This window comes from Narcine bancroftii, chromosome 9 (genome assembly GCF_036971445.1).
Source record: "Narcine bancroftii isolate sNarBan1 chromosome 9, sNarBan1.hap1, whole genome shotgun sequence".
In the NCBI taxonomy this organism is placed as follows: domain Eukaryota; kingdom Metazoa; phylum Chordata; class Chondrichthyes; order Torpediniformes; family Narcinidae; genus Narcine; species Narcine bancroftii.
The window spans coordinates 98,928,977-99,033,993 of NC_091477.1; the positions used below are offsets into that span (position 1 = coordinate 98,928,977).

Genomic DNA, 105,017 nt, shown 5'->3' on the forward strand with positions numbered 1-105,017 from the left:
GGCATGGGAATGGGGTGGGGAATTGAAATGGTTTGCCACTATGAGATCCCCACTATTGCAGTGATATATCTTTTTGCTCTGATGTGTAGGATGTTCGCTGAAGTGACAAATCTGAAAGGAGCAAAGTTTATTTTATTCTCTTTGAAAGCGACTGCATTGTTTTTGCAGGTATCCCCTTCCTGTCAAGTGCCATTGACTTTCATATTAGTGCAGGCACTTCATGTTAATTCTGTCCCATTATTGGGACTAAATAGAATTCCCCTCCCACAATGTCAAACCACTGTGATCATAGACAAGGAATTGTATAAGTTATTCTGAATAATTTGAATATTTCATGAATCCCATTGGAGCCATGATGCTTAACGGCAGAGGGTAACTGGCTGAATGACTGTCAAATTTCACAGTCACAAAATAGCTACACGATCATGGAAACATAAAAGGAGAACTGTAGTCTCCATATGGTGAGAAGCTGCAGGCTATAGGGAAAATAGAAACAACATCACAAATTACCCAGCCATTTTTGTCTGTTTCTCTATGAATAACTCATCAAGGTGTGATTGTCTCTGGCTAACCACATTTACCCATAAATATTTGTTACCCACTGACTAGCAGGGAGCCTAATTGGTTATGATGCAAAAATAAAAACTGCCATAAAATGAGTATTCCATATCAAACTTTATAAATAACATCAGGCCATATTGCTTGCTGAAGTTAGCTAATTATTCTATCAATTTCAAGCCTTTGTATCCCAATTCTCCAAATTCAATGAGACCTTGCTGATTAATCATAGTTGATAGAAAACTGTTGACATTAGTGTTTCAGGTTACAGGTGGCCTTGGAGAGCATCCCAAACTGGGCTGGACCCAAGCCACCATCCTTCAATCTGGACCATTTTCCTTCATTATGTGCTTTGGCTGGGAGGCAGAAACAGCAACTCCATTGTGGAAGTGTTTGGTGACAGGTTAATTGTCTTGCCATTGAATGAGTGCAGCAGTTCATGTCCCATTGTAATACAATTCAACCCCCCCCCCCCCCCCCCCCATCAGGTGCATAAATAATCCATGTAATCTTTTGGAAGAATGATTGCTGGACTGCTGTGGAATCTTACAAGCCCCTTTGCTCAGGGTATTAAGGGAAGGTTGCTAGAAGACTGGTTATCACAAAGAAGTCAGCTTTTGATGCTGGAGCAATGTAATCAGTGGAGTGCCCCAAGGATCAGTTCTTTGTCCTCAATCAATTATTGATGATATAGAACAGGGTGCGGAGTGCAAAGTGTTCGCATTCGCCAATGACACCAAAATGGCTGTTTGGAAATGGTGTTGTTGACAAAATTTGAACTCTGCTATAGGAAACTATGTTGAATGGCATTTAACGTGGCAAAAGTGTGATGTCATGTACTTTGGCGAGATGAATCAAAAGATAGATTATCTAAATGAAGAGAAACTGCAGAAGAATGAAATACAGGGGGATCGAGGTGGTCCTGTCCATGATTTACAAAGCATTAACAGATCGCACCAGCATGTAGATAAGAAAGAAAATAGCATGTTGGGTTTAGTGGAGGGTATAAAATTTAGAAATTGGGAGTATTGTTAAACGTATGTAAAATGTTAACAAGACCACACCTGTAGTATTGTGCACAGTTTGATTCCCCTTATTTTATAAAGGATATATTAGGATTGGAGGCATTTAAAAAAAAGGGTTGTCTTATCATGAAGAGCCAAATATTGGGTCTATGTTCTTTGGAGATTCCAGGAGTGAGGGGTGATCTTATCAAAATGAATTCTCTGAGGGATATGATGGTTGGATATTGAGCTGTTTCCACTAAAAGCAGAATCTTGAATTTGAGAACATAATTGCAAGATTCAAGAGGCATTTGAAATGGAAGTGCATTGGAAATTTCTTCTCCTAGGAAGTTGTGAATTTATTAAATTCTCCAGCCCATAGGGTTGTGGAGGCTGGATCATTGGAGAATTTTAAAGAAGAAGAGGAGCAATGCTTGAAAGAGGAAAAGTTCAGGGCTCTGAGAAACTGGCACAGATCAGCCACCATCATATTGAATGGTGGGAGACGTTTGAGTGACCAAGTGGCCTACTCCTGCTTATAATTTATTGTTGAATTTGTACAGTTACAAGTATATGAGGTGATATAAGCTAAGTATGTATCTTGATAGAAATTGTTGTTGGATGGGTGCTGGAGGTGTGCTAAATAAATCATGTACTATCTGAGGGTGGTGGGTGCAATATGAGATTTGAAAACCAATGAGGTTATTACATGTTATATGGCACTTTAATACAGTTTTCTGGCATTAATCACCCAGGATGACTGCACTCCTTGTTTCCTAAAAAAAAAGTCTGGACAGTCGTTACGTGTGAACAAATCAGGTTCGGTGGGTTCACAGAGAAACGAGTCCAGGCACAGGCTAAACAAGCAAAGGATTATATTTTGTTGCACACACAGGGAGGGCATAAAATAACATTCAGCATTTTAAAAATGGAAGCAGTCATATCGGATCTCCGATACCAGTGGCTGTTTAAACTTTCGCACACACATTTATAATATTTAGTAACAAGCACACCTCAACACATACTCCAAGTTCCCTGTTCCAATGAGTTACGGATCAGTGCTAAGTATTCCCACATAATACTATGGTCCCACTAATGTACACCTTACCAACGACACCTCCAGTGATGTCCACAGTTCACGACCTGGCATATAGCAGCATTTGTGGTTAGGACCAAGTAGCAAAGAGAATGGGCTGCTGCTCGTGGTGGGCTTTTAAAGTACAGTAAGCTGGGGTTTCTGGCCAAAGTAATCACTAAGTGATTTAAAGGGGCCCATGGTCAGGTGTGTACTAATGGGTGGGCAGAGTCCAACCTTGTTTGGCAGTGAATGACACCCCCCCCCAAAAAAAAACCCACACAAACTACATTCCCACCAAGTTCCAAACAGAGAAGCCACATGGCCCTCCACAATTCATACAACAGTCTTCCAGGCCTCAATGGACAGAGTATATTTTTCCTGTTTTACACCTTCTCTTAAAATACCTCCAGAACTTGGAATAAAACTTTGGAACCTTCTCTTCCCCTTATTGTACAATTCTTCCCTGGTTTTCAAGGTCAGATTCATTAGAATGATATAGGCTCAACTCCTTGCCCTTCACCTTTAAGAGGACCAGGTGAAGTTGAATTGGTATTCACCACTCGTGGTGCTGACTCCCCATCAAGCATTCAGCTGATGAATATTGCAGGTAGTCCTGGCTCAGTGGTAAAGATCAAGCAGCAGGAAGGCTGCACGCCACCTGGGTTGCGACCAATGTTCACAATGCAATCACACACCACAAGGTCTACTTTTTAGGCTTATTCCAAATTAAAATCTCTCAACAACAATTTGCTGTTGTTGCCTCTTCCATTTCCAGATTGCAGTTCAATAGATCATATTTTCCTGAAACTAATCAATCTTGACCTTAAAATGTGGTACTATTCTATGTATTTATATTGGAGATTTATAGGTACATAACTCATCTTAAGGTCAGTATTTGTACAGAATGAACAGATAAATGGAGTTTAGCCCACTGTGGGTTATTCTTTTAGGGAAGCATGCATTTGTTTTTTTTTATCATGTGACCAACTACTGGTATCATTTCATCAAATTGTGGCACTGAATCAATCATTCAGTTCGTTATTATCCTTGGTGTTTTCTGCTCAATCAACTCAGCTCCCAGCCTGTGAATGAAAATAATATAAAACTTCTGTCAATATCTCCTCTGTGTAAAGAATTCTTAGATATTAGCCTTAGGTGCAGTCTTCACATGAAGTGGGATTTTTAAAAAAATGACCATTAATTGTGCTGTGGTTCACAGAACTTATCCAGACCCACTTTAAAATCTTGTATTTTCTCTATGTTTATTCAGTATTCATTTTGCAAATTTCTATTACATAAAATTATTATAAAAACAAGCATTTTCATTTACTTCCTAATAAATGCTTTAATTATACATTCTAGAGTGGCAATGTTTACAATGTCTGATTATTTTGAAATTATATTCTGTAGCCTCGATTGAAGTTTGTGCTCAGGCTGATGTAATTTGTACTGATTTATTAAAATGTATGGTTTTATTACAGTGAATGGTGGATGAAATATACATTGGATTATCTAATTTGGTGATGATTTTAATTATGGATGTGATGCTGGCTGAAATGTAATTGACTATTGATGAACCTCTGACACCTCTGGATCTGTGCTTTCCCTGCACTCTGTATCATTCACTGAGAGAAATTGAAGTGAATTTCTCACAAGGAAAAATGAGCTAATAATGTGTTCAAGAATATGCCGCACATGCTACAATTAATCCGAATTTGAGATAATACTGAAACTGAAATCATTAACTTCATTATTCACCTCTTTCATATTTTTGAAGTAAAATATAATTGGAAATCATTCCTATCAGAAATGTGAAGACATGATCTTTCAGTCAGATGCAACTGATCAATAATTTTAACCCACAATATGTTGTTGTAGGAGAGAAAACAATTTTACAAAGCGTAATTTTTAAAAGCTATTTCTATACAAGAAATTGCTTCAGAAATGTAAAATACATATAACCAAACTAGTTTAGCAAAATAATCTGCTTCAAAACATATTAGGGATCATTTGGAAGGTCAACACAGTGAAATGAAAGGTTTGTAAATGGGGGAAGAAATATCCTCTTCATTAAATGGCATCAAAATGTCATTTATGTGGTGCCTTCAAAGTGACAGTATTTCAACGGTGTGAATGGAGAGCATGGCTTTCCCTAAGGATGTTTTCTACACTGCTGCTACTGGTCTGAGGCCAATAGCTGCAGTTCTGATTTCTGGCAGGAAATACTGTTTATGTTGTTTGGCTCCTGTCTGGCTGGACGTCTAATCATACTGCTCAGGAGAGAGCCGTACAGATCCACACATGACAGAACTTTTTCCCAGCTATTGATAAATATTTAGTGGCCAGTGAAATGACAATACCCACTCCTTAAACATTTATTTTGAGGTCAGGGAGATTTAAAAGGTGCCCAGAGGTACAACCATTTAGCATTTTTAAACCAGTTCAGACAATCTATTCAGGGTCAAATGCAAGTGGTCAGAGTCTCTAAGAAATGACTCTCTGGATTCAAATTGGAACCTGACTTTGGAGACATATTGCAAGCCATAATTTTGAAAGGAATTATGTGGCACCAGTGGTGAACTTTCAATACAACTGCACCCAAAAGAGAAAAACAAATTGGATGAATTATTAAATATACTGTCAATCTGCATTGCCACTGGGTCCACTCTCCAAGGTTCAGCTTCTAGAAGCCACTGTCCTAATTCTTCAGCCTTGTATTAATTAGCACAATTTGATGCACATAATTATCTCAATGATAAAAATCACAGTCAATTCACAGTCAAGTTCATGTCTGTCAATATTTAACATCTATTTAAATGTTGATAAGATGCTCCAATTTGTGTGCTGCCTTCAATGTGGCAGCCTTAACTCCATCAGCATACAATACTCTTAATGTACATACCAAATATGATGTTCTATGTCACAGCTAAATTAATGTAAAATTAAACTATTAAAGAGCTTCTTTTATTGTTACAAGTGTGCCAAGCACTTATTAGGTCCATATATTAATGGTATGCCAAGAGCTGATCCTAATTTAACCAAGGTGAGTTAAGAGATTTGAATTAACAATAAACTGAAGAATGGTCAAGGGCAAATATGGAATTAATTAACTTGAACATGAAATGACCAGAAATGTTAAGCCTTCTCCATAACTCCTGATAGACCAGGGCAATTTGTGAAATCCAAATAGGCTGGGTATCCCCCCACCAGACACGTATCCAGTGATAACAAAATAAATCTGTGAAATTGTGAAGTTGATCTATTTAACCCATGAAATTTTATGAATAATTCACTGAATATCCCAGCATCATAATTTTTCCAAAAGAAATTCAAAGACACCACCAACTAATAGCAGATTCAATGCTTTAAGCTTGTCAAGGCCTTGAATACAGAAACATGTTTATGCACATTGGCTTGATAAGGGGAAAAACTAAATTCCTTAAAATTCTGATTGACATGTTATGTCCTTTTTAATAACAGAGCTGAAACGGCCTTGATTTTGATATTCACCTTGAGAAACCTCACCACAGCACACACTTTCCCATCCCCCCCCACCCAATCACCTGCTTATTTTGGGCATTCCTATGCCAGCTCCTCCAGCTGCCTGCTGTATAAACTCCAACATGTAGAGCAAGTCTTCCTCTTTTCCCTGAGGATTAAACCCTAGCTCCAGTCCAGTTGGTGAGTCGTGAGCGATGTTGGAGAGACCATTACCATTGTAAGGTGTCCGCTGTTAAAATGTGGGGAGCTATGGTTGGTACATGCCCTGTAGTGCCATTGCAGCCAGTTTTCTATTGGTGTTTTATACTGTTTTTCTATACTATCATGGATTGTGGTATCTCTTGGTTGTTTAGAGGCTTCTGCTGCAGGTTAACTTTGTGCAATCTGTGTGAGTGAGTGTGATGCCTGTTATAACTTACCCATACATTAATGAAAATTCTTTCTTTGTACTTAATCTGCATTCAGATTTGTTAATTCTTGGACCCGCCAAACGTGTTCCACACATAGGCTTGGTGTCATGGGGGGCATTTGTGGGCCATTCCCCTTCAAATGAATTATTGTCCCCCCCCCCACCCCATCGCAGCACTAACGTCACATGGTTTCATTTCCATTTGCTATAAGCATGGGCGTTTGTCTGTAACGTTGGAGGGAGGGGGAAGTATGACAGTGGCACATGGAGGAGGTTCATGGCAGGTGTGGCACCTGCACTCCTCCAGCTGAATGAAGCTTTGAATATCAGTTTTCCCCCCCCCTCTCCACAGTGACCCTAATGCAACCGGATTAGACGTTCTGATGCCAACCCTGTTTTCACATCATAATGGGGGAAATGAGGGAAACCTGATGGAGAGAATTCCAGATCATCATTTTTATATTTGAACACAGAACATCCAATGGTGGAGTAAAGGCAACTGGACTTTTTCAAGAGATTTGAGCTGAAGGATCACAGGCATCTTGGAAGATTGTAATGAATGCAAAATATCATTGGGGCATAGTGATTGTGGGACAGGGAGAGGCACGGAGGAGTTTGGAGAAAATCCTAAAGGGTTAAAGGTGAATGTGCTGGATGAAAACAAAGTGGTACAGGTAAGATTTGTTTATCCTCAGGTTTATAAAGGTGAATGCATTTGAATTATCATTGAGTGGTTAAAAAAAAGCCTGGATGAAGGTTTTGGTCTAAGAGAAGGCAGATTCAAAATCTAGAATGATGAGGAGAGAGGTATTGGTAGTTTTTGTGATGTGTTAATGTGCTCATTTTGGAGTCCAATGTTACAATTAGATTGCCACAGTCTAATTTGACCTCAGAGAATTGCCCGGAAGGGAATGATTATGTGGCTAGGAAACAATGCTTGTGGTGAGGACTAAAGACATCATCTTCTTCAAAGTTTATGCACAATACATTACAGATTCTGATGAAAAAGTGGTAAAGGATCTCATGGAAATACTGCACGAATTGTTAAGTTAGAGATTTCCTCACCAGATCTCTATGTATTTTGTTCCAAAGCACCTCGAAATCCAACATTCAATGTCACGAGTGGATGGCATTTCCAAAATTCCCCTTTATAGATGGTGTGGGCTATTTAAACTGAACCTGGGAATTGTTTGTCCTAATGCAACGTGCTTAAACACATCAAGCTTATATCATCCTTATAGATTGTCTAAGAAAACTGACCTCATGCCAGGTAGAATTTTACTCAATGGAAAAAAAAGTTGTTGATTGGAAAAAAAAGTTCTCCTTTAACACACGCCTTTCTCACCACTGAGTAATTTCTAGGCAATTAGCTTTATACAATCAGCCGCATTAAGTATGCCAGTTAACTTGAGAACAACAAAGAGGGTTGCAGTCATATGGAGTAAAATGCAAAAGTCTGCAGATGCTGTGACCACTGTGATTATACAAAAGTGCTAGAGAAATTCAAGAGGCTTGTAGCCTCCATAGGAGGCAAGGACATTTAACCAATATTTCAGGCTGGAACCCTTTATCAAGGTATGAGCAAAAAGTAGGAAGGTGCCTGCATAAAAAGGCTGATGGAGGAGTGAAGAAGGGATGGGGTAAGAGCATAGATTCCATACAGTCATATAAAAGGTATTTGTGTCTTTGATGAGAATTGTTTGGAACTAAAATATTTATGGTTCAACCAGTTCATTTTTTTTACATTAACGTAATGTGGAAGTCATTGGTGATATCATTATCCATTGCCCATCAATTATTTGCTTTTTAAGACATCAACCCGTTACAGACATGAACTGCTTTATGACTTCCATTCTATGTGGAAGGAAATGTTTAGTAATTCTTGTATATAAGCTTTTAAATTACACCATTTCCAAATGCCTGGATACGTGTAGTCTGCTTATTCTTGACATAAAATAAACTGTTCTCTAACCGATGGACTTTAGTGGGCAGGAATGTACAGTATTAGTAAATTTTCTATAGTGCAGCTTATGGTAAGTTAGTGATTGCATTCTTGTGAAAAAAATAGCACATTAGAGGAAGTGATAATAGACATTCATAGTTTAACTAATGACAGAGCTGACCAGTGTTGCACATAAATCAACAGAAAACACCAAGTTTCATGACGATAAATTCTGATTCTGCTGCTTTACTTTGCAAATGCAGCCCAAAAAAAAAATCAGACACTATGACCTTTCATAACCTGCTACCTTCACTACATAATTTCATCCATATCTATTCAAACAGTATTTTTTTTTCCCACTGTGTTTCCAGCAGTACTGGGCTTTTCATTGTGGTACTGATGTAAGGGCCACAAATACAATCAAGCCTTTCGGTTTGACAGCAGCCTTGTGCAAAGGAAATTAGTTCTCAATTCTGTCAATTTCTTTCAGATGTAGTTTTTTTTTAAATAAAAGTTTTAAGTTGAGTGAAACTTCATACAAATTTTGCTTAATTAGAGTAATAACAATGTGGTTGGCAGTGCTACATTGGTACGGTGATGAATCAAAATGATCCCATTCACTTTGAGAGCTTTGCTGAAAGCAGCTTGAGAGATGCGCAGCTTCAGTCACCACCATAAAAAGGTAGGCAAGACTCTACCCTGCACATATTCCATTTTTCTTTAGTTCCTTGATTACATTGGTGGTAGCCTTGGTGCTAAGTTTTGAAATAAAAGCAGAAGACTAAAATTGGGCCCAAGAGTTGGTGATCAGGTAAGACATGGCCAAAGAGTCCCTAGGCACACACTTGCATGAATGTGCTCTATCTCTTTTCTGTATTTATCCTTTTGCAGTCTTTTTAATTGCTTGTATGGACTCAAGTGATTCAACAAGACTGTCAATCCTAGAATTTTTACAAATAAAATGTTTTGAAGTGTTTTTGATCACCCGAAGCCACAAGATCACAGTAGCTGAGCAAAAGAAAAGATTACTGCACAATTTGATTGTTTTATTGCTCTGGGTTTAATGATTTGCGATGTGCAACACTGGTCAGCTCTGTAGGAAGCAACTGAAACCTATCAGAAATTTGTGTCCCGAACTCTTTGGACTGAGCTTGTGATGGATGGAATAAAAACATAAAATGCTGGAGATGATCAGCAGGTTCGGCAGGGAAACAAAATCAATGTTTCAGGTCTGAGACCCTTTTCCAGAATGTGGTGGATGGAGTTTTCTGTGTCTGGGGCCACAACTTGCCCTACTGTATGGCAGATGCTTATCAGGATCACATCGGCTCAAAGGGCCAAGCTGTCTCCTGTAACTCTGGACATTATGTGGACTCCTGGTAAATTAGTGCAAAAGAAAACAATGGATGGTCTGGTTGGCATAGCAGTTAGCGCAATGCCTTTGCAGCGCCAACGATCAGGACCCAAGTTCGAATCCTGCGCTGTCTATAAGGAGTTTGTACGTACTCCCTCTGTCTGCATGGGTTTTCCCCAGGAGTTCCGGGTTCCTCCTATCATTCAAAATGTACAAAGGATATAGGTTAATTGGGTGTAAATTGGGCAGTATGGGCTTGTGGTGTATGTCTAAATTTATAAAAATTAAAGAAATTATATTGCAAGATCTGCCTCAAATCTGAGCATTAAATTTAAAAACAATTTAAATAAATACAAAAGTTTGGACCTTTTTTTCCCCCTCACTGTCGCCTTGGATCTTTCTGCTGTCCCCGGGGTGAGTGCACCTGCCATTTTGGGAATGATTGGGGCGGCACTAGGGATCTGGCCTAGGAGCCAAGGGGTTGGCAGCCCAAAAAAAGTTTGAGAATCACTGATCTAATTGTACCTCCAACACTTCTTAATTCCTGGTGTTCAGGCCTGGCTTGAATGTGCAGCATGGATATATGCCAAGAATCCAGCTCAACCAGCAGAGAAGTCAAGTTCTGAGCTAAGTCCTCATTCAGCTGTAGCTTCCATTGAGCTCTTCCCATCCATCAAGGGTAGCTGTGTGATGATCTCACTCTATTGGTCCTTTTGAGAAGTTGTGGATGTCCAGGACATGCCAGTTCTGCATCCATAACCACTGATGGATTATATGAGGAAGGACAGAAGACTTTTCTTTCAGACATGGGGAACTCCACAGTACATTGTACATGTCTTTCAGATATGGGGAACTCCACAGTACATTGTACATGTCTTTCAGACATGGGGAACTCCACAGTACATTGTACATGTCTTTCAGACATGGGGAACTCCACAGTACATTGTACATGTCTTTCAGACATGGGGAACTCCACAGTACATTGTACATGTCTTTCAGACATGGGGAACTCCACAGTACATTGTACATGTCTTTCAGACATGGGGAACTCCACAGTACATTGTACATGTCTTTCAGACATGGGGAACTCCACAGTACATTGTACATGTCTTTCAGACATGGGGAACTCCACAGTACATTGTACATGTCTTTCAGACATGGGGAACTCCACAGTACATTGTACATGTCTTTCAGACATGGGGAACTCCACAGTACATTGTACATGTCTTTCAGACATGGGGAACTCCACAGTACATTGTACATGTCTTTCAGACATGGGGAACTCCACAGTACATTGTACATGTCTTTCAGACATGGGGAACTCCACAGTACATTGTACATGTCTTTCAGACATGGGGAACTCCACAGTACATTGTACATGTCTTTCAGACATGGGGAACTCCACAGTACATTGTACATGTCTTTCAGACATGGGGAACTCCACAGTACATTGTACATGTCTTTCAGACATGGGGAACTCCACAGTACATTGTACATGTCTTTCAGACATGGGGAACTCCACAGTACATTGTACATGTCTTTCAGACATGGGGAACTCCACAGTACATTGTACATGTCTTTCAGACATGGGGAACTCCACAGTACATTGTACATGTCTTTCAGACATGGGGAACTCCACAGTACATTGTACATGTCTTTCAGACATGGGGAACTCCACAGTACATTGTACATGTCTTTCAGACATGGGGAACTCCACAGTACATTGTACATGTCTTTCAGACATGGGGAACTCCACAGTACATTGTACATGTCTTTCAGACATGGGGAACTCCACAGTACATTGTACATGTCTTTCAGACATGGGGAACTCCACAGTACATTGTACATGTCTTTCAGACATGGGGAACTCCACAGTACATTGTACATGTCTTTCAGACATGGGGAATTCCACAGTACATTGTACATGTCTTTCAGACATGGGGAACTCCACAGTACATTGTACATGTCTTTCAGACATGGGGAACTCCACAGTACATTGTACATGTCTTTCAGACATGGGGAACTCCACAGTACATTGTACATGTCTTTCAGACATGGGGAACTCCACAGTACATTGTACATGTCTTTCAGACATGGGGAACTCCACAGTACATTGTACATGTCTTTCAGACATGGGGAACTCCACAGTACATTGTACATGTCTTTCAGACATGGGGAACTCCACAGTACATTGTACATGTCTTTCAGACATGGGGAACTCCACAGTACATTGTACATGTCTTTCAGACATGGGGAATTCCACAGTACATTGTACATGTCTTTCAGACATGGGGAACTCCACAGTACATTGTACATGTCTTTCAGACATGGGGAACTCCACAGTACATTGTACATGTCTTTCAGACATGGGGAACTCCACAGTACATTGTACATGTCTTTCAGACATGGGGAACTCCACAGTACATTGTACATGTCTTTCAGACATGGGGAACTCCACAGTACATTGTACATGTCTTTCAGACATGGGGAACTCCACAGTACATTGTACATGTCTTTCAGACATGGGGAACTCCACAGTACATTGTACATGTCTTTCAGACATGGGGAATTCCACAGTACATTGTACATGTCTTTCAGACATGGGGAACTCCACAGTACATTGTACATGTCTTTCAGACATGGGGAACTCCACAGTACATTGTACTGTTGATTATCACATAAAATGGTGTCAAAATCTTATTTAACTTGTGTTAAATATTTATGGTTTACAGACCAATTGCAAAAAAGCTATCAGTTGGTTCATTAACAAGGACTGAGCATCAGGGTCAATGCAAAAATGTCAAAAAGTGTCACAAATAAGATGGCACAAACCCAAATGTATATGAAAAATATTACTTGGAGGTAAAATAAAAATCCTGCCTTCGTATAATCCAGTAAATTTCATTGCAAATGTGAAGGAAAGATGAACATCACTATAGAACTCCTTATAAATTGATAGGCAGTTTTATTTTGAAATGTCTGGGCACTTATTGTAAATTCACTCAAAAATGTAGCAGTGAGAACTAGTTATTTTCTAGCTTTAAATGCTACACAGTTTTATCGTCAGTGATGTTTAGCAAATTAAAATTGAGATTTATACATTTTATTTCGGATTACATACCCTGTAATTATCTATTCCAATCTATGTTTGAGGTTTCAGTATATTATATAATGAAATGCTGCTGCTGTTAAAGGAAAATTCAGTCCTCTGTCACATTTTATTTTTATTTCTTGAGGGTTAAAGGCCACACTAAGCCTGTGAAAATCCTTGTAATGAAATGTTAGAAAATCTAAGCATGCCATGTAAACCTCTTTTATATATATATATATATATAAACATTGTTGCCACAGCAACACAAAACATGAAAGGTTGAAATCTTGATATAAGTATAAGACATCATCAATAACTGATTTTTTTTATTAATTGCAGTTTAAAATAATGCTTGTGGGAGGGAAGATTTTGCCCTTAATAACTGAAAATATTATTTGAAGATTTTGTTTTCAGATGGGGTGTAAATCTACTGTACATAGAAATGCTACATTCATTTTTTTTTACAGGGCAATTGATGTTGGTGAGGCTTTGAGATAAATTTTAATACAGGTGAATGTGTACAATCTGATGTAGGTGGGAAATATAGAAACTTTTCAGTGTGTTGAGAAAATGGCTACAAGCTATTATTATCTTTGTTTTACAGAGCATAGACCAGTCACAGTTTGGGAAGTTGAAAATAAATTAGGCTAACATTTTAATTTCATCTGCTTTTCAGAGTTTATGGTAGAAAACCATTTTTTTTTCCATATCTGGGAAAATTTACTGACAGCATTGAGAAGGTAAACTAATTGAAAACCTATGGGGACCAGAATTTGTATGAGCATGTCCACCAACTAACTCCACACAGGGGGTGAGGTGGGGGGGGGGGCAGAATCAGAGCATCTTTCTCATATAAGAGCTCCCAAATAAGGGATTTCAATCTCCCCCCAGACCAAATATTTGAAGTTCAGGACTCGACTTGCTCCCCTGGGCCACTCACAGGATCAGGTGGCTATGGTCTGTTCTCAGTGCTACCCATTGACTGAAAGCAAAACTAAATTCTTGGTGGGAAACAGCTCAATGGTTAAAGATTCTGTTGTGGATATAAAGCAGCTAAGTTTCCCATTTGAAATCAGGCCCATTCCAGTAAAGGTCCAGGATATATATCTTGAACTATGATTTTGTTGGACATTTCTGAGGCTTTACTTTTTTTTTTTTTGACTTTGCACAATGGTTTGTAAATTAATAAAATCATTTTACTGAGATTTATGCTTTTCAGAATGTAAAAATAAATAAAAGGTCTGATGTTGATCTACAGTAATTCATCACTTCCATTGTAAGGAATTTAGATCAACACAGGGAGGAATGAATTTATCGGTATTCTTTAAGCAGGCAAGCAGATGGCAGAATGTTGAATGTGTGAAGCAACCCATTTGCACAGTTTAGACTAAACTACAATTTCTGCACACTTTAAAATGGAAGCATAGTGGGAGATTCATAAAGAATTCAACTCCTTTAGTCAAGTTGATGAATGCCAGGGATGTTTCCATTCACATTTGAAGTTTGGGTAGATGTTATTGTGATCGAGAATTTATGCTTTGCTGAACAGTTCGAGAAAAACCACTTATTATTTTACTGATAATATTGATTTATTTATTGATTTATATTTTCAATATAATGACAGAGGAAAATGTATTCAATAGAAAACTCAACAAACACTAAAGCTGCTACATTTGTATTTGACAAACTAATTTATCAAGTTGAAACAAAACGAGTGGCTATATATCTGAAGCCATCTCAAAATGGGTTACATCAATCCTTAGAGAATATGATTTGTATTGCATTTGTAATTTCAAACAACAACTCTTGTTATAAACATTATCTTCAGTTAAGTCCTTCAGATCCACAGGAACTGTGCAAGGATAATTAATCTTTTACTGGGATGTTACACAAGTCCAGAAGCAACCCAAAAGCAGTCAGGTAATATATACCTTGGCTCATCATTGTGTGGGCAATCACAGGCTATTAAGACTGAATATCAGGGACAATGGCAGGAGACATGAAGTAATAGGCAGATCTCAGAGATCAGAATCAAGAAGCAGGAACATGAAGTGGATAATTTTGGTTTAGATATAAAACAGCACTGACCAATTTATCTGTAATATATAACCTTGATGTTTTGATGACTGATTCTTGAAGATTATAAGATGATTAAAAATACTAAATTCTGTTTATGCTTTATTGTGACCTTGCAATTTATAGTTATACTTGAGATTAAGCAAGGATTGGAGATAAAGAAGAGCTTCAGGCTTGATAAAAAAAAGCTATTAAAACAACTATGTCCAGATCTTCCACTGTATTAGCTTACAACAAAGATCCAATTTCTTCCCAACCCCCAATTCCTTCCTTTCCATTTTGGAAAGTGGTTTATGGTACAATACTCAACCTATCACATGTCTGCAATATCTCCAAGGTATCATATATCCATCCTTTAATCCGAGGCACCTTTGCCTTTTCCATTCTTTTGAAAGATCTTTTAAAAAGCATCAAAAATTGTCTGTAACATAAAAGAAATGTCTGATTGTACGTTCACAGTGCTGCTCTGTTTTCATGCTTCCTTTTTATTCTTACCTTTATTTATTCCTCCCAGTTAGCCTGTTGCTGCAATCACCCTTGCTCTCCCACATGTCCGTTAAAATTAATGACCACGGGGACTTGGGTTTCACTGTTACAACTCCAGCCATACATTGGTATATTAAATTAAAAAAAAACAAATTTATGGAACGACTCAGTGGGCTAAGCAGCATCTGTGGAGGCAAAAGTGATTGTCAAGACACTGCATTAGTATTTTAATTTAATTTGGAGATACAGCATGGAGGCAGGCCCTTCGGATCCATGAGCCTGTGCTGCTCAAGTACGTTCATGTAACTAATTAAATTACTAACCCTGTACATCTTTGGAATGTGGGAGGAAACCAGAGCATCTAGAAAAAACCCACACAGTCATGGGGAGACTGTACAAAATCCTTACAGAGAGCAGCATTTTCTATCCCAGGTTGTGCTGTAGTAGGGTAATTTAGTCCCTGAAGATCTGTTGGTCTGCCAGGCTGTTGTGTTAGACCACAGCTATTGTTCTTTTCCTTATTCAAAGAATTTAGCAATTTCCTAAGATTCCACTTGATTAGTTGGACCAGGTTTTCTTTTACTGTGATATTAGCCAAGTCATAATTGGTTTCTGCTCAAAGATCAAAGTACTTTTTAAAGTTTTATATGAGACTACTCAACCAGTAAAACGTAAAAGTATGACACAAACATTTATTCTTGAGCAATATTACATTTTAAACTGATGTTTAAAGGTATGGCATTGTGGTTTTGCTTGCTGTTCCATTTTAAAGATATCTGTGAGGTGACTGATGGCCTGCAGACATTTTGTAATCAAACTATTCACATCATTACCTTGTAATGTAGAGTTATTTTCTTAAACGTATCTTTTTTGGTGCAAAATGTACCTTCATCTTTTACTTAATAGATCCTATTATCTTCTTAAAACAGTAAATATACACGAAAAGCAACGTGCTGTGGGCATCTCCAAAACAAAAGACTGTTTCCAAGAAATAATTCCATTTGCAAGTTCTTCAATTTCTACCTTTGATGAAAGATGAATTAAAAAATGACCTATTATCACTGAACTTTATCAGCCTTTTCATTTACTCCATTATCGAACCTTTACATTTATTTATATATGATGCTGAGGAACTTACATTTTTAGCATGTTTTCATGATAGCATTAGAAAGACTAAAATGACCAAATTTATCCCCTGGCAATTATGTTTATCGAATCCATCAGAAATGTATCCATTATAAAATGCTGGAACTGTTAATTTAAGAGAGTTGGTTAAACATATTTTTCTGTCTTTCTTAAGGGCTTGTATCTCTTGCAGTCATGTTTAAAATTGAGGAAAACAGATGGTGCTAATCACTCAATGTGATAGCATCTCTGATGTGCTTATTAATATATAAAGCGCCAGAAGATGACCCAAGGGCAATGATACAGATTATAATCTAGAAAAAGAATGTAGAAAGAACTATGCCATGGCCTGTAGAGAATAGACCTCTTTGTCACAGCCATAAGAGTTCAGACAGTTTGCCTAACAGTTCATGCCCCACAGATCATCACTAATAATTGCCAGAAATTAGTGAAATCAGAAAGAACTCTTTCCATTCTGTCTACTGGTGGCAAGGCAGTGAAGAAAGGCCATCTGTGACTGCCTTGTCTGTCATGAATGGGCCTTAATAGGAATATTATGAAATTGTTAAGAAGTACAAGACAACCTGAATGAACACTCTTAGCTACTTCACTGCCATATTTTATTAGAGCTCATAGCTTTCTAATGAAATAATTTCCTGATCAAAAATAATCTGCCATCAGCTTTGATGAGAGTGCTTGCTAGTACTGGCAAGATCTTGGCAGTAAATGTGAAGATTAATTAATCTGGAATTCCTGATGGTTAAAAAGAACTCTCTCACATTAAAGATCATTATTACTGAGGAAGGACTGATAGTTTAGGTAAGAGAATTGTTCCAATATTTTCTGAAGCAAAAAAAAAATCAACACATCTGCAAACTCTTAAAAATAGGGAAAAATCAGAACATTCTTGAATGTAGTTTTTCAATTTCAACCTGCCAACAGCTGTTTTTTAAAGTGAGATATTTAAAAAAAAAATCTGATGAAGACAAAATGAATACAGATATAAAGCACCATGTTCACAAAAATAAACTTGAATGGGAATTTCTTGGATTCTTAAACTATAAATTCTTAAACAAAACCAAGAGAACAATCTTGTTGCCATTCTGTGTAATAAAATGCTTGGACTATGGTATGAGTGTGATACAAAAGTCCTTTTTTTTTGGATCTAAACAGGAACATTAATTGTGCTAATTTATCCCAATGCAAGTCAAATTGGTTATTGGATAGTGATTGTTGCCAAAATGCCCATGCCCATTTTCAAGATCAAGTTTGTTTATTATCTGGTAGTACACATATAACCTGATACAATGTGATACAACCTGATGCATTCTCTGGTCCTCGGTGAAAAACACTGTAGGCATTCTTTGGCTTGGCTTCGCGGATGAAGATTTATGGAGGGTTATGTCCACATCTGCTGCATACACAGAATCATAACACACATACAGGCAATGAGCATTGCCTGTGGGTTTGAAACTTGTAGTCCTGGTCATCAGTCAATCAATACCTTGCACCTGCTAGCCTACATGTGCCAGTTGGCCAAGAGTGCAGCTTTTGAAGGTTAGTATCTTCAATGCCTCTACACTGTTGGACCACTTTAATGGTGATGGTACAGGAAAGTGTCACATCCTCCCACCTATTATCACGCCCCCTCTACCAACTTCTTGTATTCAGGCCTCAATATGTTCATCAAATTGAATTAAATTATTTTTGTCACTAAGATCGAGTGAAAAGCTTTCTTTTGCATGCTATCTAGGCATGTCAATCCATTAAGTACAGCAGAGAGTGCAATATTAAAACAAAAGTACAGGGCATAGTGTACATTAAGGAGACTGGGAGATCACTTTGTTGAGCACTTTGGCTCTAATTGCTGCAATATCACGAATTTCCCAGTGGCCACCTATTTCAATTCTCCATCCCATTTCCTGCTGACTTGTCTCATTCATGGCCAGATGGAGACCACCCTCCAATTGGAGAAACAATCCCTCATCCTCCATCTGGGCACCCTCCCACTGGATGGCATTAACATCTACTTCTCTGGTTTCCATTAAATCCTTCCCCCTCCTTCTACCACCTTTCACTATTCCCCAACTTTGTCTCTCTTTTCCCTCTATCTCCTTTCATACAGCCAAAATCAATTCCCTCCTTTCCTCTTATCATATCCAATTAACACATTTGGCTGTTGGTCTGGACTCCTCCCCCTCACATTCTTCAGTCTTTATTCAGATGCCTTCCTGTTTTTTTGCTTATACCTTGAAGAAGGGCTCAGGCCTGATACGTCAGTAATATTATCTTTACCTCCTATGGATGCTGTAAGACCAACTGTGCTCCTCCAGCATTTCTCATTGTTTTTATTACAGTAAATGAAAGGGTGCATGGTGTGATGTTACAAAGGCGAAGTGCAGGTATGGAGTAAAGTATAGTTAAAACAGTATAAGTACAAAATTTTTGCCAATCAGAGGCCCTTTTCAGACTCTGATGACAGCAGGAAAGAAACTGTCTTCGAACTTGATCATTCATGTTTTTAAGCTCATCAATCTTCTGCCTGGAGGAAGGGAGAGAAGGGAATGTAACCAGTGTTGGGAGTTTTTCTGAGGCAGCAGGTGGTATAGACAAAATCAATGAGAGGTGGAGGGAGAGTGGTTGGAGGAGAATGGTTTGCTTCTGTCCTGGTCTGAGCTGCTTTCACAACTCTCTGCAGTTTCTTGCTGCCGTGAACAGAGCTGTTCTTGTGTCAAGTGTGGAGAATAGGAGCCATACCTTTTGTGCTGGTGTGCTGGTCCCAGAGGGAAGTAACATACCCGGTAAAAAATGGTCGTGTGGTCATTTCTGGGAGGGATTAGACCCAGCCTTGAGATCACAATCAAAATCACTTCCATGACTATTTTATAGCTTTAAACACAAGGGGTTAAAATGACTACTCATGATATTTTTTGTAATTTTCTTATTGTCACCTGCACAGGTTAATGACTCTTTTTCATTTCTATTCGTTATGCTGATGAATGCCAAAGTATTGTCCTCTTGGCTTTCTGCCCTGAGAGAAGACTTTCTTTTCACTTTTATTTTGCAAATCAAGAGCTGACCAATATAATGGCAATTCTACTCCTGAGGTTACTGTGTTTAGCTGAGTTACAGGCTAAGGGACTGACTAAAGTAGAAAGAGGCAATAAGGCTTATGTCATTCCCACGTTGGATATGTAAAGTTTAGTCACAGCAAGTCTCCATTAGACTTTATGAAAACATTTGACTAGACTGAATGATTCATTTTGGAGTGTGGTGAAATCTGGGGTGTCCTACAATAATTCAGAATGACAATATTTTGACAACAATTTTTTTTGTGGTTAAGAAGATGCAATTTCTTCCCCTTAATTTTATCATTGCTGTATAACTAATTAAAGTTGAGAAGATGTTGGTCAGCTGTCATGGTCAACTTTGTATGGTACTGAAGTTAGTGTATGGGCTTCCCGGAGTGATTTCTAGTGCAGATAAAATGTGGAATAGAATTCATATAAGTATACAGAGAACAATCCAGAAACATTCTCTCGGCAACTAAATACACAAGATGGGAAGAGTATATTAGCTCGGGGCCTATTCCATACCTGAACCCAAGTAATGAGGTTCTCAAAAAAATCTCTGCCCAATGAGAGAGCAGGTCTGAAGAGGACATCCCGCAACCAGTGTCTGTTGAGATCTCATCCTGCTGAGCCATCTTGAGAGCAAGGTTGCTCTAAAGGCAACAGGCAAAAATCTGCCACCAACCCTCTCTGATAGCTACTGCAGGCTCAGAAGTCACATCTCCAGGACCCCAATAACTTTCTCCTCCAAACATTTTTTTCATTGTAATTCTGTCCAGCTACATTCTTTGGTGCACAGGCAGGTGACAGGTCGAGGATAAAAGTCTTGTCTATGAAATCTCACTTTTTGTGTAGAGTGGTATGCATTACTTGAGAATAAAAATTAAGCAAACTCCTCAGCTTGACCCTGTGTTACATTTTCAGGTTAAATAGCCTTTACAATTTATGCAGGTCAGTGGAACCTGAAGGAAAGCATAAAACACCACAAGAGCTCAAAGTGTTCCTACTTTAACTTGCTGGAAGCAAAACATTCTCACATGTACAGCCCCTCTTCCTTGAGTACAGCAGTGAAATCCCTATTGCCTGAAATGCACAGGAAATGGATATGTGGCATCGATCACCAGCATATCACCATTTCAATGTTTTGCGTCACTAAAATCTTTGATGAATGTGTCAACTTTCGCCAGTGGACTTGAGGAGAGCACCATCCTGTTGAGCAGGAAAAGCAAGGGAGGTGACCACGGCAGCAGACCAGCGAGGGGTTCAGATGCTGAAGAACCCACACAGGCTATGGACTCGTTGGCAACTTGCGGTTGAAGGACCCACTCAGGCTGCAGGCTGCTGGAAACTGGCTCATGGTAGCCAAGTTTGAATCCTGGATTCAAGAGGGAGCTAAGATAGAAATGGCTCCTGAAGGCTTTCTGATCATATCAGTGGTTTGGACCTGGAGGTCAGGTTGCTGATAGTTTGAACATGAATCTGTGCACCTGCAGAGGCTGTGGGAGAAATGAAGGAGATGCCACTTTCACCCAATGTCTCTGAAGGGACTCACTTTGCTTCTCTTTTTTATTCTTAGGGGCACTGGGGAAATGCTCAAGGTGATTCTCTGTTTGCCATACAGCAGGCAAAAGTTGAAGTATATCATGTATATTACATTTTTTGTTTTGTTACGTGACAATAAAAGGAACCTTGAACCTGAACATTGTAAGCTCCAGATTTGAGATTACTATTCAGTACTTCCCCTGTCTATTGACTGATGCCATGAACATAACTGTGAGTTAGTGCAAGGTTTATATTCAAATATGTTAATTCCCTCTTTGGCTGCTCATATTAACTACCTGAACACTGAAATTGTTTTTGGAAAATTTTTATAACTCATGACTGGAAGTTGACATCCAATAGGATTGATGCAGAGACATCAATATAATGCTGCAGTGCAAAATTCCCCTCTGCGTTTTAGATTCAAACATGTTCATTCCCTCTTTGACTGTTCATATTAACCACCTGAATATTGCAATTGTTTTTGAAAAATCTTCTTAACTCAGGACTGGAAATTGACATCCAATGAGATTGATGCAGAGGTATCAATGAGATGCTGAAGTTGGAAAAAACAATATCCAGCTTTGAGAGAGAACTAGAAGATGAAAGCTGCAAGTCAGATTAATCGCCCTACCAGGACAGGCTTTACTCTGTAGCTATGCCAACTGCATATTTAAACAAATGCAATGATTTCACTTTAGAAAAAGCCACTTCAACAGAATGAAGAACAAAATCCAAGAACTCCCGTTGAATATTAAATGTCTAGATTATGGTACTAGTCAGAATCACTGGGCAACAGCAGGCAGCAAGTCAGCATGACAGTGACTTGTGCACCTGTCCATTGCAGCAAGGAAGCCAGCAATAAACCAGAGGCCAGGTGCCAGCACATCTGACCTCTTGATCCACTATGGGATTCAGGCCTTGATTGCTTGTGCTCCATGGCTCATTTGTGGTTTGCTGACCTTCATTAAAAAGAAAACCATTGGGCGAAGATGTGCAAGTCTGGTGTGAAGAAAAAAGACAAGAAGAAGATCCACGACATAAAAGGAAACAACAATGTGGATCCCGGCACCCAGATACTGGACTTAGAAACCATACACCTTCACAAGATGCCGGGTGAGATGAAAGAAGGAAGCGAGTTGTACAAAAGGATCCAAATACAGAGAACAATCCAGAAACAAGCCTACGATATTTAACCTCAAGGTGAAGCTGGATACTGGATCACAAAGAAATGTCCTTCCACTCAGACTCTATCACCAGATGTACCCAGAGAACATAATAAAAGGGTATCTAAAATATGATGCATTGGAAACAGCAAATGTCACATAAATGGCCTATGGCGGACCCATGATCAAGCAGCTATGGATAATAAGCAGCTCGGGAGAACTAAGGTCAATGGTTGCCATAAGGAAAAGAACATCCTCTATACTTCCACGTGGTGGATGAAGATGGACCAGTAATTCTATGTCTGGATAGCTGCTTGGAGTTGGAATTGATCTCTGTCAATTGTGAGATCCAGATAAAGAAGATATTCAAAGGGATGAACAGCACACAGTGAGAGCAGACTTGTTCACTGAGAATCAAGAGTAGTATTTAATAGTAGCCTTTAACTACTCTAAGTTTCCTTTTGTCAAACGGGTGAAAGACCTGAGAGTGTCCACTATCACCTCAGAAATGGGGGAACTCCTTGCTGAACAACGAATACCAGAGCAATAATATGTGACAATGGAACACAGTTCACGTCACAAGAATTCAGGAAGCTGGCTGAAGAGTATGGGTTTGTTATCACTGCATCATCCCCATACTATCCCAAAGGTCATGGGTTCATTGAAAGGTAAGTGCAAACTGTGAAACGGACACTAATTAAGTGTTGCAAAACTTTTCTATCATTACAAGCAACACCTTTAAGGGCTGACATGAAGTCCCCGGCAGAGCCTCTAAATGGCAAGAGATATAAATCAACTCTGGCAAGCAAAATACACCCTTCAGAAGACCAGGAGGAAACCAGAAGAAGACTGGCTGACACACAAGAAGGAGGATGCCAGCACAAACATTGCCAGAACTCTTCAGAGGGCAGCATGTGCATATTCAAGAGCCAATGTGGAAAACATGGTCCCCAGCAAAGGTCATCAGAGAAGCTGATCATATATTGTCAAGACAGATTCTGGCAATCAGCTGAGGATAAACAGAATTCACATCCAGCCAACACAAGATGTGGTGAAGCAAAAAGCTTTAACATCAGCAAAGCCCACAACACCAGTATGAAATGAGGTATCAAGTGAAGAGACTTCAACCACTAATATTGAAACATGAACACAGCAGTTGTCAGGTGAAGCACCACAAGCTACATCAGCTACACGTGTACCAGCAATACAGAACCCAACAATCGCAGCCAAATCCATAAGATGGTGAAGGAACACACTGCCATCAGTGTGATATCAATAAGAACTATTTAAAAATACTTGAATAAATAAATTAGTGTACAAGGTCACTAATTTAAGTTACTTAAGTTGCACTGGAAAGAACGTGATAAAGAACTCTAAATTTGTCTTTATCTTGAGAAGGAGGGATGTTATATAGTTTATTTGTAACCACGTAAGAATACATCCTTCTCACTGTAGTATGTATATATATACGTGTGTGTATGAACAGCTTCCTGAGAAGGTGGAAGACATCAGTAAGTAAAAGTCTCTTCTGTTACTTGAATCTGGCATCTCTAAGTTATTTAAGAGACAACACTGCATAACCAATGTTTCAGGCTTTAGCCCTTTGTCAAGGTAGCTGCTGTCTGAGGCTCAGTTGCCATTCACTGATCTTCTTTATGAGACGGTTGTGGGAACCAGCTTTGAAATATGTTTGGACACTTGGGATCATGTCGGGAATGGACCAAATCAAGTAAAAACTTGACCATTGTAAAGCTTTCAACAAATGAGCCAGTTAAATCTTTGGCTTGGCTTCACGGACGAAGATTTATGGAGGGGGTAAATGTCCACGTCAGCTGCAGGCTCGTTTGTGGCTGACAAGTCCAATGCGGGACAGGCAGACACGGTTGCAGCGGTTGCAGGGGAAAATTGGTTGGTTGGGGTTGGGTGTTGGGTTTTCCTCCTTTGTCTTTCGTCAATGAGGTGGGCTCTGCGGTCTCCTTCAAAGGAGGTTGCTGCCCGCCGAACTGTGAGGCGCCAAGATGTACGGTTTGAGGCGATATCAGCCCACTGGCGGTGGTCAATGTGGCAGGCACCAAGAGATTTCTTTAGGCAGTCCTTGTACCTCTTCTTTGGTGCACCTCTGTCACGGTGGCCAGTGGCGAGCTCGCCATATAACACGATCTTGGGAAGGCGATGGTCCTCCATTCTGGAGACGTGACCCACCCAGCGCAGCTGGATCTTCAGTAGCGTGGACTCGATGCTGTCAGCCTCTGCCATCTCGAGTACTTCAATGTTAGGGATGAAGGCGCTCCAATGAATGTTGAGGATGGAGCGGAGACAACGCTGGTGGAAGCGTTCTAGGAGCCGTAGGTGATGCCGGTAGAGGACCCATGATTCGGAGCCGAACAGGAGTGTGGGTATGACAACAGCTCTGTATACGCTTATCTTTGTGAGGTTTTTCAGTTGGTTGTTTTTCCAGACTATTTGTGTAGTCTTCCAAAGGCGCTATTTGCCTTGGCGAGTCTGTTGTCTATCTCGTTGTCGATCCTTGCATCTGATGAAATGGTGCAGCCGAGATAGGTAAACTGGTTGACCGTTTTGAGTTTTGTGTGCCCGATGGAGATGTGGGGGGGCTGGTAGTCATGGTGGGGAGCTGGCTGATGGAGGACCTCCGTTTTCTTCAGGCTGACTTCCAGGCCAAACATTTTGGCAGTTTCCGCAAAACAGGACGTCAAGCTCTGAAGAGCTGGCTCTGAATGGGCAACTAAAGCGGCATCGTCTGCAAAGAGTAGTTCACGGACAGCTAGAAATACTCAGTTTTAAATATTCCATTTATTACTGCACTTATTACTGTTCAATTAATATCTGGCTCATCTTTAGACCAACATGGAATTTTTTGGGGCATTTTAATGGAGTCACACAGGCTATGGGCTGCTGGAGACTGATGGCTGACAGATTCACACCACATTGTGGGCTGCTGGTGACTGAGGTATGACTGGCTGCTGGAGGCTGGTGACTGAGGGACTCGCACAGGCTGTGAGCTGCTGGAGACTGGTTACTGAGGGACTCACATCAGGCTGTGAGCTGCTGGAGACTGGTGGCTGAGGCTCATTATAAGTTATAATTACTTTAAAATTATTTCTATGAGGATCGTTCTACTTAATTATGGATAATTTTTGTGTAATGAAATCCAAGAATATAAGCACTCAAACTCAGCTTAGTTTTTTGCCACTTCCACCTTCCTCATGCAACGTTAAAATATTCTTGTCCAAACACTGAACTATGATGACATGTCCCAAGATAATGAAATTAGTAATTGCTTCCATCCAGTAACAAAGACTTAGCTTCAACTTTTTGCCTCCCACATTCAAATATTGTTTATTTTTACCTTGTCAGACAAGCTGAAAGTCACAACTACATGTAACATCTTTGTTAATGGTAATACACACCTGTGGCCTCTCTCTGGGAGTTCATTTAGAGTCAATGTAATAACATGGAAATGAATTTCATACTAAACAAATAGCAACAAAGGAACATCTCATGAGTATACTTGTTGAGAAAATCGGAGGTTCTGCTAATTACAGATATCATCTATGACTAATTAGCTACTTTGGTGAATTAACAGATTATCTCAACATTATCTCTGCCTTTTTCTACCAGAAATGTTTCCATTAGTCTGCCTTGTTTATTTAAAGCAGTGCAAAAGATGACCAAATACTAAGCTCAAAGTGCATCTATCACAAGTTACTGTAATCCTATGCACTAAAAGGAATTTGGACAGGTATATGGATAGAGTGAGCTACGGACTTATTGCAGACAAATGACGTAAGTGTGGATAGGAATCAGAGTCGGCATGGATGAAGTGGATCTCAAGGGCTTGTTTCTGTGCTGTACATTTCTAATATTCTTTGAAAATCAGACTGATACCTATCATGGAACAGGTCTCCAGACTATATATTTGTTTCCACTAATTGTGTTTTTTTTTATTGGCTCTTCAAGAACTTTTGAAAGATTTGCTGATTTAGTATGGCATAATCCTGTCACTTGTTATTTTTGATCACTGATGTCTTTTGCACATGGTTCTTTTGTATGTGTTCTCAAGTCATTTTTTAGTTTAAGAATATCAGGTCACTTACCTGATTAAAAATGGTTTGCTTTTTTTGCAAAAAAAAAATATTATATAGTTGGATAAAACTTAGAATGTCTGTATTATTATATCTTGTTGATTCAGGTCAAGAAAACATTTGCCAACAGACCCTCCTTTGCAGATGCTGGCAGTGGAGACAAGGTTGAACTGGTCTGACTCTAATTGTGCAAATTGTGGTCATTCAGCCAAAGGAAAGATAACTTTAAGCTGGAAGGGCAAGAAAAGATTTACAAGGATGTTACTGGGACTGGTAGGCTGGATAGGCTGGGACTTTTCTCACTGGAATATAGAAGGCTAAGGGGGACCTTACAGAGATTTATAAGACCATGAGAGGCATAGATAAATCGTCATTGTCTTTTTCACAAGGTAGGGGAAATTTCAAACTAGAGGGTACAGATTTAAAGTGAGATGGAAAAGATTTTAAAAAGGAATTAAGAGACACATTCTTCCCACAGAGGGCACTGGATATATTCGAATGACCTGCTGGAGGAGGTAGTAGAAACAACACAATTGAAACATTCAAAAGACATTTAGACAGCAACATGGATAGAAATGGATGAGAGGGATATGGCTGCAGGCAGATGAGGGTGGATTAGTTGAAGTGGAAACGTTTGGTTAAAGAACCTGGTTCTGTGCTATAGAACTCTACAACTCTAATGTTGGCATGCAAATAAAATTATCTTAGTGTCTCAATTTATTAATGAAAAAGGAACAGATGAGAAAAAGGACATTGAAGGACCATTTAAAGATATTCTTTGCTTTGGAGTGTTTGGAGTATTCCTCTGACCTTTCACATAGAATCACATATGTTGAAGTTCTCCATGTATACGAATGAAAGTGCATGGAACTGTAAACCTCAGTAATAGGAAAAGTGGAGGTGAATGACATAATTTAAATTGGAGAAAAGTAATCATAACAGTGGCAATCTGTAGGTGTAATCCTATTATTAAAATAACACATCATGGCACAGAAAAGTGCCACAAGAGGTTTTTAAAAATTATGATGTGAGCACTGTAGGTCAGCCCAACACATCCATCTCAAATATGCCAATAATGTCTCCACACCACTCTTTGTCCCATCCTGGGGATCAGCAGGGATGTTGGACCTGCATGTTAAAACAAAATTGCTAAAATTGCCTAACAATGTACTCATTGTTAAAGACAGTGAATTTCCATAACTCCAAGACTCTATTAAATACACATACCCTGCAATAAATCCTGGCCAATTCATCCCATCCATATCTCTATTAGTCATCAAATAAAGAGTTACTGAACAAGATATTAATTCAAAAGGTTATGATCCTGGACTGGAGAGGGTCTAACATCCTTGCAGGTAGGCTTGCTAGTGCTGCTCTGGGGGCTTTAAACTACATTTGCTGGGGATGGGAACCAAAGTGTTAGACTAGAAAAAGGTCATGTGAAGACTGCATGTATAGGCAGAAATCATAGGTTTGTACATGATAGAAATGTTCTTGGGTGTATTTATTTCAATGCAAGGAGTATTGTCGGAAAGGCAGACAAGCTTAGGTCATGGATTGCCAGGTGGGATTATGTCATTATTGCTATTAGTGAGACTTAGTAACAGGAGGGGCAGGACTGGCAGCTCAATGTTCCAGAGTTCTGTTGTTTGAGGCATGATAGAAAGGGAGGGTTGAAAAGGGAAGGAGTGGCATTGCTAGTCAGAGAAAATATCACAGCTGTGCTTAGTCAGGACTGCCCAGAGGGCTTGTGTATAGAGGCCATCTGGATGGAGCTGAGGAACGGTGAAAGTGTGATTGCACTGATATGATTGTATTATAGACTGCCCAACAGTCAGCAAAGATTGGAGGAGCAAATCTGTAGCGAGTTAGCAGACTGATATAAGAAACAGAAAGTTGTGATAGTAGGAGATTTTAACTTTCCACATAGTTAATTGGGGCTCCCATACTGTAAAAGAGCTAGATAACTTGGAGTTTGTCAAATGCATTCAGGAAAGTTTTTTAAATCAATATATAGAGGTACCAATGAGAGAAGATGCAATACTTGATATCAATTACAGGTCAGGTGACCGAAGTATGTGTAGGCGAATATTTTCATCCAGTGACCATAATGCAATTATTTCATTAATTATGGAGAAGGATAGATCTGATCCTTGAGTTGAGATTCTAAATTGGAGAAAGGCCAATTTTGTGGAAATGAGAAAGGATCTAGGAAGAGTTGATCGGGTTAAGTTGTTTTCTGGCAAGGATGAGTTCAGTTAGTTGAAGTCCTTCAAAGGTGAAATTTTGAGAGTGCAGAGTTTGAATTTTCCTGCCAGGATTGAAGGCAAAGTTGACAATCATTAGGAACCTTAGTTTTGAAGGGATATTAGCAATTTGGTAAAGAGGAAGAGAGGAATGTATAGCAGGTATAGGCAACAAGTAGCTAATAAGGTACTAGAAGAGTATAGAAAATGTAAGAAAATACTTAAGGAAATCAGTGAGGCAAAAATAATTCACGAGGTTGGTTTAACAGATCTTCTTTGGCTTGGCTTCACGGACGAAGATTTATGGAGGGGGTAAAAAGTCCACGTCAGCTGCAGGCTCATTTGTGGCTGACAAGTCCAATGCGGGACAGGCAGACACGGTTGCAGCAGTTGCAGGGGAAAATTGGTTGGTTGGGGTTGGGTGTTGGGTTTTTCCTCCTTTGCCTTTTGTCAGTGAGGTGGGCTCTGCAGTCTTCTTCAAAGGAGGTTGCTGCCCGCCAAACTGTGAGGCGCCAAGATGCACGGTTTGAGGCGTTATCAGCCCACTGGCGGTGGTCAATGTGGCAGGCACCAATAGATTTCTTTAGGCAGTCCTTGTACCTTTTCTTTGGTGCACCTCTGTCACGGTGGCCAGTGGAGAGCTCGCCATATAACACGATCTTGGGAAGGCGATGGTCCTCCATTCTGGAGACGTGACCCATCCAGCGCAGCTGGATCTTCAGCAGCGTGGATGTGGAGATAAACCCAAAGGTTTTTCTACAAGTACGTTTAGAGTGAAAGGATAATAAAGGATAAGATTGGTCTCCTAGAAGAGAGTGGTTGTCTATATGTGAAGCCTAATGAGATGGGGGAGATTTTTTGCATCAGCATTTACTCAGGAAACTGCCATAGTGTGTAAGGAAGGAAGGGAAACAAGCAGTAGTGGCATAGAACATATGGAGATTAAAGAAGAGGAGTGCTTTCTGCCTTAGAGTGAATAAAGGTAGATAAATCCCCTGGGTCATAGATGATATTCCCTTGGACCTTAAGGGAGACTAACGTAGAAATTGCAGGGGCCCTGACAGAAATATTTAAAATGCCCTCAGCCATGGATGAGTGGAAGATTGGAGGGTAGCTCATATTGTTCTTTTGTTTTAAAAAGGCTCCAAAAGTAAACTTGGAAAGTACATCAGTAGGAGTAAAGTATTAGAGGGTGTTCTGAGAGATCAGATATTCAAGTATTTGGACGGCCAAGAGCTGATTAAGGATAGTCAACATGGCTTTGTACATGGTAGTTTGTGTTTAACAAATCTTATAGAGTTTTTAGAGGAGGTTACCAAGAAAGTAGACGAATGAAAGACTGTAGATGTAGTCTATATGGACTTTAGTAAGGCCTTTGACAAGGTCCCACATGGGAGGTTAGATCAGAAAGTTCAGGCACTAGGTATCCATGGGGAGATTGTAAACAGGATTCAAAGTTGGCTGAATGGGAGAAGACAGAGAGTGATAGTGGATGATTGCTTCTCAGACTGGAGGCCTATGATTAGTGCTGTGCCTCAGGGATCGGTGCTGGGACCATTATTGTTTGTTGTCTATATCAATGATCTGGATGATAATGTAGTAAATTGGATCAGCAAGTTTACTGATGACACTGAGAATCTTGCTGCAAGATTAATTGCGTTCAGAATTATTGACAAGAAAGTGAATAGAGGTTGCTACGAGAAACAAAGCTGGAGCTGTGAAGATGTGTCACACCAATGAATTAGCTCTGCAGCACATGAAAAAAGTTTGGTAAGAGTGCAAGACCCAGTGAAAATCCAGAAGGCATAGCATAAGCCACAGTGTCTGGATGCACATAGAGTGTAGCGACTTTGATCCAATATAAATAGTTGCTTGGAGGAGAAGATGGGTGTTTGTATCTGTGACACGTACTCATCTATTTCCAATAAAAGTTCAGTTGTATTTAAATCCTTTATTTATAACCCAGAAAACTTGTAACCTTTTTTATTGTTCTATGAATAGTCTTTAAGTAACATTCTAAGTGATTGATTCTTAATAATAAATATTGGTATAAAAGTTAACGTGGCTTAACGATATTTAAAGTTATTCAATGATAGTCAATGTCTTAACAATGCTTAACGATGCTCAACAATCTAATGTTCTTTTAGGATGCTTAACTTTCTTTAACAATGCGTCGAATGTTGCTTAAACATTGTTCATTGTTATTAAGCAGTCAACAGAAATTGTCGACACTTAACTGATCAATCTTTCTCTATATAGAAAATCAAAGATATTGTTTCTTCTGTAAATTTATTTAATAAAGGTTGTTTAAAGTCTTTTGAACAGCTTGCAAATAAATATGAATTGCCAAATTTTAATTTTTTTGATGTTTAGAGATTGAAATTTCTTAAATACCATATTACTGGATTTTCTATTTGTATATCCACCAAATTTAGTTGATAATATTTTTCAATTGAATCCCTCTCAGAAAGGGTTAACTGGAATTTTGTATGAGAGATTATTGAAATTACATCAAGTACTTCATGATAATATTAAAAATGCTTGGGAACTATATTTAGAACCTGATGAACTATGGGACAAGATATTTAAACTGGTAAATACCTATTCTATATGTGCCCGATATTCATTAATCCAATTCAAAAGTGGTGCATTGTATGTACATGTCCAACGATAAAATGGCTCGTATTTTTTTCTAATATTAACCCTATTTGTGACAGATGTAAATCTGAAATTGCTACATTGACACATATGTTTTAGACTTGTTCATCCTTAGAAAATTGTTGGAAAAAATTTTTTAATATATTTTCAACAAAACTCCTGGTGGAGCTACAATCCAATCCAATAGCTGCTCTTTTTGGGGTTATTGACCCAGACATAGGGACTTTTTATGTACCTGTTCAACGGGTTGTGGCCTACATTTTTGGCTAGAACCATCTTATTCAAATGGAAAGACTCTAGACCTCCAACAGCGATTCAATTGTTTTCTCATATTATGTCTTGTTTAAGTTTAGAAAAAAATTAGATTCATCAGTGAAATTTCAAGCTACATGACAATCTTTCATGTCTTATTTTCATATGATGTAAATGTTTCTAATGTGATTAGATGTACTCACTCTTTCAGATGAGATATGATTTACAGAAGGAACCCAAAAACTACAAAATCTATGTAACCCTCAGGATAAGCTGCTCAACTTTTCTTCAGTAGTTGTTTTTTTTTAATAAGAGTAGGCTTGGTGGGCTTTTGTTTTAACAATACTTTTGAATTTTTTTTGTCATTTTTACCCATTACAGTGGAGAGGGATCAAGATTACACTGTTTGAAGTTTTATATTTATATTTGATAGTGTATTTTCAGTATTGTTCCCTGTTCTTCATTGTATTGCATAAAAACCAAGTTTAAAAAATTGAAAAAAAGCAATTATTGACGTCTAACTTACCCTCCTCAGATCTCCAACTGATCACTCATGCAGGGGAACCTATATTTAAACTCCCACTTGCGTGTGCTCCTTTGTGTGTGCACTGGCCCTGTTCCAACTGTTCACTGCTGGGGCTGAGCCAACCATGCATGCTCAACACTGCTCCTCCGGCACCATAAACAGTGCCAGTCTTGGCGCATATGCCTGCCGTGCAGAAAAAACATGACCGCGCAGGACCTACTAACCTCCGGGACACTGCCAATGCCTGTGGGGTCCAACGGGATGCCACCCAACAAGATGTAAGGAGTGAGCCTTTGACTCTTACACAGAGAGCGAGACATAGGAAATAACAAAAAGACAGGGAAATGGAGACACCAAAATAATACCCAGCCTACGCAGAAATCTGTAACAAATGCAAATGGCAGAATCACTATGCAAAGCAATGTTTTTACAAGGGGACACAAAACAGAAGTGAAAGCATGCACACTACAAAATAAACTGCCCTTAGTGATACATTCTTCTTGGGCATGGTACTGCAGGAAGGTTTCAAACCAACAGGCACTGAACAGCCAAGCATCAACAGAGTTGAGCAGGACAAGTGGACAGTACCTTTGCAAGCAAATGAAGCAGATGTTCCTTTCAAGCTGGACACAGGGGAAAAGACCAGTTTGATCTGTGAGTATGACATCAGGGCAATGAAGATAAAGCCATACATCCATCCAAATTTTGTTCAGCTCAAGTCCTTCATTGGATCATGCATAGACACAAAATTAAAGATGAAGAGCACCACCTCATGACTGCAGTCATCCTGAATGGGCATGACTCATTTCTTGGTGACAAAGCATGTGAAAACAAGAGTGTATACTGCATTAACAGCTCCAATGCACAGTACAGCAGAAAGGATATACTGGATCAATTTTCAGACATCTTAAAGGGGTTTGGTGTTCTCCCATCACCTTTAGGATACAATTAAAGGAGGATGCACAGTCAGTAGTTCATGCCCCAAGGCAGATTCCAGTGCCACTAAAAAATATAGCTCAAGCAGGAACTCAGCGGAATGATGTCACTAGGGGTCTTACAGAAAGACGAGAAGCCAACAGTATAGGTGAATTCAATGTTGTGTGTGTCAAATAGAATGGTGACCTAAGCAGATGCATGGATCTAAAAGACTTGAATTTTAATATAGAGGGAACATTATCAAATTCCAACCAGGGATTAAAATACAAGTGAGATGGTGGTTCACCAAATTGGATTTTTCCTAGGGCTTCTGGCAAATAAAACTGCATGAAGATAACACAAAATACTGTACCTTTAATAGATTGTTTGGCTGATGCTGCTGTCTGAAGATGCCTTTTGGAATTTCCTCAGCTCCTGAAGTATTTCACAGGACAATGGAGCACATCATAGAAGGCATAAATGTGGTTTGTGTCTATATGGATGAGATGATCCTATGGGGACCCACACAGGAACAACACAACGAGAGACTCATCAAAGTGCTACAATGTGTAGTCTCCCAACATTCATGGCAGAGTCAGACCACAAGCCATTATTAGCCATAATCAAGAAAACTCTCAGTGGGATGTTGCCACAAATCCAAAGACTGATGATGAAGCTGCAATGTTATGACTTTGAATTGATATTCTTCTTTGGCTTGGCTTCGCGGACGAAGATTTATGGAGGGGGTAAAAAGTCCACGTCAGCTGCAGGCTCGTTTGTGGCTGACCAGTCCGATGCGGGACAGGCAGACACGATTGCAGCGGTTGCAAGGGAAAATTGGTTGGTTGGGGTTGGGTGTTGGGTTTTTCCTCCTTTGCCTTTTGTCAGTGAGGTGGGCTCTGCGGTCTTCTTCAAAGGAGGCTGCTGCCCGCCAAACTGTGAGGCGCCAAGATGCACGGTTTGAGGCGTTATCAGCCCACTGGCGGAATTGATATAAACACCAGAGAAATTTATTGTGCTGGTTGATCCATTGCCCAGGGCAATGAGAGTTCCACAGAGACAGATGTGAATCTTTACGTGAACCTGATCATAGAATCTCTTCCAGTATCTGACATGAAACCCAAGAAGATTTCAGCTGAAACAGAAAAGCACATAGTTCTACAGAAGATCATCAAGAATCTGAATGAAGGCTGGCCTAAAGGTGAATGTCAGCAATACTACAACATCAGAGCTGAGCTGACTGTTGTCAATGGGCTTCTACTCAGACAGATCAAAATTGTCTTTCCTCAATCACTGTGATAAGATATGTTGAAAAGGTTGCATAAGGGACATCTTGGAATGAAAAAAATATAAGAGGGTCATAACTTCAGTTTATTGACCAGGGACCAGGGATAAATACTGAGCTTTCTGAAATATCTCGCAAACCAACCAAAGGAACCCATGATCATAAATGGCTTACCAGAAGAGGCATGGCAGAATGTTGGAACTGATCTTTTCCACCTAAATGGAAAGAATTACCCGCTAGTTATTGACTCTATCGAACTCTTCTGAGATGGAGTTGCTTCCTAACATGCCTGCTGCCTGTGTGATAAAATATATGAAATCGATCTTTGCAAGACGTTTGGAATTCCTCAAATTGTCTACAATGACAAGAGACCATGTAGGGAAATCCAGAACTTTGCAGAAGATGTTTAATTGGAGTAAGGGGAATTATATGGCTATCAGGCAGGAAATTGCAAGCTTAATTAAGAACAGATGTTCTCAGGAAAAAAGTACGGAAGAAATGTAGCTAATATTCAGGGGGTATTTGTGTGAAGTTGTTCATAGGTAAGTTTGTAGGAGACAGAGAAGTTATAGTAGGGTACAGGAACTGTGGTGTATAAAAGCAGTGAAAAAATCTAGTCAAGAAGGAAAGAAAAGCTTACAAAAGGTTCATAAATCTAGGTAATGTTAGAGATCTAGAAGATTTTAAGGCTAACAGAAAGGAGCTTAAAAAGGAAATTAGGAGAGACAGAAGGGGCCATGAAAAGGTCTTGGTGGGCAGGATTAAGGAAAACCTCAAGGCATTCTACAAGTATGTGAAGAACAAAAGGATAAGACGTGTAAGAATAGGACCTAACAAGTGTGGCATTGGGAAAGTGTGTATGGAACTGGAGGAAATATCAGAGATCCTTCATGAATACTTTACTTCTGTGTTCAGTATGGAAAGGAATCTTGGTGATTGAAGTGATGACTTGAGGTAGACTGACAACCTTGAACATGTAGACATTAAGAAAAAGGATATGCTGGAGTTTTTGGAAAACATCAAGTTGGATAATTCGCCAGGACCCCAGCAGGCGTGGGAAGAGATTGCTGAACCTCTGGCAATGATCTTTGAATCATCAGTGGGGATGGGAGAGGTACCGGAGGATTGAAGGGTTGCAGATGTTGTTCCTTTATTCAAGAAAGGGATTACAGATAGAAATAGCCCGTGAAATTAGAGACCAGTGAGTCTTACTTCAGTGGTTGGTAAGTTGATGGAGAAGATCCTGAGAGGCAGGATTTATGAACATTTGGAAAAGTATGATTAGGAATAGTCAACATGGCTTTGTCAAGGGCCGGTTCTGGCTTACAAACCAGATTGAATTTTTTGAGGATGTGACGAAACACATTGATGAAGGAAGAGCAGTGGATGTAGTGTATATGGATTTCAGCAAGGCATTTGTTTGTGGATCCAGAAATGGTTTACCCTCAGATGGCAAAGACTAGTCATATTCTGCATGGAGGTTGGTGACCAGTGGTGTGCCTCTGGGAACTGTTTCGGGACCCTTATTAATTTTTATAAATGACCTGGATGAGGAAGTGAAGGGATAGGTTAACAAGTTTGCTGACGACACAAAGGTTTGGGGTGTTGAGGATTGTCAAGGTGAAGCGGTTTATTTTGGTTGGTCAAATATAATGGCAGAATGGTAGTATTAATGGTAAGACTATTGGCATTGTGGAGGATCAGAGGGGATCTTAGGGTCAAAGTCCAAAGGATGTTCAAAGCAACTGCACAGGTTGATTCTGTGGTTGGAGGCATATGGTGTATTGGCCTTCATTAATCATGGAATTGAATTTCGGAGCCAAGAGGGAATGTTGCAGCAAAATAGGACCCTGGCCAGACTGTGCGCAGTTCTGGTCACCTCACTACCAGAAGGATATGGAAGCCATAGAAAGGCTGCAGAGGAGATTTACAAGGATGTTACCTAGTTGAGGGAGTGTGCCTTATGAAAACAGGTTGAATGAACTCGGACTTTTCTCCTTGGAGTGGCAGAGGATGGGAGGTGTTTGACTTGATGAGGGACATTTATTGTATAAATAGAGGCCTTTTCCCTGGGCTGAAATGGTTGCCACAAGAGGACATGGGTTTAAGGCGCTGGGGAGTAGGTACAGAGAAGATGTCAGGGGTACGATTTTTACGCAGAGAGTGGTAGGCATGTGGAATGGGATGCCTGCAACAGTAGTGGAAGTGGATACATTAGGGCCCTTTAAGAAACTTTTGCATAGGTACATGGAGCTTAGAAAAATAGGGCTATGGGAACGCCTAGTAATTTCTAAGGTATGTTCAGCTCAACTTTGAGGGCTGAAGGGCCTGCATTGTGCTGTTTATTTCTATGTTTCTAAGAGTATGATTTTCAACATATGGCACTGCAGCCACAGTCAAACAGTAAAGCAGACAAAGGAGTTCACATAGTTCAACAGTTGCTTAAGAAAACACAAGACAGTGACTCAGATCATTATCTTGCTCTGTTGAGTTACCAAGCTTCACCACTTGAACATGGCATGTCACCAGCTGAGCTCCTGATGGGATGTAGACTATGCACCACACTTCCCTACTCTGCAGAACCAAACAAGAACAGAGATGTCAAACAGAAACAAAAGCATCTGCAAAGGAGACAAAAAGCAAACTTTGACAAGTCAGCAAGAACCTTAGGGCCACTGGCACAACATGACACAGAGAGGGAAAGGGGAAGAGAGAGAGAGAGAGATGGTGCAAACTTTGTCACTCCCCAGCCTCACCCTAATTTCTCATTTCATTTTTTTTGTTAGATGTTCTATGTGCAGCTTTTTTATATATACTTAAATTTTGACCCAGTATTATATGTTATACAGTAGTGTTATATATTTTATGTTTAATGGATATATTGATAGTTGTAAATGTTAACATAATTAGGTCATAATTTAGTTATAAAGTAATATCCAGTATTGTTTTTAAAATTAATCTTTTCCTTTTTTCTTTCTTTTTCTTTTCTTTCCTTTTTCTTCTTTCTTCCTTTTTGCTTTCTTTGGAGTTTTTCTGTGTGGGAGGGAGTGAGTGGGGGGCGAAAAAATGATAAAAATAGCACGTATTTATTTTGATATATAGTAAGTTTAGCTATGTATGCAATTTTTACATGTGCCAATAAAATAAAATTTGAAAAAGAGAGAGAGAGAGAGAACTAGAGGAAATGAGACGTGGGGCTGAATATGGGGTGGGGTGGGGGGGAGGGGTTACAGAAATTGGAGAAGTTGATGTTAATGCCATCTTGCTGGAGGGTGCCCAGTCAGAAGATGAGGTGTTGTTCCTCCAATTTGCCCAGGCAGTGGATGAGACCCTGACAGACCTGTCAGCAAGGGAATGGGACAGGCAATTAAAATGAGTGGCCACTGAGAGACCCATGCTATTGTCGTGGACAGAGCCAAGGTGTTCAACAATGTGATCTCATAGTCAGTGCTCAGTCTCTCTGATGTAGAGAAGACAACAACAGGAGCATCAGATGCAATAGATGACCTCTGCAGATTTCCAAGAGTTGCTTCACTTGACTAGATCCAAGAATGGTGGCGATGTGGGCGCAGGTGAAGCATCTCCTGTGGTCATGGAGGGACCGGTACCTGAGGAAGATGGTGAGGGAAATAGGTATCTGGTAGTGGGATCATGTAGGAAATGGCAGAAATGACGAAGAAGAATATGTTGGACAGAGAGGCTGGTGGGGTGGTAGGTGAAGACAGGGGGAATCCTGTCCTTGTTTCGCGTTTCACTAAATTTTCAATAAGATCTTGTAGTTTTTGAGCTTTAGTATATTTAAGTTTTAAACTCTTTCCACTTTTCCTAATTGTGTTGGAAATTATTTTTTGTCAACATATGATACTGGGCATATGTGAATTGTCTTTTTGATGCTCAGAAAATCCTCAGCAAGTTTTGTCTGTTGTTAAATCATTGTCCATCAGAGTTTGTTTTGCCTTGGGAGCTAAAAAATTGTGTTCTGACACTTGATTTTCACCCTCTTCTTGGTGGTCTCATTCAATATTATCAGATTGCCAAAGTCCTCTGCTAACCAGCCATCCAAATCGTTCAAATATAACACACTTCCTCACAGACCCAACTTTCACTTGAGTATAACCTTCTCTTGGATACTCACTTGTAATTTGGTTCCTACTTGTAAGATATCCTATGTCATTTTAATATGGTGTGATAAATCTTCGTTTCTGCATATATAATGATTGCTTCTTAAGCAAAGTCTTTGGGGTGTATTTACATGCTCCTGCTAATGAGAGAGCTGCAGTATTTTATTGACCTTTTCAAAGTAATGAAGGATGTTGATATAGTGAGCATGGAAAAGATTGTTTCATCTGGTTGGGAAGTCAGTGATGAAGAGTAATCAATTTAAATTTGGTATTAACATTAAGTGAGATTAGAAGACATTTATTTATCCAATGGATTGTTGGAACATGAAATACTTCTCCAGAGGTACTGCTCAACTAAGGGGCAAGGCACATCTTTCAAATTAAAGTTAAATAACAATTTGACACAGAGGAGATGCAGGATCACAGGAAGGAAAATAGTTTATGGAGTTTTGATGTGCTTAAGTATGGAATTAACACAGCCACAGTCAGCAATGGAGCCATCTCCAGAAATGGAAACATTCATAGCCCTAATTAATAGTTTTCTCATTTTATGCTTGTACATTGTGAATCTATGATGTATGTTGGAACCGGATTCAAGAGGGTGCTGAGGGCAAGAACAGCTCCCGCAGGGTCTTGGAGGCTTGGATCTGGAGTCTGGGTTATGGTTTGAACTGGTGTCTGTGAAGTTGCAGGAATGCTGGAGGAAAATCTATGGACACTCAATGTCTCTGAAGGGGCATTTTTTTTTAGTCAGTTTGTTTCCCTTTCTCCTCTTGTTGGGGCGTCGGCCAATGCTAATGGTAGACAGAAGCTGTAGTATATAATATATTACATTTTTAATGTATTATTACATGACAATAAAAGGAACCTTTAAAACTTTGCATGAACATATTTAAATTCCTGGGAGTCACTTTCTCACGGCCATCATACTAATAGCATCATGAAGAAATTCTACTTCTACTTCCTCAGGAGTTTGGAAACCTTGGCAAACTTCTACAGAAGTATAGTGAAAAGCGTACTGATGGCTGCATCACAGCCTTGTATGGGGGCACCAATACCTCTGAAGTACATCATAGGCAAAATTCTTCCCACTATTGAGAAAATCTACATGGAATGCTGCCATCAGAAAGCAGCATCAAGCATCCTCACCTCCCAGGACATGCTCTGCTGGCATCAGGAAATGGGTATAATTGCCACAAGACTCAGAGCACCAGGTTCAGGAACAGTTGCTACCCCTCCACTATTAGATTCTTAAACCACAGACTTAATGAGAGATTCATTTTAAGACTCACTTTGCATATGATTTATCACTGATTTTTTTTAAGTCAGTTTGTTTACATTTCTTTCTCTGTTTATATTTCTCTTTTTTGAATACAGTTTACAGTTACCAATAAGTATAAATCCTACTTGGTCCACAGGAAAAGAAATCTCAGGATTGTATGTGATGTCATGTATGTACTGATAATAACTCTGAACTTTGAACCTGTAAAAAGAATCTTAATTACCCAACCAGGATTAATTTGATGAGAATGACATGGACATTCAGCTCTGGTTAACTCCAAGCCTAAGATGTTCCTTTGTTCCACCAGGCCTCTTGGGAAATACAAGGATCCCTTTTGTGACCTGAAGTTTAAAGCCCAGCCACAAACCCCTGACCCAGAAAAAAGATGCTGCGTGGATAGAGTGTGCAGTTGGTCCAACCCACTGAAAACCATGCGGTGAGTATAATTTTCAACTCTATCAAGGTCACTACACTCAAGTAACTACCCCACTTAAAGCCAAGAATGGGAATCAACTTAACAACTCAGAAAAGCAGTCAGTCCACACTGGAAGGAGCAATTCAAAGATTTCCTCAACTGCAACTCTGTCTTTGAAATGAATTCCTTTGAGATTATTCCATAATAAGCCTGCTGATCTGATTTCTCTGTCAACTCTGACTGACAAGAAATTAAAAATTCCGTTGATTTGTTGAAAAGTAAAGTCATAGACACAGATGACATCCCTGCTGCAATTCTGAAATTTAATGGAGAACTCAGTCACAAATTTACCAAATCAGCTCCCATGTCTGAGGAAAGGTTATGCTAGGGATCCTCATGGATAAAGTAATCATGGCAATCTTCAGGAAAGGAAACAAATCTCAGAAGCAACAGGGTGTTCTCCCTGCTCTGCATTACTGTATATATCATTGGCAGGGCTCTCCTCAATTGTCTGCTTCCAGTGACCATAGAGATGCTCCCTGAATTGCAATGTGTACAATTACCACGGTCGTCGACATAAATTTGTTTCCATCCTCTGTTTGCTTCTTGACAATGTCAATTTGTTAAATGATGTATGGTTCCACAATAGACCCAAGTACAGTGTATGCTGATGTTAACCAAAGTGTGTCTTTGTCCCAACTTTTCTCACATAAATACTGTAACCTATCTCTAATATGCTTCATAGCAGTGTGGAGCTAATTTACAGGGCAAATAAGAAATCAATCCATGTTGACTTCACTCCAAAACAAGTTACCCTGATTTCATCCATTGAGTTGCAGAACACAAAAAAATACTGGCAAATGGATGTATTTAGAGGTTGAACTCAAAAGTTGGTGGTTTCAATGAAGCATATGAGACATAAATTAAAACCTTGAAATGTGCACCACATTTCATAATTCAGGAGATACCTCTTGATGAAATGAGACATATACAATGAAACTAACCATCAGTGAAACAAAAAAGTCTTCAGGCGCTGTGATTGTAGTGAACACACAAAGCACTGGAGAAACTCAGTGGGTCCTGCAGTGTCCATAGGAGGCAAAGATTTTGGGCCTTAGCCATGGATGATGTGGGATCTGCTGAATTTCTCCAGCACTTTTGACTGTTGAAATTGGTCATCATCTTGATCAGTGAGGTGGTGTCTGTGGTTCATTGTCCATTCAGAACTATGATGGCAGAGGGGAAGAAGCTATCCTTGTGCCACTAGGTGCTCATCTTCAGGCTCCTGTACCTCCTTCCCTATGGTGTGAAGAGGACATGGTCTGGGTGGTGAGGCTCTTTGGGGATGGAGACTGCTTTCTTAAGATGCTGCCTTTTGTAGATGCCCTCGATGGAGTGGAGACTGATACCCGTGATGATGCTGACCGAGTTCACAACTCTATATATTTTTTTCTTGTCCTGTACATTGGTGCCACCATATTAGACAGTGATGCAATCAGTCAGAATGCTCTCCACAATACACCTGTAGAAGTTTGCAAGAGTCTATGGTGACAGAGCAAATACTGTCAAACTCCTCATGAAGTATTGATTGAATTTCTCCAATGTTTTTGTCAAACAGTGTCTACCGTCAAACCAATTTAGCTATCTTATAACTGACAGTATGTGCTTGTCAGCAAGATATCTTTGTGTGATTTTTCTTTTGTGTGTTTGTGTTGGAATGAATTGTTGATTTTGTTATCAGTTTCCATAATTTAAATGGTCACCATATGCCTCCAGCCATTTGTCATCTTTATGTAAACCCAAATAGTTAGTAATATTCTCTTTCTTAATATTCATGAAAGCACAAAGATAAAGCAGAACATGTTTTCATATCAATCATCTGACATTTAATGCAATAGAGCACAAATACAAAACTGCAAGTTCATTATTCCTGATTTTGAAATTGACTGCTATATCACTACATTAACCTAATTTTCACCATTTTATACATGTCAACATTTAGATATTAATGAGATAATATTGTTAATAGTCTTTCTGGTCCAATGCATTTAATTGTTGAATAGGTGAATTTCTCCATTTCAGTGTTACCAACATCACCAGAATTAAATAAGAAATGTCAATTAGAAACAGTGTGAACATCTGATGACCTGTAAACAAAGCAACATTTTGTCTCATTTGAAGAAGTTATCACTGAATTTAACAAGGCAAGAAATAGATGGCAGAGCAAGTGACAAGTCTTCGGTGGCCATCGTGGATGATTTAACTCCCACACCACCACCAAATGTGATTGGTGATCCATCATATTTATAGAGGGTATCACTTGCCTGAAAAGAGTTATCCTGTCATATTTATGGGAATATCTAAGTGCCTGGAGCTGATGATTGCTTTAACTGAAAATGGCTACCTGAAAACAATTTCACTCAGCCTTTCAGATATTTTAGAGCAGGGTGGGATTTTTTTAAATTTAATTTTATTTAAAATCTGTAAATTGCATGATATGGTCTCCTAATTATATCATAGGATCATAATATTAAACCATCCATGAAGTCCTCATCTATCTCTGATGAGTGACCCACCTAAGAAGTAAAACAGTTGACATAGTTTCTCCCAGACAGGATTAAAAACTTCTCTTAAAATGCTGCCCAATTTCTCAGCAGTTGCCCATATTTGTAATACATGACCATTAGTAAAGTCATTCAGATTGTTTAGATAATTTATAAGAATAGTTCATATGATTTAAGGCAAGATTTCCACTTGCTGACAGCTTAGATTATTACAATAATAAGCATAGGATTCCTCTTCAGATGGTGCAAATCAATGCTGCAAACCTCCAAAAAAATGTTAATCTTGCAAACTATTTCTCTTTATAGTTTTTCAAACTGTTATGAAGGGGAATGACCTGTTCAGGATCGGAAGTTTTATATGGCAATTGGTTACTAATTTTCAATAACCTATCAGGAAGTACTAAACTATTTGACTACTTGCTACAATGTATTGACATTTCCTGGGTGTTTTCCTGCACAAATGCTGACTGTACTGATCACATGCACATGGGGTGGCACGGTTGGCATAGCGATTAACACACTGTTGTTACAGTGGCAGCTATCAGGACCTTGGTTCGAATCCCACGCTCTCTGCAAGGAGTTTGTGAGTGGGTTTTCCATAGGGGCTCCAGTTTCCTCCCACTATTTGTAAAATATAGGGGGTGTAGGTTAATTGGTTGTAAATGGGGTGGGATGGACTTGTGGGCCAAAATGGCCTGTTACCATGCAGTATGTCTAAATTTATAATTGTAAATTTAAATTACTCAACAGTGAAAGATATCAACATACTACTGTCCAGAGTTCACTGGGTAATGTTGCCTTTTCTGTACCAATCTGGAGCATTTATCGCCTTATAGGATGTAATATCATGCAAGTCCTGACTTGGCTGTTGGGCGTATGTCTGCTTGGTTCAGAATTGTCTCTTTTGCTGTATGTTTCTGAATCTCCAGTCCTCAACAATACAGACCACATCTTCAGAGGTTTTGGGGTTTCTTGATTTATCTGTGGTTTATGACTTGGATTGATCTGGACTGGAGAAATAGAAGATTAAATTATTTTTAAATAGTGAAAGATTTCAGCATGCTGTTGTTCAGAGCATCTTTGCAATACTTATGCATGAAATGCAAAAAGTTGTTTTGCTGGTGCCACAGGTAATCAAGAATGCAGATGGAATGCTTGCCTTCTTTGCTAGAGTGATTGAATTTAAGAGCAGGGAGGTTGTGCTGCAACTGTATGCAACTGATGATGCCACGCCTGGAGTATTGCATGCAGATATGATCTCTTTAGAACATAGAACACAACAGCGCAGTACAGGCTCTTTGGCCCTTGATGTTATGCTGACCTAAAAAAAGTACTAAATTGCCCCTACCCCATAACTGTTTATTTTTCTTCCATCCATGTGTCTGTCTTAGTCTTTTAAATGCCTCTAATGTTTCCACTTCCACCACCATCCCTGGCATGGTATTCCAGGCACCCATAACTCTTTGCATAAAAAACTTGCCCTGATGTCTCCCCTAAATGTCCCTCTCTGGTCCTCTGGTCTTTGCTATTCCTGCCTGGGAAAAAAGGTGCTGGCTGTTCACCCTATCAATGCCTCTCATAATCTTGTAGATCTCTATTAAGTCTCCTCTCATCCTTCTACACTCCAGAGAAAAAAGTCCCACCTCTGCTAACCTTGCCTCGTAAGACTTATTTTCCAATCCAGGTAACATCCTAGAAAATCTCCTCTACACCCTCTCCATAGCTTCCACATCCTTCCCATAATGAGGTGAGCAGAACTGAACAAATTACCCTAAGTGTGGTTGCACCAGACTTTAGAGTTGCAACATGATCTCTCTACTCCTGATTCAATTCCCCCTATTAATGAACCCCAGCATCCCACAGGTCTTCTGAACTATCCAATGTCCTTGAGGGATGTATGGATTTGGACCCCAAGGTCCCTTTGTTCATCCATACTCTTAAGTAACCAAGCATTAACCCTGTACTCAGCCTTCTGGTTTGTCCTTACAAAATGCATCACCTCACACTTATCAAGATTGAACTCCATCTGCCACTTTTCTGCCCAGCTCTGTATCTTTTCTTTATCCTCTTGTAACATTCAACAGCCTTCAGCTTCATTCACAACTCCTCCAATCTACTTGTTATCTGCAAACTTACTAACCCATCCTTCTGCCTCTTCATCCAGGTTATTTATAAAAATCACAAAGAGCAGGGATCCCATAACAGATGCTTGTTGTACTCCACTAGTCACTGACCAGGAAGAATACTTACCTTCCACTACTACTCTCTTTTTCCTAACTGGAGGCCAATTTTTTATCTACACAGACAAGGTTCTATGGATCCAATGCCTCATGACTTTCTGAATGAGTTTCTCATGGGAACTTTAACAAATTCCTTACTAAAACCCATGGAGACCACATCTACTGATTTACCCTTATAGATTTATTTTGTTGCCTTCTCAAAAACTCATTTAGGCTCATGAAGCACTTTCCCTTCATAAAGCCATGCTAACTATCCTTGAGTAGACTTTACTTCTCCAAATGCTCATAGATCTCATCCTTAAGAATCTTGAAGAAAGATTTATTGGCTTTGGAGGCAGTGCAGAGGAGGTTCACCAGGTTGATTCCAGAGATGAGGGGAAAATCTATGAGAAGAGTTTGAGTTTCTTGGGAGTATACTCACTAGAATTTAGAAAAATGAGAGGGAATCTTTTTGAAACATGCAAAATTATGAAAGGAATTGGCAAGTTAGAGGATCAGAAGTTGTTTCCACTGGTAAGTGAATCTATAACTTTAGGAATAACCTCAATATTCAACTGGGGAAGATTTAGAAGAAGAGGAACTGGTTTTCCTAGAGAGTAGTGAATGTTTGAAATTCTCTGCCCAAGAAAGCAGAAGAGGCTACCTCATTAAATATATTTAAGATATGGTAGATTTTTTTACATAATAGAGGAATTAACAGTTATGGGGAAAAGGCAAGTAAGTGATGCTGAGTCCAAGGCCAGATCAAACATGAATACGAAGCAGGCTTGATGGGAAAGATGGCCTATTCCTGCACCTATTTCTTATGTTCTTATGATAATATGTTTATCTATGGCAAGCACATTTTGATCAATAAGGATGTTTAATCCATACGATATTTAAGTGTCATTTAATGAAACAATGGTGAAAATTGCAGTCAAAACAACAAGTTTAATAACTCGAGCAATTTCAAATAGATTTCAAATTCAGATTTAAAGTTGCTATTAAAAAATCATTCCATTGAAATCTTGTTCTTTTATCCCCATTCAAAGATACGTATGGGACAGCGCAAACCTCTGTCCTTGTCTGTCAGATATAAGATAAACTCACTACAGTTTGTTAACTCAAGTCATTTTAAGATTATAGCCATCTAAGTTCTCTGGCACAGAATGCAGTTTCATACCCTTCTCACAAAAAAAAACTGATTTTCATTTGGGCATCCTTTTTTGCCTCTCTTCATCCAATTTTGATTTCCCTCTCTTGATTAATGTTCATCTATCTCATCATTTGTGGACATTCATTGACCACTTTCAAGGATATTTGGGCCCTGCTTTCAAAATGCCAATTAAGCGATCAAATAAAATGGCCCGGCATCTGATGTGCTGCTGAGCAATCAAGATGAGCATGTTGTTAACCACACTTTTAAAAAATGGCTTCAGCTAACTATAAATGAATGAAAAATAAAGCCTTTTCTCTTTGTAGAATCTTTCATTGTCTGTGAATGTCTGAAAACATTACGTTTTGAAGTGAAACCATTGTAAGGTACAAAACCAGGCAACCACATTTACATTCAGCAAATTAAAAAGAAAGATCTGTACATCAGGTATAATTTCACTGCTCTTTCTTCTAAGGGAGTTTTAAAAAATTTATTAGTAACATATGGGTGTTTCTATCTATTTCAGTGGTTCCCAACCTTTTTCTTCCAACTCACATACCATGTTAAGTATTCCCTATGCCATAGGTATTTTGTGATTAGTAAAGGATTGCTTAAGTTGGTAGGTGGGTGGAAAGAAATAAATTTGAAAACCACTGTTTTAATCGTGCCTAATTGACTTGATATGTGCACGGTTTCATAACTCCAAAGGAAATGGGCCAATGACAATTTTTCTCAAGCAAAATATTTTGGTAACAATTGGGTCTAGAGCAGTGGTTCTCAACTTTCCCTTCCCACTCACATACCACCTTAAGTAATCCCTTACTAATCACAGAGCACCAATGACATAGAGAATTTGGAAGAAAAAGGTTGATCTATTTGTAAATACCTGAAATTTACTGACTTATTTCAGAGAAGAGTTAAAAGCTAAGTTTTCGGGAAGGAGTTAAAAGGTACTTTGTCTTAAAAAAATTGAGTTAACGGAATGTGGTGAGTTTAGTTTGTGACTTTCACAGGACTGAAGCAATATACAGTTCACGTCATACAAGGAGAGCAGATTTGCATCCCAAAAAGACATCAGTAAACCAGATGGTTTTTACAACAATTGAACCAGGACATGGGCACCGTCACTGGGATTAACTTGAAATTAATTTAAATTCTTCAGTCACTACAGTGAGAATTGAACAGCTTTACCTGATTTTCAGCCCAGAAGTTTGGCTTATTAGCAATGTGATTTTAATCACAGTCCCCCATGTAAGTCCATTAGAATGCTTCGCTTACTAGATTCTGCTGATAGAGCCTACCAACTCTCTAACAATAGCCATTTTCACGCAGGCTAACCAGTAGATTGGCCATTCACGTTCAAGTACCTTTATTTGTTGCTTTAAAACTGTCCTGCAAAGCAGTGCCACAGTAAAAAAAAAATTAGATAACGTTCTGCAAGACCATGGTGCTAGATTCCTTCTTTGGCTTGGCTTTGCGGACGAAGATTTATGGAGGGGGTAAATGTCCACGTCAGCTGCAGGCTCGTTTGTGGCTGACAAGTCCAATGCGGGACAGGCAGACATGGTTGCAGCGGTTGCAGGGGAAAATTGGTTGGTTGGGGTTGGGTGTTGGGTTTTTCCTCCTTTGCCTTTTGTCAGTGAGGTGGGCTCTGCGGTCTTCTTCAAAGGAGGTTGCTGCCCGCCAAACTGTGAGGCGCCAAGATGCACGGTTTGAGGCGATATCAGCCCACTGGCGGTGGTCAATGTGGCAGGCACCAAGAGATCTCTTTAGGCAGTCCTTGTACCTTTTCTTTGGTGCACCTCTGTCACGGTGGCCAGTGAAGAGCTCGCCATATAACACAAAACTACAAAAACAGCGTGAGTACAATGGCATCAGGTCTGAAGAAGCCGCTGTGAGTGACTGCCATGCTGGCATCTTAGACCTTTGCCATCACTATATCCCCACAGGACACTAAAACATCACCAAAATAATCTATTTCTCTTTCACTAAAACTATAGTTACACAAAACTACCTACAATATCTAAAAAACAGTGCTACAATACATTAATTATCAAAAACTAGGCAATGGGCACAGTAAAGTCAGGTTGCACTATAATTAGACTGTAGATCTTAAAATGTTTGCTAGCTTGAATGAAGAAACCATTCGCCTGGTCCGGAGAGACCGCTACAGGCTACTGCCGCACCACCATCTTAGGCCAGGTTTATTGGAATCTGCTGGACTCTAGATGTTAAAAGTCTATCAGCTTGAGAGGAAAATGCTGCACAATTCATGAATCCTTGGAGCCCAAAGCCTCAGCATAATTGCCACGACTGCGCCACTCTGGGGACCACGGAACATTCCCTCTGATTAAGCCATGCCATCTTCTGGACTACCAGCAACAAGCAATGCCGACAAGCAAGATCAGAAGCCACATCTCCACAACAAAAGCTCATCTTCCTCAACCGTCGAGGTCGCAACAGAAGCTCTGTTCCCTCAGCAGTCAAGTCTGCCCAACTTTGCAGCTTCTTCTCGGAGGTCTACTCTTGCTTGGGTGATCCCTTTATTGCAGCACCTGTCTCAAGATGTTCCATCTTCATCTAATCAAAGATTGTGTATGATGCATACTTAGGGAGTTATTGTACACCAGGTCTGGAGAGGCCCCTGTGAGCTGCTGCCATGCCATCATCTTAGACTTCAGTGAATCCATTAAGAAAGCTGTTATTGCTTTTCACACTGGACCACGGTTAACCGGTTATCTGGGTCCTTTCACACAATGTAATGCAATTGGAACCTGAGCACTGAGGGTGAATGCTCAGTGAATTTCAAAGAATGGAAAATAAATTCAGAAAGGACTGAGGAGGAAAATAAAGTGAGGGAAATTCAATATTAAAGTGAGTACATTAAAATAAATTTAAACAAGAAAGTGCACTCCACAATTTAATCAATATGTTACCCAGTTAATAATGCATTTTGATGATGGAGAGCTTGATGGACAATGACATCAAAAATAATAATTAAAATTAAGATGTGTGCTCATAGAACAACTTCCAATGGCTAGATTACTGGACCATTACTGATAAGTAAAGCAAATTCTTCAAAACAATGTGGATCCATGATAGGGAAGCTGTTGGGATACATTTAATAGGGGATTTTTTTCTTGCTCATCTTTGCTGCCACGGAGTAACTCTACCTGATGTGTATATGTACATCCCGTCCAGAGTTTGCTCAGTGCCCGTGGGGCAAGACACTGGAGAAGAAATGGTTTTCCTTCCCCAAGTTTAGTCTGATTTCAAATGACCTCATGCTTTTGAGACTGCATTATAGTAAATGTTGTATTTAGATCTGAAAGTGTGAATATTTATCTATCTAGAAAATAATCACAACTTGTAAAATAACTTCTTTTGAATACTATCCTAATCATGTTGGAATAAGATGAATAAAACCTTAGTTGTTGCATAATAACAATAAAATCCTTCAACATTCAAAATGTGCAAATAATTTAATAATGAACATGAATTCGGCTGCTTATAATCAGATGATTTAAGAAATCCCTTAGCACATCAGATCAGAATAATTCATGAAGAAACTCTACGGAACCATGAATTTAAACAAAACTGGTCTTTCGACATACTAAAACCTTGTATTTGAACTTCATTTTAGATAGTCTTAGCATTGTTACAGTCATAATTATCACCCATCAGTACCTATAAACAGATGAAAGCAAATAATTCCTTACAGCCCTGCAGAGCTCCAAAGAATGAGCAATTAAAAAGGCAGACTTTGAAAACTGCATCAGGAGTATTCAAATGGAGTGCAGAGAGCCAACATACTTTCATTGAATCCCATTATTAAATACTCCTCACTCAAAGAAAACATACTTGGATTATGACCAAACTTTCATTTACAGTCTCAACTTTGATTCATGTCTCTGCCTTCACATTTTGACTCACAAATAGCTCCATACAGTGTCATACAGGGAATTGTCCTGAGATATTACCATAGTGCCCATTTCTTCTGCTTAACTGTTCTTAACTGGAGGTTGATATGATCTTTTCTTGTATTTATCCACTTAATTCTAAAACACTCACTTCCACTTTTTAGTGCCATCCATCAGAATAGTAGTGATGAGAAATGAGCTGTTCAGTATTTGGTTCAATGGGTACATTTTTATGCAGGAATATAGAGTGAATCAGTCACATAAATCTCATAGGTAAATATTTAGACTTGTAGATTAAATGAGATCTTGCAATATTGCTTTACTCTTCACTTTGGATGATGATTTGCTTCCAATTGCAATCACAAATCAACTTTACTGATTTGGTTTACTTGAAAAACGGGTAAAAATACGAAGTGGAGGATTGGTGACAATCCCATGACCAAAATTAATTCAGCCCCAACTAATATCATGAGTTAATTACACATTGAAACCTATCCTTTACCTCTAGGAGGAACCACCCCTTCCCCATTTTTCCCCACACCTGTCCAAATCTCTTTTCCCCACCACTTGCACTATTTAAAAGGATACTCAGTAACTTGCAAACTTGCCCATGACTGTGTTGGAGGACAAACAATCTGTTGGAGTTGAACTTAAGAAAATTCTTAACTCTAATATGTTTGTGGAGTGTTGTGACTGGTTTGTGGGTGGAGGTCAAATGATCTTACTTGCTGCATTAAAATGGATGGGTCCCTCTTCCAAAATGGAGGAGAATTATTTTTAGGATCAGGCTAAGCTGCCAGAAGGAGGAAGGGGTAAAAGGTTCTGGTCAGGTAGTTCTTTCCATCAGGACCCCCAGACAGCTGAGGTCCACCTTTCAGAGATGTAATGAAATTCCTCAGGATGATATTGTAGAGATTGGTTGGACATTTCTGTGGCAAGCAAACATTGTGGCTCTTTCTTGTCATTTGTTTCTTTCTGATTGGTACTGCAAACATCAGTAATATTTCCCAATCTGCAGCCCATAAGCCAATGTAGCAGAATCTCTTTCAAGAAAGAACCAAAATTATCTTAAAGACAGACAACACAGAAACAGAACCTTCAGTCCTCCATGTCTGTATTGAGCATGAAATAGCTCATTATATATTAATTCCATTTTTAGTCCTCAGCCTGGCATTTCAAGTGATTATCTCAATACTTGATTGTGAAGAAAGTAACACCCACTGAGCACTTTCCAGATTTTAACCACCCTGAGTGAAAAAAAACTCTTCAAATATCTCTGAGGTTCCTTTGCCAAACATTTAACTATGAACTCTGGTTATCAATGGTTTACACTCCATACCCTCTCCATTGCCGTTCATCAGATCCCACCCCACACACCACCCCCCCCCCCCCCCACCCCAGCTTCTCTATTCCAAAGAAAATCAGACACATCTTATCCAATCTCTCCTTTTAACTGAAATTTAGACATACCAATGTTACCACATTTCGGAAACAGGCCATGTTGGCCCACAAGCCCGTGCTGCCCAGTCACACCCAATTGCCCTATAGCCCTAGTATGTTTTGAACAGCGGGAGGAAACCGGAACACCTGGAGGTAATCCACACAGAGAAGGGAATTATGAACAAACTCCTTACAGATAGTGAGTGATTCGGGCCCTGATCCCGTTGACTGGTGCTGTAACAGCATTGCGCTAACCACTACACTAACTGTGCCACCTCTATGCTCCATCATTTGGGCAACATCTTGGTGAGTCTTCTCCGCACTCTCTCCAGAACACTTATATCTTGCTTCTGCAAAGAGTGTACCTATCCCAGTCTAACTAATATGTCATATTATTGTTCCCTAACCGCATCCCTCCCCCGACCCCGCTCCTATGTTCTATGTCCAAATCAGTGGTAAATTGGTAGAGAACATCAGACAATGTCTCATAGGCATTATTAATTCCAGAAGAAATAGAATCATTTCTGATTTATTTGATTATTTAAAATAAGAAAGTGGAATTTGAACTCGACCACCAGAATGATATTGCCAGTCTTTAGGTATAACTTCAGTTAAATAAAAACCATGCTACTATAACAAAACAACCGGGGGCATTTTCCATCACTGACTAATTTCTTCACCCCTTTTATATTCTTCCTGATTTGGTGACTAAACATACCTGCAATCCACTTTCCAGATACTGCAGTTCTGTTTTTGGTACAATATACCAGAGGGAGCAATGCTTCAAAGAATAAATGTTCGTGTACCCTCCCTCTGCTAATAAAACAATGATATGCAATCAACATTCTAATTAGGAGAATAATACAGTATCAAGGTTCAAAGATTATGTAAAATAATATATTGAAGCTCCAATTCCATGGTAAACAAAGTCTGCAGCAAGGTAGGATGCATTATTCACTTCATTTTTTTATTACTTAATAAGTTCTCAAGGGAAATGCCAATATAGAAATGGCTTAAGATCTATGTCACAGGCTCTATAAAGTAATTGCAAAAGCTCTTTTTAATACATAATTTGTTGATTTACTCAATCTAATTTGGTTAAAACTGATTCTCATATCCATTCTATCTGCTCAATGTCTACTTCCTTTCTGTGCTGAATTTTCCACATGAATTTTCAATCCCTTGATTCAAAGCTCCTGGGTAAGAGACCATGTGGAATTTGCAGTAAGGGTGGTCCTTCCACTGTAATGGATATCATGTTCCTATTTTGTTTCATTTCCCCCCCCCCCAAAAAAAGTCTCAACTGGTTTAATTCAGCAATGCAGGCAATATAATGTTGTGCAAGTATACGTGTCCCATCATCGCCGACGAGAGTAAAAGTCTTCTCAGATTACAAAACTCAGTGAACATGATGCTACATTTATGTTTTTAGTCTTTCTCTTTGTTCTGAGTTCTCTCCTATATTCTTAACCCTCTCCAAGCAAATATCTAGTTCATTACTTGAATATGCCATCTCACGAGGCCTCAATCACAAATGCTGTGATTTAAAATGAATAATTTATTTGTATCGCATCTCTCTCAGTCTGCTTCCCACCCAGGAAAAGCCTTTCCATACCTCTCAAAATTGCAGATATCTATCCTTTAGGCTCTCCATCAATCTGCATTGTTGCCTCTACTCATCTGCTCAATTAAACTCATGTATCCACTTTGACACCAGGATTCCCATAAAAATACTGTTGTCTCTCTCCTGGCAAATCTCCAGGATTATAACCTTTATCTCAGTGCCTTTAAGTCAATGGAACAATCAATTCAGCTATCCAATTTGGCAAGACCACACATAAGTCATCCATACAGTCTGTCCTCATCTATCAAAGCAGCTGGCCATTCAAGGATTATTCTTTCTGCAGAGATAACTTCAAGATACTTATCTTGTCTTCAAAACTCCTTCCTTAAGGGTTGCATGGTTAGTGCAGTGGTTAACACAACACTATTACAATGCCAGCAACTTGGTTCGAATCTGGCACTGTATGAAAGGAGTTTGTATGTTCTCCCCTTGTCTGCATGGATTTCCTTTGGGTGCTCTGGCTTCCTCCCACATTCCAATGACATACGGGGTTAGTAGGTTAGTTGGTCATATAGTGTAATTGGGTGGCACGAGCTCACAGGCCTGTTGCCATACTTCATTTCTAAAATTAAATATTAAAAATTAAAATTGTAATTAAATTAAATCTATCTTCCATGTCACCTCCATCCTTGACTCCAATATTAGGCATTAGGAGCTTTAAGGCTTATTTGTCACCAAGATGGAAGTATTTAGTTGGCTTGCTTCCCCGAGCCCACTGGCTAAACTTAACACTCAGAAGTAAAACATGAAAGTCTCAGATTCTGTGAATATAGTAAAAACACAGAAATGCTGGAGGAACTCAGCACGTCTCACAGTGTCTAGAGGAGGTAAAGATATATTATCGATCCTTCCGGCCTGGGCTCAGCTCTGAAACATTGGTAATATATCTTCACCTCTTTTGAACACTGTGAGACCTATTAAGTTCATCCACCAATTCTGTGCTTTTACTTTAAAGTTAACACTCACTTTAATCCAAAAATTACCCACTTGTTATTGCTTTTACTATATCTACCCTTACTTTCTCCGCAAATTCATCTTGTCCATGAAATGCTACCATCTCAAAGAACTGTTACCTTGTCTTCAATTTCTCCTTTACTCTTCTTGATCATGTAATGGCCTCCCAAATTTTTCATCAACTTTTTGCTTGAACATTTCTGTTCAGGTATCTTGGAAATGGATATATTTAAGGGGTGGATTATCTTGACCCTGCCCCCAGCGTGAACACCACTGCCCAGTCATATCTTTCCCAGTGTTGAGGGCTTGATGAACCAGCTCCTATGCTTGAGAGGCTTCTCACAAGGTGACTTGGCCTCAAGAGCTATGATTGGGTCTTGTGTGGCCTATTTAAAGACCAGGTTCCCAGAATCCCCTAACTGTCTGACAATCACTGACGCTGCAGACAATTACCAAGAGTTTAGCAGTCTTGCACACCACCAACCCTCCAAAAGGGTGAGTAAATGACCCAGGTTGCAGTACTAAAAGTCTTTCACTCTAGACCATAAATTACCTGGTAAATGTGTAACTTGCGAATCTAAGGGAGGGCCCAACCTCCAGCAGTGATGTCACAAATGATGTGTTACGTACTTGCAGGGCAGTGAAATTGTAACGGGAATAAAGCACATATGTGCTCAATGTATAAAAGACCATGGGAAAAATGTGTACAATTTACCAAGACATACACGCTCAATGTATAAAAGACCATGGGAAAATCTAACAGAGTGGTCTTCGGACTGTTCAACTTGGGACAACCCCACAAACTAGACCAGCTTGTATTTATTCCCTAGAAAATAGAATACAATAACTATTTACATTGTATTTGGTACTATAAGTAATCTTGAGAAGATTTAAAGCACAGGTATGTGCTGACAGCTCCACCAGCCGCATGCTGACAGTCCTGCCAGCCACTGGGCTTTCAACACGTGCAGCTGTCAGTGTGTAACTGTACTTTAAATCATCTCAATATTACTTATAATCCTACCAGACTGATGCACGCACGCAGGCACTAACATCACTAATGGTACCTGGTTGAGCAGGTTGACCATTCACACTGCTGAGTTAACTTGGCCGGGCTCTGATACAGAACACACCAAGTGTCAGAGCCTGGTTGAATCTTACCTGCCCTGCTCAGTTGTGACCTTTCACACTGCAAGATTACCCGCTATGGACCCGCTAAATTGCCCACTTGAACCCACTTTATTTGGCAGTGTGAAAGTGGCTACAAATATCTGAAACCATTTAATGAAAGCTATACAAATAGATTTCAGGGATATATAAATAAATATAAACCTCTGCAGCATGGAAACAGGCCCTTCAGCTCATACATCCATAGTAACAAGAATTAAAATAAAAGAAATAAAAAGTACATTAAAATACCAAAAATAGTTAAGAGAAATAAAGTAGATAAAATAAGAAAAGTGCTTACTTTTAACTCAGGGTTGGCAAACACAGCCACTTGAATGTTCCATGCAAACTATCACAGTCTGCAGACTAGCCCTCCCTGTTGTAGCATTTGAGTAATGACTGCAAAAGACACATTAACTTTTCCTCTAAAATTATCTCATTGCTCCACTCGATGGTGAGTTCAGATTGGAGTGGACAATTGATTATCCAAAATGTGATGTTGACCAGGTCCCATATCATGGGCATTTCCCTGCTCACACTAACTGTCTATGGCAGTTCTATTCTCAACATCAGGCCATCAATAGCATAATTTGGACCAACTGTAATTTTATTCTGCAAATTTTGCAAAACCACAGATTGGGAAGGAAAAAAATCCAATGGAATTACAATCATCCATTTGCTTCATTGCTTTTAACTGTTTTAATTTATTGCACCATTGAAGATACGAAGAAGAAAATACTCTACACTTCATACATTCTCACTGGGGATAATCTTGGTTTACGTTTTGATCCCCAAATGCATGATCATGCAATCTGCTAAATGTCGGCTGTCATTCAACGTATGAAACATAAACAGAATCCACCAGGTGAAAGCTCTATAAACCCAGGGATGTGTAGATCTGAGAAAACAGATTTAACTTTTTTTTTTGTATTTATGCTGAAGAAATACTTTGAACCTGTGGTTTAGATATTTGCAAAGATCTGTGAAAGATACTAGTCAGGGAAACTCCTAATGTTAAAAGCATACGTACACCATCAGGACATTGGTTTTGATTTACTTATAATCGTTTCTATAATTATTCAGTTATTTCCTTGAAATTCAATGAAGCAAAGGATTAAAAACTAAAAAATAGTGTATTTAGGGAAAAAAAGTAATTCACAGCATGGAGGAATTGTGTCAGCCACATTACCAGGGATCTGTTTTGCATCATTTTTACTTAAAACATGTGCTTGTTCTGTTGAGCTTCCTCAGCATTTCTTATGTAATAATTGTCACTGTTGCTTCAAAGCCAATTCATTCTATAAGCACATTAAGATTGTTCAAAAGGGTATCATTTGAATTCATGAGAATGGTCTAAATGTAATTTTATTATGAAAAATAAAATGATGGTGCATAACAGCAACTCTGTCGGGAATCATCAGATATTTCCATTCAGAACTATTACAACTTGAACCCATAGACATAGAACCTAATTTACCAGTAATAATGCAGTACTGAGGATGTTGGTAGATCTAGTGATTGTCAGGAACGGCAAACTCCAATGGACAGTGAGTGATTCAAACAGCCGACGGACTGTCCATTTCAAGAAGGCCCGACCATGTGGGCATGGGGTAGTTTACAGATCAAACTAAGATGCCTGGCTCTGTGTCCTACAATCCTTCTGGCCAAGGTACAATCTTTGAAAAATAACTAGGTGAAAGAGCCAGATTACAGCAGCAGAGTGTCATCAGGAATTGGCGTGCAATATACTTCACTGAGGCCTGGCTGAACGAGGGCGTTCTGGAAACAGCACTGCAACCCAAGGGCTTCATCCTCCACTTCGTGGACCAGACACCAGTGTCAAAGAAAACCACATGACACAGTGTTTGCATCATTAATTCATCATGGTGCACAAGCCTGACAGATATGTCCCAGTCCTGCTCTCCAGACCTGGAACATCTGGCGATCAAATGTTGTCCATTCTATTTGCTGATTGAGTTCACTGCCATCATCCTGGTTGCTGTATACATTCCACCCCAGGCTAACATCAGGCTAGCACTGGAGGGACTGAGCACGGTGAACAACCATGGAATAGCACATCCTGATGCCTTCTTGATCATTGTAAGGGACTTCAACCTGACCAACCTGAAGAAGTCTCTAACAAACTATTACCAGATCATTACCTGCTCAACCAGAGGAGCCAACATACTGCTACACCACCATGAAGAATGCCTACTGAGCAATCCCACAAATGCACTTCGGCATTCTGATCACCCAGATGTACTTCTACTCCATTCATACAAGCAGACACTGAGGACTACATCACCAGTAATGAAGATGGTAAAAGTATGAATGAGGGAAGCAGAGGAGTGCCTGCAGGAGTGCTTTGAATTGGTGGACTGGACTACATTCAAGGACTCATCCTCAAACTTGAATGAATATGCTAAGGCTCTAACAACTTCATCAAGACCTGTGTGGATAAGTATATTCCCATGCACACATACCGTGAGTACCCTAACCAGAAGCCGTGGATGAATCAAAACATTTGCAGCCTGCTGAAAGCGAGGTTGATGCCATTTAAGACCAGTAATCCAGATTTCTGTAGGAAGGCCAGGTACAACATGCAGAAAGTTATCTCAGCAGCAAAGGGGCAATTCTGAGGGAAGCTGGAGTCAGATAATCACCAGCTATGACAGGGATTGCAGGCCATTACATCCTACAAGGTGACGTTGAACACCATAAATGGCTATGATGCTTTAATACCCGATGAGCTGAACACCTTTCATGCTTGCTTTAAAAACAAACTCAATGCTATCAATGAGAATCCCTGCAAAAGCTGATTACTTTGTGATATCGGTCTCTGAAGCCAAAATCAGAACATCCTTCAAGAGGATAATCCCTTGCAAGGTGTACCTGGCAGGGTAATGAAGATCTGTGCCAATCAACTAGGCCAGAGAGTTGACAGACATTTTCAAACTCTCATTGCTTCAGTTGGAGGGGCATCATTCATACTGGTGCAACTGAAAGGTTGAATGAGCTGCCTCAATCACGCTCATCAAATAGCACTCAAAACTACTGTGATGAAATGCTTTGAGAGATTGGTCATGGCCAATATTAACTCATATTTAAGTAAAGATCTGGACCCGCTGCAATTCATCTACTGCCACAAATGCTTTATACCATATGCAATCTCAGTGGCTCTCTATTCAACTCTTAATCACCTAGTCAACAACAACACATACATCAGGCTGAAGGCTCTCCAGTGGCTATAATTCATGAGGAGTTTGAGGAGATTTGGTATGTCACCAAAGTTTCTTGTAAATTTCTACAGGTGGAGAGCATTCTAACTGGTTTTTCCCACTGTTGGTACGGAGGTGCCAATATACAGGACAGGAAAACACCTCAGAGAGTTGTGAACTTGACCCGTGCTATTGTGGGGATCAGTTTTCACTCCATCAAGGACATATGGAACTGGCAGAAAGCAGCCTCTATTTGCAAGGACCCTTAGCACCCAGTTCATGCCCTCTTCACACTGCTACTATCAAAAACGACGTACCAGAGCCTGAAGATGTACATAACATCTTCTTGCCCTCTTCAGATTTCTGAATGCACTAATTTATTTATTTTTACGTGTAATTTATAGCAATATTTGCACCTGTGATGCTGCCACAAAACAATGGCTTTTGTGAAATTTTCACAACAATAAATTCTGATTATTGATTCTGTGAATGTGGGTGTTGCCGGCAATACAGCAGAATTGCTATTCTGTATAGTCCCTGAATTGAAAATGTAATTGAAAGTTAACTGCACTGGAGGAGTGGGAATCACATAAAAGCCAGACGAGATAGGATTGACATATTTCCTTAACTGGGAACCTGACTGAACCAGATGAGTTTTCACAGCAATTTGATGATTTCATGGTTTGCATTCTGTTTTATTTTTTTAATCAAGATTTATTTAATGAAAAGTATGATCATAGTAAAATTGGTTAATTTGGGCCCGGCGTAGTCAGGAAAGCAAAGGCAGATGATTGAAATGCGATGATGGGCTTGAATTAATCAATAAACTGTTGAGTAAGGTTTAGTTTATGGAGACAGAAAAAGAGAGTAACAACACAGAATTGCTGGAACGCCTGCCTGCTTCACACTTCCTCCTTAAAGAAGGGCTCAGGCCCAAAACATTGGTTTCCTGCCCAGAGAAGGGCGAGCTGCACTGACCTCATTCCTGCCCGTGTCTATCCACCAATGGATCATAAGCCACTGTTGCTTCTTTATTTCCATTTAGAAAATCTTTTTATTAACAAACACCTTGCTCTTTGTAAATTCATTGTGAATAATTTTATTACAGACCCCTCCCTCCTTGTCTGTGATTTTCAACATGAGCTCTATTCAAATAGCGTGACACTTATCAGCAAGTCCTTTGTTTATCTCTGGGTTCTTGGAACTTTCTCCTTGGAGTCTTTTCACTTGCTTACTTCTTTTGAAACTCTTTAGCAGCAAAATGGAAATTGGATATTTTAAAAAAGGCTATATGTGACCCCAACACTCACCTTGAATTTTTCCCAAGAAATCTTTCTTTATTTTTTCCTTAAACATTCCATTGAGTGACTCTTCATTCCTCATGCACCCAGTCTCCCAAACTCTATCCTATCCACCCTGTTAAACCATCTGGTCTGCACTTCTCTCTTAACCTTGGCCTCTTATTTTGTTCTTCTTTGATAAATATAATTAATATCAGACAAAATAAAGGTACAATTGCAGTGAATGACATCATATTGCACAGTATGTAGAAACTTTGGAGTTTTAAGTTTACTAGAATTGCTTTTACAAAAAAAAAATGTTCTACACACAAATAGATTTTTATAACATCTCTCGGATTTAGTTCTTGCACTGTGTAGTAGTTTCATTTGATTTTGATAGTGTTGGTTTAAAGAGATTTACATAACAGCTTAGCAAAAGATCTCTGCCTGTTGTTAAACAGTCTGGTCTTTAATATCTATTTGAATCAGTAGAACAAATAAATGGGGAGATGACTTGTTTTTTTTCCAAAAAGGACAATATCTCCAACAGAATTGTACTCTCAAAATTTTTAACTGATCAGCCCAGATTGTGTGCTGAAACACTGGAATGTGGTTGAACTTACCTCTCTCCATCAGAGCTAAGAGTGTTCCCACCCGAGTAAACGGAGGCAAAGTGGACTGGCACTGTTTGCCTTAGATGAGACATAGAGTAGATGTGAACAGATAGGAACCTCTTCAGAATGTAAGAGATGAAACCAAGTGTATGTCAGTATGTGGAGTCAGACTTCACATTTCTGAGAATTGTTTCTGAGCACCTGCTAAAGAAACAGTGAGAGCAAAATAAAAAAATAGAAGGGAACTTGGCTTTCATGTCAAAACTGGAATAAAAAACATCATGTTAACTTGTTGTATTATTTAATGCCAACATTAGTGAAAATAATGTCTGGATTTACAAAACTCAATGAGTTCTATTTGTTTATCACCACTTAGTCTGTCGAAGGAAGTAATTAGAAGGCAGTTGCATTTTAATAAATGTTAACTTCAGTAAATTCTCTTTGCAACAGCATAACGCTGCTGAAGATCCAGCTGCGCTGGGTGGGTCACGTCTCCAGAATGGAGGACCATCGCCTTCCCAAGATCGTCTTATATGGCGAGCTTTCCACTGGCCACCGTGACAGAGGTGCACCAAAGAAGAGGTACAAGGACTGCCTAAAGAAATCTCTTGGTGCCTGCCACATTGACCACCGCCAGTGGGCTGATATCGCCTCAAACCGTGCATCTTGGCGCCTCACAGTTCGGCGGGCAGCAACCTCCTTTGAAGAAGACCGCAGAGCCCACCTCACTGACAAAAGACAAAGGAGGAAAAACCCCACACCCAACCCCAACCAACCAATTTTCCCCTGCAACCGCTGCAACCGTGTCTGCCTGTCCCGCATCGGACTTGTCAGCCACAATCGAGCCTGCAGCTGACGTGGACTTTTACCCCCTCCATAAATCTTCGTCCGCGAAGCCAAGCCAAAGAAGAAGGAAGAATGCACTACATTGGTCTCTGACAGGCAGACTTGCCATTCTGACCTGCAGTGTATCCTTGGGAGCAGAATCTGCTGTCAATTAATTAGGGGCAGATTTTCAATCAGCTAGGTCGAATCCACAACTAATTCTTGGAATCCTTTCAATATGTTTTCAGCTGAAGTTAGTCCATTTCATTAGTGGATATTTTGGGAAATAAAATTTTTAAAAATTTAAATGAGGAATGGAATTATACTGTAGTATTCACTGTCGTCAAAAGAATCTAACCAAATGCATTAATACTTTCTGGGAGGCAATACTGCTAGCATGATGTTTGTCTCTTACCTATGTAGGAGCATGTAATTATCTAATTCTTTAAAATGGTAGGTTCCTATGACTTAAAACCTTCAAAATGTCTGGACAAATTCTGCTTCTTTAATCTATTCATTAATCTATTTCTTTGATGTTTACAATCAAGTGTAATATTTTCATGCCTCATGCTTGTTTTGTTCTTTTCTCGAGAAAGGATAGGAACATCTATCATTTTGGAAATTTGCAAAATTCTACCCCCTGATTAAAACGGGAAAGATTTTGCTTCCTTCCAAACCACTCCCCCCTTCCCCCCTCCTTTGAGATCTACTAGGGAGTTTTGATGAGCCTTGAAATTCCAGATTATCAAAATACCAACTGATAATTGTAAGATCTTTTTTGAATCTTTTATGGTTGTGTTGGGTTTCATTTTGCACAGGGGTGACTTGTGCTTTTTCCTGTATGGATGCTGTAACATTACAAAAGATAGAGTTCCAAAGAGCATTTGATACATAATAGCATCTGGCTTTGTTTCAAACTGCCAGCACCACTGGGTTTAGAGGATTTAGTGCTTGATCCATTTTCACCACTATCAACCCTCCCACTAATGAGGACAGAGAAAATGGAGAAACTTCCAGAAACAGAATTTTGAGTTTACAATTTCCTGATTTCCTTTTTGTGACAGTCCAACTAGATTAAGTCTTTTATTCAAGAGATTTATTTTTTGTTTCTCTTTGATAGCTTTGATTTGCTAGTTCAAGGAGATCACCATCTCCCATTCTAACCAGCTGCTGCAAGTAGAATATCTCCTGCCCCACTGATGCCAGAGTCTGGATTCTGCTTAGGTGTCGTCAGACACTTCAAATTCCACAGAAGTGGAAGCACACAACCCTAAATCTCAAGGGACCAGCTACAAAGAAGGGATCGATATATTATCTAACAGGAAGTACCTATAAACATGTTGTTCGATTCACACATCTTAATGAGAAAATTAAAGAAATATCATCTGGCTTTCTACTTATGGATGCTATTGGAAGATCATGAACTGGATGTTGGATCAGAATAAAATTGAACTTGCTTTGGTTGCCTCATCTCGTTAAATGGCCCTTCCCATAAAGTCTCAATGATGCTTTATGGTCTCAAAGTCTCAGACATGATAAGACCATAACATTCAAAAGCAATATTATCAGGGAGGTGGCAACCTACAATGGTCATGTAAACATCAAATTCAGAGACTAGATATGTTAGCAAGTGCATTGAGGATGTCATGGAAATGAAGTGCCACACAAGCAGAGCTAACTAGAAATCATGGTTAGATGCAGAGGTTGCACATCTCAGAGCTAGTCATGTTGCCTTCAGAACAGGACACCAAGCCATCAAGTCTACCCGGCCATTACATCCTATTGCCTTCCCGCCTTCTCCATATAACCCTTGATTCCCTTCAGATCATCTTGAGATAATCAAGAACATCAACCTCTATCTTAAATATATTCACTGATGACTTCCACAGCTGTCTCTAACAACGAATGTCATAGATTCACCACCCTCTGGGTAAAGAAATTCCTTTTCATCTCTGTTCTAAAGAGACAATTTTGTATTCTGTGTCTGTGCCCTCTTGTCCAAGAATCCTCCAGCATAGAACACATCCTCTCCATGTCCATTCTATTCAATAGGTTTCAATGAGATCCCACTTATCCTTCTAAATTCTAGCAAGTACACTTACAGAGCTATCAAATGTTCCTTATATGATAACCCGATCATTCTAGTGAAAGTACTCTGAACCATCTCGAACACCAATACATTCATCCTGAGATCATGAACTCAAAATGGTCCAGAGGAGAATTTAATTGTCCATGGATGGAATGCAGAGTCACGGGATCCATCTCAATTTGCCTATAGAAGAAACAGTTCCACAGACAATGCTATAGCCTTGTTCATTCACTCCATCCTGACCCACCTGGAGAACATTGCCTCATATGCCAGGCTGATGTTCATTGACTATAGTTCGGCATTTAGACAACGATACCGATAAATTCCATAAATGTGATCAAGTGAGACCCCAGTGATCTTCTCTGCTGCTCTTATGGTCCAATGGATTGACCTCCGATTTGATGCTCTAAACAACTGTACCATATTGTGAAGAAGCTAGTAGGACATTCTCGATAGAGCTATGGTAGAAACTTGACAGGTGGCCAATTTTCTTGCCTGTCTCAGTCTTTTCAAGAAGTACAGTCACTGTTACACCTTCTGACAATTGAGGAGATGTTTTGTGTCCAGGATCTATCACTTCTTAAGTGGACTTTGAGAAACTTGGTGCACTCTACTCCCTCCACTGTAGAGTTGTTGATGGATAGTGGAGGATAATGGTCCTCCTGAAGTCACCTTGTCCACATTGAAGCTCAGGTTGTTATTCTCGCACAGTTTCATGAGATTTTTCACCTCTTTTCTGTAGTGCAACTTGTTGCTGATGAGGATGACTACTGTTGTGTCATCTGCAAACTTGATGACTCTGTTGGATTTTGACCTGGCATTGCAATTGTGGGTCAGTAACATTAACAGGAGTGGGCTGAGCACACAACCCTGAGGTGCACCAGAGCTCAGGTGATGGTGCTCAACGTTCTGCCACCAACCCAGACAGACTGAGGTCTTTCCATTAGGAAGTCCAGAATCCAGTTACAGAGAAGGATGTTGAATCCCAACAAGGACAGCTTCTCCACTATATTAAATTCTAAGTTGAAATCAATGAATATCAGCCTAGTGTATGAGGCATTATTCTCCAAGTGAGACAGAATGGAGTGGAGGGATAAGGCTATAGCATTGTCAGTGGAATAGTTCCATCTGTAGTTGAATTGAAATGTGACAAAATTCTCTGGGAGGTATGCTTTGCTCCATTACCAGATACTCAAAGCATTTCATAATTGTGGAGGTCATCATTGAGGCCTATTACTTTCAATGTCATTGGTACTGAGATAATGGTGGCTTACTAGAAACCCATGGGGATAATGGACTGCAGTGACATATTGAAGATATCTGCATGGTCTTTCATTACATGTTTGGATATGTGGTCTGGTCTCACTGACTTTTGTGTGTTGACCCCAGATAGGATCCTCCTGAGCTTGACCATGGCTATAGAAGGGGCTCATTTACTAGGGGGACATAGGGTTTCTTTTTGTCAAACCATGCCGGAAAGATATTCATTCTGGCCAGAATGATTCATAAGGTGGTCTTGTGGTCTCTTATGTCTTATATACATTGCCACATTCGCCTCACATCGCCAGAGTTGCACAATTGACTGTGATTCTTCTGTGCATATCCACGCTTTGCCTTCCAGATTGCACGGGAGAGTACAGCCCTGGCTGATCTTAGTGCCATCTGGTGTCCTGTGTAAGGTAAAACATCATGAGATGGGAATGTGTAAGGAGTTACCCTGTACAGGGCTGTAACAAGATGTGAATGCATCCTTGTACTTACAAGATAAGAGAGACATTGATGGATTGAGAGGCAGGAAGCTAGCAGGGAAAGGATAGCAACAGTTTTAGTCATTGGACAAGTAATGATATGATGATGTTCTAAGCATGTATCCAAAATCACCATTTTGCTGATAACGGCAGAATGCATTCTCCGACTAACATTGTTAGTCGCAAGTGTTACAATCCGGTAATAAAGAACAAAGAACCCTGATTTCGACTCAGTCTGGTGTTTGTCTCACTCATTCATGAACAAAGCAGACCTAACACCTGTTCTGAAGGCAACATGACTAGCTCTTAGATGTGCCAGCTCTGCGTCCAACCATGATTTCTAGTTAGCTCTGGTTTGTGGCACTTGATCTCCATGACATCCTCAATGCACTTGCTAACTAACATATCTAGTCTCTGAATTTGATGTTTACATGACCATTGTAGGTTGCCACCTCCCTGAACAGCTTCAGACCTTGTACTCAAAGCAGTCCTGCTCTGCTGTTGTGCAACACCTCCCCCACCCCATCCCTACCCTCCTCTGGTGGTGAAGCAGAAATGCTGTTGAAACTGTGGTAGAACAGTTTTTAGGTTGGCATGGTTGAAGTCCCCAGCTACAATTATGGTACCATCAGGGTGGGATATCTGGGTTTCACAGATGGCACTGTTAAACTCCTTCATTGCTTTACTCTCATTTGCCAAAGGTGGAACATAAACTGCAGCAATCAGCGTGGCTGAGAATTCCCTGGGCAGGCAGAAGGGTCTGCATTTTACAAACAGGCACTCTATCTCTGCTGAGCAAAACATCTTTCCAACAGAGGCATTTGTGCACAATTTCTTACACAATCCCTCTCCTCGAGTCTTCCCAGAAGAAGATATGGCCATCAAGCTGAATTGCTGAATCTGGAATGGAGTCTTGCAGTTACATTTTTGTAATCACCATAGCACTGGACCCTTGCAGTTCTTTCTGATATTGATTCAGCCACATTTTCTTCTCCAGCAATCTTTCCTTTGTGAGTAGAAACTTAGTGAGTGTGGGTTTGAATGGATTGTATCTCAGTCTAACCCCAATGCCACTCCATGCTGCATTTCATCTTCTTGCTCAGGGCTTCTGATGGTTTCCCACTCAACGGTTTGCTGCAGTCTGGCTTCCTTCATTCAGTATGTTGAAGCTCCTCAGTATTTAACCCATCTGATCCTCTAGTTTGTAAATCCAGTTTGTATTTATTTGTTTCTCTGGGGATTACACAGTCGTACACAAAATGTAACATGTAACACAATATGTATTATGTAGTTTGTCAACTTGATCACATGTAACAAATGCTAGTTTATATTAGAAACTAGTTTACAATCAGTAGCCCGAAGGTTCAACTAAACATCACTGTGTTTCTATCATCCCGATCTAACCTTTCTATTCCATTATTGCCACTTTCCCTGTTAAATCAGTAAATTCTTTCAATGTGCTTCATTTTATGCAGATAGAAGAATGGTGGTTGCTTGGGAAGTGATGGAATGTGGATCATGCAGTTCTATAATTGTAGATATTGTTGAAATTTTGTAGCCTCTCATATGAAGAATTCTGAAATCACATTCAATGTTCACGATGTGTATTGTAAAACTGAATTAAGTACATGGATGCCTCCTGTCAACAAAAGCAACCTTCCATTTTCCAATATAATTTAATCAATTGCAAGTTTCATGGAATTTATATATTTTTCTTTTTGAATAATTATGATACAGAAAAAAGTCATATGCATAAATCCACTCTTTAGTAAACTTGCCTACTATCTTTGAGATTTTAATAATGTAAAATATGCTTCAACAAAGGAAGAAAAAAATGATGGGGTGATAAATGAAAAGAAAAAGATCCCAATATTTATTTAGATTACAACAGGATCAATGCTGTGGGGAACCTAACATGGAAAGTGGCAATGATGGAATGGAAAGGTTTGATTGGGATGGTGGAAACAGTGATGATTAGTTGAGGTATTAAAAATGACCAGTTGAACCTTCAGGCTACTGATTGTAAACTATTTTCTAATATAAACTAGCATTTGTTACATGTGATCAAGTTAACAAACGACATGATACAACAATAAACATTTCTTTATTGCCACAATTGGAATGGCATCATCAGACTATGTGCATTTTTAGAGAGGAATTATATCCAATATGCCTAATGAGGAAATGTAGTTATATAACATCATAATGCTCTTGTAGGGTGGGAAATGAGGACAAGAAAAACTTATCATGGTCCTTGAAGGATGGAAGAGGTGAAAACAGAAATACAGGACGTAGATTGCTTTTTGTTGAGCGTGATGGGGCAAGTCAATGTTTGAAACAAAATGGAAGACAATTCAATGGGTGAGGTAATTATTAAAACATTAGATTCTGTTAACTAATGTGAAAAGCAGTTTAATGTTTGACAACATGAAAGATTACTGAATGGTGAAAAATGGAAATTGAAAGAAAAACTGAAAGAAATGCTCATCACGACAGGAACTATCTGTGGAAAATGAATCAGTTGATGTTTCAGGTGAATGCCATTTCATCAGAACTGATGGTAAGCTATTATAGTTCATTGAAGTAAGACAGGAGACTCGCCCAGCACGTAGACATTATCATGGATTAGTTAGAAAGAATATCCCTTTTTTATCTGTCTATTTTGTCAAATTATGTATAGAAAACAGCATGGAGAAAGGAAATGGAAAAGCAATCTCATTAGATTGAGGCAATGGGACATTGAAAATAAAAGTTCAAAAGGCAAATTTATGGTTAGAAAGTTCTGATGTTGTTTATATGAAGATTTGCTGATAATAGAATAGATGAAGTGTCTTGCAAACTCTTTAAAACTAGTTTGTGGCAGTCAAAAGTTCCTGGTTGCATTAGAAATCCATAGACTTTTATTATCTGTATCACATCTGACTAAAAACCAAATGATTGCATCAAGAAAAGGAAAGAATGCAAGAATGCCTTGTCAGTCATGAAAGGTTGATAATTACGTTAAAAAAAATATTGAAATGAGATTTTTTTTATCTAACCATTGAACAGATCTACAAACTATAAATAAATAAAATTATTCTATATCTCCATCTAACAAAAACTCAAAATGAAAACTTTTTTTTAACTTTTCTAAAATGTCCTATTTTTCTCAATTTATAAAATCAATAACTTCTGCAAAGCTTTTCATTTTAAAGGAGCATATCAATGTAGATTTTCTAACAATTTCTTCTCATCCTAATATTTTACTTTAGTTTCCCTATGGCTTCTTTCACATCACAAGGACATTGCTTCAGATTTACCCTTTGATGGATTATTCACTTTGCTATAGTTATGATGTACTTGTTGATTTCCAATTTAAAATAGACCCCATGTGCTTGAACATGTTATCAATGCTTGCTTTAATATTTATTCTTATGAGTAACACTTCCTTGTTTCTGTAAAGGTGAGATCCTGAGGGTGTTTGTTTTTGCATAGAAAGGAATTAATATCTGGAACATTCTGTCAGAGGAGTTAGTGGAGTCAGATATATTCATGAGCCTTTTAGACAGACACTTAAATAGGCAAATTATAGAAAGGAAATTTACTAATGTAGGAAAATGGGATTAGTTAGGATGTTCAAAAAAATCAGAATGAATATGGTTTTGTTGTCCAGGTGATACACATTGTCCATGGAGTGGTCTGGTTATTTGATGAATGAGGGGAGTTTGAAGCAGAGAAAGAACGAATACACCAGAGCTTTGCAAAGGAGAAGATGATAGATGCTGCTGGATATTTGCAGCAAAAGGCAATGCTGGAAAAACCCAGAAAAAAATGATCATGTAGCATTTATGGAGAGCATTAAACAGATAATATTGATGGTGGATAAACTGGTGATATCGAAGAACTGTGTCGCCCACAGGTAGGAATCTCATGCTTGTATTTGATGTCATGCATGTACTCTGATAATAAATCTGAAATCTAAAATTGTTGAAATAAATACTGTGAACCAAGGGTTGCGATATTCTGGATAGAATTCAGCTTCAAAATAATTCCCGCATTCATTTGAATAGTGAAGGAGGAAAATCAGAGAGGTTAAAGTGAAAGTGATCTGAAGAATTAAAGTGACGGACAATTAGAAACTCAGGATCGCTATCATAAACTGAGGTATTCTACAAAAAAAAAGTAAATTGCTGGCTAAATAAACTTGCTTCATAGAAACAATCAAATATTCAAACTTCATCATGAAACTAATATTGTAAAGCTTGTTACTACTGAACTCAAAGTCATGTCATATATTTGTTCATGTTAAAGGTATATATTTCTTACCTATTCATTGGTTAAATAAGACCAGGTTAAATAATATGCATTTGAATGTGTTCCGTGTGAGTTCATTGTCATATACAGTTAATAAGTACAATGTACAGATGCACTGAAATTCTTACTTGCTACAGTCAAGCAGGTGCACCAAATACAATGGTAAATAAGATTTGAGGTTCCTTTTCATATGTTATAACACAAAAAAATGTAATATAGTTCAACCTTTGTCTGCTGTAAGGCAAACAAAAAGTCACCAAGAACTTTGCCTTGCACCCCCTAACAATAAGAGAAAGAGAAGCAAAAGAGTCCCTTCAGAGAATCTGAGCATCCATGGATTCACCTTCAGCACTCCCACAGCCTACGCAGCCACACAAGACTCCTGTTCAAACCACGGCATCCTAAGCTCCAGATCCAAATCTCAGATACGATGAGGAAAACTTCAGTGCTGGAGTCAGTACTCTCTTGAATACCAGTTCCGATACCTGGTTCCCTCAAGCCAATTACCAGCAATCTGTATGAGTCCTTTGACTGCAAGTCACAAACTGCCTGCAGCCTGTGTGGGTCTTTCATCCTCTGAGCCCCTTGCTGGTATGCTGCTGTGATCACCGTCCCAGTAGGGTCTTTCAGCTGCTGATCTCCTTGCTGGTCCGCTGCCACGATCACTGCCCTGTAGGGTTTTCTCCCATGCTTCTCCTTCTCAGCAGGGAGCATTCTCCCCATTTCGGGTGCCCTGCGTCAGTCCGCTGCTCCCCCTGAGTCTGAAGCTCCCTGATGCTGATGGTGCCTTCTTGGATACAGACCTCTGTGGTGGCAGGATCTTATATAAAGCTTGTAAGGAGCCATTGGTATCAAGATTTGAGAAGAAGATGAAATGAACTGACCCAGTGTGTAAAAGTAGAAGACACAAATTTCTTGTTTATTTTCATTGTGTGATGACATTGTTTAATGGGTTTAATATATCATATATGTTGAACGTTGAGTGAGTGGGGAGGGGGGGTGAAGGAGGGAGGGAAGGGAGGGGCACAAAGGGGAGAAAATGACACTGTGTATATTCAAGAGGGAAATGATTGTGTGTATTTTGGTCAGTATGGTTCATAGTGTGAAAAAAAAAGATTTTGCAGCAGGACTCTGCAGAGCAGCATTATCTCTCCGCTGCCTACTTTCCCGTGTTTACACCAGTGGCAGTACTGTGTTACAACAGCTCTATCAGTGCTGCTATTTTAATATATGTATTTATAATACGCATTCAAATAAACATCCGCTGTTGCAATTAGTGCAAGGGTAAAAAAAAGACTGATGTTTCAGTAGCACAGACAGATCATTTGATGGCCATGGTGTAGTTTATCATTAAGGCTAGAGTTTGTCAAATGACCAGTTAGATGGAACCACTGTCTCTCTTAATAGTTTGCGAGAATGCTTGCAGAAATCAGAAGGTCTAGAAAAAAAAAACTTGTTTTCTTTAAGCGTTCCAAATTGGAATCTGCAATTCCCTGGATGAAAGTTGCTTGCTACCTTGAGAATGGTAATGGTACAACATCTGGAATCAGCATTTATTTTTTCAGGATAACAGAAGAAATATTTGCCCTGTAATAAATAGTCCAGACAATATTGTAATATGTTCATGTATGAAAGGGAAACCACAAAATGGTTGATGAGGTGTCCCAGTGGACGATTTCCATGGCTCTGTGTCAGAATTGTTGAAGCTGGTTAAAACCCTGGGGTTCGTTTGAAATAAATGATAAAATACAAAGGATTCCTGGAAATATTTTCCTCTAAATGTATACATTGTAATTCCAAAATACTGCTTTGAGTGCCTCTTACATCAAAACGAGATGAAAAATGCAGCGTCATCCTAAGGTTAACGAGGAAGTTAATACAGTTAAAATCAATTACATCAGGACACAAGACAGCATGAATTTGAAAATCACATTCTATGTTAATCTTCAATGAACACACTAGTTCTGAATGTCAAATCTAAGCTCAAATGTTAAAAATGTTTCTAAATTTATAGCATCAACTGAAAAGTTGTGAATAAAAGTATGCTTTATGCATATTAATTTGAAGAAATTTAATGTACAAATTTGAAGGGCTTCATGAAAACAAGGAACTCTGGATCACTGGTTTGGCATGATTGCCTGTTCCAAGGATGCACCTCCTGGCTCCATTACAACAGCCAGGAGGAGTGGCATCAGCATTTTATGGGGAGGCACCATTACTTTTGCCACAGTCAATATGGAGCAACAATTGTGTAGGACCAAAATGAAACACAGACAAAGAGGAAGGAAGGTGGTATGTGGTGATACGACCTCCAGCCCCTGCAGAGGGCGATCTTTGTAACCTGCAGGAAGACCACCTAATGGGCGGACACCACCTGGCCGGCTGTCATTCAGCCGACCTGAATATAAACCTGAGCTGGCCTGTCCTGAGCTAGCCACACGGGGAGCCACCAAGGCTTGAACTGGTCTTCAGACTTTTACTGGAATAAAGCCTGTTGTTCAGTCTTTTGAGTTTTATGCTTGCTTGCTGCTACCTCAGCACTTCACAATTTATTCCAGTAAAATTTTAAAGAGAGACCATGGAGAAGTTTCTGATGATTGGGAGCCTGGAGATCGACGGCCAACAGAGATGCCCAGGCACGCGATTGAGACGATCATTCTAACACAGGCTGAGGTGATCAACACCAACCAGAAATGGCTCATGGTGCCAAGCTGGGCCCACGAGCTTTCCAGGCCATCAAGGACTGCATAGACTATGAATCTGCGATGGCCATCCTGGAGAGCAAGTACAAGCCCCTGACAAACGTGGTCTACGCCCAGTACCTGCTCAGCAGCCAGGTGAGAGGGCAGATGCCTGCCTGTGTGAGTTAGCCTGCCAATACCAGGCCAGGACCAGGGTGACCAAAGGGGAAGTGGAGCGATTGATCCGGAACACCTACGTGTGAGGGCTGTACTCGAGGAGCACCCGACAGGACCTGTGGAGTAAAACATTCCCTCACTTACTGGAGGTGGTCCATTCCCTAGAGGCTGCAGCTCATCATGCAGAGGTCTTCGATGCCCAAATCCCCAAACCCCTCCCCCCGCTGGCCTGGTAGATGCAAACGACCATCACCAAATGGCCCTACATGGAGGGCCTACATGCAGCCACTGGCGCAGCTTGCCCCTATAAGTATTGAGGGACCCGGTGTGGCTCAGACTGCCGCTCAAGCAAAGGCTGCCCAGCGAGGAACTGGCATTGCTCCCAATGTGGGAAGAAAGGCCACTTTGCAAAAGTGTGCCTTTCAAGTCCCGTTGGGAGCACTGAGGCCCTCCATGACCAGCTGGGAGCCTTCCCGAAAGTTGGCATATGCGAGGACAGGTGATTCCATTACCCGCCCTGCCACTTCTGCCCTCACTTCCAGCCCAGCCACCAATTCGTACCGCTGCAGTGTGCTCATTCCAGACACCACCATCTTCCTCCAGACAATTCCACCTGCACTGAAGTTGTCACTTCCGCCCGTTCAGATGACGACACCTCCCGCTTCGCTGCAGGTCGGGTCGCCCGACTACACCGATGCCATGTGCATCTACTGGGCATGCCCTGGAAGGAAGCCGCTGACTGCTATTCGCCTCAGGAGGACCAGGGAGCAGTGACTCAGACCCTGAGATGGTCCTAGCATCCATCACTTTCCCATGGACTCAAGAGCTCAATGATGGACATCCCTGAAAATAGGAAGGTAACAAAATGTCTGTTTGATAGCAGTAGTACTGAAAGCTCCGTGCACCTGAGTGGGACCCAGAGACTAAAGCTCAAAATCTATCCCATGAACTTTTCCATCTCTTTTGCAGCCCAGGACTGCTCCATCACGGCCTACGGGCGCTGCTCAGTGGAATTGACAGTGGGGGTTGGGAACATACAAGGGTTCATACTTCTGGTCATGCCCCAGCTCTCTTAGGGCTGGAATTAGTGCCATCTCCAAAGCCTTACCCTGGCCTTCAGCGGGCCCCCCCCCCCCCCATTCACACTCCTCAGCACAAATCCCAGCGATTTCCCCCCAATCCACCTGCGACCTCTCCATGCTATGGATAATCCCTCCCATTCTCTTCAACTACCTTAGATCAAATTGCAAGCCCATAGCTGCCAAGAGCAGGCGCTATTGTGCGGCCCATGGGGCCTTCATTAAGGCAGAAGTGAGGCTGCTTCTGACGGAAGGTATTTTAGAGCCAAGCACCAGTTCCTGGAGAGCACAAGTCGTAAAATGGGGTAGCAAACCGAGGATGGTAATTGATTATAGTAAGACCATAAACTGGTACACCCAACCCCAAAAGCCAATGTGGTCAATGAGATAGCCCTCAATAAGGCCTTCTCAACAATTGACCTAAAGTTGGCCTACCAACAGCTCCCTATCCACACCTGGGATAAACTATATACCTCCTTCAAGGCAGATGGGCACTTCTACCAGTTCTGCTGGGTCCCATTTGGGGTCACTAATGGGGTCTCTTTTCCAGTGGGAGTTGGACCGCATGGTAGACTGGCAAAATTAAGAGCGATCTTCCTGTATTTGGACAATGTCACCATCTGTGGCCACAACCAGCAGGACCACGATGACAACCTGGAGAGATTTTTACGTTCGGCCGAGGAGCTGAACCTCACTTACAACAAAGAGAGTGTTCAGCACCACTTGCCTCGGCATCCTAAGGTACATCGTAGAACAGGGTGCTATTGGTCCTGACCCAGTATGTATGTGACCACTAATAGAACTGTCCCTCCCCCACATGCTCAAGGCTCTCCACAGGTGCCTTGGGCTTTTCTCCTATTACTCCCAGTGGGTCCCCCTGTTGTTCGGACAAGGTCCGCCAACTGGCCCAAGCCACCCACCTTTCATCTCTCCCCCCCCCAAGGCGCAAGCAGCTTTTACTCACATCAGGCGGGACATCACTGATGCCACGGTGCATGACGTGGACAAGGACTCCCCATTCCAGGTGGAGTGTGATGCCTCTGATGTTGCCCTCGTGGCCACCCTCAGCCAAGGGGAATGGGGAGGATACGACCCATGGCCTTCTTCTCCAGGACCCTCCATGGTTCCAAGCTCAGGCACACTGCATTGAAAAGGAGGCCCACATGGAAGCGGTCCACCATTGGCGCCACTACCTGGCAAGCAGGAGGTTCACCCTCCTCACCAACCAACACGCAGTGGCTTTCATGTTCAGCACCCCACATAAGGGCAAGATCAAAAATGATCAGATCTTGCACTAGAGAGTTAAGTTGGCCACATTTAGCTATGACATACAGTACAGACTGGGGAAGTTCAATGACCACCCTGATTCCTGTTCCAGACCTGCACGACACCATTTGTCACCCAGGCATCTGTACCATTTCATCAAGTCCCAGAACCTCCCCTTCACCGTCCAAGAAGTCAGAACTATGACCGAGTCGTGCAGGGTCTGTGCCGAGTGCAAACTGCACTTCTTCCACCTGCCACAGGCCCACATCGTCAAGGCCACTCGGCCCTTCGAAATGCTTAGCATCGACTTCAAGGGACCCCTGTCTTCCATGAACAAGAACATCTATTTCCTCGCGGTTGTAGATGAATACTCCCATTTCCCTTTCACCATCCCTTGCCCTAACACCTCCACAGACACCATTATCAGGGCACTGACTCAGATCTTCACTCTCTTCGGGTACCCAGCATTCATCCACGGTGATTGGGGGTCCGGCTTCATGAGTGAGGAGCTATGCCAGCAACTGGTAGTGTGAGGCATTGCGGCTAGTTGCACGACTAGTTACAACCCGATGGGCAACGGGCAGGTAGAGCACACAAAAATGGGGTGATCTGGAAGGCAGTCCTCCTGGCCCTGAGGTCATTCTCATTCCCCAAGAAATCGGCGACTGGGGTCTCCCTGCCAGCTTAGATCACATCTCTGGGACCAGTGATCCTCTGCAAACACATGCCCACAAGTCCGACCCACTGGTTAAGTAGGTACTCCTCCTCCACGCCAACCAGATCTACGCCTACATCAGGTACCCCAGTGGCCATGAAGACACCCACAACCAGGGACCTTCCACTAGCAGGGTCCCCAACCCCCCCAGCATCATGACCTCCCAGCCCAACCTCTCCACCCTTGGATCCGGGGGGCCAACCTCTTCCCTTCACCCCTCCAGAGAACCCCACTCCTGGCGGACCACACCCATCTGGCCACCTCCCTCGTGAACAGATGTACAGATAGACACCACGCTACCAACAACGACACCCACCATGGCTATGCTCAGGCAGCAACCATACCCTCACCAACATTTTACCAGGAGCCAACCCTGCAACGATCACAGAGACTCCGACGGCTGGCAGACCACCTGAATCTGTAAATACCACCCGACACCATTTTATACACCCAAAGAACAATTTTAAGAAGGGGGTGAATGTGGTGATATGACCACCAGCCTACTGCAGGGGACAATCTCTGTACCTGCAGGAAGATCACCTAAGGGGCTGACTCCACCTGGCCAATTGTCAATCAGCCGACCTGAATATAAACCTGAGCCAGCCTCTCCTGAGCCAGTCAAATGGGGAGCCATCAAGGAATGAACTGGTATTCAGACTTTTACTGGAATAAAGCCTGTTGTACAATCTTTTGAGTTTTGTGCTTGCTTTCTGCTACCTCAGTGCATCACAGAGTACAAGACAGGAGTTAAAATGTTTGAAATAGTTTTTTTTAATGTTCAAACTTTGAAGCTTTTGCTTGTGCAACACTAATTGGTATTTCTCTGTTCTTTAGCCAGAGGGAAGCAAACCTTTACATATTTTATTGCTGCTGCTTCTAACAGGACCAGCTCCTGACTAAACAAGGAGAAATATTTAATAGAAGTGTTCATTACAGAGTGGGAATTAGAGTTGAAACTGGCAGAGGCCTGGCTGAATAGCATCACCCTACCGGTTCTGCTTCTTTCAGTGTTTTCTCCATAGAAAGGGAAGACCCGTTTTCTCCACAGATTGTGGCATTTTAAATAATAAACAGAAAGTTTAAACTAATGGCTCTGTTACTCAGACTGACTTAAGATTCCTAATTTTTATGGTTAAGGAATCTAAGTTCATTTAGCTCTGGTTTAAAATACATGCTTGTGAAGATTTGCTGAGGGAAATTAATTTTTTTCTTCATTTTAAATTCTTAAAAATTTAAACCTACTTCCCTGTCCCACTCAATTGCACCCAGTTGAACAGTGGAAGTAAAATGGAGCCCCTGATGAAAACCCAGCAGACACTAGGAGAACATACAAACTCCTTACAGCATGAGATTTGAACCCTGATCTCGATCACCGGTGCTGTAAAGGCATTGTGCCAAACACTATGCTAAATAAAATATGATCAGAAATATTTCTGGTTTCAGAAAAACCCTTAAACTGATCAGAAAGATATACAAAATTTCCTTGCATATCCTGATTGGCCATTACTTTGGATCACAGAAAGCCAGCAGGTATATGTAAATACAACTAATTTTCCATGGGCAGACAGTAATCCCTTAAAGCAAATACATGTTTAATGGAGAATATAATTTGGGAAGTTAAAACCAGGGTGGATTAAGGCTGGACTGAAATCAGACATTCAGGAATTTTAAATTACATCTCCACTCTCCCATAATATTAAAGCATAGATGCCTAATCTGTCTGCGCCATGTCCAACTTTTGCACTGACTTCCAGGTCTCCTTCAAACCCATTTCAGAGCATCTCACTCACCAGGGTCATTTTCAAACTTCTTCCACATAGCCATCTCGGCAGCTGGCTACCCATTCTGGTTTGTTACCAAATTCAGTGGGAGATGTGGCAAACTTTACTGATACTAAATCCCCATGCAGTTCTGTTTCTTTCCTGTTTTTATTATTATGGGAGCCAGATATGATGAATAAAGTAAATAAATCCAACTGCTAGAAAGATGTGTGTCACAAACTAGTGTAAAGTATTATATTTATTCACCCTTCGGATAGAGTATGATATAAAAATAAATGCTTCAAAGTATAACAGTAGAGTTATTAATGTTTGAATGCACCAGTAATTGCTTTAAAAGTCAAATAGCTTCTGCAAGCAGCATAATTCTGCCCCCATTAAACAATTTGATGGGTGAATCACATATTGGTTGAGACTGCTAAATATGAATTACTTAGAAGCAATATCATATCAGTTTAATTGCTTATATATAAATACATTTTGGAGAGCTATCACGGGGAGTCATGTAGGTACACAAGTTACTGGACAAGGTTAAAAAATTGTGAAATTAGAGACCTTATCTCCACACATCTCTGTCTCCATTGTCATTTTGAAGGGGAAATAACAAATCTGCTCTTGACAGGATACTGAGGTAATATAAATAATTTCTGATGGAACTCAGCAGGTCAGACAGCATTAATGAGGAGAAATGGTCAGTCAACATGTTGGGACATGATTCTTCATCAAGACTAAGATAAATATCTTGATGTGGTCTGACCTGCTGAGTTCCTCCAGCTCTTCTTTTTTATTGCTCCAGATACTAAACAATAGCATCTTATGCAATATCACCAAGACCAAGGAGCTGATTGTAGACTTTAGGAAAGGAAAACTAGAGGTGTACAATCCAGTAATCATTGGGGGTTCAGAGGTGGAGAGGGAGAGAAAATTTAAATTTCTATCCTGGAGGACTTCTCCTGGACACAATCTATTAATGTCATTGTGAAAAAGGATGCCAGCATTCCTACTTCCTTAGGAGTTTTCAGATGTTCGGTGTGTTATCAGCAACCTTGTCAAACTTCGACTGATATGCAGTGCATCACAGCCTGGGACACAGGAACTAATACTTCTGAGTAGAAAAGCTGGAGGACACAGTCTGGTACATCAAAGGCAAATCTCTCTCCTCCATCCAGGACATCTACATGGACTGTTACCATTATAGAGCATCTAGGATCCACATCACCCAGGATGTCCTCTATTCTCGCTTAGGGAAGAGATAAAGGTGCCATAGGACTCATGCCACCAGGTTCAGGAATAGTTGCTACACCTCAACCATCAAACTCCTAAACAACAGACTAATTCAGAGACTCATTTAAGGACTTTTACTTTTCTCATTATTTAATACTGAATGTTTATATTTTTGTATTAATACAGTTTGTTTATATTTCTTTCTTTTGTATACACTTCTTTCTGGTGTACAGTTTACAGTTGCCGGAAATTTTGAAATTCTGCCTTGCCCACAGAAAAAAGGATCTCAGGGTTGTATGTGATGTTGCATATATGCATTTGAACTCTGAACTTTGATTTTGGCATTAGCAGCTGTTGTGTTTCTCCTGTGAGGCTATGTATTGTACACTTAGCAGGCTTTCCCTGCAGACAAAGATTGCCAGCCCACAGAAAGAAGCAGCAGCTCGAATATGCACATACCTTGAACCAGCATATCATCTGGTCTTTGACAAGGGTGAGTGGCAGCTTCTCCTCCACCTCCCAAGAACACCTGTTTCCGTTCCCCCTATCAGCAAGCCCTTCTCACCCTCTGAATCAATCTCTTGCCTTGTCTCCCCCAACTTCCCCAATAAACATCAGGGTTACACCAGAGTGCTTACAACAGGCCATTAATTTTGTCACATTTTAAAGGCATTGACATATATTTTCTAGATTCTCAGGATATCTCAGAATGCACCACAGAAGTTATAATGTAAGCAGTGTAGAAACTATATCCCTATAGCAACATTGGACGACAATGATACAATATAATTATGGCATTGATTCGTGAACCAGGAGAACATTGATCTCTTCCCTGCCCAGAACTATGGAATCTCCTATATTCACCTTGACAAATTAGGTTTCAGTTTAATATTTTACTCAAAAGGAATGATGAGCGAATAGATTGAAATGATTATGGATCTATTCCTTTGACCACAACTTTATATTTTTAAGTAATCTCAAAATAAAGCATAAACAGTTTTGTGAAAATTCAATCTCACAGACGTGATCGAAATATTGTGTTGACAGGCAAAGTTGCGGTGAGATAGATTAAATGATTCACTGTCTGCCTGCATTTGACTCACTGAGGTCCTATAAACTCATATACTCAGATTACCTATTACTGCTGGGAAGCCATGGGACTGTCTCTGAATAGAATTGTTTAGGTTCACAGAAAAAGTTTGAACATTGAGATACTGAAAATTTTCAAAATTCAAGTGTTACAGTACAATTCACAAGCTAATAATTTTAATGGTTGATTAGCATGGTACACTTCAGTACAGTTGTTTTTTGTTGGTTTTGATTTCAGAGTCCTTTGGGGTTGGAATTCAGTACTTCTTTATGGGGCACTGACTAAACATGTGCTCAACCTGCAGGCAGGGTTCTCTCAGACTAAGTCAAAGTGACACTGATTTCCTGTGTTTCTCTATCACCATAAACAGTGATTAAGTCCATATGACAAAGTGATATGCAATCACCTTACTAGGAAATCAGCTAAAGTTTTAACTATTATAATAGAAAACAAAATACTCCAAAAACCACAAGCCCTCTGATAGTTTTGAGGTATTCTGTTCCTGGAACATCCATCTTCTATTTCCTTCATAGGGTTGCATGACATACTTAGGAGTAAAAAACCTCACCCGATGTGAGTGTTCATTTGCCCATAATCATTTGTTTCCAAGGAAAGATTAATTGAATTTTGATGAGTTGAAATTAAAACAAATAACAAATCTGTTCTTTAAGCAACATACACTCTTACAAGATGAATCACTGACAGAAACTTTAGCCATTTTAGCTGCTGAAAACAAGTTTTCTGAACAAACTTTGTTTGATGTTGTTGGTAAGGAAAATAATTAATGATTCCATGCAAATTAAATATTCGAGAGGAGTAACTCCCCTGGAATCTCACCCATGCTACTATTTTGAAACAAATTGTGAGAGCCAAGACTTCTGTTCTCGATGTGTATCCCGAGCCTTTTTATTCCTTTCTCATATTTTCAAAGACTCTTGGTGACTGATTAAAAAAAGACAGGTAAACACTTGGCCACACATTGTTAACTCCTTTAACAATGCCAGAAGTTAAAGTGTTCTTGTAGGTGGGTCAGTGTGTAATTCTGGAGTTGCTTCCCCCTCATTTGTGCCAAGAATCCTCAATTAAAATCTAACTCTAACTATTAAAATACATCTTAACAGGTTGATAACAGGAAATCAATCTGATTCATGTTGTTCAGCATCAAGATTATTTGAATTATTCTTTTTTTTTTAAATTTTTTATTTTTCACACCATAAATCACATTAGCCATGATATACACTTTTTCTTTTTCACACATATACAGTGACTTTTTCTCCCCCCCCCCCCTCTCATCCATTTTAGGTATACAATCTAGGTTGCATTAAACCCGTCAGACAATGTTGTCATTCAACAAAAATACACCAGAAATTCTACTGAGTCCATTCTTTTCTTTCCTTCTCCTTCCATCAACTTAGGTAATGTTTGTCCCCGGTAGGTTTTCGCTATTGTATTTAATGTAAGGCTCCCATATTTGTTCGAATATTTCAATATTATTTCTTAAACTATATGTTATTTTTTCTAATGGAATACATTTATTCATTTCTATATACCATTGTTGTATTTTCAAATTATCTTCCAAATTATTCTTTAACTCCTGTGCAACATCCAGTGTATGTGTCCAGTTCACATATCCCCACTCTTAGCACGACCTCTACCAAAGCACAAACCAAGTAGAATTGTGATAGGATGACGTCCTATGCATGTTCCAGTGTTAACACTGAAGGTGTCAACCTTGTACGAGTCTTGTTTAATACCATTCATGCCAAATGGGTCTGTAACGAGTCATAGTTGCCAAATATGAATTGCGTGTTGATTCACCACACACAAACATAAACCAACACACACACCCACACCATCCACTCACCATGAACACAAATACAAATCTTGGACCACTCTTTTCCTCAGTTCCCCTCTTACTTACCATTATTCTCCCTACTTCTTTCTCTGTTCCCCAAACCATCAGTCTCTCCACTTTCTTTGTCCCAATCCCTCTTCTTTCTCCTCAATTCCCCTCCACCTAGTTACTTAACCTCTCTCAGGCAGTTAATTCATTCACACATTCAAACATAAACACACACACACACGCTCATTTGTTCACAGATTTTAAAAGATCATTTATGAACTGGTTGATTGATATTAAATGAAAGGAGAGTTAATGGGAGAGAAATGCTATGCTTTTCTGCTGGCAGAAATAGTAAAAAGCTTCTGAAGCCTTCTGAATAATGTTGCTGAGGTTTGAAATCTATCATCAGTTATTAATTTTAGCCTTTCCCTTGTCTTCCAAACATGCCAATACTATGAACCTTCAATGTGATAGCGAGGAGAAAGCCTACTGACAACCCAAGATCTAGGCCTCAATACCATACTGTGTAATTGAATCCTGGATTTTCTCAACTCAAGGCTACAATCATCAATGATTGGTAAGAACATCTCCACAATCTCCATCAGAACCAATGTCTTGGTTAATTATTTGGCATTAAGTGTAAGTTGCAGGCTGTGTCTGAAATTTGGAGCAATGCTAATTGTATGAAGATGTTTTGTAATGTACAAATGTTGGAGGGGAATTGATTTTGATATGCATCTTTGAAAAACAAGTAATAACATGGAACAGGGATTTTTAGCTGAAACTGCAGTTGTCAAGGAATGGAAGTTGGTGATGTTTCCACTGACCTTGATTACTCCTATTTGGTCATTAAACATTTTGAAGATTATCAACAATGCCTTTTATGCTTCATTGCTGATGTTTGGTGACTTCTTCCACTGTTGCTCAACTTCCAGAAGAAGTTACTGTCACACTATGGGAGGAAGATCCCTCTCCCCCATTCAGTGCCTTCTGGCGCCCTCTCGGAAGTATCTCGCTTGTAATCTGCAATGAGATCAGCAGGATTTCTGTACTGTGGGGTGACTTTCACCAACGATTACAGTCACAAAATGCATACAGTCTGAGAGATAAAATCATGGCTCTAATCAGCACCAGCTAGTTTCAGCTGATACTAACCACTCACAGGTGTTTACTAAGGCTGGTCATAATGCACTGATTGGGGTTGGATCATCATGTTAATGAGTACAGCTTTAGTGTGCATACTATATGAGATCTTACAGATATGGTTTGGTTGCACATTGAGATCCCTGAGTATGTTTCTTGAGCTTTCCAATTTAGTTCTCATTGATTTTGAAAACTTTTAATACTTTTCAACACACCAAATCAGTGCTATTCTGGGTTAATCTGACTGATGATGTAATGACAACAGGCAGTCCAAGTCCCTGTCACATGCCTTCATTATGTTAATGCAGACTCCCAGTGAATCTTTTGCCAATGGTTTCCCAACAGACCATGTGTGCACAACAGGGTCCTACAGACAGCAGAGATATCAATGACCAGGTAATTTATTGTCTTGATAATTTGGATTAAATAATGGAGTTTGGCTTCACTGAAGGAGCAAAAGTGCAAGAGTATCTTTTATCTTCATTTGAAGTTCCAATGAGCTTTTGATGAATTACTCACCAGACTGGACCTGCTTGAGTAGGCCTAGTTTGAGTAATTCAAAATTTGGTGGCCTGCAGATATAGTGAGTCATGTATATCTAGGCAAAATTCCTGAAAGTACCATACAATATTCTGAGCTGGATGTAAATAGAACATAGAACATAGATTGTTACAGCACAGTACAAGCCATTTGTCCCTCAATGTTGTGCCGACCTATATATTCCTACCAAAAGAATGTACAAATCCCTTTCTCGTAACCCTCTATTTCATCCATGTGCCTGTCGAAGAGTCTCTAAATACCCTAATGTTTTAGCATTCTGGCAGGGCATTCTAGGCACCCAAAAATCTGTGTAAAACAACTTACCCCTGATGTCTCCTCTAAACTTTCTTCCCTTGCTTTTGTAGAGATTTCCTATGGTGTTTGCTATTCTTGCCCTGGGGAAAAAGTGCTGGCTGACCACCTTAGCTTTGCCTCTCAGAATCATGTAGACTTCTCTTAAGTCTCCTCTCATCCTTCTTGACTCCAAAGAGGAAAATCCCAGCTCTGCTAAACTTGCCTCATAAGACTTATTTTCCCAAACCAGGCAACATCCTGGTAAATCTCCTCTGCACCCTTTCCATAGCTTCCACATCCTTCCTATGATGAGGTGAGCAGAGCTGAACACAATACCCTAATGTCATTGGATCAATGGTGTACTTAAAAAAAAAAATCAGGACCTTTGTCTACCTTATTCTAAATTCCTAATTTTTCCATCATTTTGTGTTTTTATTTAAATGAATCACAATATACATAAAATCATGATCCTACTCAAAACATTTTTAATCATGTGATCTTCATAAAGGAAGTTCAAGAGTTCCCAATTCACCAACACATGAGATATGAAAATCTTTGTCCAAAAATTCATCTCTTCCTTATATAATCAATTGATAATGAAAATGAGTTTAATATCATACACTTTCTTTCTTGATGCATCCAAACAGGTGCTTATAAAGAAAAACTATAACAGTAAATTAATTGAATTAATTTATAAGAGACAATAAATACATAAGTAAGGCATATTCACAGAAATTTTCATGCAAAATGTGACTGACAACTGAACAGACAATCCATGATTACTATACCAAGGTTGAGGTTCAAGAATTTGAGAGCTAATGGAAAGAAACTCTTTTTTTCAAATGAGAGGTGTGGTTTTCAGGCTTCTGTAGATTCTGCTTGAAAGTAGCAGTGAGAAGAGATTGTGACCAAGGTGATGAGGGACCTTTATGATGTTAGTTGCCTTATTCAGGCAGCGCCTCACATAGATATATCCAATGAATGGAAGGTTGAAATCAGTGATTAGCCTGGCTATGTTTGCTACTTTCTATAGCCCTCTGCATTGCTGGGCACTTGTATTGCCAAGACAAGCTGTGATGCAACTAGTCAGTATCCTTTGACAGTGCATCTGTAGAAGTTTGATAGGTTATCTGATGACATGCCAAATCTCCTCAGACTCCTATGAAAGTGGAAGCACTGATGTTCCTTCTTTAAGGTTGCTCAATTTGCTAGCTGCAGGGAAGATCTGACATATGGACTCCCAGGAACATGAAGGTTCTGATTCTTTCCACCTCCTTCCCATTAATGCAGTCAGGTTTGGCTTTTCCTTCCTAAAATCAACAATAAGCTCCCTGGTTTTGGTGACATTGAAAACAAGATTGTTTTTCTGGCACCACCTAACCAGGTTGTCAATCTCCAATCTATATTCTAACACATCTTGTTCAGTTATGCGAACAAAAATAACAGTTTCATCATGGAATTTGTGGAGTGAGTTGGAGCTGAACTTCACTGCACAGTTATAGGTGTAAATAGAATAGAGTTGTAGATTACGGGACAAAGCACGCAGCTTTGGGGTGCCCCTGTAATGATGGTCAGCATGGAGGAGCTGATGTTGCAAATATGCATTGATTAAGAACCCAGTTAAGAGGGATGAACGTCATCCGATTTCCTTTCATTTGGTTCAAGGCAATAGAAGCTACACTTGCCAATGAACTTTGTCTCATGGGCGCATTTAAGACTAAAGTTGTAAACTAGTGTGAAGTGCCTTAGAGTCCACTACATCTATAAACTACATTTTATTTCTTTACAAAGGTACATGTTGAATAATGAGGGACCAGAAGGATGATAACAGCTTGTTAAACAAGACTGTGAGTTTCATACACTGTGGGCAGAGATTGATTACATTAATTGAGCAATTTGGGAAATGGGGAGTTAAATGTGGTGATAGATCATTCTGATGAGAATGAACAGAATAAATGCAAAAGCTAAACCCTTTACTTAGGCAGTCGGGTACAAAGCAATGAAATAATTTGAAGGCTCAATATTAGACAAGAATTGAGCTGCTGTTTCAGCAAACCCAGTAAGCAAATAGCTGACACACCATTTGGGAATAATTGCATTTCTGGTTGTATGCTTTGTCATAAGGTTATCTGTCAGAATATTATCTGTCTCTGACACAAACTTGTGACTGGATAAACCCAAGAGACTTGTCCAATGAATAATGAGACAGCTTTTAATCAGGATAATATTAATTTAAGTATATCTGATTGCTGTAAGAATGACTGATTCCGCGGTGTTCTGCATATCTTCATTTAAATTTCTTACTGCAGTCTGACATTCCTAAAAATAATTTGTCTTGAAGTCTAACATGCTCTGTATTATTTTCATACTCCCTCAAGATAATGGTCAGTTTGAGCTTGTTAGAAGTTACATGGCAGCAGAGAATCATTCATTAGTCATTTAATTAGTCAAAGACCATGCAAACTGCAGAGAAAAGTCTCTTTGGGGGCAGGTTTCCTATTGAACTTGCTTGAAGGTGATGACTTTTTTTCAAAAAAATGCAAGTCCATTGATAAGGGAAGGGCATTGAGATGAGGTGGACCATTTTAACATTATGAAAACATTTGCAACACGAAGAACATGTTAATCTAAAATTTGCCTTGATGCTGGAATGATTTATTTTAAATAATTCAAAGCAGATTTGACACATCTTTTATAGTCACTTGATAAGAGACTGGTTCAAATACAGACAATTAGTTGAAATATCATTATGTTCAGGTAATGATGAGTTTTCTTGGGGTAGCTGAACTTTCCCATTTCTACTCCCTGTGATAAGAAACAAGGAAATAATTATAGAATTATATTCCCCTCCCACTAACAGGAATCAAAGTCGGAATACCCATGAACATAAATAATAAATTGAGTAGCAGCTAATCGTGTTTATTTATTTTCCATTTTTATTATGTGCTAGACATATTAGAATGGGGTTTTAGAAGAAAGTTGCAAATATTTCTTAATAACGTCTATATCCCAAGATCTCATAGGCTACAAGATATTTGGTTCCATGCTATGACTGTTTCATTTCTCTTGGTTTTTTTGTGTGTGTGTGTGTGTGTGATGTTGGAATATTCTTGGTGTTTTAACTTTACTGATCTACAACTGGGATCCAATAACAATGTGATCAATTCTGTTACTGCTCCAGATCCTGAAGGCTCAGAGTTTCCTCTCATAACTATCAGAAGGTATTTTGTCCTTTGAGATTTTTACAATCTTACGTTTAACATCATCTTATTGCAAGATCTTTGTCTTTTTGAAATAATACGTTTTGGTTGGAATATTGTGATCTCTTAAAATGTGTGTCTAATAAATACTCCATCCTATTTTCTTAGTGAACTTGAAATAGTTTATAGGATGTATGGATGCATTTTGAAATAATTAGGGATTTTATTTTTGTACATATTGTATTCAAATTCTTTCTTGATGCAGCTAAAACAGGTACCTATATAGAATAAAAAACTCTAACAGTAAATTAATTGAATTAAATAAGAAGCGATAATAAATACATAAGTGGTACACATTCACAATAATCTTCATGCAAAATGTGATTGATAATAGTCCAGATAATCCTCGATTAGTATAGCAAGGGGAGGTTCAAGAATATGATAACCATTGGAAAGAAACTGCTCTTCAATCTACAGAGGCTGGTGTCAGGCTTCTGCACATTCTGCTTGAAAGAAGCAGTGAGAAGGTGATGGGGGTACTTTAAGATGTCAGCTGCCTTCTTTCAGGCAGCGCCTCACAAAGATATCTACAATGGATGGAAGGTTAGAATCCGTGATGAACTTGGCTATTTTTGCTGCCTTCTGTAGCCTTTTGCATTGCTGGCCACTTGTATTGCCAAACCAGGCTGAGATCCAACCAGTGCATTGGTAGAATTTTGAAGAAGTATCTGATAACATTACAAATCTCCTCAGAATGTAGAGGCACTGATGTTCCTTCTTCAAGGTTGCCTCAATGTGCTCGCTCCAAGTAAGGTTTTTTGATATATGGACTTCCAGGGACTTGAAGGTTCTTATCACTGCGAAGTTACCTGTTCATGCAACCCTGTCATTGAAAATGATAATTTACAAAAAAGCTGAGAATATTATCACAAGATACTGATAATTATCAGTTTATTGTAATATCTATTGCACAATACACATGCACCAATCTTATTTGCTGTGGCTGACAGATAATTTGTAAAAACAAAACAACTGAAAACTAACTAAAAACAACTTCAATTGTTTCCTTAATTGAATTGTAAAGAGACATCTACAAAATAATAAAACCGTTATCCTGGTGCGAAACAAATGACAGCAATAGAGCAGACAATTCTTTGGTGGTGTTGGAGAAGTCCCTGATTAGTGTAACAAGGGGAGGTTCAAGAGCTTGATAACTGGTGGAAATAAACTTTTCTTGAACCTAAAGGTGCTGATCTTCAGACTTCAGATCTTCAGCCAAAAGGTAACAGTATGAAGAGGTTGTGACCAGGGTGATGGGGGTCCTTTATGATGTTGATCAGAGCCTGTGATGGTTTTGTGGCTATTTGTTATTTGCTGGAGGCTTCTACGTTCCTGAGGAGTCAAATCCCAAACTTGGCAGTGATACAACGTGTCAGTATGCATTCTGCAGTGCATGTGTAGAGGTTTCATAGAATTCGATATCATGCCAAATCTCCTCAGAATGTGTGCTTGCTTCATGGTTGATTTAACATGCTGGCTCCAGGAAAGGTCTTCTGAAATATGGACTCCCAGGAACATGAAGTTTCTAACCCTCTTTGCCCACATCCCATCCACATGAACAGGTGGCTGGTCCATCAGCTTCTCCTTCCTAAAATCAACTACAAGTTCCTTGGTCTTGGTGATGTTGAGATCAAGATTGTTGTTCTGGCACCACCCAACCTGATTCTGTATCACCATTCTATATTCTAAGTCATCAATTGCTGTAATTTGGCCAAAAACGACTCCATCATTTTGGCCAAAATATGACAGAGTTGCATGTTTCACTTCCATACAATTGTTTCTTTGGTTTGTATATCCAGCCCCAAATGTGATTGGTGGCTTTCTAAGTAGAAACACAATCATCATGTAGTTTTGTTTTCTTTCAGGTTTACAGGTTTACATTGGAAGTCATAAAGTCATACAACACCACAAAGGCCCTTCAGCTCTCCATGATTATGCCAAACTTCAGTCAGTACTTTGTCATGAATCAGCAGATTGAATAGATGTGTACTTCCAGCAGGTTGATTTTCACTGATTGAGTTTTATAGTCATCATTAAAACATGAACAAATTGTTAGTTGCTGGTACTAAAGCATGGGTGTAATTACATTGCATTTTATTTCATTGTTTCAATTGTAGTCAATACATTGATTTATGTGCTGAATATACACTGAGTTTTCTGAACCCCTATCAGCTGCAAATTGCTTTACGAAGCTCTCCTTTTATTAATAGCATTCTGTTATTGAAATGTGTTGTCAGCCTTTGGACTGTTACACTCCCACCACTGAAAAATGTGCCAGTGCACAGTAAATAAAGGGCATTAATCTCACATGAGGCTCCAGTCTTTTCCTCAGTTCCCGAGTAATTGTTTCAAACAGCTGGAAACACCCATCTGGTCCCTGTGAACAACCAGTGGGTTGTGCAATCACCAAAGACATTAAAACAAATAGAAACTTTCCATTAGTCAATTGTATTAACTAGGTGAAAGAAGCTTAAGAATGTGAGAAACAGAAGCAGGAGTAGGCCTGCTCTGACATTCCACAAAATAGAAGTGTAACTGGGTGCTTGATGGTCCGTGCAAGCCCAGAGAAATGAAGGGCCTGCTTAGTATTGTATGACTCCGCGATAATCTGTACCTTGGTACTACTTTCTTACACTAATCCCCTCATCTTTTGTTTCCCTTCAAATTTCACCAAAACAGTCCATTCCTATTTTCAAATTTCTCAGTGAGAAAGCTTCCTTTGGGCCCTTGAGTAGAAAATTCCAAAGATTGACTACCTTCTGATTCAACAAATTTCTCCTCATCTCTGTTGTATTTTTGCTTGAGGAACCTTGGAGGGAGTTCTGTATATGGGATAGTTGTGCAGCCAAATGAAGGGAGGATGCAAGAGGCAATCGCTACATAAATGAAGATGTTGAGGGAGACCTCAAAATCCAGGTAGTCTGTCAACACATATGGGAAGCCATTGGCAATCCCCAGTAATAGCCCACACTGACCATACTGGCAGCATACAGTTCTTCGTTCTGTGCCTGATCACTGAGCAATTGCACTACTTGCCTAAGTATGTCCAACACCAACTTTCTGAGGCAAGCTGTGCCCATGGCTTCGGTGGTATAATCCACACCAAGACTGGCACAATAAAATCATCATTATTCTCCTTGTACACATGCTCCAGCAATGAACACCTGGAGACTTGCACCAGGTTAGCAGCACAGCAGTGTGTAGTGTCCAGACAAATTGCATGTCTTTTTAAATAAAAGTCAATTTATTTGTTTGTGAGTTCTTACACTCAAGGATGAAGTGCACCAAACAGGGAACCAGTATAATTGAAAGAAACATTACTCTAATCTCCAATAACTGAAATCTGTTAGAATGATGACAAAGTACTGTGCAGTCTGGTAGAATTGTTTCCTTAAAGCCAATATAGTTCAAATCCTTGTATTCAGTTTTAGTGTAGTGTGTCACACCTTAGAGCACACATGTCAAACTCTGGCCCGCGGGAGAGGTGGCCCGCCCTGCAGCGAGAGCCGATGCTGTTTTTTGGTCATGTCACCCCCACCATCCTCCCCCTTCATTGCACATCCTTCCCCATTGTAACACGAGAAATTGTAACATGAGAAGTCTGTCGATGTCATCAGCCGGCAAGCCAGTTGGAAGGCTCAACCAGTCACTTCTCCCACCTGTCGAGCGGTGCGGCGGATGGGCGAGTGCCTGTGATTTCCAGTCGGCGCGACGGACATGGCAGGCTGCGCACGGCCCCCGGGCAGCGCGAGCCCCGTGCGACTGGCACCAGACGGCCCTTCCACAGCGCGAGCGCACTTCTCCCGGTCGCCACGGCCTTCAGCGCTTGCACCCGCGCGGACTCCAGGGACGGCTGGTTCGGCCCTGCACGTGAAGAGGGAGATGGTGGCTGTCTGCAAAGGCTGATCGGTAGCGCGCTGGGCCTGAGTGGGTGGGTAAGCAGGGGTGGGCAGAGGGTGTAGGTGAGGAGTAATGGGCAGGGGAAGTTATGGTGGTGCGAGGGGCAGTTAGAGGGAGGGATGAATAGAAGGAGGGGTGGATAGGAAAGAGGTAAAAGGGGAGGGGCAGGGCGAGTAGGGGAGGGGTGATTAGAGGGTGAGAGACGGGTAGAGGGAGGAACAGGTTGAGGGGAGAGGCAGTAGTGGGGCGTGTATAGGATGGGGTGGGTAGAGGCAGAGTGAGTGGAGTGAGGGGTGAGTAGAGGTTGGGTAAAGGACTGGTCAGGTAGAGGGATGGTGGGTCGAGGGTGAATAGAGGCCTAGAGCCTGAGGAGTGAGCAGGAAATGCTGAGTCCTGATGCAGGCCAAAATGGACACAGCCTGTGAATGCTGACTACAGGGACCAAATAGGTTTCCCTCAGGTCAAGCAAAGGGTGAACTTGAGCTACCTACTCCTGACCTGTAACATTATCCTCCTAAAGTTATATCCTAAAGTTTAACATTACATATGTTGAAAGAAGAGAAAACATGCAGATGTTGTTGAAAATTTTCAATAAATATTTAGTTCGGCCCTCGACTTAGTCCAAGTCTTTAATTTTGGCTCTCCGTGAATTTGAGTTTGACGCCCCTGCCCTAGAGAAAACTCTACAAGGTGTTACGGGGTAAAATTAAAGCATAAAAAAAATCCAAATGATGAAAATCAGGCTCAACTGATTTATTACCAGCAACTATAATTGTCTTCTCGCTATTAGACTTTTAAGCTCTGTTAATACTTCAGGGCTTCATCATATAACCATAACCATGTAACCATTTACGGAGCAGAAAACAGGCCATGTTGGCTTTCCGAGTCCGCACCGGTTCACTGATTTTGTGAGCCCTCTTCAGGCAATGGTCCCGGTAGATCTCCATTCAATAACGATGGGAGGCGAGTTCAGAATGATCGGATATAAGGTCTGTATCTACTAATTGTGGTATATTTCCATAAATAGTGAGATCTCTTCATAGGACGTCCCAGAAAACTCCATCAATAATATGCATGAGATTACATAATTTCTCCTAGCGTAACAAAAGCAACAGAATGTGTTTTAAATATTACATAGTTATGAATCATTTCTACACTTGTCCGGGGTAATGGCCAAACAATGTTTGAAGAACTTATTTTTCATTCAACACTATTATTTTATTGTAGATGAATTAAATTTTGGATTTTGGTCTGATAGATTTGAGCATATTGCCATGCTTGAAGTAAAAGTGCATGATTGAAAAACTTAAATTGTTTCTCTTTGCTTAAAAGAAACAAATTATTTGATTTCTTCAATCTGAATTTTACTTCGATTAAATGAATCCAATATTATTGAAAGATTTATTACATGCCGATAAATGAGAGGTAACTTTTGTTATTACTATTTATTGTCATAAAAGAGGTACTTTATTACTTTGGCTTTCAAATGTTTTGGATATCTTCCCAAAGTAACTATTATAATTTCATATTGCTTTTGAAAATGTTTTCAGGCATCATTAAGAAAGGGTTATACCTCATTATCCTGCACCCAGAAAATGTAATGATATTGGAATGTAAGGTTTGCCATGATGGAGTTTTGCTACTTTATTATCAATTTGTCAGGATTGAGGATGAGTGGAAGTTGCTTTGAGTGATTTCTTGTAATTCGAGCTAGCACTCCAGCTAGCTCCTGGAGAGTCCAGGAGCTTGGCAAAAAAAAAATTCCAAGGTAACTGGAAACCATCTCTGCTGTGCAAATTTGACATGTACACTCCATGAAAACATGCACACACATGAATAATGAAAATAATGCTCTTGCATAATGATAATGAACACCCACTTTTACGTGCATGACAAAAGCACACACACACACACACACACACACACACACACACACACACACACACACACACACACACACACACACTCTTCTCTCTCACCCTCTCTGACCATCCACTCACCATGAACATAAACACAAATCTTGGACCACTCTTTTCCTCAGCTCCCCGCCAACTTACCATTATCTTCCCTACTTCTTGCTCGGTTCCCCAAAGCACATTCATCTGTCTCCCCACTTTCTTTGTCCTAATTCCTCTGCTTACCTTCCTGACCGTTCCAATCCCTCTTCTTTCCCCTCAATTCCCTTGCACCTCTCCACCCAGTTACTTATCCTCTCTAAGGCAGTTGTGGTTCACTCTCCTCGGCATCACTCGCTAATTGCAGTGTTACTACATGTGCCCTGTACCAGTATCCACATCTCTGAGTCCACCAGAACCTGGAGACCTCTCCAGAAAACCCCTGGGGAAAATTTATCTACCCTTTTAATGCTGCTTAATGTTGGCAGGATTAAGGCCATGAAGATTGGACCCATGAATAATTTAAGCATAAATACTGGCATTGAAAGAGTGCATAAATACCTCTGACTCGTGGAGAAATTGTGAGCGTGCAGTTAGAGCTGATAAGAAACATGATCTTAAATTCTCTATTGGACCACTTAATATGAAAATAACTCTTAAGGTCAAGCAAGATTAAAGAAGTAAAGCACTAATCTAACATTTTATATTTTTTATGTTATCTTGTGTGTTTTTCCATATAGGTTTTACACATTGATAAGAAAGTAATTTTAGTTCCATTATGAGCATAAACTCCCAAAACAGGTCATGGACAAACATGAGAACAGCTGTAATAGGAATAGTTTGAAACATTATATTGACATGCACAGGAGTGTTCGATTCTAATTGAAAGATGATGGTTATTGATTCCTCTAGCTCGGCTTCCACAACTATGTAAATCATTAATCATGCAACCATTTCAAGGTCCTGGCAAGGTTTACTATTGAGTTCAGTGTTAATTACAAAAACATTTAAGGTCAAACGACAGTGATTAAAAGCATGATGCGCACATATAGCCTATGGGTCACATCTACTCCTCGCCACAGAGCAGATAGGAACTAATGCTTGTAGCTCTCTTACCCACACTTATCTTCTGTAGCAGGTTGGTCCCCAGGAGGCATGAATGTAAAGTATAGTCAATTTCTTTAAAGTGATGAGTCACACTGAGATTTTTTTAGTCAAACAAAAATGAATTATGGGGGACTGTCATCTAAGCAAGGGTTAAATTTTCCTGATCAATAAATGCTTAATTTTACCTACTGCTCCAGTTTTCAACTGATTCCTTCATCTGTATAAGAGATTTTTTTTTACAAATTACTGTTGGATATGGTGGATTGTACAGAGCACTATTAGTTCATCGTCTGGAATACCGTTTATAAGTTTTGGTCTTTTGCTTAGGATGGAAATTAATGTATCAGAGAAGGATTACTCGACTAACACCTGGAATGCACATGTATTTTGAGGATTAATTGCATTATCTGGCCTTGGATACACAAGAGTGTGAAGGGTTGATTAAATCATTAAAACAAAAAGAGATCTTAACAGGGTAGAGAAGGAACATTAGGAGGATTTAACAGGGAGAGGGAGAGAGAGAGAGAGAGAGAGAGGAGGCTTTTTATTACTTAGAAATATATGAGGCTGTGCAACTCTCTTTTTCTAAGGGTAGTGGAATGAAAGTGGAGAAAAGTATTAAGTTTTTGACCTGAATTGTTATCACTCTGTTTCTCTTTCCACAGAATCCTCCTGCTAGGCTGACCATTTCCAGCATTTTTTGATTTTACTGCACAAAATTGTCTTAACATTTAAAATGTTTCTAATCTAAAGTCACATTTCATGCAAGTCAGAAAATATAAAGAAAACATAACAGTACAATGTATTATTATAATGGGTTAATAATGTTCCAAACTGCCCATTGCAAATCAGTTCAATTCATTACACTGATTTCTACTGGTTTTCTGACTGATAATGTAAGGGTTAATTTATCACAAAATCCATACTTTCTTGTCCTGATTACATTTTTTGTAATGGAAAACTAGCCCTTGTTTTGGCTAGATTTGATTTATAGGATACATCAATTAAAAGGTAACAATTCATTCACATCTGGTAAGGTGTGGCTAGTCTGTGTGTCACTGTCAATTCTTGGATATGAACAAGGTCCTTTTAACGGAGTAAGTTAAACCACCATAGAACTGGCACTGATACTTGAGCATAAGATGCACTGTGGTGATGGAGGAGCCAGATTTCATTTGTTAAACATTTTTAAAGTATTTTATTTTAATAGTCTCAAGCTAATATAAGACATTTTATCATCACACAATATGATATACAGAGTCCAGTATTTTTTTCCTTCCCTGGATATTAAATAAACCATAAAAGGCAAAGGGAAAAACAAAAATAAAACAAAAAATCCAAACCAAAAATTAAAACACACGCCGTCTGTGCCACAACCTTAATTCACTCTTTTCTGTTGGGACAGGCTGTATCTTAACTCAGTTCTAAAGGTGGGGGGAATGCAGGGGGAATAAATCATATCTGCCCACCTATGTGCCTCAGATACACTGCCACATGTCACATGTCATATTTCTTCTTCAAGTTGTAAGAAATCTTCTCTTGGAGAATGCAACTCTGTATTTCCATCATGTAATACAGAGTTGAGAATTGGACTTCCACACAACCGATACACTTCCTGGCTACTGACAAAATGATCTTCACAAATTGAATTTGGTGTTTGGATAATCTAAACTGTACTTCACCAATATCTCCCAGAAGGAACAATTCTGGATCTTGTGAAAACTCCACTTTTGTAACTTGATGAGTGTAACAGTCATTGAAGAAATCTAAGAGTTTGATAAAATTACATGGAATTGCTGTATGATATATATTCCACATTTATTAAAATGTTATTGTATAATTTATTAATTAGGACATTCTTATGAATGTAATAAAGGTTAAATTAAGAATAGTGAACATAAGCAAAACAAACTAGGAAACTTGTCTTGTATGTCCGTTAACTAAGAATTCACCTTAGGTGATATCGCACAGGAATGGTAACGAATAAACTGTCTGTTCTACATTGTACCAGATATTTAATCCCAGCAACTTTAATGAGGCAAAATACCAGTCTTTAAATTTTAAATTTAAATTTCGGCATACAGCATGGTAATAGGCAATTTAGCCCACAAGCTCATGCCGTTCAATTACACCCGATAGACCTATACCCCGGTATGTTTTTGAACGGTGGGAGGAAACTGGAGCCCCTGGGGAAAACCCATGCAGACACAGGGAAAATGTACAAACGTCTTGCAGACAGCATGGGATCTGATCCCAGGTTTGGATCGCTGGCTCTGTAAAGGTGTTGCACTAACCGCTACACCAACCGTGTCTATAACAAACACTTGATCTGATATATGTGGAACCAGCACATGGAGTTAAAAAATTCCAAAATGGTGATCAAACTTCTGGAAGCGTATGTTCTCTTAATGCAATGTTCAATGTTGTTTTAAATGTTAGGACTGTTTTTACTTGCATTCTGTCATGCTGACCATAATCGCTAATTTAAGATGATTCTATCGGATTGTACATGATTTATATCTCTTCCGTCCCTGCCTGTTCGTGTGTCTGCCTAAACGCATTTTAAATGTTGCTATGCTAACTGCTTCCAGCTCTTCTCCTGGCAGTATGTGCCAGGCATCTACCATTCTCCTGCCTTGTGAATCTCTTTTCAACTTTCTTACATTAAATCTATACCCTTTCCATTCTGAGAAAAAGGCTGTGATCAACTCCCCTAAATGAATGACGGAACTGGGCAGGGACTACTCTAACTCGATGATAATTTCATCATCATGCCTATATCTTTCTTGCTTTATGTAATCTGTTGTTAGCAATGTTCTATTGGATAGCTATGTCCTTTTTATTTTAATAGGAATTAATTATGGATGCAACATTGAGGCCTTCAGGCCTCAGTGTCATGCAGATAAGAGCTTGTTAATATTTTCCTTCAACAGGCAATGGCATGTATGGTATTTATGGGACCAATTCTACTGAAGCACATCACCTCAAAGCATGCCCCGTCAGTTAGCATTTAGATTTAAAATGCCCACCATGTTTCTGGAAGGTAACTGCGCAGCTGGGATCTTGGACAAAAACTTGCAACCTCAGCAATTTACAGGACCATTCATGCACAACATGATTACTGCAAAGCAGAGACATGTGTAAACACGTCGAATGAAAGCCACCTCCAAAATGCATTATGATTGGACCAATGATGCATTATGATTGGACCAATGATGCATTATGATTGGACCAATGATGCATTATGATTGGACCAATGATGCATTATGATTGGACCAATGATGCATTATGATTGGACCAATGATGCATTATGATTGGACCAATGATGCATTATGATTGGACCAATGATGCATTATGATTGGACCAATGATGCATTATGATTGGACCAATGATGCATTATGATTGGACCAATGATGCATTATGATTGGACCAATGATGCATTATGATTGGACCAATGATGCATTATGATTGGACCAATGATGCATTATGATTGGACCAATGATGCATTATGATTGGACCAATGATGCATTATGATTGGACCAATGATGCATTATGATTGGACCAATGATGCATTATGATTGGACCAATGATGCATTATGATTGGACCAATGATGCATTATGATTGGACCAATGATGCATTATGATTGGACCAATGATGCATTATGATTGGACCAATGATGCATTATGATTGGACCAATGATGCATTATGATTGGACCAATGATGCATTATGATTGGACCAATGATGCATTATGATTGGACCAATGATGCATTATGATTGGACCAATGATGCATTATGATTGGACCAATGATGCATTATGATTGGACCAATGATGCATTATGATTGGACCAATGATGCATTATGATTGGACCAATGATGCATTATGATTGGACCAATGATGCATTATGATTGGACCAATGATGTGCTGAAACAACACTTCCAGACCCCCATCTGTCTGACAGAACTGTACACCATTAACAGGGAATATTTAACTTCATGGAAGCCTGCTGCATGTTCCACATCCTGGACATTATGAAGTGACAACCATTGGCACTAGTAGTTGGTGGAGTGGTGGGACCTCCTCTGAGAAAGCAGCAACTTGTGCTCGATGGAACCATCCCACTATCACGAGGATGTTTCTCAGGAATCTCCAAACTAGTTAAAGGACAGGGAACTACAGTGCTCTTTCTTTATCCCTGGCATCATCTCATTCCACTAATCTGATATCTCACTCCATGAAGATCCTCTCTATGTTATTCTGTGAGGGATGCAAGTGTGAAATCAAGAGATAGAGAATGTTTATCTCTGCTGCCTTCTTGCTGCTTGACTGGTCAAGTGGTGCTTGGTGAACATGTGAAAAGAGAAGTGTGTCAGAGTGAGGGGCCCCGGGGTAGTACAGGACTGAAGAGGAAGAGAAAGGTGAACACTTTGGAGATCTATAAGCAAATAAAAAACTAACTTGCTGGAAGAACTCAACAGGTCAAACAGCATCTGTGAAGGCCAAGTGATGGTCAATGTTATTGGTCAGAAATGCCTGATTATGATGCAAGGTTTTGACCTGAAACATTGACCATCCATTTTCTTCCACAGATACTGCTTAACATGCTGAGTTTAAACCAGCAACTAACTTTTTGCTCCAGATTCCAGCATCGTCAATCTCTTGCGTCTCTAAAGGATTTATAGGTTCCAGAAAAGGGAGGGGGTGAGAAGGAAGAGAGAGATATGAGAAAGAGGATTACTTAATCTGTCACCAGTAATTGCTGACCATTCAGTCCATTGCAGACTCTACATTAGAAGTCTTGCTAATGACCTGCCTGTCTTTTCCTTGACAGTTAACTAAAAAGTGAAAACTGTTGCGATTAACAGAATAATCACATATTCTGTTCCCCTTCACCAATATATCTGTCTCCAATTCCTAAAGCAATGAGAATTAAGGATAGAGATTTAAATAGAGGGAGGATTGAATGGCAAAGTGGAGGTAAATTTAATCCTAAGTAAGGCATAAAAAGAGAAAGAAAATGGATTGTAAAATTGTGAAAAAGAAAGGGAAAGATAAAATTCTTTAAATCCAATACAAACCATGACCCAGGATGATATTCCATACTTAAAATTGTTAATTTTCTCAGCTGGAGATTGATTATCAGTATTTAGTTTTTAAGGTACTTAATCCTGCTAATTACTTGATTTGATGAGAAACAATGTTCAAATGCAATAACTTCATGGAATTGACAGCAAAATGCTAATTTTGCTGATTTATGGACAGAGCTGCAAAAAATGTCCAGCAATTTTCATTTCTTCATTAAAATATTCAGCCCAGTTGAAAGGCAGAAAACATACAACCACATTGCATTACTTTCCAACCAAAATCAGACCTTGCGTTTATGTACTAGTCCTCCCAAGTGTAAGCTACATTAAGATTTTCATGCATATATTTTATGGTAAGATAGTTGATTGCCTGATATTCCACTTTCTTTCAATTGGAAGAAGTAGGATGACAAAAGATGCAAAGATTTATTTATGATGTCACCTAATTAAGATGATTTTGTAGCTACAATTATCGAGTGTTGCTGTAAGCCCGACTCTTTAAAGAACAAAAACATTAATGCATTTGTCATCTGTAATGTGAAGTCATCCGGAAAAATGAAACTCATCTGTTAAGTAATAGTTCATAACATGACTTCAAACCCTTTGTTTTAAAAGTGATTGCATACATTTTTCAGTGGTGTGTGAAAAAGGAAATAAAATTCTGTTATAAAGCCTTGGTGCCATGCACTCACAAGAAATACATGGTACAGATAAATTTCAGTTCAATTTGGCTGCCAGGTCTTTATATGCCTACTTGTGGGTTCCTTTTCTTTTGATCATCTTTTAAGATGTTCTAAATTAATGAAGTCCCATGATTAGATCCCATCTAGATCATACAGGAGATTTTATTGCATGTTCCACTTGATTGTCCATGTGACTGAAGCTGAAGGAACTTGTGAACCATAACCAAATAGAGTAAAAGTTCTAAAATCTGGCCTACTCAGGGATTGGGTTGGGCCAGATTTCAGATATTCTGGATTCTTTCCCGGAATTTTTATATTTCAAATTTAAGGAAGAATGAAGACGTGATGAAAAGGTAAATGTTGATTGCTTATTCATTAACAAATACAGCTTGCTTCATTTATCAAAACAAGCTGTTTTAAAGTAAAGTCAACACTTGACAAAAATGTAAATGTAACTTTTTTCACGACGAAAAAAGAGCAGGTCATGGTTGAAATTATCATTAACAGTGAACATTGTATAAGAAATATACAGTATATAAATTAATGTCTTTGTGATAAGATTACCTGTATTAAGTGTGGTCGCTTGTTGCCGGTGTGCATCTGTCGTGTTTATGCATGGATGCACAAATGCACACAAAAGCCTGCTAAATTTAAAAAGCTGGGGAGCCAGATTTTCAGATGGTCCAGATTTCTGGCATTCAGATTTTTGGACTTCTATTCTACAATGACTGTCTCCACAGCCTAACATGGTTAATTTCTCTTTCTTAAGACATAATTTAGTCAGTGGGGCTGCCTGACTATGTGAGTGTTTTTAGAATTCTTGTTGCACTGAGATAATTTTACCATACCAATTTCACACACATCGATTGAGAATGTTTCAGTCAGGTAAAAGCAACATTTATGAAATTCACTAGATTAAACTTGGACATGTTTTAATGTGATTCAACATGAAGAGTTGGATATAAAGATTCTTGCCCAACCTGTTTGCCACACGTTATGAACTTCAGAGGGAGGGAATTCAACCATAAAGTGACATGATGAGTTATTTAGGGTTTCACAGTTGATTTCTCAACCTCGAAACCCAGTATGTAAAAGTAGAAGACACAAATCTCTTGTTTATTTTCATTGTGTGACGACATTGTTTAATGGGTTTAATGTATCATATAGGTTGAACGTTGAGTGAGTGGGGGGTGGGGGGTGAGGGAGGGAAGGGAGGGGGGAAAAAGGGGAGAAAATGACACTGTGTATCTTTGGCTTGGCTTCGCGGATGAAGATTTATGGAGGGGTAATGTCCACGTCAGCTGCAGGCTCGTTTGCGGCTGACAAGTCCGATGTGGGACAGGCAGACACGGTTGCAGCGGTTGCAGGGGAAAATTGGTTGGTTGGGGTTGGGTGTTGGGTTTTTCCTCCTTTGTCTTTTGTCAGTGAGGTGGGCTCTGCGGTCTTCTTCAAAGGAGGTTGCTGCCCGCCGAACTGTGAGGTGCCAAGATGCACGGTTTGAGGCGAGATCAGCCCACTGGCGGTGGTCAATGTGGCAGGCACCAAGAGATTTCTTTAGGCAGTCCTTGTACCTCTTCTTTGGTGCACCTCTGTCACGGTGGCCAGTGGAGAGCTCGCCATATAACACGATCTTGGGAAGGCGATGGTCCTCCATTCTGGAGACGTGACCTACCCAGCGCAGTTGGATATTCAGCAGCGTGGATTCGATGCTGTCGGCCTCTGCCATCTCGAGTACTTCGACGTTAGGGGTGAAGTCGCTCCAATGAATGTTGAGGATGGAGCGGAGACAATGCTGGTGGAAGCGTTCTAGGAGCCGTAGGTGACGTCGGTAGAGGACCCATGATTCGGAGCCGAACAGGAGTGTGGGTATGACAACGGCTCTGTATACGCTAATCTTTGTGAGGTTTTTCAGTTGGTTGTTTTTCCTCTCTTTTGTGTAGTCTTCCAAAGGCACTATTTGCCTTGGCGAGTCTGTTGTCTATCTCGTTGTCGATCCTTGCATCCGATGTCTGTGTGTATTTTGGTCAGTATGATACATAGCGTGAAAAATAAAAAGATGTGCGTTCATCGAAACTTGTTTAATATATTCATGTCAACACAATATACACCATTATCAATATTTCAGTTCTACTTTGAAATGTTCATTTTGATTGTTGTCATCATTCTTATATCAATTTAACATTGCAGATTCCTTTCTTTGTACAGCAAAAAATCTCCCCAGGACAAAGTATTGAAACAAATTTGATGGTGAATGGGATTTGACACAGGGAAATCTTCAAATGTTAAAAGGTTAAAAGTGCACTTTGAAGATGGTGAACAATCTGAGGCTGAATCAAAGATTGGAGTTAATAAGGACATTGAATATATCAAGTGGCGTAAGTGATGTCAGTCAAAAGGATTGGATAAGGTCAAGCATCTTGAGTGTTACTGGAAGTCTATGCATTGGATTGTAGTCTTGTCATGAGTTTTGTGAGTGTAGAAAGTCTTTCAGGAGTCAGAAAGTGTGTAGCTCACCATAAAATGTCGGCCCAGAATATTTCGGAGTGGTGCTTAGTGGTTGAGAGGATTTGAATGTTAATTGAGAGGGGTCAATAATGTAACATTTTCTTGCATGTTGTATCATAACCAAACAGAGTCCTTCCAAAATTATTTGCTTTTCCAATGAATGTGGCATCGTCAAACTAGCAATGGGATTTCAATAGGAGGCAAAATTAAGTTAACTGTGAATATCAGAAGTATTCAAGAAGACCGAAATCTAAATTTTGACATGCATCTGCTTAGCAGTGAAAAAAAATAGCAAGTTATTCCCAATGGAAATAAGATAAGGATTCATGAAGTAAATTTGAACCTACAAAATTTTAGACCAAGGCTAAATAAAAATAAAAATATAAAGCCCACTTTTCTTTGAGAGGTTTTGTTGAAGTGGAGTTTGGTTTGAAGAATATAAGAAATGGGAGCAGGAGTTGCCCATCTGGCCTGTCAAGCCTGCTCTACGATTCAATAAGATCATGGGTGACCTGGGCTTGGACTCAACTCCACACACCCAGCTGTTCTCCAAAACCCTTAATTCTCTTAATATTCAGGTGAAGAAGAATTGAACTTGTTTTTATTATTTGAAGTAATTATAGCAACACCCATATTAAATGTGGATTGTAATTACTGTATGAGATGAGACTGATTAAAATCAACCCTCCTAAAAGTACGGATCAGTAGCTTTTGTGGCTGGTTTGAGATACAAAAACACCAAATGATTTGAGTATGAATCCTTCAAAAAATATTGTTTTCTATGTGGTTTAGTGGGTTGGAGTTGAAAAATGTCAATCTGATGACATTATTGCCATGGAAACATTTAATTTTGTTTTGGGAACAGGGAGTTTCTGAGCAAAAGTATTTCTGCATGGATTAATGATAAAACTTAGCAGAGTTTTTGACGATTACTTTTCCATGACATGTTTTACTTTGGGCAAAGTTTCATTGGAAATTGAGGTTGGTTTCTTTCATTTTGCTTCCATAATGGTTAACTGGCGAGCAGTACTGTAGAGAAGCACTGGTAAGATGCAGCACTGAGCAGAAGCATGGAATGCACTAGAAGCTGGATGCAAGTCTGTTCTTTTGCTCTGTCTCTAGATTTATTAGCTAACAGGACAGATATATATCTGGCCCCAGATGTTTACATCAGCCATAATTTGTAGCATAGTACCATTCATTTGAATAAGGTAGCAACTGCAATTAAAAGGTTACATTTGATCCTTTTATGAATTACAATATGTGTATTCGTGTAAAAGTCGAATTTTGTAGACCATTTTTAATGTTAAATTTATGGGATTGACTATTACATAGATACTACTTCGGAGAGGCTGAAATTCACTCGAGAAAGCAAAATACCATATCAGTGGCAGAAGTCCAAATGACCCTGAAATGAATAAAGATAAAAACTCAATGAATTAAAGTAAGATGCAGAGTCTGAGCACCAAAACACAAGTACTACCACAGGGGAGGTCGGGACCGCAGTAAGTATCTGCGTCATCAGAGGCGTTGGGATATCAGATGGGCAGTTGGCCGGGACGAGGCATGAATTCACAACTGAGGCATCAGGAGCTCCAGCCTGTAGATTTCCCAATCCAAGGTGAGGGACTAGGGTCGACTTTTACAGAAGTTATCTGGAAAATTCCAGATTTTTTGGCAAAAAATAGGGGTCGAATTTTACGTGTATGTACAGTATGTAAAGATTATTTTTTTAAAAGTTTATTACTTATTTTTAAATAACTTCCATCATTGTAATTCCAAATCAATTTGTATGCTATTTAAATGTTCTTGATTATCAGAGAAATGTAAAAGATGTGAAATAGGCTTCTAACAATACAAAGAAACATCATTATTATTTTTGAACTGGTTCACTTGAAGGAAGGTTGTAAAGCCAAGGTCTTGACTCATTAGGAACTCTGTGTCTGCTCTGTGGTTTACAAGGCTCACATGGGAAGTTAGAGCAGACACCAGGTCTCATTTAGTCAGAAGTGGCTGAATTTGTGGTTGCAATGACTTTGTAACTCTGAAGCAAATTTTCTTTTGCCTGAAGATGAATATTATGTAGGGTGATGAGAAATGGAAGCTATTATAAGGATACAAATTTATTTTTTGAGGCTCCTTAAATATCTTTCAGAATTGAGCTGCATAGCTCTTTTTAGTAGGGGTTCCTGCATACAAGGAGTGTGGTTATTAGGACAAAGACTGACTCAAAACTTGCTTCACTGGATCATAGTGGAAGCGTCTGGGGAAGTTTTACTGGGGGAGTAAGAGTGATGGATCTTGGCCAGCTTCCTTAGGGAGCAAAGCTACACAATGGATACCCCAATGACTTGTGTGACATTCCAAATAGCAGACAACGGCTATTTTGCATGGTTGAATCGTGCAATTTAAGATTGTTCATGATCTTCCAGAGGTCAATTGGTGATAAGAGAGGAGGCAAGTCAAATTGGTGGGCAGGGTGAGTAATGGAGGAGTTGGTTGTACTTGTTTGAAGGGTGTAGGTTGGTGTGGAGACTAGTTGGGATTTAGTTCATGAGGCAAGCTGTTCAGGCTATTTATTGGGAGCTGATTGGGCTGTGAGTTGGTGGAAGATATGCTCAGTTGTTGGTTGGTTGCTAAGGGTGTGGTTCATTAGTGTGCTAGTGCGGTGTGGGAGGCAGAATTATCAGGCGATAGTTTTTAGGGGTTGGCTTGTCATATGTTGATTGGTGCGGATGAGTGATCAGACAAATTAGTGGTGGTTGTGGGTATTGATCAGGGTACCTTTGAGCCTCATGCAAACGTTTTTACTCCTAGCCGACAGACAGTATTATATTGAATACAGCCCTTTTTTTTCTGTGAATTATAAAATACTTTTGGTCAAGTCAGCTTGTGAAATGCACTTCAATCATAATAGTTTATTGTGTTCAAGACCATGGGCACAATAGTTCTGGATATGTAAGCAATAATGGTCTGAACGGCCATTAACTTTACTTTGGGCATTGAACATCACATTGAGCACTGGCGCACCCCAGGGCTGCATGCTCAGGCCTCTGTTCACGCTGCTAACTCAAGACTGTACTGCCAGCTTCAATAGAATCATCAACTTTGCAGACGACACAATGTTAGTTGGCCTCATTGGCTACAATGATGAGTGTGCTTGCGGAGAGGAGGTTGATAAGGTTGTACAGTGGTTCAACATGGACAGGACAAAGGAGATGATAGTGGACTTCAAGAGGATGCAGGACCACTCCCCATTACACATCAATGGCTCTGTCGTAGAGAGAATGGGGAGCACAGATTTCTATATCCATTTAAAGGGAAACCTATCCTGGATGGAAAACACCACCCCATTAGTCAGGAAGGCGTGCCAGCATCTACAATTCCTAAAGAGATCGAGGAGGGCAAAGTTACTGGCCCCCACATTAACAATGTTCTA

At 39.7% G+C, this 105,017-nt stretch overlaps 1 long non-coding RNA gene across 1 annotated transcript; it reads left to right on the forward strand.

Moving 5' to 3' along the window:
• Positions 1-40,101: 40,101 nt before the first annotated feature.
• On the forward strand, positions 40,102-88,558 carry LOC138743041 (uncharacterized). Its single transcript, XR_011344616.1, has 3 exons — positions 40,102-40,224; positions 81,642-81,744; positions 88,270-88,558. It is a non-coding gene; the product is annotated as an uncharacterized lncRNA (long non-coding RNA).
• The last annotated feature ends 16,459 nt before the right edge of the window (positions 88,559-105,017 follow it).